The following is a 144,179-nucleotide window of genomic DNA, read 5'->3' as shown; positions in this document are numbered from 1 at the left end:
AGAATCAATATATTAGGATGTTAGTTCTCCCAGGAATGACCTATGGATTTAATGTAGTCACATTTATAAGCCCAAGAAATTTATCTTGTAGAAATTGGCAAGTTGATTCTAAAATTTATATGATAATGCAAAGGTCCTAGCCAAAACAATCTTGAAAAATAAAAACTTTGGATGATGCACACTATCTGAATTAATACATACATACTCTAAATCTGGGCTTCCCAGGTGGCTCAGGTAAAGAATCACCTGACAACCCAGGAGACCGGGGTTCAGTCCCTGGATTGGGAAGATCCTCTAGAGGAAGAAATGGCAATCTACTCCAGTATTCTTGCCTGGATAATCCCATGGATAGAGAAGCCTGGCGGGCTACAGTCCATGGGGTCACAAAAAAGTTGGACATGACTTATCAACTAAACAATAACTCTAAACCTACTGTGCGGTACATAAAGATGGACAAAGAGATCAATGGAACTGAATCAGTTCAGTTGCTCATTCATGTCCGACTCTTTCTGACCCCATGGACTGCAGCATGCAGTCCATAATTCCCTGTCCATAATCAACTCCTGGAACAAACAAATCTCCCAGAGTTTGCTCAAACTCATGCCCATCGAGTCAGTGATGCCAACCAACCATCTCATCCTCTGTCATCCCCTTCTCCTCCTGTCTTCAATCTTTCCCAGCTTGAAGGTCTTTTCTGACTGAGTCAGTTCTTCACATCAGGTGGCCAAAGTATTGGAACTTCAGCTTCAACATCAGTTCTTCCAATGAATATTCAGGACTGATTTCCTTTAGGATTGACTGGTTGGATCTCCTTGCAGTCCAAGGGATTCTCAAGAGTCTTCTCCAACACCACAGTTCAAAAGCATCAATTCTTTGGCACTCAGCTTTCTTTATGGTCCAACTCTCACATCCATACATGACTGCTGGAAACACCATAGTTTTGACTAGATGGACCTTTGTTGGCAAAGTAATGTCTCTGCTTTTTAATATACTGTCTAGGTTGATCATCGGAGAAGGCAATGGCACCCCACTCCAGTACTCTTGCCTGGAAAATCCCATGGACGGAGGAGCCTGCTAGGCTGCAATCCATGGGGTCGCGAAGAGTCGGACACGACTGAGCGACTTCACTTTCACTTTTTACTTTCATGCATTCGAGAAGGAAATGGCAACCCACTCCAGTGTTCTTGCCTGGAGAATCCCAGGGACGGGGGAGCCTTGTGGGCTGCCGTCTATGGGGTCGCACAGAGTCGGACACGACTGAAGCGACTTAGCAGCAGCAGCAGCAGGTTGATCATAGCTTTTCTTCCAAGGAGTAAGCGTCTTTTTAATTTCATGGCTGCAATCACCATCTGCAGTGATTTTGGAGCCCCCAAAAATAAAGTCAGCCACTGTTTCCACTGTTTCCCCATCTATTTCCCATGAAGTGATGGGACCAGAGGCCATGATCCTCGTTACCAAAATGTTGAGTTTTAAGCCAGCTTCTTCACTCTCCTCTTTCATTTTCATCAAGAGGCTCTTTAGTTCCCCTTCGCTTTCTGCCGTAAGGCTGGTGTCATCTGCATATCTGAGGTTATTGATATTTCTCCCTGCAATCTTGATTCCAGCCCGTGCTTCATCCAGCATGGCATTTTGCATGACGTACTCTGCATATAGGTTAAATAAGCAATGTGACAATATACAGCCTTGATATACTCCTTTTCCTATTTGGAACCAGTCTGTTGTTTCATTTCCAGTTCTAACTGTTGCTTCCTGACCTGAATACAGGTTTCTCAAGAAGCAGGTCAGGTGGTCTGGTATTCCCATCTCTTTCAGAATTTTCCACAGTTTATTGTGATCCACAGAGTCAAAGGCTTTGGCATAGTCAATAAAGCAGAAATAGATGTTTTTCTGGAACTTTCTTGCTTTTTCGATGATCCAGCAGATGTTGGCAATTTGATCTGTGTTTCCTCTGCCTTTTCTAAAACCAGCTTGAACATCTGGAAGTTCATGGTTCACATATTGCTGAAGCCTGGCTTGGAGAATTTTGAGTATGAGTTTGCTAGTGTGTGAAATGAGTGCAATTGTGTGGTAGTTTGAGCATTCTTTGACATTGCCTTTCTTTGGGATTGGAATGAAAACTGACCTTTTCCAGTCCTGTGGCCACTGCTGAGTTTTCCAAATTTGCTGGCATATTGAGTGCAGCACTTTCACAGCATCATTTTTGGGGGATTTGAAATAGCTCAGCTGAAATTCCATCACCTCCGCTAGCTTTGTTCATAGTGATGCTTCCTAAGCCCCACTTAACTTCACATTCCAGGATGTCTGGCTCTAGGTGAGTGATCACACCATCATGGTTATCTGCATCATTAAGACCTTTTTTGTTTAGTTCTTCTGTGTATTCTCGCCACCTCTTCTTAATATCTTCTGCTTCTGTTGGGTCCATACCATTTCTGTCCTTTATTGAGCCCATGTTTGCATGAAATATTCCCTTGGTATCTCTAATTCTCTTGAAGAGATCTCTCTTTCCCATTCTATTGTTTGCCTCTATTTCTTTGCATTGATCACTTAGAAAGTGTTTCTTATCTCTCTGCTTGTTCTTCTTTGAAACTGCATTTTTATGGATGTATCTTTCCCTTTTTCCTTTGCCTTTTGCTTCTCTTCTTTTCTCAGCTATTTGTAAGGCCTCCTCAGACAACCATTTTGCCTTTTTGCATTTTTTCTTCTTGGGGATGGTTTTGATCACTGCCTTCTGTACAATATTATGAACATCCGTCCATAGTTCACATTAAGAGGATTTCAACACATGCATTTGGGAGTGGGGTGGGGCATACAATTCATTCTAGCAAAAGAAATAAGAGTAAACAAGAAATGATCTTTCCTGTGCCTATTGTACACCTAAATTGTAGAAGACTTAAGCATGACTTCTGAATGCTATCATTGTAATGCAGAAGCACATAAGCAAATTTTTAGGAGACTGGAAAACTATTTGTGTTACTTAGCAGCTGTAATGTTGAGAAACATATTTTATGTCTTGTGTTCACTGTAAAAATATAAACAATCTTTCATCTTTGAGTGTTCTTCCAGCTCTTAATTTTTAGAATCTTTTTTAATATTATGGAAGTAGCCATGAAACCAAACCAGGTAATACAAGCTACATTGACTAACTGAGACATTCCAGAGATTAATGGAGTTAACTGCTGTAAGTTGCAGCAAATAGGGAGGGTCCCAAATTTTGAAGGAGACTTTTTTTTGAGGTGGAGCACCTGCTGAGAGTTGTGGTGGGGTGGACCCAGCTCCCCACCTTGCCCCTCACAGCACTAACATGATTCTTTTGTCTTCCACCCCTGTATCTGACTTCTTGCCTTGGTAACTAGTCTTCATGAGGTTAACAGATCTTTTTTTTTTTTAATTTTAGAAACACAAAATTATGTCATACTCAAATAATAAGACTCTAGGCCTGTCTGTGTAGTTGCAGACACTTCACATGGGTTAACTGATTTAGACTATAACTTGTGTAGCAATTGCTGAGATGGTGGGATTTCTATAGAACCTTGCCTTGCTTATGTCCCTTACCACTGGTACTTTTCCTTAAAGTTACATCTTCAGAGTTCCAAGAAGATTCAGGAAGTAAGCAGGCTTGCAGACTGAATATACCCTCAGTTGTGTTCAGCTAAAAACCCCAACATGTCTTTCTTATTTTATGTAATAATACATCAATGCAAAACACCATTGTCATTATTTATAGACTGTTGTATAGCTTGATATAATACTCCTCAGGTGTTGAGTGTCTTGAGCTATTGTTTTCTCAAATTCCAACGAAGTCTATAAGGATTCTGTACAAAATTCTGTTAAAATACCTTGTTGGAGAATTCCTGGATCATGGTTTTTCAACTCTGTATTTGATCCTGGTCTATTTGCTAAAGATAAAGAGAATGGAATCTTGGAAACCGTGAAGCTCTTAGGTCCTGTAAGAAGAAGCCCTACCCACCATCCCCACTAACCACTCACCTGGGGCTACAGAGTTACAGAACTTGCCTGTGCTCCTGTAGAGAGCTGTCACCCTATTTTCCATAAGATTAAGTGGGTCTCACTCCATTCTGTCTTTTCTTGGGACAGGAGAGACAAGAGTGATGTAGCTATTGTTTTGTTGCCACCTAAGGAAGCATTTGTTTTATAAATAAGCATCACCTTAGGAATCAGAAGGAATGCCATTTGGCCTTGCAAAAATGTGTCAAGATTTATTCATTCATTTAGTCAACAAATATTTATCAAATTTCTACAGGTGCCAGTCACCATGCTAGATGATAGTATACTACAGTGAACAAAGTTTGTGAGATAAATAAATCTATGACTTCTGTAAATGTGGAACAATATTATCACATTTTAACAGTTTTATGGGGGTATAATTCACATACCAGACAATTCATCCATTTAAAATGTACAGAGCTCTACGGGTTTTAGTCTATTCATAGACTTATGCAGCTGTCACCACAAACAGTTTTAGAGCATTCTCATCACCTCAAAGCAAAACCCTGAGGACACCCCTGGTGGTCCAAGGGCTGCGGCTCCATGCCCCCGATGCAGGGGCCCAGGGATCGATCCCACACGCTGCAGCTGGGAGTTCGAATGTCACAGACATCCCATGTGAGATCTGGCACAGCCAAATAAATAAACAAACAAAGACTGCAAAACAAAACCCTGGAGCCATCAGCAGACACTCCCCATCCCCAAAAGCCAGCCCTAGGCAAAGACTTACCTACTTTCTGTCTCTAATTCTGGACACTTCATATGACTGGAACCATAAATATGTGGGGTTTTGTGACTGGCTTATTTTGCTTAGCATGTTTTCAAGGTTCATCCATATTGTAGCATATATCAGTACTTCATTCCTTTTTATTGACAAATAGTATTCCATCATATAAATTTACCACACTTTATCCATTCATCAGTTGAACAACATTTAGTTTGTTTTCACTTTTTTGCTATTATAAATAATGTCACTATGAACATATATATATAAAACATGTGTGTACACACACACATAAACATACATGTGTATATATGTGTGTACATATGTTTTCATTTTTCTTGGATATATACTTCGGTGTAAAATAGCTGGAACATATGTTAACTCCATGTTTAGCTTTTTGAGGAACTGCCAAACTTTTCTAAAATGGCTGCACCACTTTTCCTTCAGTAATACACGAAAGTTCCAATTTCTTAACATCCTGGAGAATACTAGTTATTATCTGTCTTTTAATTATAGCCATCCTAGTAGGTGTGAGGTGGTATCTCATTATACTTTTTGATCTTCATTTCCCTAGTGGCTACTGAAGTCGAGCATTTTTTCATGTACTTATTGGCCATTTGTATATTTCTTTGGAGAAGTATCTATTCAGATTCTTTGCCAATTAAAAAAGTACTTCTAATTGTGTAAAATACACATAACATAAAATTGCAGTGGGTTGCCATTTCCTTCTCCAGGAGATCTTCCCAACACAGGGATTGAAACCGGGTCTTCCACATTGTAGGCAGACGCTTTACCATCTGAGCCACCAGGGAAGTCCATAGTAATTCGATATTTAATTTTTTTTAGAACTGCTATACTGTTTTCTGGAGAAGGCAATGGCACCCCACTCCAGTACTCTTGCTTGGAAAATCCCATGGATGGAGGAGCCTGGTGGGCTGCAGTCCATGGAGCCGCTAGGAGTCGGACAAGACTGAGCGCCTTCACTTTCACTTTTCACTTTCATGCATTGGAGAAGGAAATAGCAACCCACTCCAGTGTTCTTGCCTGGAGAATCCCAGGGACGGGGCCGTGTGGGGGGCTGCTGTCTATGGGGTCGGACACAGTCGGACACGACTGAAGCAGTTTAGCAGCAGCAGCAGCATACTGTTTTCTATAGTGGCTACACCGTTTTACATTCCCACCAACAATGTACAGAATTCCAACTCCTCCACATCCTTCTCCAACATTTATTTTCTTTTTAAAAAGTAATTTTTAACTTCTTTCCAGCTTTATTGAGACATAATTGACATATTGTTTTAGGTGTACAACATACTGATTTTTAAAATTTTATACTGAAGTATAACCAATTAACAAACAACAATGATTTGGTATATGTCACATTGCAAAATGATAGCACAATAAGTTTAGTTGACATCTATTAACTCACATAGTTACAGTTGTCTCCTTGTGATGAATTGATTAATTTACTTTTTTTTAAATTGGAGTACAATTGCCTTACAACGTTGTGTCAATTTCTGCTGTACAAAGAAGTGATTCAGCTCTGTGTATACATATATCCCCTCCCTCTTGGACCTCCTCCGCCCCTCACCCCCGTTTCAGCCTGTGATGAGAACTTTTAAGATCTACTCAGTCACTGTGGTTTTGACTTGCAATTCCCTAATAGTTATTTTGAGCTTCTTTTCACGTGCTTATTGGCCACTTGTATGTCTTCTTTGGAGAAATGTCTATTCAAGTCTTTTCTTCATTTTTAAAATTGGATTGTCTTTTTATTATAAAGTTGTACTTTTTATATACTCTGTATACAGGCACCTTGCAAGCTATATGATTTGTGAATGTTTTCTCATGTGTGTGTTGTTTTTTCATCTCCTTGATGGTGCCTTTTTTAAACTGAAGTATATTTGATTTACAATGTTGTGCAAATTTCTGCTGTATAATAATGTGACTCAGTTACACACATACATATATTCTTTTTAATATATTCTTTTCCATTATGGTTTATCCCAGGAGATTGGCTACAGTTTCTCATGCTGTACAGTAAGACTTTGTTGTTTATCCATTCTAAACGTAATAATCATTTGCATCTACTAACCCCAAATTCCCAATCCACCACTCTCCCACCCCTCACCCCCTAGGCAACCACAAGTCTGTTCTCTATGTCTGTGAGTCTGTTTCCATTTCATAGACCAGTTCATCTGTGTCATATTTCAGATTACACATATAAGTGATATGTGGTATTTGTCTGACGTACTTCACTTAGTATGGTAATTTCTAGCTGCATCCATGTTGCTGCAAGTGGCATTATTTCATTCTTTTTACGGCTGAGTAGGGAGAAGGCAATGGCAACCCACTCCAGTACTCTTGCCTGGAGGATCCTATGGGTCGGGGAGCCTGGCAGACTGCAGTCCATGGGGTTGCAGAGTCAGACATGACTGAGCGACTTCACTTTCACTTTTCACTTTCCTGCATTGGAGAAGGAAATGGCAACCCACTCCAGTGCTCTTGCCTGGAGAATCCCAGGGACGGGGGAGCCCGGTGGGCTGCCATCTATGGGGTCTCGCAGAGTCGGACACGACTGAAGCGACTTAGCAGCAGCAGCATTCCATTGTATATATGTATTGATGGTGCCCTGTTGAGGCACAAAATTTGTCAGTTGATGTAGTTCAATTTTTCTATTTTTTCTTTTGTCACTTGTGCCTTTAGTGTCATATCTAAGAATGTTTTCCCTAAGCCAAAGTCACCAAGATATACTCCTATATTTTCTTCCAAAGAGTTTTATAGTTTAGTTCTTACACTAAGGTCTTTAATTCATTCACAGTTAATATTTGTATATGTTATGAGATAGGGATCCAAGTCCATCTGGCAACATTTATTGAAGAGACTATTCTTTCCTCACTGAATGGCCTTGGCATCCTTAAGAAAAAATAATTTATTATATATGCTAATAGGTTAATTTCTTGACTCTCAATTCCATTCCATTGTTCTATATGTCTGTCCTTATGCCAGTACTACCCTGTTTTGACTGTTGTAGCTTTGTAGTAAGGAGAAGGCGATGGCACCCCACTCTAGTACTCTGGCCTGGAAAATCCCATGGATGGAGGAGCCTGGTAGGCTGCAGTCCATGGGGTCGCTAGGAGTCGGACACGACTGAACAGCTTTGCTTTCACTTTTCACATTCACTTTTCACTTTCATGCACTGGAGAAGGAAATGGCAACCCAATCCAGTGTTCTTGCCTGGAGAATCCCAGGGACGGGGGAGCCTGGTGGGCTGCCGTCTATGGAGTCACACAGAGTCAGACACGACTGAAGTGACTTAGCAGCAGCAGCAGCAGCTTTGTAGTAAGTTTTGATATTGGTAAGTGTGAGTCTTCCAATTTTATTCTTGTTTATCAGTATTGTCTTGGCTATTCGGGATCTCTTGTGATTCCATATGAACCTGAGGATAGACTGCTAGTTTTGCAAAAACAAACAAACAAACAAACAAACTGTTGGAATTTTGATAGGGATTTCATTGAATTAGTGAATCAGTTGGGGAGTATTGCTATCTTAACAATAGTAAATCTTTTGCCCCATTATTGTGGACTGTCCTCATTTATTTAGGTCTTCTTTAATTTTTTTGTACAACATTTGAACAACATTTCATACTTCTCAGAGTATGAGTTTTATATCTCTTTTTAAAATTTATTCCTAAGTATTTCATTTGTTTTGAGGCTACTGTAAATGGAATTTTTCTTAATTTTATTTTCAGATTGTTACTGTGACATTTTGAATAAGAAGTAAAAAATCACCATAAGCAACCTGTAAGTTTAAAAATCAAAGGTTGTTCATATTTTTAGGTTGCTGTTTTTCATGGGTCCCAATGTTACAATAGTTTGCACAGTAATAAAACTTTAAAAAATCATTGCATTAGTATATTTTGGTAATGTGGAAACAATTGACTTCACTAATGGGTTTAATATTATCATAAAAATTCCAAGCCAACCCCATTCTATCTGAAAAAATGTTAATATGAAACTGCTTACTTTGGTTCTTCCAGAAACTTATCTGCTAATAAAGTAGTTAATATGCTTCTTGGATGAGTGGGTATTTCTATATAGTTTGTTTTCTAGAGGACACAGAAAATTCCTGGCTACCAGTATTAATCTTCTCTTTTCTTTAATGAACTGAGAATCTGATCCAGTGAGATTAAACTTTTTTCACAGACCAAGATCTACTCTACTATTAAAGTTCTGGATGAATTTTATTTTTTGCACTAGACATAAATTCACAGCAACTGCTTACCCATAGAGGTTAGTCTGTCAATCTCTTGTCCACTCTGGCCCTAAGACATCACAGCTAAGCATGCTCTCCTTTCCTTAGATTGCTGGCTTCCCTTGCTCTATGCTTATTTAGTGAACAACTTCATTACAACATCTAGCATATTGGACAGAACTCAAGTACACAGTGAATATTAATGTATCTCACTTGAAACAATGTCTTCTTTTGATCTTAAAAAGGGCCTCTATGCTAATTAGAGATTTTCAATGTTTACCCAGATTTTGTGTCAACTTTGAAAAAGAAATTTCATAAACTGGAGGCATTTGAGAAGTTGGAAAGAAACTTAGAAAGCCAGGGTAGGGATCCATGAGCCAAATTCAGCCTGTAGACATGTTTTACTTGGCCTTGTGAATATTTTAAAACTATTTAGATTAGTTGCCAACATTGACAAATTAGACAGTTTCACATAAAAATCTGGATTTCTGGTTTTTCTTAAAAGAACGGGTAAAGCTGGCCATGTCAGGCCCACCTGCAGCATATGGGGGCAAGTATGCTCCTGGATGTCAAGGTCTTCGCTACCTGACCTGTCTGACCCCAGGTGGCCTTTGAATCTGTGACTCCTGAACTAATTCAACCCCTTTTTGAGGTTTGGAGACAGTGTTGTAGCCACGCGTTCTGGGAAACAAACTCACTCAGAAGGACGATGCAGATAGTGGAGTGCAGTTTGTTACACCGGCGGGCCCAAGGCAGAGTCTGCTCTTAGCCAAGGACCTCAACCAGTTTTTGTGAAAACCTTATATACCCTGAGTGTATGTGCCCAAACCCACCTCCCCAAATTCCCTGAAACTAGTCTGAACAAAGGAAGAGAAAGATACAATCAAAGTTAACCCCTGATTCATATGCCTTAAGCCTAGGTAGTTAACAGTGGACAATTATCAATAGTCCTGCGGTCATACCCCAATAAGCATAATAGAATTTATAATTCTATTAGGTTACACAGATAATTAGGGTATTCTTTTAGGCAATGGAGAGTCTAGGTATGAGTCCTGGGGTTCTTCCATCTGGGGGGCCTGGTTTTCCCGTTGGTATGTCGTTTCCATAGATACTGGGCATATAGCTCAAAGTCCACAGTCCGGCCCAAGATGGAGTCCTGCTTTCAAGATGGAGCGTGTTCTGTCCGTTTCCTCCTTCAATAGGTTGGGAGAAATTATACAGGATGCTTGGGGCTGGTCCACTGCGATGACCCATAGGGATGGTATGGGGAGGGAGGTGGGAGCGGGGTTCAGAATTGGGAACATGCGTACACCCGTGGCAGATTCATGTTGACGTATGGCAAAACCAATACAATATAGTAAAGTAATTAGCCTCCAATTAAAATAAAAAAAAGAGGGAGGGAATATGTGTATACTTACAGCTGATTCACATTGCTGTACAGCAGAAACCAACACAACATTATAAAGCAACTATCCTCCAATTAAAAATAAATATAAACAAAAAAAAACCCTAGTCATTAGCTAATTATCAATTCCTCAATTTATTTTAACTTAAAATGCCCAGAGTATTATTTATAAACAGATAAAATTAAGGAAGGGCTCATTCTTCTAAGTGTTCAAAGGATTTTCTTGCTTGAATGGCGTCTCCGTTGATGTGTTTAGGCTTTTGAAATGTAATTAACTGACAGAGGAGCTTAAAGGAGCCAAACAAAGGAGCTAAACAAAGATCGGTCACATCTAAAAATAATAAAATGTGCTCAGAATCATTATTTTTTAAAGCTGTCCCACCGTTTAACTCTAACCTCCTCTTTACAATTTTCTTTCTTTCCTCTTCTCTTCCTCTGAACCCGTAATTTACTTATAGACCTGGGTAACAAGTAATTTAGTACTTAAACATTCCTTCATTTAATAAATATTTATTTGAACACTTGTGAGGTGCCAGGGGCTGTTCTGGGAGAAGGCAATGGCACCCCACTCCAGTACTCTTGCCTGGAGAATCCCATGGACAGAGGAGCCTGGTAGGCTGCAGTCCATGGGGTCGCTAAGAGTCAGACACGACTGAGCGACTTCAGTTTCACTTTTCACTTTCATGCATTGGAGGAGGAAATGGCAACCCACTCCAGTACTCTTGCCTGGAAAATCCCATGGACAGAGGAGCCTGGTAGGCTGCAGTCCATGGGGTCGCTAAGAGTCGGACACGACTGAGCGACTTCACTTTCACTTTTCACTTTCATGCATTGGAGGAGGAAATGGCAACCCACTCCAGTGTTCTTGCCTGGAGAATCCCAGGGACGGCGGGGCCTGGTGGGCTGCCATCTATGGGGTCGCACAGAGTCGGACACAATTGATGTGACTTAGCAGCAACTTAGCAGGGGCTGTTCTAGGTACTTAGGATGGAATGGGAAAAGAGGCAACCTGTGCAGCTTACACTCTAGTAGGAGAAAGAGACAATAAGCAAATAACAAGACCAGTTCTGAGTTATAGCACTGTGAGGATAGAAAGATGGTGACAACACTACAGTGGACCAGTGACTTGGAGGTGATTAAATTTACATATTTACATACAGTGGTTAAAGAAGACTTGATAACAAGGAACCAGTCATGTGAGGAGGTGGGGGAAGATTGTTCTAAGTGGAGAGAAAAGCAAGTACAAAGGCCCTGAAGTGGAAATAAGTTTTGTGCAGTCAATGAAGGGAAAGGCCAGTGGAACTGGAGCACAGAGAAAAAGGGGAAAGGTGAGGGGAACTGAGATGGGGGAAGGAACCAAGGGCTCTGCAGGTGGTCAGGGATTTCCATTGTGGACTTAAAAAGTATTCACAACCTAAAACTTGATAGGTGTGTTTTATTTGGTGGGAATTTTTTAGGACTTAAGCCTGGGAGGCAGCAGCTTAAGTAACCCTGAGAGAACTGCTCTTAGGAAGCAGGGTAGTGGGGGTGGGAACCAGATTATATAGAAGTTTTGCAACAAAGGACAGGTAGTCTGGACATCAGAAGATGATTGTTACAGAAAACCAGATATCCCAAATGAAGGAATCTAGCGCTTTTCTATATATGGGAAGATGGCAGAGTCTGGGCTCACTGAAAGCATTCCTTTGAAATGCACCTCAGCTGTGTGGGGCCGGTATCCTGTGTTTTCACACCCTGAGCTCCCTTGGGGCTCACTGTGGGCTGTGGCTGCAGTTTGATGGCTGCTGGATGGCAGGTATTCTTTCCTTCCTGAGTTTCCTCAGGCTCACATTGGAGGGGTGCCATCTCTGATGACTGTGACATCATTGTTTACTGATATGACAGGAAATATTCCACTTCTCATCCTCACGATGGCCATGCCTGATATCTCTTGGGAGTCTTCCACAGCAGACTGCACAGTGCTAGGCTTCCCACGTGTCTCTAGCGGTAAAAAATCCACCTGCCAATGCAGGAGAAGTAGGAGAAGCGGGTTCGATCCCTGGGTTGAGAAGATCCCCTGGAGGAGGGTGTGGCAACCCACTCCAGTATTCTTGCCTGGAAAATTCCATGGACAGAGGAGCCTGGAGGGCTACAGTCCATAAGGTCACAACTGAGCAACTGAGCACACTCACACAAGCACTTAGTAATATGTGAAGAAATACTAATCAGTTCATTAGTATTTGACTCAACCAGTTGAGTCAGGGACCTTGCACAGTCATGTAGAAGCAGGCTGTCAGTAGGAGAGCCTGCTGTGGCAGGGCTGAGGAACACCCTATTTATAAGAGATAAAGTTCCTGGGAAAAAACAAGGGGAATAAAGCAAACATGAGGAGTTCTTTGCTCTTTATATCTCACATGGGTCATGAGACCTCTGTAATACTTCTATAGAGAAGTGAGCAAACCTGCAACTTGGCCCCTCAAATGAAGAAGGAGACACTGTAATTGAATGTCACCAGTGTCCATCATCTTGGGTATGAAAGATAGAAATAGGCCTCTTCCAAGAGGAGAAGCAGTGACCAGGTGGGGCTGCAGTGTTTGGCTGCGGACAAGCCTCTTGTGGTCTGGCCCTTGGGGGACTGCGGGTGGCATTTGGTTCGTGTATTGGTAGGGGGGAGGTTGACTTCTGGAATCTGCTCAGACCTATGACATAGTTCAGAAATTAAGACAGAAATTTTCTGGGCTTCCCTGGTGATCCAATGGTTAAGAATCTGCCTTTAAATGCATGTGACACAGAATCGATTCCTGGTCTGAGAAGATCCCACATGCCGCAGGGCAACTAATACCCCGAGCTGCAACTACTGACCCCGCACGCTGCTGAAGCCCGTGCTCTGGAGCAGAAGCAGCCGTGGTAATGAGAAGCCCACACGCCACAACTAGAGAGTAGCCCCCAGCCATCACAGCTAGAGAAAGCTGCATGAAGCAAGCCGCCGCAGCCGAAAATAAACAAACTTTTTAAAAAAGAAAACTCCCAATAGAGATCAGCGGGACCAGAGCTGGTCCTATCTGTTGAGTGCTAAATTATATCTTGAGTTAAAAACTGAACGGGTTCCACTGAGAACTCCTTCTGGCTGCGGTCTCAGGGTTCTGAATTCTTGCATTCATTGGCTTATTAAAAATGACAGGGAAAGGGGAATCTTGCTGATCTATGACCAAAAATTTTCCCCAAAACAATTATCTAAGTCAATGGTAAATCATGATCCAGTATCTTTTTTAAAAATTATATGAAATGGTGAGAAGCACATATATGAAAAGAAGTCAATGTATAGTGGAGTCAGAGTGCCTGGGGTTGAATACCGGACACCCCTCTCAACTATGCAACCCTTGGTAAGTTTCTTAACCTCTTTGAAGCTTTAGGTTTCTCATCTATTAAATAGGATAATATAGTATCTCTTTTGTAGGGTTTCTAGGTTGGTATATAAGCCCCAATACTCCAACTAGCCTTTGAGTCTCATATTTTTATGGGGCTCCTGGATGTAAATATTTAAGTTTGTTTTTCTCCTCTTGTAAAAAAAGATCCAATGAAACTGTACAAGTAAAGTTCTTTTTAAAATGTCAAGCACAGAATAGTCAACAAGCATGAACTATTTTTCTTTCTTTATTCCTGCCTTGTTTTAAAAAAAATCACATAGAACTAAGGGAGTTTACATTTGTATTGAATTGGCAGCAACTAACAATGTGGTGTCCAAGCTAAGAAATTGGGGGATGGAGCAGATAAGAAAAAGTGACTCCTTAAAATGATGATAATTTCAGCCACTGTCTTCTACTTCATGGCTGACTTCATTGTGAGCTTTGTAGAGAAGTACCTCTTACCAAATTCCCAAATATAGACCTAACTCCATCGAGAATGGCTCTCACTCCTAAATCATTCCAGTCTAGAAAACAAGTCAAGAATTCACTTGCTTCCATTTTTGTTCAATTTTGCCAAACCCATTAATCAATAAACAACATAAATCATGTAGCTCTTCAGAATTCAACTGCTGTTAATAGTTAGCCAACTCTAAACTCGATTTAAAACCAGGCTAAGAAAGCGATGTGTATTTGTACCATAAGCATATATGGTAGAAGTCTGCATGTGGTGATCCGGACTAAGAAAATAATTATGTTGACATGATTTAACCCCAAACAGAACAATTCTCCCAAGCCTAAGCTGATTCTTCCTCACTGGGTCTCTCTAGCCTTCATCAGCTCATAATGCTAAAAAGAGAACCCTAGGCTATGATGTGTGTGACCGTATTTTGGGGGGGGGAAAAAAAAAGGTGTTACAGTTATCAGTGGCTTTCAGTCCTCAAGTAACAGAAAAATGGTTGGCAATTACATGTAAATATTCTGAATATGTATGTGCTTCTGTTTTGAATTGCTTTTTCTCCAATGATACTATTTGCTCTTAAACAGTGAATAACTGAAAAATTAATGGATGAAAAGTAATGTTTAATTAACTTGTTCTATCAGATTCCAACCATATCCACTGCTATATTTAGCAACTGAAGTAATAGAGAAAGCTGCTGCAGAATTAGTCAGCACATCAGCCTGTTAAATATCAAAGAGCAGAGGAGGCCTTTTGTCTCAGCATTGAACCAGAGACTGAAAATGCATCTAATTTTAGCATTTCCAGGGGAGGATAAAAAGATGTGAAATGCAGTAATCAGGAAAAATGTCATGCATGGCTTAAATACACATTCGTCAGAAGAGAAATGCTGGGAGAGTGGCGGCATAAAGTAAGAGGTCTGCCTGGAAGCCAGAATTCCTCATCACAAGTAAATTCTTTAAAATAATTTACCATTAAGCTAAGACTCCCATCTACACAAAAGGTCCTAGGATACAGGCTGCTCCAGGAAGCGTGTGCATATAGCTGAAGTGGTTTTGCAGCTGAGGCAGACCCTGAAGGGGCCGACAGCAGGAAGTGGCCTGATGATGGCACTCCCCACAGCAGGGCATTAAGTCCTTTCTTACAAGGTGATCTGGATGGTACATCTCCATGTCTGCCATGCTGTTCCTCACTAAAAGGAACTAGATCTCCTTGGAGAAGGGGCTAATTCCACGTCCAGGGCAAGGAAAGAACAAAGTGCACCTGGAACATCTTGTTATGTGAGACGCTGAGGAAATGCACCAAATTTGATAGACTTTTGTAAAAATAAAAAAATAAAGACACAGGCGCCAGCTAGAAGAGGCTCCTATTAACCAAATTTGCAATAATGTGAACAGCAAAATGAATAAAAGCAGGAATGAATTATAACACACTGAATAATAATAAATAAAGAGCCTAAGAGTCCATTTGTTCAATGGTTGTTCAGTCGCTAAGTTGTGTCCGACTCTCTGTGACCCCATGGACTGCAGAACACCAGGCTTCCCTGTTCTTCAGTATCTCCCAGAGTTTGCTCAAACTCATGTTCATTGACTTGGTGATGCCACCCAACCATCTCTTCCTCTGTCATCCCCTTCTCCTCCTGCCTTCAATCTTTCCCAGCATCAGGGTCTTTTCAAATGAGTCAGCTCTTCACATCAGGTGGCCAAAGTATTGGAACTGCAGCTTCAGCATCAGTCCTTCCAGTGAATACTCAGGGTTGATTTCCTTTAGGATTGACTGGTTCGATCTCTTTGCTGTCCAAGGGACTCTCAAGAGTCTTCTCCAGCACAATTCGAAAGCATCAATTCTTCAGCGCTCAACCTTCTTTATGGTCCAACTCTCACATCTGTACATGACTACTGGAAAAACCATAGCTTTTACTAGATGAACCTTTGTCCGCAAAGTAATATCTCTGCTTTTTAATATGCCATCTAAGTTTGTCATAGCTTTTCTTCCAAGGAGCAAGTTTCTTTTAATTTCATGACTGCAGTCACCATCCGCAGTGATTTTGGAGTTCAAGAAAATAAGTCTGTCACTGTTGCCATTTTTTCCTCATCTATTTGCCATGAAATGATGGGACCAGATGCCATGATCTTAGTTTTTTGAATGTTGAGTTTTAAGCCAGCTTTTTCACTCTCCTCTTTCACCTTCATCAAGAAGCTCTTTAGTTCCTCTTTGCAATGGATGCTAAAATTATCATCCAGATTGGAAAGAAAGAAAAAAGCCCATCACTACTCACAGATAACACAATGTTATACTGATATATGAAAGAACGAGTCTACAGAGCCCACAAACAGACCTATCAGAACTAATAAACAAGTTCAAGAAAGTTGCTAGTTTATCAATACGTAAAAATCACATGTGCCTGAATCAGTTGTTAGTGTGGTGGTTATATAATGACTTTCTGTCATTTCTTCTACATTTATTGGTTGGAATTCTCATATAAATAAAAGGTTTCCCTTATCCTCCCACTTTTTTGGAACTTTTTTCAGTATCAATGAACTAGTTTAAAATTGGGAAAGGAATATGTCAAGGCTGTATTTTGTCACCCTGCTTATTTAACTTATATGCAGAGTACATCATGAAAAATGCCAGGCTGGATGAAGCACAAGCTGGCATCAAGATTGCCAGGAGAAATATCAACAACCTCAGATATGTAGATGATACCACTTTAATGGCAGAAAGCAAAGCAGGGAAGGGAAGGGAAATCCAAAATATCACTTCACAGATTTCTTACTAATTACAAAGGGGGAAAAGGAACCTTTACAATGGGGAAAGCCTGGTAGAAACCGCTGGAACCAAGTGTAAAAATTGTACTGTGGTTATGTAGGAGGATGTGTGTGTGCTCATTGATGTCTGACTCTTTGAGACTCCGTGGACTGTAGTCCATGAGGCTCCTCTGTCCATGGGATGTGCCAGGCAAGAATAATGGAGTGGGTTGCCATTTCCTTCTCCAGGGGCTCTTCCTGGCCCAGGGATCAAACCTGCATCTCCTCCATCTCTTGCATTGGTAGGCGGATTCTTTACCACTGAGCCACGTAGGAAGCCCATGTGGTTATGTAGGCATATGTGCTAATTTTTAGAAAATGCATATTGAGGTATTTATGAGTGAAGTGTCATGTCACATGTAGCCACAGCTACCAAATAATACAGATAAATACATACCTACCTATCTACACACATACAAACAGAGATAGACACATAGCTAGGTGGATATAGATGTCCACACACACATAAAGCAAATGCAGAAAATTATTAACAGTTGGTGAATCTAGGTGAAGTATACATGGATTTTCATTATACTTTTCTTGCAACTGTTCTAAAGGTTTGAAATATTTTAAAATAAAAAGATGAGAAAAAAAGTACAAACAAAAACCCCACAAACTCTCCAGTGATAAAAAGAGAAATTAGCATACATAAAGTTGTAATAATAGATTTTGAAATCAGAATATGCAATAAATCAATTTTAAAAAGAAGAAATCAATTGAATAGAGAATATAAAAACAATAGAACAAAACAAAGATATTTCTTTTAAAGTATCTACAAAATTGAAAGCCTTTAGGACTTCCCTCCTGATGCAGTGGATTAGAATCTGCCTCCCAATGCAGGGGACATGGGTTTGATCCCTGGTTTGGGAAGATTCCACATGCCACAGGGCAACTAAACTCCTGTGCCCCAATTACTGAGCCTACCCTCTAGAGCCCATAAGCCACAACTACTGAGCCCTAGTGCTGCAACTGCTGAAGCCTGGGTGCCTAGAGCCCATGCTCGACAGCAAGAGAAGTACCGCAAGGCAATGAAGGCCCACACACTGCAACGAAGAGTAGCCCCTGCTTGCCACAGCTAGAGAAAGCCCATGCACAGCAGCGAAGACCCAGTGCAGCCAAAAGTAAATAAAGTTTTTAAATTCAAAGCTCTTTTTAAAAAATTGAAAGCCTTTAACTAGAATGTCCAAGGGAAAAAATACTCAAATTATGAAACTGCGAAATGAAAGAAGTTACTTCACTACTGACCTTATAGAAATTAAAAGAATTGTAAGTGAACACTATGAACAAATATTTGCTAACAAATTAACCTAGATGAAAGAAAAATTCCTAGAAAGACACAAACTACTGAAATTGACTTAAAAAACTGAAAATCTGAATAGAGCTTTAATAAGTAAAGAGACTGGATTAGTAATTTCAAAGTTTCACACAAAGAAAAGCCCAGGACCAGATGTCTTCACTGGTGAATTTTAGCAAATATTCTTTTATTAATATAAAAGAATTAATACCAATTCTTCACAAACTCTTCTAAAATGTAGAATAGGAGGAAACCCTCCCTGATTCATTTCATGAGGTGAGTATCATCCAGATACCAAAGCCAAATGAAGACAACATAAGAAGGAAAACTATACACCAATATCTCTGATGAATATGGATGCAAAAATCCTCAACAAAATATTAGCAAACTAAAGTCAGAAGCATATGAATGTATTATACACTTGACCAAGTGGGATTTATCCTAGGAATGCAAGGTTGATTTAACATCTGAAAGACAATCCAAAAAGACATGTGATAATCTCAATACACTCAGAAAAAGCACTTGGCAAAATTCAACATCCCTTCACTATAAAAACACTCAACAAACTAGCAAGACAGAGGCAGTTTCTCTACAAAAAAAAATCCACCACTAATGCAATATTTAATGGTGAAAACCTGAAAGCTTTCCCTCTAAGATCATGTACAGGACAAGAATGTACATTCTTTTTTTTTCTTTTTAGGTGTTTTTCTTTCTTTTAAAAAAATATTTATTTATTTATTTGGTGGTGCCAGGCCTTAGTTGCAGCATGTGGGATCTAGTTACCATGGGAACTCTTAGCTATGGCACATGGGATCTAGTTCCCACCAGGGATGGAACCCAGGCTCCCTGCATTGGGAGCATGGGGTCTTAGCCACAGGGTCACCTGGGAAGTCCCAAGAATGTCTATTCTTATCAATTCAACTCTATGTTGTACCAGAGGTTCTAGCCAGTGTAATCATGCCTAGAAAAAGAAAAAGACATCCAAATTGGAAAGAAAGAAAAAAATCTATCACTACTCACAGATAGGATGATCTTATATTAATATATGAAAGAGCAAGCCTACAGAGCCCACAAACAGACTTCTTAGAACTAATAAACCAGTTCAAGAAAGTTGCAAGTTAGTCTATCAATAGATAAAAATCAATTGCAATTTGATACAGTAGCAATTTAACAGTCCAATAGTGAATTTAAGAAAACAATTCTGTTTATAACATCAAAACGATTAAATACTGTGATAAATTTAATGAAAAAGTATGCAAAATCTGTACTCTGAAATAAAATGCTATTTAAAGTAGGCCTGAATAAATGGAAAGACATCCCATGTTGATGGATTAGAAGACAATTTGTGAATGTGACAATACTTCCCAAAATGATCTACAAAGGCAATACAATCTCTATGAAAATCACACCTGTCTTTTTTTGCAGAGATTGACAAACATCCTTAGTTATCAGAGAAGTGCAAATCAAAACCACAATGAGATACCACTTCACACACACCAGCACGGCTGTACTAAAAAGACAGGAAACAACAAGTGCTGGTGAGAATGTGGAAGAATTGGAACCTTTACATATTACTGGTGGAACTGTAAAATGGTGCAGCCACTTTTAAAACCAGTTTGGCAGTTCCCCAAGAGTTTAAATATAGTCACCACTTGACCCAGTAATTCCACTCCTAGGTTTATATACAAGAGAATTGAAAACATACGTCCATACAAAAACTTGTATACAAATATTTGTAGCAGTTTTATGCATAATAGCTAAAAAGTGGAAACAACTCAAATGTCCTTCAGTTGATGAATGGATAAACAAAATGGAATGGACAAACAAAATACCCATGCAATAGCCTGTTATTCAACCCTATAAAGGCTGAACCTTGAAAACGCTGTGCTAAGTGAAAGAGGCCAGACACAAAAGACCGCGTTGTATGAATTCCTCTACAATGCAACATCCAGAATAGACAAATGCATGGAGTGGCAAGGAGCTGGGAGGGGGGATGGGAAATGACTAGGGGAGCGACTGCTAATGGAGTTTATTTTGGGGTCATGAAAATGTGCTGGCATTAGATAGTGGTGATGGTTGCAACTGTGAATGTGCTAAAAACCTATGAACTATGCACTTTAAAGGGGTGAGTTTTATGGTAAGTGTACCACAATTAAAAACATAAACAGGTGTTAGTTAAGGCTATACTGGCAGTCATATTATATAAACGTATCAAATTAACATGCTACAATATATAAATGTATGAAGTCAAGATGTTCTACAAAAACATAACAAAACAAAGCTTGGAACTAAAATAATAAACAACAAAAACACAGGAGTTGGGGATGGGGTGGGAGAGCTTGTTTGGGAGAAGAATCAGTTCAGTTCATTCGCTCAGTCATGTCCGACTCTTTGTGACCCCATGAACCCCAGCACGCCAGGCCTCCCTGTCCATCACCAACTCCCAGAGTTCACCCAAACCCATGGCCATCAAGTCAGTGACTCCATCCAACCATCTCATCCTCTGCCATCCCCTTCTCCTCCTGCCTTCAATCTTTCCCAGCATCAGGGTCTTTTCAAATGAGTCAACTCTCTGCATCAGGTGGCCAAAGTTTTGGAGTTTCAGCTTTAGCATCATTCCTTCCAATGAACACCCAGGACTGATTTCTTTTAGAATGGACTGGTTGGATCTCCTTGCAGTACAAGGGACTCTCAAGAGTCTTCTCCAACACCACAGTTCAAAAGCATCAATTCTTCGGCGCTCAGCCTTCTTCACATTCCAACTCTCACATCCATACATGACCACTGGAAAAACCATAGCCTTGACTAGATGGACCTTTGTCGGCAAAGTAATCTCTCTGCTTTTTAATATGCTGTCTAGGTGGGTCATAACTTTCCTTCCAAGGAGTAAGCATCTTTTAATTTCATGGCTGAAGTCACCATCTGCAGTGATTTTGGAGCCCAGAATAGGCACACTCATTCCATTGGGTTAAATCATCTAAATAGAACATATGACTTTCTTTTTACTTTTATTTTTTACTTTTATTTATTTTTTTACTTTACAATATTGTATTGGTTTTGCCACACATCAACATGAATCTGCCACGGGTGTACATGTGTTCCCTATCCTGAACTCCCCTCCCACCTCCCTCCCCATCCCATCCCTCTGGGTCATCCCAGTGCACCAGCCCCGAGCACCCTGTATCATGCATCGAACCTGGACTGGCGATTTGTTTCACATGTGATAATTTACATGTTTCGATGCCATTCTCCCAAATCATCCCACCCTCGCCCTCTCCCACAGAGTCCAAAAGACTGTTCTTTACCTCTGTGTCTCTTTTGCTGTCTCTCATATAGGGTTATTGTTACCATCTTTCTAAATTCCATATATATGCATTAGTATGCTGTATTGTTTTTCTTTCTGGCTTACTTCACTCTGTATAATAGGCTCCAGTTTCATCCACCTCATTAGAACTGATTCAAATGTATTCTTTTTAATGGCTGAGTAATACTCCATTGTGTATATGTACCAAAGCTTTCTTATCCATTCGTCTGCTGATGGACATCTAGGTTGCTTCCATGTTCTGGCTATTATAAACAGTGCTGCGATGAACACTGGGGTACATGTGTCTCTTTCAATTCTGGTTTCCTCGGTGTGTATGCCCAGCAGTGGGATTGCTGGGTCATATGGCTGTTCTAGTTCCAGTTTTTTAAGGAATCTCCACACTGTTCTCCATAGTGGCTGTACTAGATTGCATTCCCACCAACAGTGTAAGAGGGTTCCCTTTTCTCCACACCCTCTCCAGCATTTATTGCTTGTAGACTTTTGGATAGCAGCCATTCTGACTGGCGTGAAATGGTTTATTTCTCTGATAATGAGTGACATTGAGTATCTTTTTGTGTTTGTTAGCCATCTGTATGCCTTTGGAGAAATGTCTGTTTAGTTCTTTGGCCCATTTTTTATCAGGTCGTTTATTTTTCTGGAATTGAGCTGCAGGAGTTGCTTGTATATTTTTGAGACTAATTTTTTGTCCATTGCTTTGTTTGTTATTATTTTCTCCCATTCTGAAGGCTGTCTTTTCACCTTGCACAGAGTTTCCTTTGTTGTGCAGAAGCTTTTAATTTTAATTAGGTCCCATTTGTTTATTTTTGCTTTTATTTTCAATATTCTGGGAGGTGGGTTATAGAGGATCCTGCTGTGGTTTATGTCAGAGAGTGTTTTGCCTATGTTCTCCTCTAGGAGTTTTATAGTTTCTGGTATTACGTTTAGATCTTTAATCCATTTTGAGTTTATTTTTGTGTATGGTGTTAGAAAGTGATCTAGTTTCATCCTTTTACAAGTGGTGAACCAGTTTTCCCAGCATCACTTGTTAAAGAGATTGTCTTTTCTCCATTGTATATTCTTGCCTCCTTTGTCAAAGATAAGGTGTCCATATGTGCATGGATTTCTCTCTGGGCTTTCTATTTTGTTCCGTTGATCTATATTTCTGTCTTTGTGCCAGTACCATACTGTCTTGATGACTGTGGCTTTGTAGTAGAGCCTAAAGTGAGGCAGGTTGATTCCTCCAGTTCCACACTTCTTTCTCAAGATTGCTTTGGCTATTTGAGGTTTTTTGTATTTCCATACAAATTGTGAAAATATTTGTTCTAGCTCTCTGAAAAATACTGTTTGTAGCTTGATAGGGATTGCATTAAATCTATAGATTGCTTTGGGTAGTATACTTATTTTCATTATACTGATTCTTCCAATCCATGAACGCGGTATATTTCTCCAGCTATTTGTGTCCTCTTTGATTTCTTTCACCAGTGTTTTATAGTTTTCTATATGTAGGTCTTTTGTTTCTTTAGGTAAATATATTCCTAAGTATTTTATTTTTTTCGTTGCAATGGTGAATGGAATTGTTTCCTTAATTTCTCTGTTTTTTCATTGTTCGTGAATAGGAATGAAAGGATTTCTGTGTGTTGATTTTATATCCTGCAACTTTACTATATTCATTGATTAACTCTAGTAATTTTCTGGTGGAGTCTTTAGGGTTTTCTATGTAGAGGATTTTGTCATCTGCAAACAATGAGAGTTTTACTTCTTCTTTTCCAATCTGGATTCTTTTTATTTCTTTTTCTGCTCTGATTGCTGTGGCCAAAACTTCCAAAACTATGTTGAATATTAGTGGTGAGAGTGGGCACCCTTGTCTTGTTCCTGACTTTAGGGGAATGCTTTCAGTTTTTCACCATTGAGGATAATGCTTGCTGTGGGTTTGTCATATATAGCTTTTATTAGAACATATGACTTCTAAAATGATGGTGGCAGGGAGAGAAGGAGAGGAATAAAGTCATGATGTGGGTCAAACAGATAAACAAAAATAAGTAGTAAAATGATATATACTAGTGGTACCAGTACTGTACATCAAACTTAAAATCATAAAACAAAACCAACTCATAAGAGTGGTTGACTTGGGAGAGAGAAGAGAATAGAACTGAAGGCACTGGCTAATATTAAATATTAATCTGCACCACTTAATTATCCTATTTCCCAAAAGTAAATATAAAGTGTTGACAGCTGTTAATTCTGAGTGGCGGGAACATTGTTTAGTCCTTTGTACTTTTCTTATATAAAATGTCTGAAAGTTTAAAAAAAAAAATACACAGGGAAATGTCCTGAATTAGATTTTCAACTCACTTTTATTGATTTCATGTGTGATCTTGAGCAAGTCTATAACTTTTCCTAACATGATTTTTAGACTGTAAAGAAAGAGAGATTTATCAATTGTACTTGTAAAGATGGGCATGTCAAGGTGGAAAGGTGGAGAAGGAATCTAATATTTGCTGAATATTTGCCACCTGTATGTCTGATATTATGCTCTGCTTTACATGTGGCATGTAATTTAATTTTATCCTCATATTAAGCCTGTGTTTTAGATAATGTCAGTCCCATTTTGCATATGTGGAAACCAGGAGAAGGAAATTAAGTGAGATTAGGTTATGAATGTCATTGAGGATATGTGAAGAGATGTCAGGAGTTGTCATGAGATGTCAGAGATGTCATGATGGGCATGCTAAGGGAAGGGAACCCACCTGTGGGAGATTCAGAGTTCTCCAGAGATTCATTTTAGGAGGTTGAAAATGGGAAGGGGAGAGGAGAGAGGAGAGCTAGAGGAGAGAGGAGAGGGGAGAGAGGAGAGAGAGGGGGGAGAGAGGAGAAACAGGGGGAGAGAGGAGAGAGAGAGGGGAGAGAGAAGAGAGGAGTTCTCCAGAGATTCATGTTAGGAGGTTGAAAATGGGAAGGGAAGAGAGAGAGGAGACAGGAGAGAGGAGAGTGAGAGGAGAGGGGAGAGAGAGGGGGGAGAGGAGAGAGGGTTCTCCAGAGATTCATGTTAGGAGGTTGAAAATGGGAAGGGAATGGAGAGAGGAGAGGGGAGAAAGGAGAGAGGATTAGGGTGAGAGGAGAGCAAGAGGAGAGAGGAGAGAGTAGAGTGGAAGGGGAGAGAGAGAGGGGAGAGGAGGAGAGGAGAAATGGGGAGGGGGAGTGGGGAGAGAGGAGAGAGGAGTTCTCCAGAGATTCAAAAGGGAAGGGAAGAGAAGGAAAGGGATGAGAAGGATAGGGAAAGATAGAGAAGGGCCGGGAAGGATAGGGAACAGTAGGGAAGGATAGGGAAAGGTAGGGAAGGGCCGGGAAGGATAGGGAAAGGTAGGGAAGGGCCGGGAAGAATAGGAAATAATAGGGAAGGATCAGGAAGGATAGGGAAAGGTCAGGAAGTAAGAGGTTATTTTTAGCTTGGATGTTCAGAGGAGCCTGAACAGATTCTTGCATCGTACAGATGAGTCTTTGTAATATTGATGCAATCTGGACTAGGGGAGACATGGGTGAGAGAAGGTATGAAGGATCCATCCATTCATTCAAGAACAATTAACTAGAAACATATCAACCAAATATAATAAAGGAGGCTTGAAAATATCCTGATTAGAATAAACTGTGAAAAACATTTTTGAAACATCTGGGGGAATTCTGAAAGCTGACTGGGTACTTGTTGATATTAAGGGATTTTAGTTCATTGCTTTGAGGTGTAACAGTGATATTGCATTTATGTTTTTTCCCGTCATGTATTTATGTTTTAAAAAGGAAAATTTTTGTCTTTTAACAATATATACTGAAACATTTCTAGGTGGAATATGATGTGTTGCATTTGCTTTAAAAAAGGCCAGTGTGTGTGCACATGTCGGAGGAAACGGATAGGGCAATGTAAATGAAATAAAATTGGTGTTGATCATTGATGAAGGTGGATGTTGGGTACATGTAAATTCATTATACTGTTTTCTCTATTTTGTATATGTTTATTTTTATAATGAAATATTTTAAAAGAAATGTTCATTGAATGCCTACCATGTTCCAAGTAACTAGAGGTATAATCAGGAAAGACACATTACCTGCCTTCAAGAAGCCTATGATCTGGTGGGGGAGAAGATCCCTGAAATCAGCAGGTGTGTAAACAATTACCTGCTGTACTCACAGCATAAACCAATTGCAATAGGAGAAACTAATTCTGACTGACTTGGTCAGGGCTTAATTGCAAGAGGAGGTAAGGTTTGACTGTTTCACTAGTAGAATGTACAGGGCTTGGTGACCTAGTGTATGTGAAAGAAGGAGTAGAAGGATATGGAAGTTTACCTTGGGCACCTGGGCAGTGATGGCAGTCCATTAACACAGACAAGAGATACAGGAAGAGAAATAGGTCAGGGTGGGGCAGACATCAGTGGAATACCTGTGAAATGTAGAGATGTGCAGGAAGTCACCAAAACTGTGTTCTAGGCAGAAATAACAAAGGTTTCCAAAAGGGATGAACAAGGTATGTTTCAAAACCTCCTAGGCCCCAGGCTGATGGCCCCTAGGGTCTGAGAGGGGAGAAAGGGGAGGTAAGCCTGGCTGGAGAGGTAGCTGTGCTCAGTGGGAGTTAGGCTGGGCTCCGTCATTGCCACTATATGTGATGAGCAACAGTCAGTAGGTTTGAGGCCCCTTGTGGAAGGAGACACTTGAACTATGTGGGTTCCATTGCTAAGAGAAGTCATAAAGATGAAGGACTCAGCATCACTTTGTAAAAAGAATCATTTACCAGAAAGAAGCAGCCACTTCAGATGACCATAGTAAAAACTGATTAACTCTCTTCTTTCATCATTTTGGAAGTAGAGTATACTGGTTTGGATTGTGGGCTCTGGAGCCATGCTGCTGCTGCTAAGTCAGATCAGTCGTGTCCGACTCTGTATGACCCCATAGACAGCAGCCCACCAGGCTCTCGTCCCTGGGATTCTCCAGGCAAGAATACTGGAGTGGGTTGCCATTTCCTTCTCCAGTGCATGAAAGTGAAAAGTGAAAAGTGAAAGTGAAGTCGCTCAGTCGTGTCCGACTCTTCGCAACCCCATGAACTGTAGCCTACCAGGCTCCTCCGCCCATGGGATTTCCTAGACAAGAGTACTGGAGTGGGTTGCCATTGCCTTCTCTGCTGGAGCCATGCTACTTGGTTTTAAATCCTGGCTACAAAGTTGCTTGACCTCTGTGAGCCTCCGTTTTCTCACCTGTACAGTGGAGATATTATCTAACATGAAGAGCGGGGTCACTGCTCCTTTCACCTGGGTCCTGGTGCGCACAAAGTTTTGTTTGTGCCCTCCAAGAGTCTGTTTCCCCAGTCCTGTGGAAGTTCTGTAATCAAATTCCACTGGCCTCCAAAGTAAAATTCTCTGTGGGTTCTCAGTCCCTCTGCTACATCCCCAGGTTGGGAAATCTATTGTGGGTCCTAGAAGTTTCTTAACAGTGCAAGAATTTCTTTGGTATAATTGTTCTGCACTTTGTGGGTCGTCTGCTTGGTGGCTCTATGGTGGGGTTAATGGCAACCTCCTCCAAGAGGGCTTAAGCCACAGGCTGTGTGATCCTGGGAGCTTCACCCAGAGCCCCTGCCCCTGAAGCAGGCCACTGCTGACCCATACCTCCACAGAAGACTCAAACACAGGTCTGGCTCAGTCTTGCCTGTGAGTGTCCAGGAGTATCCAGTGGAGGTGTGGGTCGGTGGTGGCCTGCTACAGGGTTGTGTGCACTGAGTGTGGCAGTGTGGGCACAGGACCTTTTGAAGGAGGTTGTCATTATCTTCATTACCTCCATAGTTTGGTCTCAGGGCTTCCCTGGTGGCTCAGAGGTTAAAGCATCTGCCTGCAATGTGGGAGACCCGGGTTTGATCCCTGGGTCAGGAAGATCTTCTGGAGAAGGGAATGGCAACCCACTCCAGTATTCTTGCCTGGGAAATCCCTGTAGCCTGGTGGGCTACAGTCCACAGGGTCACAAAGAGTCAGACAGACTGAGTGACTTCACTTTCACTTTCTTCAAATAACAGGAAGGGAACACAGCCCCGCCCTTCAACAGAAAATTGGATTAAAGATTTACGGAGCATGGCCCTGGCCATCAGAACAAGATCCAGTTTCCTTCCTCAGTCAGTCTCTCCCACAAGGAAGCTTCCATAAACCTCTTATCCTCCTCCATCAGAGGGCAGACAGAATGAAAACCACAATCATAGAAAACTAATCAAACTGATCACATGGACCACAGCCTTGTCTAACTCAATGAAACTATTAGCCATGCCATGTAGGGCCACCCAAGACGGACAGGTCATTGTAGAGAGTTCTGACGAAACATACTCTGCGGGAGAAGGGAATGGCAAGCCACTTCAGTATTCTTGCCTTGAGAACCCCATGAACAGTATGAAAAGGCAAAAAGATTGGATACAGAAAGATAAACTCCCCAGGTTGGTAGGTGCCCAATATGCTACTGGAGAAAAGTGAAGAAATAACTCCAGAAAAAATGAAGAAGCTGAGCCAAAGTGAAAACAACACCCAGTTGTGGATATGACTGGTGACAGAAGTAAAGTCCAAAGCTGTAATGAGCAATATTGCCTAGGAACCTGTAATGTTAGGTCCATGAATCAAGGTAAATTAGAAGTGGTCAAACAGGAGATGGTAAGAGTGAACATAGACATTTTAGGAATCAGTGAACCAAAATGGACTGGAATGGGTGAATTTAATTCAGATGACCATTATATCTACTACTGTGGGCAAGAATCCCTTAGAAGAAATGGAGTAGCCCTCATAGTCAACAAAAGAATCCAAAATGCAGTACTTTGTGCAGTCTCAAAAATGACAGAATGATCTCCATTCATTTCCGAGGCTAACTATTCAATATCACAGTAATCCAAATTATGCCCCAACCAGTAATGCTGAAGAAGCTGAAATTGAATGGTTCTATGAAGACCTATAAGACCTTCTAGAACTAATGCCCCCCAAAAGATGTCCTTTTCATCATAGGGGACTGGAATGCAAAAGTAGGAAGTCAAGAGATACCTGGAATAATAGGCAAATTTGGCCTTGGACTACAAAATGAAGCAGGGCAAAGGCTAACAGAGTTTTGCCAAGAGAATGCACTCGTCATAGCAAACACCCTTTTCCAACAACACAAGAGAAGACTCTACACATGGACATCACCAGATGGTCCATACCAAAATCAGATTTTGGAGAAGCTCTATACAGTCAGCAAAAACAAGACCAACAACCAATTGTGGCTCAGATCATGAACTCCTTATTGCCAAATCAGACTTAAACTGAAGAAAGTAGAGAAAACCACTAGACATTCAGGTATGATCTAGATCAAACCCCTTATGATTATACAGTAGAAGTGACAAATAGATTCAAGGGATTAGATCTGATAGAGTGCCTGATGAACTATGGATGGAGGTTCATGACATTGTACAGGAGACAGGGAGCAAGACCATCTCCAAGAAAAAGAAATGCAAACAGGTGAAATGGTTGTCTGAGAAGTCCTTACTAATAGCTGAGAAAAGAATAGAAGAGAAAGGCAAAGGAGAAAAGATATACCTATCTGAATGCAGAGTTCCAAAGAATAGGAAGGAGAGAAAAGAAACCCTTCCTCAGTGATCAATGCAAAGAAATAGAGGCAAACAATAGAATGGGAAAGACTAGAGATCTCTTGAGGAAAATTAGAGATACTGAGGGAAAATTTCATGCAAAGATGGGCACAATAAAGGACAGAAATGGTGTGGACCTAAGAGAAACAGAAGATATTAAGAAGAGGTGGCAAGAATACACAGAAGAACTATACAAAAAAGATCTTCATGATGCAGATAACCACAATGATCACTCACCTAGAGCCAGACATCCTGAAATGCGAAGTCAAGTGGGCCTTAGGAAGCTTCACTACCAACAAAGCCAGTGGAGGTGATGGAATTCCAGTTGAGCTATTTCAAATCCTAAAAGATGATGCTGTGATGCACTCACTATGCCAGCAAATTTGGAAAAAACAGCAGTGGCCACAGGACTGAAAAGGTCAGTTTTCATTCCAATCCCAAAGAAGGGCAACGCCAAAGAATGTTCAAACTACTGCACAATTGCACTCATCTCACACGCTAGCAAAGTCATGCTCAAAATTCTCCAAGCCAGACTTCAATAGAACGTGAACCATGAACTTCCAGATGTTCAAGCTGAATGTAGAAAAGGCAAAGGAACCAGATATCAAACTGCCAGCATCCACTGGATCAAAGCAAGAGAACTCCACAAACACCTCTACTTCTGCTTTATTGACCATGCCAAAGCCTTTGTGTAGATCACAACAAACTGCGGAAAATTCTTCAAGAGATGGGAATACCATACCACCTTACCTGCCTCCTGAGAAATCTGTATGCAGGTCAAGAAACAACAGTTAGAACTGGACATGGAACAACAGACTGATTCCAAATCGGGAAAGGAGTACGTCAAGGCTGTACATTGCCACCCTGCTTATTTAACTTATCTTCAGAGTATATCAGGCAAAAATTACTGGGCTGGATGAAGCCCAAGCTGGAATCAAGATTGCTGGGAGAAATATAAATAGCCTCAGATATGCAGATGAACCACCCTTATGGAAGAAAGTGAAGAGGAACTAAAGAACCTCTTGATGAAAATGAAAAAAGAGAGTGAAAAAGTTGGCTTAAAACTCAACATTGAGAAAACTAAGATCATGGCATCTGGTTCCATCACTTCATGGCAAATAGATGGGAAAACAATGGAAACAGTGACAGACTTTATTTTCTTGGGCTCCAAAATCACTGCAGATGGTGACTGCAGCCATGAAATTAAAAGACACTTGCTCCTTGGAAGAAAAGCTATGACAGATCTAGACAGCATATTAAAAAGCAGAGACATTACTTTGCCAACAAGGTCCGTCTAGTCAAAGCTATGGTTTTTCTGGTAGTCATGTATGGATGTGAGAGTTGGACTATAAAGAAATCTGAGCATCGAAGAATTGATGCCTTTGAACTGTGGTGTTGGAGAAGACTCTTGAGAATCCCTTGGACTGCAAGGAGATCAAACCAGTCAGTCCTAAACGAAATCAGTCCTGGGTGTTCATTGGAAGAACTGATATTGAAGCTGAAGCTCCAACACTTGATGTGAAGAACTGACTCATTTGAAAAGACTCTGATGCTGGGTAAGATTGAAGGCAGGAGGAGAAGGGGATGACAGAGGAAGAGATGGTTGGATGGCATCACCGACTCGATGGACATGAGTTTGAGCAAGCTCCAGGAGTTGGTGACGGACAGGGAAGCCTGGCGTGCTGCAGTCCAGGGGGTTGCAAAGAGTCGGACACGACTGAGCAACTGAACTGAACTGAAGAGTAAATAAAATGAGGAATAAATAAAATGATGCATATAAATTGTCTGGTAGGTAATACACTTTCAATAACAGAATCATTTGTCAGCCCGTACTTTTTGAAGACAAGGCAAGGGAGTTGATAACTTCATATGCTAATAAATGCTTCATATTTCCTTCCCAGGGTGCTTTAAATTCTGTCGAAATCTAAGACCCTTGTCCTCGGGCCTATTTCATTACTCAAACAGAAATGAAAAAGATCAGATCTGAGATCATACCATCTGATTTTAGTCTGTTTAATTTCTTTTTTGCTTCTTGATGCTTTTTTGCTTCTTGATGAAGACAGTACCAGAATGTAGCACACAAGTCCACAATTTGGGCAGCCTCTTTCCTTTTATCTGTTTTGCTTATTCTGCAACACAGTCTCCCACATATTTTAAGTGGAACAATGTGTTTCCATGACCCACAAAAGTTGAGTTCAAATCCAAGGAGATGAAGTGTTAAGAGGCAGATAGGACTGGTCTAGGGTGTAGGTCAAGCATGGGCAATGTGGGAGATCTGGACCTTGCATCTAGTAGGAGCAGGACACAAACATCTGCGGAAGGGAGGAAAGAGTGTGGGCAGAAGAAGGAAGGGGGGAAGGAAAGATGGAGAAACGAAGTGGGGAAGAAAAAAAGGATCTTGTGAGGAATGAACCACAAGTAACGCTTGTTGAATGCCAAGTGGCTAGACAGCTGGAAGGTTCTCTGGGAGAGGGCCCTTCCTAGAGCCCTCCCTCTTGGATGCCTCTGGGCTGTTTAGGAGTTGGGTTCAGTTCAGTTCAATTCAGTCACTCAGTCGTGTCTGATTCTTTGTGATCCCATGGACTGAAGCACGCCAGGCTTCCCTGTCCATCACCAACTCCCGGAGCTTGCTCAAATTTATGTCCTTCGAGTTGGTGATGCCATCCAACCATCTCTTCCTCTATCATCCCCTTCTCCTCCTGCCTTCAATCTTACCCAGCATCAGGGTCTTTTTTCAATGAGTCAGTTCTTTGCATCTGGTGGCCAAAGTATTGGAGTTTCAGCTTCAATATCAGTCCTTCCAATGAATATTCAGGACTGATTTCCTTTAGGATTGACTGGTTGGATCTTCTTGCAGTCCAAGGGACTCTCAGGAGTCTTCTCCAATACCACAGTTCAAAAGCACCAGTTCTTTGGCACTCAGCTTTCTTTATAGTCCAACTCTCACATCCATACATGACTACTGGAAAAACCATAACTTTGATTAGATGGACCTTTGTTGGCAAAGTAATGCCTCTGCTTTTTAATATGCTGTCTAGGATAGCTTTTCTTCCAAGGAGCAAGTGTCTTTTAATTTCATGGCTGTAGTCACCACCTGCAGTGATTTTGGAGCCCCAAAAATAAAGCTGGGAGCTGGCACTCTATTCCCAGAGTTACCTGCAACAGTTCATTGTTCAGAAGTTTCTTGGGATCAGGATGGGACAGATTGACTTCTTTTTCTAGCAAGTATGAAGCCACAGCTTCTCCAACCATCCAGAAAGACCAAACTTTAGGGCTTGGAATGGGAAAGGGGAAGAGCTATGCACCAGAGGAAGAAAAGGGAACCTTGCAAGGATGTATGCTCCCTGCTATGGGAGGCCAGTGCCCAGTTGGTGCTGCTGCTGCTGCTGCTAAGTCGCTTCAGTTGTGTCCAACTCTGTGCGACCCCATAGACGGCAGCCCACCAGGCTCCCCCATCCCTGGGATTCTCTAGGCAAGAACACTGGAGTGGGTTGCCATTTCCTTCTCCAGTGCATGAAAGTGAAAAATGAAAGTGAAGTCGCTCAGTCGTGTCCAACTCTTCACGACCCCATGGACTGGAGCCTACCAGGCTCCTCCATCCATGGGATTTTCTAGGCAAGAGTACTGGAGTGGGGTGCCATCGCCTTCTCCGCCCAGTTTGTGCACTAGGGGGGAAATAGGAGTTATAACTGCCCTTCCCTGACTCCTCCACCCTCCGGGCCCCTGATCAGCATATACCTCCGCTGTCTTTATACTGGAGAACTTCTTTCAGCAGGTGGAGGGCCCCAGCTCTCTTTTCCTCTGGGCTAGGCAGGGATTGACTCCACTGGTAAGCCATCAGCAATCCCTCCCTACTGATTATCCCTCCACATGCTCTCATCTCTCAAATGAAAGAGAGAAAGGAATCTTCTCTTGTCCCTACTTGTCCCTCCCATTCCACTCCACTTCTGTTCCCCTTTACAGTGAAACATCTCAAAACAACTTTCTCTACTTTAACTCCATTTTCCTCACCTAACCTGTTTCATCAAATCCTTCCACTTCCCTCTACAGGCACCAGCCTAATAGAAACCACCATCCGCTTTGATAGGAATTATTAGGAAGCATCCTAACTAGTTTTCCTGTTTTGAGCCTCAGTCTCCTCTGAACCTTTCTCCACATAGGTAGTCAAGGTGATCTTTTAAAAATACAAATTGGACCTGGAATACCACTCAACAATAAAAGAGGGCAAACTTCAGACAGGCACAACTTGGATGACTCGTAAGGGAATTAAGCTGAGTGAAAAAAACAATCCCCAAAGGTTACACACAGTATGACTCATTTATATAACATTCTTAACATAACAGAATTATAGAAATGGAGTACAGATGAATGGTTGCCAATGGCAAGGAACTGGTGGGGGTAGGGGGAGGGTGGTACTGGGGAGGTGGCTGAGGCTACAGGAGCAACATGATGGATTCTTGCAATGATGGAAGTATTTTGTATGCCAACTGTGGTGGTGGATACACGAGTCTACAGGTGATAAAATCATGATAAAATTGGATAGAATTAAGTACAAATAAGGTTTCCCTCGGAGAAGGCAATGGCACCCCACTCCAGTACTCTTGCCTGGAAAATCCCATGGATGGAGGAGCCTGGTGGGCTGCAGTCCATGGGGTCGCTAAGAGTCGGACATGACTGAGCGACTTCACTTTCACTTCTCACTTTCATGCATTGGAGAAGGAAATGGCAACCCACTCCAGTGTTCTTGCCTGGAGAATCCCAGGGACGGGGGAGCCTGGTGGGCTACCGTCTATGGGGTCGCACAGAGTCGGACACGACTGAAGCGACTTAGCAGCAGCAGCAAGGTTTCCCTGGTGGTTCAGTGGTAAACAATCTGCCTGCCAATGCAGCACATGTGGGTTCGATCTCTGGGTCAGGAAGATCCCCTGAAGGAAATGTAAACCCACTCCAGTATTCTGCCTGGAAAAATCCCATGGACAGAGGAGCCTGGTGGGCTGCACTCTATGGGGCTGCAAAAGAGTTGGACACGACTTACCGACCAAACAATGGCAAAGTACAAATAAAACTAGGGAAATAATAAGATTGGTAGATTATACTAATGTCAATATTCTGGTTATGATTTTGTACTTATGATCTTGCATCATACAAGGGGAAACTGGGTAAGTACCCAGTAAAAAATACACGGGATTTCTCTGTATTATTTCTTACAAACATGTGAATCTACAATTATCCCTAAAGAAAAAAGGAACAGAAAAGAAATATAAATCAGGTCATGTCATGCTCCAGGGGTAAAGTCATTCATTCACTGGCCTTCCATTGATTTTGCAATAAAATGGCTTGTCCATTGACTAGAATGCAGTCCACAATCTGGTCCCTGTCAACCTATCCAGGCTTATGCTGCTCTCCCTAGCTCTTCTGGTGCTGATCACAACCACCACCTCTTAGTCTTAAGGAGGTTAAGATTTGCCCCTCCTGGGTTTCATACGTCTGCTTCCTCTTTCTGCAAGGCTTTCTCCTGGCTCTTCCAATAGTTGCCATTTTATAAGTTTCAGGGCTCGGCTAAATGCCACCTCCTACTTTCCTAACCACACAGTTTGCACCCTCTTTTTTCCCTGCACAGGCCTAATGCCAAATCTGATTATTTTCTCACTTCTTGGTCGTCTGTCTTCCCCACTAGACTGCAAGCTCCGAGGGCAAGTGGAGGGTGTTCTGCTTGACTTTGCCCTATACCCTGAGCGCCTGGCAGAGTGCTTGGCACAAGGTGAGGGCTCAGTAAACCGAATGTTGAGTGAATGAATGAGTAGCCACGTGCTGCTCTGCCATCGGTGCTTTTCCGAATGATGTAAAGCCCTCTGTATGGTGGCTTTTGGCTAATGGTTGGGGATCCTTTCCGCTCCCTCCGGCCGATTACTAAGGGGAAGGGTCGCCGGTGGGTCCTCTGGCGTCCCTCAGAACCACAGGGCTCTTGCAGTCTGGGGCCAAATCGCGGTGCGCCCCGGACCCGGGCTGCTTTGCAGGGGGTGCGTAGGTTAGCTGGGGCCCCGGGTGACGCCACCTTCGCTCGACTCCCTTTGTTGCTCCCACCTCCCCGGCGCCGGCCGCTGCCGCCTGCAGTGACTCGTGACTCCCCGCCGGCCTCGAGGGCTGCGGCGCCAGGGGGGGGCTCGGGCGCCCCCGGCCCGCCCTCCCCTCGGCCTCCCACGCCAGCCGGGGAAGCGCTCGCCCCCGCCTCCTCGCAGCCACCTTCCCCGCGCGCCCGCGCCTTGCAGTCGGCGGGCCGCTCCCGAGGCGGGGGCACGTGGCCGCGCGTGGTGCGTGGCGCCCCAACCCCACCCCGCCCCCGGCCGGGCGGGCTCCGGCGCGCGCGCCCCGCACCGCAGCCCCCGTGGGCCGGGCCCGGGCTGGCGCGCGCCCCGCCCCGCCCCCGGCCAGCCGCGCCCGCCCCCGCCCCCGCGCGCGCGCGCGCGCCCTCCCTCCCCGCCTCCCCCGCGCGCCCCTCCTCTCGCGCCCCTCCTCTCGCGCCCCTCCCGCGCCCTACATCCACCGCCCGGCCGAGGGGGCTCAGTCCGCAGCCGCCGCCGCCGCGCCTCCGTATCGGTGCTGGCAGCGGCCGCCGCCGAGACAGCCGTGCGGGCGAGCATCCCCAGGCAGTAAGCCCGCTTTCTCTCCGCGTGTGAGTGCATGCGTGTGTGCCTCCCGCCCCGTGGGCCCGCGTCCCGGGGGAGCGGCTGCCCTCCTACCCCGCCGCTGCCCGCGGGCTGGCCCCCGGGGCGGGTATCTGGGGCCTCGGGCCTCGGCCGTCCGGCCCGGGGTGGGGACTGCGGGCCGGCCGGCCGCGGGGTCCCCTCCCCTCCCCTCCCGCCGGTGCGTGCCTCAGCCTCCCCTCGGTTTTCGGGCTCTCGTCGCCGGGGTGGCGGGTGGAGGGGATCAGGAGCGCCTGGAGGTGGGGGCAGCGCGAGGGAGGAGGGGATTCTCCCCATTTTCCTCTTCGGAATGGTGGGGAGTGGGAACCGAGGGTACGGGGCCCTGGGCTTTCTGCCCGGGGGTGGAGGGCAATGGGGGTGGGGCGAGGTGGGGGGCACCTTTCGATTCCCTCAACGAAGATAGCTAGCTGCGGTTACGGGGAGTGGGTAAAGATGAAGTGGGGGGGCGTCCCCTAGGTTTTCTTGAGGGTGGCGAGAATGGGGAGGAAGAGAGGAAGGGAGGGAGGGGGAACCTGCCTCGGTTCGTACAACGAGGAGGGCGGGCGGGAGTGTGCGAGGGAAGGAGTAGAGGTGAGGGGCTCCCAGGGTTTTCTCGTCGAGGATGCTGGGGGTGGTTCGAGGAGTGGGGGTGGAGTGCAGAGGGAAAGAGGAGGACATGGAGGGCCCGCTCTGGTTCTTCTCTTAGGGGATGGCGGGGGGTGGGCGAATGGGGGTTGGGGAGAGGGGGATTTCAGCTCCAGCGCGAAACCTAGAGAAGCTGGAGGAAGGTTCTGTAACACGGGTTGAGTCTTAGAAGGTGGATTTTCAAAACTGCAGGGTGTGACCTTTCCGTCTCAAAAAGCGTGAAATCCCAACAAGGTGCCGTCTGTTCTAGGCTCTGGGAGAGAGGTTTCTGCTTTCGAAGTTTCTCTTTTCTCTTCCATTCCTTGCGGCCTCTTCGCAGGCATCCAGGACTAGGTAGAGATTTGGAAATTGGCAAGGGAAGACTTGGTGTGGTTTGTGTTCGGCGCTATATGATTTTCTGCGTTTGAGACTGTACGGGTTTCTCAGGTTTGTTTTGATTGCCCCTTACAATACAAATCCTGTACCAGCGAGACCCCTTGGGAAAAGAAGAGAACAAGGTTTATTAAGGGGATTCCAGGTTTGGTTTTTGAATTTCCTGAAGTGCGAGAGATACGTCGTGGTAGTATTTTCCTTGGCTTTCAGAAGATGTAGAAATAGAATTAAACGTACGTCTTTGCTGGAAGTCCCTTATAGTCATTTAAATTATTCTATCGGGATTGTCTGAGCCCCCTTTGATTTGAATTTGGAGTAGATCCAGTTTTCCTAATTGGAGCCATCATTTTGTAATTGCCTGTAATTCTTCCCTGGGTTATCAAATCTATGGCAAGCTTATAGAGCTGCAGGAATAATTTTTTTTTCGTTATCTTGATTAAGACAGTTTTAATGTAAATTTTATGTTGTTCCTTGGAAATGTGAGCATTTGCAGAATAGCATACATTTAAATTATGAGCCCCTTGGAATTTTGCGAAGCCTTTTCCTCCCCAGCTCATCTCCAGGAACACAACAGAACCCTCCCCATTCTTTACACTGAGGAAGCAAGGGCTTCTGGGATGGTTGCTTTGCTTTTGGAAACTCATGCTCATATTTTCTTAGGAAGAATACATATTGAAAAGGCTCAGGCCTTTAATGTGGTGAGGCTATATGTGCTTTCCCATTTTGGTTACATAAGGTTCCAATCTAGTCTTTACCTTTAGTCTTTAAAAATGCTTATTTAACATTTTTAAGAGCAAATATAATCTTTATGCAACAGGAAACTGGTCAGATATACCATGATTTGTGCAAGCCACCTACCAATAAGTATATAGTCTTAAGACTACCATACAGATTCTGTAACTATATCTGGTTTTTTAAATTCTGAGTTACCATTCCCATATTGAATTTTTGGAGAACGAAAACATTTTTTTTTCAACCAAGTCTAGATTTTTGAGTGAAAGCTTAAAAAAATGGTATAAGATTTAAATTGGTAAAATTCCCCTTATGTGATACCAGGAAATTGAAGCTAACTTAATGTGTCCAGCTAATGGACCACTTAAACAAGATAATTTATTTGTGTACTGGAAATGATAAACTGAAAATGTTTTAAGTGAAAATAGAGGTTTTGATCTCAAAGATGGACGAGAGTACATTTAAATGAACACTGTTATTTGCACCATTTCTAATGTTAATGTGATACCCAATTCTATACACTGGTCAATGATCTAAAAATAATACATTAAAAGTGCAATTTAAATCTGATATTTTCTCATGTGAATAAAATGCTGGGAGTGGTTAAATTTTTTACAGAGAGAAGCATGTGATGGTGGTGGGCCCTAGAATTTCTCTAGACAAAAGGAGTAAATGAAGTGTCTTTTACCCAGCTTTTTGAGAATGTGGTGTTTGCCCTTCAGGACTGGAGGAGGGGAGAAAAAAAATAAACTTCAAAAATTAACAAAAATATGGTCATATATCTTTCCAAATATTTTTTTACACTTACTTGGCTTAGTTGCGATATGCAGGATCTTTCATTGCTGCACTAAGGCTTAGTTCTTCTGTGGCACGTGGGATCTTAGTTCCTGACTAGAGATCTAACCGTGTCCCCTGCATTGCAAGGCGGATTCCTAACTACTGGACGACCAGGGAAGTTTCTCTAAATATTCTTAAAAGTTTTGCTTATATACATTTGAAAAGTAATTTGTAAATCAAGCCTACAAATTAATTTAAGACCTTGACTCTCACCTCTATAAAGTTTTGACGTTAAAAAAAAAAAAAGAGCTGTTCACTAAAGGATGGATGCGTTAACCTCAACCTCCTGAGGCTGATCCCCCTCTGTTTTCCTGCTTCCCACCTCTGGGTTCCCTTCTTTCCCTCTTGTGCCAACTTTTATGACCTTGTGGGAGTTGAACAAATGTTCATGCTTGCTTGAACTCTAGGCCTTATCTATTTGGCTGCTATCCCCAACTTTTACCTACAAAATTTTTTGGTTAATTGAATTTTTCAGTTGTTTGGATTTGGAGTAAAAGGGAGTAGACTATAATTATTTTCTCTTAAAAGATCTTTTCTTTCAGCTCCTGTTGGACGAGAGCAAAGAAAGGTTCTTTTTTCTTTTTGGTCAACAGAGTACTTAATTAAGCAGACTATATGACCATTTATTTATTCAACCAACATTTGCTGAGTTACCGCCTCTGTTGGAGGCTCTGTGCTAGATACTCTGTGCTAGATGCACAGTGGATAAGAAATGGCTCCTGCTTTCTGGTGCAGTTATTAAAATGAAAAATAGACAGTGAATTCATTGTGAATAATCGAGAGTTGTCCAGAGTCTTTTGGACTGGACAGTAAACATTCTACAGCCGTGCAAACAGGGGAGCCATTTTTTCTGGGGTATTTACTTACTGCATAAATTCCATCTCACCTTCCCAACGAAGACATAGTCTGTCAGTTTGGGTACTATGATTTATAAGTCATCTTAAGGCCAATGGCCTTTTAAATTTTTTATGTAATTAGGACATAGCAGATTTCTTGATTTTTAAAGTTCAACATTTTGTATGACTGTAGATAGTAATGGGCTTCCCAGGTGGTGCTGGTGGTAAAGAACCCGCCTGCCAGGGCCGGAGACATGTAAGAGATGTGGTTTGATCCCTGGATTGGGAGGATCTTCTGGAGGAGGGCCTGGCAACCAACTCCAGTATTCTTGCCTGGAGAATCCCATGGACAGAGGAGCCTGGTGGGCTACAGTCCATAGGGTCGCAAAGAGTCGGACATGACAAAAGTGACTTGGCATGCACATACAGAGTAGTGAAAACATAAACAGGCCAGCGTTCTTTCCTGTGACTTAAAGCAGCTTCTGACAGCAAATTGGGCCAAAAAATTGATTTTTCTGTGGTAAGCTTTGACTTATGGGTACCAATGAATGATGGAGCGTTCAGGAATAGATAAAACTAAATGAGAGTGCGAGTAAAACTTTGTTCTCCTGTGGGGCTCCCTCCCAAATGTTGGAGAGTTCCCATCTGCGGGTAGTTCTAGACCAGTGATTTTGAACTGGGGCACTTTTGCCCCCTAGGGGACATGGAACAATGTCTGGAAAGAGTTTTGGTGGTCACAGCTTTGGGTATGTCTCGTGGGTAGAGGTCAGGCAAGAGGCTTAAACAGTCTATGATGCACGGAGAAGCCCCCTACAACAGAGTATCACCTGACCCCAATTGTGAATAATGCTGAGGTTGATGTAATTTCCTGTATGAAACACAGTAAAATGTAATTTTAGGAGAGAACACTAATAGTGTCTTGATTTGAATAAGGATTTGAGCTTACTTTACTAGTCTTAAGAGTGACTAGTTCCTGAACATCAACCCAAATAATTAAGACTGATAAAAGCTGTCATTTATGGTACTTAACCCTGTGCTAGGCCCCTGTATACATTGTATAGTCACTTCAGTTTTTAAATGAAGAACCATCCTCAGAGAGGTAATTTGCCCTTGGTCTCACAGCTGGTCACAGTTAAACAGAGACACCAAAATTAAGATTGTCTACTACTCCTCAGAAGTTCATGGTTTTGAGCACAACATCATACTGTCTCCCTTGTGGTGTGCTCCATTCAAAATCTTACTTAAAATCAAAATTACAATATGTCCTATATACCATTGAGTTTGCTGAAGAGTAATTAAAACTATGAATGTTAAATTTGATCATATGGAAGTCGGGGGAGAAAGAGAACTGACATTACTTGAAGGCCTACTATTAACTCTAGAAAATATGTGAGGGACTTCCTTGGTGGTCCAGCAGTTGAGAATCTGCCTTGTGGTGCAGGGGATGCAGGTTCAATCCCTGGTTGGGGAGCTAAGATCCCATATGCCGCGAGGCAATAAGCCCTCATGCCACAATGAATATCCCGTGTGATCCAACTAAGACCTGAGGTGGCCAAATAATTTAATTTTTTAAAAAAGAAAATAGGAATAGAATTTATACCCATTATGTAATTTGATCCTGACAGCAACTGTGCAAAGTGGTTATGATGCACGGATGAAGTTGGTTAAGTACCTTGTCTAAGATTACACAACTAATAAGCGGCAGTTGGGATTTGAACTTCAGTCCTATGAGTAAGCCATTGTCCCTTGCTGCGTTCTCTGAAGCTTGGGTTGCTGAAGGGGGTGAGGCAAGGAGCCTACTGCAGAGAGGTGAGTGAGTAGTCCTAGGTAAAAAGTCTTTTCAGAGGTAATGTGTTGTAGAAATGGATTACAGCCAGGTGGAGAATGGAGAGGTGAGCCACTATACCTTCCTCAGTTGAGGAGAATGCAGGTCAATATGAAGTTTGTTCTAGAGTTCTACCCAAACTGAAACTGCAGTTGTCATTTTGGAGAACTTTGTAGTCTGTCTACCGTGAAAGTTTTAAACACTGTTTTTATAATGGTGAAACTAAAAGTTACCTAATTGCATGTATATCCTTGCCACAGCTTACCTTCTGCCTTTTTCGAACTGTTGTATAGAGCTTAACAATGACAGCATTTAGTTTTGTAGTCTTTGTACACAATTTAAACATTTGTTTTTGCTGTGGACATTGTTTTTACAATAAACGTCATCAAATTCATGCTTGTGTTTTCCATATGGGGGTGTGTGTTTTGTTTTGACAGCTAAATATTTATTTTAACTTTAAATGTGTTGTGTTTTAGAGCATAAAAAGAGGAAAAATGAAAACCAGCCCAATAGCAACCGTATTTTGTCCGGCAAGCTTTTTGTGTGTGTGTGTGGGTAGAAGAAGTACCTCATGTTTCATTTCGTTCACTTTAAAGGAATTTTAACAGTGATCCTCAAAGGCCAGGATGCTGGAAAAAAAAGAGAGAAAGATTATCTAGATAAAATGTACATTTTGATTTCCACATAAAACTGTGAGCAATAGATTCTGATTATAATAATAATGTCCTGATTCTGACTATAGCAATCAGCCACTTGAGTAATCAACCACTGTATGTGGACATGTTTTGTGATACTGCCTGATTTTGTTACCCCTTCCCCCAGGATTTTAGAGTGGACTTGAGAAATCTGGTAAAACTTGCAAGAACACATTCATCATTTTGAAAATCTATTTTTAAAATAAGAACGGCACTTTTTCATTGTGGGGAAATTCAGAAAATACAGACAAGCCTAAAGAAAATAAAAATCAGTTATAATCCACCACCCCCAAATTAGTGATAGTGTTTTGAATTTCTTTTTTAAATGCAGTGATTTTTTTTTTTTTAACGGTGGACCCAAGTCCATTGCAGAATCTCCAGTTTATAAGTGTAGTCTTAGGTTTTTAAAAAAATTTACCAAAAAGTCTGAATTACTGTTGCATCTCTAGATAGAAGTCGTGGTCATGAAGAGTGAAATGAGAATGCCATCCAAGAGTTAGAGAAAGATCATGTGGCCTCCTCCTGTAAGCTTCTGAAAATACCTCCTCCTCCAACTTGAGTAGGAGAATTTCAGCTAAAGGGCTGTTAGAATCCACCTCCCTTTGTTTTACAGGTGAGAAAACTGAGGCTCAAAGAGGCCAAGCGCATGATCCAAGGTTGTATGATGTGTTAATGTTAGAGTTCCAATTTGAAGTTTTAGGTTCTCCATGTGTAGGTAAGCTTTAATTTCCTAATTAATAACTCTTCAAAGCCAGAACCTTCTGTTGGCCTGTCTCTCAAGAGAACAAGTTATTATGGTGAAAGTATGTTAACTATATAGTAAAGGATACCAAAAAGGCCATGATTTTCTTAATTTCAGAAAATGATCAGAACAGTTGTTTGCAGGAGTTTATCATGTTATTTGCTTTATTGAAATTGAACATTAGTGGTGGGAAACCTCTTTTGAGCAGCTAGCCTTTAATTTCTTTTGGCCTGGGAGGTAAGGACAAGTACCAAAGCCTATGGAATATGCCTAGAATCACAGAAATGCAGCAGCAACTTTATGAGTCTTTACACATACTAGCCTGGAAGGCCCCAATTGGAGCCACCGCTGCATGAAAGTTTCCTTTGCCTTTATAAAATGAGATGTCTTAAAATTGTGGGAAAGTTAAAATTGTGGAAAAGAAATTTTAAAGATGTATTTGCTTCCAAACTTGGTAAGTTCAGTTGCAGCAAACACACATGCGCGTGCGCCCACATGTGCGGACGTTGTTTTAAATCTAGCACGGTGAAAAAAAATCAATTCTTCGACTTTCCTCCCTTTCTTTCTTGGCCGTCTTTGTTCTTTCTGTGGCTGCGTGGGTCACTCTCTTCATATCTCCTTTGCCTGAATGTCTATTTTACTCTCAGGGTGACTTTCCTTCTTCTTTTTTGGGGGGGGGGGTCCAATGGACTCTGCCCACTTGCCTTTTTTCCAGGCTCCCGGAGCCCTCATCAAGTTCCTCTGCCGCCGTGTCTTCCCCTTCCCTCGTTTGCCAGGATTACAGTTAGCCCACCCTGGACCAGGTCTGTTTTTCAGCCTAGGATAGGCAGGGAAGCTGCTCTCTAGAGCAAGTGTGTGGTGAGATCCAGTGTTGCTTGATACAGAAATGTCACTGCTAGAACAGAATTCAACAGAGTACATCCGGTGATTACATAGGCTGCATACACATGTAAACCTTTAACACAAAATCATCCCTTCTCTGTGGCCAGGGGCCCAGCCAATGCTAAAGCTACATGGAATAATGATTATGGATACTCCCTGCCAAGGGCTTACTATTTGAACAAATGAGAAAATTGTACCCTTGCCTAGGGGTGTGTTCTGAAGTAGTTTTTGCTCCTGTTCCTCATTATTGCCTGCTAATGAGTATGTATATTGTCAGTGAGCTGCCAGCTCTTCCCAGCTTCCTGCAGTATGCTGTATTTCTCTTCTGACAATGGGTTTTCCTCTGTATTTAAACCAATGAGATTTGCTTGCACTTTATTTTGGGAGTACTCTAGGTGTAAAATACACAGATAAAAGATACATGTGTACTGGCTTTGTAAGTGCAATGAAACCTAGAAAAAGAAAAGAGCTATCAAAATAAGTCATGGTTGCCAGCATTCTACTTTCTGTAGGTTTTATTTACCCACCTAAAAACTCTGGTTCTTACATATGTTCAGGACATAGTCCATAGTAGACGTTCTAATCACAAGAATTTGCAAAATCCACAAAATTCTAAATATGCTTTTCAGTACTAAAGACATGATAGCTGGCAATGTAGAGATTTTATTGTCAAGGTTGTTTTGATAAGGATGGTACAAAAGTTAATTTCTGTACTCAACAAGTTTTGTTATTCACTTTCAGTTTTAGAGTGCGGATAAGGCTGTTTGGCATCTGTCAGATTAAAAATGTGTGATTTATTGGGAAGACATTAAGGATTGGTTTTTCAGTGGATCTCTGTCAGGTCTACTATAAGACTTTATTCTTGTTTGGGAAGCTGATTGTCAGCGTCTGTGTATAGACATAATTTATCGTCTACACTTCTGTGTGACTAGGTGACCTGAAGTAACAGGTGTCCCCCCAGGTTGCTTATAGACTAAAAAGTACATACAGGCGCACAGACACATCAATTCCAAACATTTTTATATCACTAAACCATAGTGGTGAATTTAGACATTTGAATTAACAAAATTTTCTTTTTCAAAAGTTTGTAAAAAGCACCCTGTAAATAATGATAGCTTCAAATACTTAAAATGTTAAAAAAATATATATCATCAGTCGGATGGTTTCTAGATGCTAAGGAGACACTTTGAGTTCCTTGTCAAAGATTCTACATCTCCAAATACCAGGGTCAGATCAGATTTTCAAATTCTGGACCCTTCCCTTCTGGGCCACAAGATGCAAAAATTTCCAGTGTAGTAAGCACATGTAACCACACTAAGGAAAAGAAATGAAGCAGCCAAGCTAATAGGAGGTAATAGGAGGTTTATACTTGCATCTACAGATAAAACAGTTGGCCTTTTTTGGAGCCACTTTCTAAATATCAACTTCCCCCAATTTATTAAAGAATAACATATATAATTATATATATTTATAGGTGTAGTGTGGTACAATAAATTAAGTACAATAAATAAATCTGTCATAAGTAAATTATAATGGATAAATTAGGAGTTCAGGATGAACATGTACACACTACTATATACAAAATAGACAAGGGCCTACTGTATAACAGGGAACTATATTCCATATCTTGTAATAACCTCTAATGGAAAAGAATCTGAAAAAGAATAGATATATGTATATAACAATAACTTTTCTGTACACCTGAAAACATTGTAAATTTGAAAACATTGTAAATTAACTACACTTCAATTGAAAAATGGTTAAAAATAATATGAAAAAAGAAAAAAGGAAGTGTACAATGTGATGGTTTGATATACATATGCATTGTGGAATGGTTATTAAGATAATCTGATAGCCACTCTATCGAGTATAATTTATGTACAGTAAACTACATCCAGTTAAGGCATCTGGGTTGCAGCAGGGGTATACACCCATGAGGCCACTGCCACTCTGGGATGTGGAATATTTGGGGCACTCACTCCCCCTACATGCTTCCTTTCGCTTCTTTTTTTGCAGCACATTCTTCCCTTGCCCCAGTCCCCAGGCCACTGCTGATCTGCTTTTGTGTAAAAGCTGCTTTCTAACTTAGATTTGAAAAGTTTGTGGATCTTCCTTGATCCAAAGACCAGATATAAATCCAAAACACCCTTTTCTTCTCTGTATTTGAGATAAAATAATATTACAGGCAGATTCCAGGTTTGACTTTCTAGAATCTTTTCCTGATTGCTTAAAGATGTGTACTTAAGAATTTTGTCTGCGAGTAAACTATAGCCTCTATTAAATAGTCTCAGTACATACTTGGATTGAAGGGAGATAGAAACCAAGAGAGAAACAATTCTAATAAAATGGAAAAGTGGTATATGTTCTTCTGAAATAGGTAGTGACGTGTCAAATCCCTCAAGGATAGGACACATAATGTAATTTGAATCTTGCTTCATACTTATTCATAGATTAAGACTGCAAGCAATGAGAACAAATGTTTTACACCTGTAGATCTATACCTTCAGCTAGTGTGTGTATCAATATATAATTATTCAGGAATAACCCTATCCCCTGAGCCTTCCGAAAGATTTGAAATGGTTTCAGGGGGAATTTAAAGTGGATGGAAGGTATACCATCTTTACACACTAGTACAAAGCCAGCTTTTCACATGCTGACTGTTGCTTTCCCATTGATATATTCAGTTGAACGAATGATTAGGCAACTGAAGGGCTATAGTAGAGATAGGGGCTTCCCAGGTGGCGCTAGTGGTAAAGAAACTGCCTGCCAGTGCTGGAGACATAAGAGACGCTGGTTCAGTCCCTGGGTCAGAAAGATCTGGAGGAAGAAATGACAACCCATTCCAGTATTCTTGCCTGGAGAAGCCGCATGTACAGAGGAACTTGGTGGGCTACAGTCCATTGGGTGCAAAGAGTCAGACACGACTGAAGCAGCTGAGCGCACACACACACACACACACACACACACACAGTATTGAGATGCAGTTTTTCCCTTCCTAACTCACTCCCTCAAAATAATCCATGTCACCATAATTTGTGTCTAACAAGCTTTCCTTTCCATTGCTGTCGCTCTGTCCTGCATCTAGTCTCCATCTGACGCTCCTGATTTCGACTGTTTCTGCCCTTCTTTGCTTTTCTTTCCCAGGTTTCTTCTTCCTCCTCTTTTTTGTCTCCTGATACTACTACTTCTCTTACGCTGCTCTGCTTTCTCATGACAAAGCTGTTTTTATAAACATCTCCAGACCAAGTCATCAGCAGACTAATTCCAACATGTCAAATGTCATCTTGGAGATTATTTTTCTGTTTCGTGGTCAGATGTCATCTTGGAGATTATTTTTCTGTTTCGTGGTCAGATGTCATCTTGGAGATTATTTTTCTGTTTCGTGGTCAGATGTCATCTTGGAGATTATTTTTCTTTTTGTTTCGTGGTCCAATAATTCAGACTCCTATTAAGTTTGGGGCCATGCTGGTGGTTTGAGAGTTGTGAAGGGTTGGTTTTCAGATAAAGTTGAGTATGTGGGTCTGTTATAGACAGTTGTTGAAACCATGATTCACTGAAAAGGAATGAGTGATGTACATTACAATGTTCCTACAAAACTTACTTTTACAAAGCTAAAGCAATTAAAATGCTCTTGCGGTAAGGAGATTTATTGTTCCTCAAAAAGTACTGGAAAGATTTTGTTTTGTTTTTATTGGGCATAACTTGCAGCTTGTCAGATCTTAGTTCCCTGTTCTGGGATCAAACCTGGGCCCTCGGCAGTTAAAGTGTGGGAGTCTTAACCACTGGACTGCCAGGGCATTCCTGGAAAGGGTTTTTTTTTTTTTTTTTAATCCTTCAACATTAGTCAAAATCTATAGAATGCACAACATACACCGAGTGAACCCTAATGTATACTATTAAGATTAGTTAATAGTTATCAATGAGGGTTCAACAACTATACAAAATATAATAATGCAGGGTATCAAAAATGGAGGAAAGTGGAAAGGGGTCTTATTAAGGTATGTGGGAACCACTTTCTGTTCAATTCTGTAACTCTAAAACTGCTTTTTAAAATGTATATAGGTGTATAACACTGTCACTTTGCTGTATAGCAGAGATTGGCACAACATTGTAAATCAACTATAGTACAATTTTAAAATTATTGCCAAAAAATAAAGCTGCTTTAATAAATCTATTATTTTCACTTGAGATTCAGAAATATAATGAATATATCAGGCACGTTTTATTATTAACTTGTAGATAAATCACAGTGTTTGTTTTTAAGTATAGTAATGTAAAAGTTGGACATGACTGAATCTGAGCATAGCATAACGTAAGAGAAGTGCTTCTCACGAGTGCTGTGAGTTGAGTCACGCTGTGCTGTGCTCAGTCACTCAGTCGTGTCCGAGTCTTTATGACCCCCAGCAGGCTCCTCTGTCCAGGGATTTCCCAGGCAAGTATACTGGAGTGGGTTGCCATTTCCTACTTCAGGGGATTTTCCTGACCCAGGGATCGAACCCAGGCCTCCTGCAGGTGGATTCTTTCCCACAGAGCCGTGTGGAAAGCCCTTAACTTAGCCCACAGGCTCCCTGAATAGTGACAGTGTGAGCTCCTGGGAGAGCTGCCCAGCTGCTCACCACTCTCAGGTTGTACAAGAGTTACTGGGCAGCTCAGTGTGAGCACTGGGAACTGTCTCTGTCTGTGGTCACTGAGGCATCGTGCCATCTTTGTGGTGGAGTGGAGCCCCAGGCTTGACAAATTGCCTGCCTTACAACTCAAAGAGCCCCTTTTTGACCCTTGCATTTGTGGTGTCACCAGCAACAGTGACAATCGGTGAGCTCATGCCAACTCTTGGAGCCAGTATCCAGGGCAGAGTTTGATTGCTTTGGACCAAAGGTTATTTCTTGGCTTGTAGTAGCATAAATCTGACACCAGAACCTCCAGGCAATTACCCAGCTTGGCCAATGCGACAGTAAACCTATGTGAAAAGATGAGGTCTTTTAAGGTCTTACTATAAATGATTTCTATATTCCTGGAACTGAGTGAATATTATGAGCATCTTCAAGTACGTGTCGCTTTCTTGAGTTGGCTGTGTGAACAGACCATTCTATGTAGGCGTGGGTGGGTGGGGATCAGGCCTGAGAGGGACTTTGAGGCTGAGGGAGATAAGGAAACATTGGGATGGTGTTAAAGTCATTGGAAGAGAAAAAAATGACAAAGCATTAGGAATTAGAACATAAATGAGGGCAGTCACTCAAGGAATGGCTGTCTTGGGGATGTGACTGTTCATGGAATGTGTCCATCAGCTCTGTGATTAGACCCAGGGTCAAAAACTTCATACAGTTAGCTGCAAAATTACTCATGAAGGGGGAGTTGGTTATCAAGTTCACCTGTTTAATGTATTAAATTTCATTGTATATTGGAAGAATTTTTTAATGTATGGATCTGGTATATATACTTATTGTTATGCCTGTTATTAGGAAAGCTTTCACATATTTTTTCTTGATTTCAGTGCTTGACTGGTTGACTGTACATGTGGTCCTACCTCTATTGGAAGCACCAGATTTTAATGGGAAGGGGAAAGAAGGGACAGAGAGAATCTCTCCGTTGAGTCACAATCCTTGATGGAGGCTCGGGATTCCAGTTTGGCTGCCAAGGTCATGGGTTACTGTGGGCCAGTGGTGACCCGAATGGTGGCACAAGCACTACATTCCTTGTGGTCACCCTCACGATTGACACCAAGTTCTGCAAGCTGACTGGATTGTACGTGCAGTTCCTGTCCATTGTAGAGGCAGCAGAAGTAACGGTCTGACCAGTGCATCCTGTGTTCATCCCACAGGTGTACACAGGCTCACTCAGTCAGTCAAGAGGCCTGGCACAGTCTTGCTCCTCCCAGCCAGGCTGCTGGAAATAGCTGGAAAGCCTGTGGAGATGCTGTGATGATGGCAGGCAGGGCGGGTATGTGACAGGGTCTGCCCTGCTTACCCTTCTGCTGCTGCTGCCCTTTGTCTCCTCTTGGTCTCCCTTCCCCTCTGTCTCCTGCTTACCCTGGATTTTTCTGTTAAGGTGCAAGGAAAGTTCAAAAAAAGTTGGGGCCCCTTGGCAGAGGGCATCGAGTCCCCAGAGTAGTGTACTTTAGACTTCCCCCACTGCTGGGCTGTTACAGCTGCATGGGCCTGGTATGTATCAGATGGAACCTGGGGTACTTGTGAAAGTTTCTGATGTACAACTTGAAAGTTGATTTGTGTCACCTCATAAGCTTATTGTTCCTTCCTCTTTTAAAACCCCTCCTATTTTCCTTTTGTTGCTGTTGTTGTTTAGTCATGTCTGACTCTTTACTATCCCATGGACTGTAGCCTGCCAGGCTTCTCTGTTCATAGGGTTTTCCAGGCAAGAATACTGGAGTGGGTTGCCATTTCCTTCTGCAGGGGATCTTCCCAACCAGGGATCAAACCTGCTTTGCCTGTGTCTCCTGCATGGGCAGGCAGATTCTTTACTGCTGAACCACCTGGGAAGCTGAAATTTTCCTTTCTGTGTGTTATCATCCCTATAGCACACTCTGGCTGTGTGTATGCCAATGAGAAGGACTTACTGTGCAGCTAAATTGATTGGAGCAAGGCTGCCCAGTTGTCAGCACTTCGGGAAACGGTTCATAGGATACAAAAGCCAGCTTCTAGAGTAAGAGTCTGAACACTTCCTCAAATGAAATCATCAGATGTTTTCAGTTCAGTTCAGTTCAGTCGCTCAGTCATGTCCTACTCGTTGCGACCCCATGAATTGCAGCACGCCAGGCCTCCCTGTCCATCACCAATTCCCAGAGCTCACTCAAACTCACGTCCATCGAGTCGGTGATGCCCTCCAGCCATCTCATCCTCTGTCGTCCCCTTTTCCTCCTGCCCCCAATCCCTCCCAGCATCAGTCTTTTCCAATGAGTCAACTCTTCGCATGCGGTGGCCAAAGTACTGGAGTTTCAGCTTTAGCATCAGTCCTTCCAATGAATACCCAGGACTGATCTCCTTTAGGATGGACTGGTTGGACCTCCCTGCCATCCAAGGGACTCTCAAGAGTCTTCTTCAACACCACAGTTCAAAAGCATCAATTCTTCGGCACTCAGCTTTCTTCACAGTCCAACTCTCGCATCCATACATGACCACTAGAAAAATCATAGCCTGGACTAGACAGACCTTTGTTGGCCAAGTAATGTCTCTGCTTTTGAATATGCCATCTAGGTTGGTCATAACTTTCCTTCCAAGGAGTAAGCGTCTTTTAATTTCATGGCTGCAGTCACCATCTGCAGTGATTTTGGAGCCCCCAAAAATAAAGTCTGCCACTGTTTCCACTGTTTCCCCATCTATTTGCCATGAAGTGATGGGACCAGATGCCATGATCTTCGCTTTTGGAATGTTAGGTTTTAAGCCAACTTTTTCACTCTCCTCTTTCACCTTCATCAAGAGGCTTTTTAGTTCCTCTTCACTTTCTGCCATAAGGGTGGTGTCATCTGCATATCTGAGGTTATTGATATTTCTCCTGGCAATCTTGATTCCAGCTTGTGCTTCTTCCAGCCCAGTGTTTCTCATGATGTACTCTGCATAGAAGTTAAATAAGCAGGGTGACAGATGTTTATTGACCGTTTATTCTATGGGCAGGGCACTTTGCTAGATGCAGTGGAGAATATTAAAAACAAAAGGGATCTCTTCAAGCAAGGAATATCCATCCTAACTGGAGAAGCTGTTAGAGACACATTAAGGATGTGGTGGAAAGACCACTGAACTGAGGGGGAAGAGGAAGGAGTCGGGAGTGTTGAGTGCTAGCCCAAGTTCTACCAATAACCATCTGATGATCCCTTGGGCAAAGTACTTCCCCTCTCGGGGTCTCAGTTTGGAAAAGGAATTGGACTGGATAATCTCTAAGACTTTCTATATAGATTGGTTCAAAAGCAAATGGGTTAAAAAGTTAAACAACAGTACAGGGTGATAATAGAAGGATTCCAGGAGATAGTACCTTCTCTGTTGCCAAATGAAATATGCATATGATAGTTACTATTATGTGTATATGGTACATATATTTATACTATATAATTGTACTGATTACACAACTATCTTCCCTGGTGGCTCAGATGGTCAAGCATCTGCCTACAGTGCGGGAGACCCAGGTTCAATCCCTGGGTTGGGAAGATCTCCTGGAGAAGGAAATGGCAACCCACTCCAGTATTCTTGCCTGGAAAATCCCATGGATGGAGGAGCCTGGTAGGCTCCAGTCCATGGGATTGCAAAGAGTCGGACACGACTGAGCAACTTCACTTTCACTTTCACACAACTATAGACTAGCATTTATCAAAGTGGTGTCCTTGGACCAGCAGCATCAGCATTACCTGGGAGCTTGTTGAAAATGCAGATTCATGGGCCCCATTTCAGACCCACTGAATCAGAAGCACTGGGGATGCAGCTCAACACTTTGTGTTTCAGTAACCCTCTCCCCTGGAGAAGGTAATAGCACCCCACTCCAGTACTTTTCCCTAGAAAATCCTATGGACAGAGGAGCCTGGTAGGCTGCAGTCCATGGGGTCGCTAGAGTCAGACACGACTGAGCGACTTCCCTTTCACTTTTCACTTCCATGCATTGGAGAAGGAAATGGCAACCCACTCCAGTGTTCTTGCCTGGAGAATCCCAGGGACAGGGCAGCCTGGTGGGCTGCCGTCTCTGGGGTCACACAGAGTCAGACACGACTGAAGCGACTTAGCAGTAGCAGCAGCAACAGTAGTAACCCTCTCCCCCAGGAGACTGGGACGATTGTTCTTAAACTTGGCTCCATATTCATTCATCTGGGGGACCATGAGGGCCACTCAGACGTTACTAGTTGCTTTGGCTTCCTAGGTGCAGCCAATTTGAGAATCTCACTGATTTAGGGAAGGTGACATGCATCAAAGCACCTTTTACTCTGCAGTGGTAACAAAGCTCAGAGGCATGGAGTCAGCCAAAGCTGAAGTTGAGTGTGGGGGGATGGAGAAAAGTAGATTTGAATATGACTGGGAGGCCTTGAGTTTCATGCTAGAAATTTGGCGTTTAGATTGAAGGAGAAGAAAGTTTGGAGGATTGGGAGTGATCCATTCAAGGTGGTACATTTGAACAGTTCTTCTAGCAGCTCTGTGAAGACAGGAAGTGAAGTGAAGTGAAGTGAAGTCGCTCAGTTGTGTCTGACTCTTTTGAGAGCCCATGAACTGTAGCCTACCAGGCTCCTCTGTCCATGGGATTTTCCAGGCAAGAGTACTGGAGTGGGTTGCCATTTCCTTCTCCAGGAGATCTTTCCGACCCAGGGATCGAACCGAGGTCTCCCGCATTGTAGGCAGATGCTTTACCATCTGAGCCATAGGAAGCCTGGTGAAGTAAGTAGTCTAGGTCTGAAGTAATCATGAACCAAATTAGGATTGTAGAAATGTGATTATAAGGAAGAAAAGGTATGAAAGCTCTTTGTAGGACAAATGGCTAGGATTCAGTGATAGCTCTGTGGGGAGAAGGTAGGGTTAGAACTAAGCCTTTGGCTCAGGAATTTCTCTTGTTCTGGGATAACCTGGGCCCTGCAGAGGCAGCTATCAGAATTGTCAGATTTTATGCATCTGTACTCATCCTTTGTCCATCGTTGCTTTGATTGTGGAGTTCTAATTGGGTAGGTATTCCCCAATGAGTTATAAAAAAACACAAATTATAGTCACCCAGAAAGCCACCCGTGGTCATCATGGCGGGGTGGGAGCGGGGAATCCTGTTTCTCTTGACAAAAGAATGCTTGGAGTTGTGGGAAAGTCGTAAACTTGGCAGTGACTAATTCAAGCCTATCAGTCAATTCAGTGAATTTTTATTCTATTGTTTGTTTTATTTGGGAACTGTTGTAATAGTCATTGAAAGGACATCAGTCTTCATATTTTTAAAACAAAAATACCATTGAACATTAGGGCAAAGGACAGGATCTCAAGGTTTTACCTTTTAACTTTAGCAAATATTTGCTGCTCCATTTTTCTTGCTGGATTTCGCCATTTGTTGTTGTTCGTTTTTGGTGGTGGTGGTTGTGGTGATGGGTTTTTTTTGCGTTGTTCCTACTTGTTCCTCATGCCTCATAATTTTAGTTTATTCTGTTATCGATGACTTTTGTATTCCTAAGTATTCTTAATGTTTTATTTGTTTTTCTACGTTTCTTTAGTCTTTTAAAGCTCATTAGCCAGCAGTTATGTAAAAGCATATGAGGAAAATACCTATAGTGTGTTTTTGTAACCTTAGACCCCCCCCTTCACCCATTTCCCCAACCCCTGTTCTTTGTATATATGAGCTTTTTAAAATAAAAATTTTAGATTGTATATATGAGAAATCATACAGTATTTGTCTTTCTCTGTCTAATTTCACTTACATAATGCCCCAGAGGTCCATCCATGTTGTTGCAAGTGGCAAGATTTCCTTCTTTTTATGTCTAAGTAGCATTCCATTGTATATACATGTTCTACATCTTCTTTATCCATTAATCTATTGATGGGTAAGAGGGTTGTTTCCATATCTTGGCTATTGTAAGTAGTGCTGCGATGAATGGGGGTGCAGATTATCTTTGGGCTTTTCTTTGGATAAATACCAAGAAATATAATTGCTAGATTATAGCATAGTTCTATTTTTAATTTTTAGAGGACTCTCCATACTGTTTTCTGTAGTGGCTGCACCAATTTACATTCCCACCAACAGTGTAAGAATGTTCCTTTTGTTCTACATCCTTGCCAACACTTGTTACTTGTAGTGTTTAGATAATAGCCATTCTGTGGGTGTGAGGTGATTTTGTGGTTTGGGTTCACATTTCCCTGATATTGAACCAGGGAAATTAGTGATGTTGAAGCGTCGTTTCATGTACCTGTTGGCCATGTGTTTGTGTTCTTTGGGAAAATGTCTATTCACTTCCACTGCCCATTTGTTAATTGGATTATTTATTTTGCCATTGAGTTGTATGAGTTCTTTGTATATTTTGGATACTAGTTCCTTATCAGATATATGATTTGCAAATATTTTTCTCTCATTCCATAGGTTGCCTTTTCACTTTGTTGATCATTTTCTTTGCTGCACAGATGCTTTTTTATTTTATATAGTCCCACTTGATTATTTTTGCTTTTGTTGCAAATTTTAGTATGCCAATTAAAAAGGAATGAATATATTTTTATTTTTCATCCACCCTTTGTGACCAAAAATTCTGTAAATTTGCATCCAGAAATGGCCTGTCGAAAGAGCTCCTTAGTGCTTATTTGGGGCCTGGTGGACACACTGCTTACCTTTCCTCTTTTATTAGTATACAGGTTGTGCATTTCTGGAAGGAAAGACCTTTTATTACTAGTTGGAAACCAGTACAAGCAAATTCTATATTTAAAAAGGTTCCACATATTCCAATGCAATATTTTTAAATGGCTTACTACTCTAACTTTGGAAAAGTTGTGCATAAAAGTCTAAGGATGAATCTAGAAGGATCACAACTTAAAATGTATAATATATCTAATAGATATCTTTTAAAAATATAACCTCTCTTTTGCCAGGTTGAATAAACATAAAACATTTCTCTTTCCAATTTCTGAAGAATATTATATCATATAAAGTAAATGTAGAAACTTGTGTGAAATAGATAATCTTCCAGACATAGAGTGTATTATATTCAATCTAAGGACACAAAATTGGATTTTATTTTATTTCTATAACATAATATCCTTTTGGTTTTTGTTTATGTATTAAGTTAATGTGTTGGTAAAGATTTGATTATGATGTTATAGATCTTGATTATGTTGAAATTATTAAAATGAGGCATCTTTTGTCTTAACTGTTTGTTTATACCAACACATAATTTTACTGGGTAAGAGCCGCTTTATCAGTTCTTCTGCTGAAGGAAAGAAGCCAGTGGCCATCTCATTTGTATTTCTTATTGCATATAATGGTAACATTTCAAATGTGTTTTAGACGTGCATATGCTGATGTCTTGACAACCATAGCAGTGTAAGCATTTGAATCAAAGCAGGATAAATAAGTCTGAGCTGCTGCCTGGTACCATCACAAGCATACCTAATTAAGAAGGTATTTGGGGTTCACTGCTCTTTGGTTTCTAAGGTAGGAGAGAATATTTGGAAGGATATGATTAAGGAATGGTTACCATGACAATTGAGGAGACAATGATTCTATGGAGCTCATCCATTTTGACTGATTCAACTGGTCTTTAGGTTCATTCAGACAGCTGCTGTTTCTGGATGTTATGTTTCCATATAATTCACTGAGTTGATTGGTGATTTGGGGATCATTTAGGCTTGGCTGTCCATAGTGATAGGATCATCAGTATCTGTGACCAAAATACCCTTGTTAAACCTGAAGGAGAATGATTGTGTATGTTGAATGTCACTATAATGTAGCTTCTGGCTTCTGGAATAACATAAATAGTTTGTCTAACTTCACTTATTAATTCTGTCAGGGTGGGATAAGATTAACGTGATTTATTTGAAAGCATGACTGACCCTAAAGTGTTTGGGTTTTATTTTGGATTACTTTGCTGTCATCACATTTTACCCAGTATGTTTGGCTGCTGTCCTGTTTTTACTCTTTGACTTGCGCAATATCATCAACACAATTTGTGTTATGTCTGGTCAGGGCCACAGTTGCACACTGCAGATTGAAAAGTGTACACAACACTATCGCCATGAGTGCCTTTATCCCCCCAACCCCAACTAAATGTTGAGGGCACTAGCCCTGACAATAAAGTGAAATGGAGATACAGATGCTGTTAAAATCTTGCTGTATGTTTTTGTCTTTCTTTGTGGGGTAGTTCTTGAAGGTGAAACCATGAACTCTGCAACCCAAGACTCCTCTGGCAGGGGACCAAGTTGGACCCCGGTGCAGAGAGTTCTGTGTGCTCAGCCTTTGGGCCTTTCTCTCTACTGCCCTCTGGAGGGTGTCAGGGAACATAACACTCAAGGACTCAAGAGAGCCGGTGACTTGGTGTGGTTACTGGAAAACAAGTTCTCTGGCCCCACAAGGCTCCTTAGAGCCTGAGCTTGTAGAGGTAGGGAGTAGACAGAGAGAAAGCAGGGAAGGTACTGGCAGTGTTGGGATCTTAGGGAGGAAGCTATTCTGGTTGTTTAGAGAATGGGATTCCTTCAAATAGAGCCCACTGCATATCGAATCTATCTCTAGGAAAAACTGGTTCCGACAAAGTGAGTAAAATGGACTAGTATCATAAGGCTAGACTGTGATGGATTCAGATTCAAAGTTTAGGTTGGGTTGGATCTGTGTAGGGGTATGCTTGGGGCCAACTGTCTGTGGCAGAATATGAAATTATTATCCAAGTTTGATAACATTTCATTCTCTGCCTGCTGTAATCATCGTGATAAATATATATGTGATGTTCACTGAGTACCTTGTATGAGTGAGGCCCTGGTTAAGTGCTTTACATGCCCTGCCATCTTGCCAGCGTCCAGTCCCTCTGTGAGGTCACTTATCATGAGGCTAGACTGTGATGGATTCAGATTCAAAGTTTAGGTTGGGTTGGATCTACGTAGGGGTATGCTTGGGGCCAACTGTCTGTGGCAGAATATGAAATTATTATCCAAGTTTGATAACATTTCATTCTCTGCCTGCTGTAATCATCGTGATAAATATATATGTGATGTTCACTGAGTACCTTATATGAGTGAGGCCCTGGTTAGGGGCTTTACATGCCCTGCCATCTTGCCAGCGTCCAGTCCCTCTGTGATGTCACTTACCATTATGAGGTTCCCAGAGGTTGTACAGCTGATATAAGGCGGGGCCAGCACATGAACCCAGCCAGTCTGACTCCAGCGCCCTTGCTGTGAACAGCTGTGCCATGCTGCATTCTTCCCACAGCTGCATGAAAGGGTGTGGCACCTTTTAGAAACAGTGAGTTCCGTATGATTGGGGTGCGGGTGGTGGTAGATGAGGCTGAGCCAAGGCTTTTGTACATACATACCATGCTAAGTCCTGGGAGGTAGAAAAGAAATCAGGGATTCTTGTCCCTGTCCCCAAGAAATCGGGGCTTTCTGTCCCTGTCACCAAGAAACTTAAAGTCCTGTAAGACAAATGAGGTAGAACATGGAACCAATGAGACATTGTTCATATGATAGAACAAGAAAATATTGTCTCTCCTTAAGTGTAGGTGGGAAGGGGACTAGAAGGCATTTCTTTGGAGTCAGTCAATTTAAGCATTCACTTTTGAAAGTTAACAAATTTGTCTTTAGATCTGGGGCTTTAGATCTGGCAGACAAGACCCCTGTCCCTATCATCAGCAGACTTGTCCATACTGAATTTGAAGAGTTGTCTTCAACAGTTGTCATTAAGGTCTCTAAATTGATGAACCCATTAGCCTGTTGAACTAACTGGATTTATTTTCGCATTCATTAACATTAAAAAGAAAATCTCTAACCACTGCTTGTTTGATGATCGGCTTGAAACAAGTTGGTTGTGGAGCGTGGGGAGTTTTGAGCCTGGTTATAATCTTTGGTTTTTGTTTGCCTTATTTCATTCAATGGATGCTTCATGAGTGCCTCCTGTGTGCCAGGTACTGTTCTAGGTGTGGGAATGGAGGAGTGAACAGAACAGGTGGGCCTGGGTTGTGGGGGGAGGAGGGCCTTCTCTCAGGGAGCTGTCTTTTCCTTCAAATTCTTTCACTCATGTACATTTCACAGTTGATATAAAAGAGCCTTTGGTGTGGGTTTCAGGATTTCACATGTTGGGGAAGATACAGTGATCACACTTCCTTTCTCCTTAGCCCCAGCCAGTCCTTTCTGAATAATGGGGGGCGGGTAAGGTGGTGATGTCAGCGCTGCCTGTGGGGAGGCCTGGAGGGTGTGGAGAGGGCAGCGTGTCAGAGTGTACCATTTTGTGTGTCAGTGGGAAAAGCACAGGGCACACCTGTTTCCTAGTCAGGCAGAACCATCCATGCGGGGATGAGCCTGCCCACCAGCCTGCTGCCTAATCCTGTTGTTGATTGGAGATAACTTCAGCAGTCACTAAGCACCTCATCTCCATGGCAACACCTCTAAATATTCCTCTGGTGACTTGTGCTCTACATTCTGTCTGGCTCTGAGCTCTCCTGTGGCAAAATACACTAGAGATGTTAAAAGAGCGGGGGGAGACTCAACTAATAAATCTATTCTAAATGACTGAGTCATTTGTTTTGATTACCCGGGTGATTGCCAAATGTTAATTTAAAACTGAAATAGGCCATGAGCTCACTCTGCTAACAATGCTGAGTGTTTGAGCTAATACAGCTTGATAATGAGGGGGCCAGATCCATTGCCGGTGCAAATGTTATATGATAAACAGACATTTGGGGAAATATGCAGAACATCTTGGCAGTTTTCCTTAACTTCAAGAGTTGTAAATACAGAGAAGAAGGTGTTATCGTGAGCCATTTCAAAGGAAGTTGACTTTTGGATCGTGAGGGTTTTTTTTTTTTTTTTTTTTAAGAAACTTCTAGCTTTTCTCCTGAAAAGGTAACTTGACCTCTTGCTTCTCATTTTTTCCTAACTTAGGCACATCAGAGGTGGTTGTTAGCGGTGTCCCGCCCTCACCGAATACATCCCGTTCTGCACATATCCACTGTGAGGTAAGTTTTCCCAATTGCCACACATTATTACACCAGTCTCCACCTTCTGGTGTGTGGCGTTCGCATCAACACTGTCCAGAAATCTTTATCTGTGTGGTAGATTTTAAGCGCGTTTGTTTTAATTGAGCTGACCAATGTCACTGCTTACCCTAGATACGAGGTCTCTGGGGATTGCCTTTTCAAGGGTGAAAACATCTCATTTGCTTTTAATTTGGGGGCATGAGAAGTGAATGTGCCAAGCACAGCAGAATAGTTAGAAGGTCGGCCTGAGGCTACAGATCTGCCTCTGGCACCCTGTGGATGGTAGGGAACAGGAAAGCTGCGTGGAGCAGCTCCTGGGCCGCCCAGTCAGCTGTCAGGACTCTTCAGGCCTGGGGTGAGCTGAGCCAAGGTGTGGGGCAGCCGCTCACAGTCTACCAATTTGGAGCATTTCCGTGGGGTCACCTTAATGTGGTTGGCAGATCATCTTCTGAGGAACTGAAGTTCTGAGCGCAGCCGCGTGGGTGTGAGCAGCCGGGCAAGGCCAGTCCTTCCATTTCACATACCCTGGAGAGGCATCCTCCATCCGCCTAGTCCTAGTAGCTTTGGCAGCTTCTGGAGACTCTGTGATGATGCCAGGTTACTCTTTTCTGTCTTTTTTGAGAGATAGGGGATGTTCACCTTTGCAAAAACTGGAACAAGGAACTCTGTAAGACAGTTCATCTAGGCACAGTGTACGGAGCCACAGTCTTGCTGCTCTTTGGACCCCAGTCTCCTTGTGTTTATAAGAGTGGTAGTAACATTTGCTGGCACCAGACCACTCAGGATTTCTAGTTTCATCCATTCAAAAGGTTGCTGCATTTCTGCCTTCCCCTCCACCCCGCCCAGTTCCATGCTCTGTCCCACATGCAGTATAGGGCCTGTCATTTCAGTTAGGGTAGTAGCCTTTGTTACATCTATTTGATACAGAGTTCTCCAGAGATTTTTTTTTTTTAATTTTATTTTATTTTTAAACTTTACAATATTGTATTAGTTTTGCCAAATATCGAAATGAATCCGCCACAGATATACCCGCATTCCCCATCCTGAACCCTCCTCCCTCCTCCCTCCCCCTGCCTCCCTCTGGGTCGTCCCAGTGCACCAGCCCCAAGCATCCAGTACCGTGCATCGAACCTGGACTGGCGACTCGTTTCATACATGATATTATACATGTTTCAATGCTATTCTCCCAAATCTCCCCACCCTCTCCCTCTCCCACAGAGTCCATAAGACTGATCTATACATCGGTGTCTCTTTTGCTGTCTCGTACACCGGGTTATTGTTACCATCTTTCTAAATTCCATATAAATGTGTTAGTATACTGTATTTATTTTAATTGGAGGCTAATTACTTTACAATATTGTACTGGTTTTGCCACACATCAACAGGAATCTGCCACGGGTGTACACATGTTCCCATCCTGAACCCCCCTCCCACCTCCCTCCCCATACCATCCCTCTGGGTCATCCCAGTGCGCCAGCCCCGAGCATCCTGTATCGTGCATCGAACCTGGACTGGCGATTCATTTCACATGTGATAATTTACAGGTTTCGATGCCATTCTCCTAAATCATCCCACCCTTGCCCTCTCCCGCAAAGAGTCCAAAAGACTGTTCTATACATCTGTATCTCTTTTGCTGTCTCGCATATAGGGTTATCATTACCATCTTTCTAAATTCCATATATATGTGTTAGTATACTGTATTGGTGTTTTTCTTTCTGACTTACTTCACTCTGTATAATAGGCTCCAGTTTCATCCACCTCATTAGAACTGATTCAAATGCATTCTTTTTAACAGCTGAGTAATACTCCATTGTGTATATGTACCTCAGCTTTCTTATCCATTCTTCTGCTGATGGACATCTAGGTTGCTTCCATGTCCTGGCTATTATAAACAGTGCTGCGATGAACATTGGGGTACACGTGTCTCTTTCAATTCTGGTTTCCTCGGTGTGTATGCCCAGCAGTGGGATTGCTGGATCATGAGGCAGTTCTATTTCCAGTTTTTTTAAGGAATCTCCACACTGTTCTCCATAGTGGCTGTACTAGTTTGCATTCCCACCAACAGTGTAAGAGGGTTCCCTTTTCTCCACACCCTCTCCAGCATTTATTGCTTGTAGACTTTTGGATAGCAGCCATTCTGACTGGTGTGGAATGGTACCTCATTGTGGTTTTGATTTGCATTTCTCTGATAATGAGTGATGTTGAGCATCTTTTCATGTGTTTGTTAGCCATCTGTATGTCTTCTTTGGAGAAATGTCTGCTTAGTTCTTTGGCCCATTTTTTGATTGGGTCGTTTATTTTTCTGGAATTGAGCTGCAGGAGTTGCTTGTATATTTTTGAGATTAATTCTTTGTCCATTGCTTCATTTGCTATTATTTTCTCCCATTCTGAAGGCTGTCTTTTCACCTTGCTTAAAGTTTCCTTTGTTGTGCAGAAGCTTTTAATTTTAATTAGGTTCCATTTGTTTATTTTTGCTTTTATTTCCAATATTCTGGGAGGTGGGTCATAGAGGATCCTGCTGTGACTTATGTCGGAGAGTGTTTTGCCTATGTTCTCCTCCAGGAGTTTTATAGTTTCTGGTATTATGTTTAGATCTTTAATCCATTTAGAGTTTATTTTTGTGTATAATGTTAGAAAGTGTTCTAGTTTCATTCTTTTACAAGTGGTTGACTTGTAAAAACTGACTGAAGTGGTTGACTTCATTGATATTCCTAAGTATTTTATTCTTTTCGTTGCAGTGGTGAATGGAATTGTTTTCTTAATTTCTCTTTCTGATTTCTCATTGTTAGTGTATAGGAATGCAAGGGATTTCTGTGTGTTGATTTTATATCCTGCAGCTTTACTATATTCATTGATTAGCTCTAGTAATTTTCTCATGGAGTCATTAGGCTTTTCTATGTAGAGGATCATGTCATCTGCAAACAGTGAGAGTTTTACTTCTTCTTTTCCAGTCTGGATTCCTTTTATTTCTTTTTCTGCTCTGATTGCTATGGCCAAAACTTCCAAAACTATGTTGAATATTAGTGGTGAGAGTGGGCACCCTTGTCTTGTTCCTGACTTTAGGGGAAATGCTTTCAATTTTTCACCATTGAGGATAGTGTTTGCTGTGGGTTTGTCCTATATAACTTTTATTGTGTTGAGGTATGTTCCTTCTATTCCTGCTTTCTGGAGAGTTTTTATCATAAATGGACATTGAATTTTGTCAAAGGTTTTCTCTGCATCTATTGAAATAATCATATGGCTTTTATTTTTCGATTTGTTAATGTGGTGTATTACATTGATTGATTTGTGGATATTGAAGAATCCTTACATCCCTGGGGTAAAGCCCACTTAGTCATGGTGTATGATCTTTTTAATGTGTTGTTGGATTCTGATTGCTAGAATTTTGTTAAGGATTTTTGCATCTATGTTCATCAGTGATATAGGCCTGTAGTGTTTTTTTTTTGTGGGATCTTTGTCAGGTTTTGATATTAGGGTGATGGTGGCCTCATAGAATAAGTTTGGAAGTTTACCTTCCTCTGCAATTTTCTGGAAGAGTTTGAGTAGAATAGCTGTTAGCTCTTCTCTAAATTTTTGGTAGAATTCAGCTGTGAAGCCGTCTGGACCGGGGCTTTTGTTTGCTGGAAGATTTCTGATTACAGTTTCAATTTCAGTGCTTGTGATGGGTCTGTTCAGATTTTCTATTTCTTCCTGGTTCAGTTTTGGGAAGTTGTACTTTTCTAAGAATTTATCCATTTCTTCCAAGTTGTCCATTTTATTGGCATATAATTGCTGATAGTAGTCTCTTATGATCCTTTGTATTTCTGTGTTGTCTGTTGTGATCTCTCCATTTTCACTTATAATTTTATTGATTTGGTTTTTCTCCTTTGTTTCTTGATGAGTCTGCCTAATGGTTTGTCAATTTTGTTTATCCTCTCAAAGATCCAGCTTTTGGCTTTGTTCATTTTTGCTGTGGTCTCTTTTGTTTCTTTTGCATTTATTTCTGCCCTGATTTTTAAGATTTATTTCCTTCTACTAACCCTGGGGTTCTTCATTTCTTCCTTTTCTAGTTGCTTTAGGTGTAGAGTTAGATTATTTGTCTTTTTTCTTGTTTCTTGAGGTATGCCTGTATTGCTATGAGCCTTCCCCTTAGCACTGCTTTTACAGTGTCCCACAGGTTTTGGGTTGTTGTGTTTTCATTTTCATTCATTTCTATGCATATTTTGATTTCTTTTTTTATTTCCTCTGTGATTTGTTGGTTATTCAGCAGCGTGTTGTTCAGCGTCCATATGTTTGAATTTTTAATAGTTTTTCTCCTGTAATTGAGATCTAATCTTACTGCATTGTGGTCAGAAAAGATGCTTGGAATGATTTCAATTTTTTTGAATTTACCAAGGCTAGATTTATGGCCCAGGATGTGATCTGTCCTGGAGACGGTTCTGTATTCACTTGAGAAAAAGGTAAAATTCATTGTTTTGGGGTGAAATGTCCCTAGATATCAATTAGGTCTAGCTGGTCTGTTGTATCATTTAATGAAAGTTTGTGTTTCCTTGTTAATTTTCTGTTTAGTTGATCTATCCATAGGTGTGAGTGGGGTATTAAAGTCTCCCACTACTATTGTGTTACTGTTAATTTCCCCTTTCATACATTTGTCTTACATATTGTGGTGCTCCTATGTTGGGTGCATATATATTTGTAATTGTTATATCTTCTTCTTGGATTGATCCTTTGATCATTATGCAGTATCCATCTTTGTCTCTTTTCACAGCCTTTGTTTTAAAGTCTATTTTATCTGATATGAGTATTGCTACTCCTGCTTTCTTTTGGTCTCTATTTGTGTGGAATATCTTTTTCCAGCCCTTCACTTTCAATCTGTATGTGTCCCTTGTTTTGAGGTGGGTCTCTTGTAGACAATATATATAGGGGTCTTGTTTTTGTATCCATTCAGCCAGTCTTTGTCTTTTGGTTGGGGCATTCAACCCATTTACATTTAAGGTAATTATTGATAAGTATAGTCCCGTTGCCATTTACTTTGTTGTTTTGGGTTTGAGTTGATACCCCCTTTCTGTGTTTTCTGTCTAGAGAAGATCCTTTAGCATTTGTTGGAGAGCTGGTTTGGTGGTGCTGAATTCTCTCAGCTTTTGCTTGTCTGTAAAAGCTTTTGATTTCTCCTTCATATTTGAAGGAGATCGTTGCTTGGTACAGTAATCTGGGCTCTAGGTTATTTTCTTTTATCACTTTAAGTATGTCCTGCCATTCCCTCTTGGCCTGAAGAGTTTCTGTAGAAAGATCAGCTGTTATCCTTATGGGAATCCCCTTGTGTGTTATTTGTTGTTTTTCCCTTGCTGCTTTTAATATTTGTCAGAGATTTTTAAATATATTAAACCCTAGATAGAAAATATGAAGCCTGGCACCCCATTCCAGTACTCTTGCCTGGAAAATCCCATGGATGGAGGAGCCTGGTAGGCTGTAATCCATGGGGTCGCTGAGTCGGACACGACTGAGCGACTTCACTTTCACTTTTCACTTTCATGTATTGGAGAAGGCAATGGCAACCCACTCCAGTGTTCTTGCTTGGAGAATCCCAGGGACGGGGGAGCCTGGTGGGCTGCCGTCTATGGGGTCGCACAGAGTCGGACATGACTGAAGCAACTTAGCTTAGCTTAGCTTAAAGATATTAAACCCTAAAGAGTGAACAAGTAGGACAGCTTTTTAGAAATGTTTAATCTGAATTTGATCAATTTCATCAGTTATAGTGGTAGTCAGAGATCCTTCCCTGTTTCTCTCAGCTGCCAGCTATGATCAACTCTTCCATTTTAAGGTTAAAGTCCTGGCGTTACTATCAGCCCCAGCCTTTATCCAGAAGGGTTGTTTTCAAACTTTTTTTTAAATGATAAAATCCTGTCCTCAAATAAAGCTTTAGGTCTTACCACAGTCAGTTTGGTCGTGTCCGACTCTTTGTGACCCCATGAATCACAGCACGCCAGGCCTCCCTGTCCATCACCAACTCCCGGAGTTCACCCAAACTCATGTCTGTTGAGTCGGTGTTGCCATCCAGCCATCTCATCCTCTGTCGTCCCCTTCTCCTCCTGCCCCCAGTCCCTCCCAGCATCAGTCTTTTCCAATGAGTCAACTCTTCGCATGAGGTGGACAAAGTATTGGAGTTTCAGCTTTAGCATCAGTCCTTCCAGAGAACACCCAGGACTGATCTCCTTTAGAATGGACTGGTTGGATCTCCTTGCAGTCCAAGGGACTCTCAAGAGTCTTCTCCAACACCACAGTTCAAAAGCATCAATTCTTTGGGGCTTAGCCTTCTTCATAGTCCAACTCTCACATCCATACATGACCACTGGAAAAACCATAGCCTTGACTAGGTGGACCTTTGTTGGCAAAGTAATGTCTCTGCTTTTTAATATGCTGTCTAGGTTGGTCATAACTTTCCTTCCAATGAGTAAGCGTCTTTTAATTTCATGGCTGCAATCACCATCTGCAGTGATTTTGGAGCCCCCAAAAAAAGTCTGACACTGTTTCCACTGTTTCCCCATCTATTTCCCATGAAGTGATGGGACCAGATGCCGTGATCTTCCTTTTCTGAATGTTGAACTCTAAGCCAACTTTTTCACTCTCCTCTTTCACTTTCATCAAGAGGCTTTTTAGTTCCTCTTCACTGTCTGCCGTAACTGAGGTGTCATCTGCATATCTGAGGTTATTGATATTTCTCCTGGCAATCTTGATTCCAGCTTGTGCTTCTTCCAGCCCAGCGTATCTCATGATGTACTCTGCATAGAAGTTAAATAAGCAGGGTGACAATATACAGCCTTGACGTACTCCTTTTCCTATTTGGAACCAGTCTGTTGTTCCATGTCCAGTTCTAACTGTTGCTTCCTGACCTACATATAGGTTTCTCAAGAGGCAGGTCAGGTGGTCTGGTATTCCTATCTCTTTCAGAATTTTCCACAGTTTATTGTGATCCACACAGTCAAAGGCTTTGGCATAGTCAATAAAGCAGAAATAGATGTTTTTCTGGAACTCTCTTGCTTTTTCCATGATCCAGCGGATGTTGGCAATTTGATCTCTGGTTCCTCTGCCTTTTCTAAAACCAGCTTGAACATCTGGAAGTTCACGATTCACATATTGCTGAAGCTTGGCATGGAGAATTTTGAGCATTACTTTCCTAGCGTGTGAGATGAGTGCAATTGTGTGGTAGTTTGAGCATTCTTTGGCATTGCCTTTCTTTGGGATTGGAATGAAAACTGACCTTTTCCAGTCCTGTGGCCACTGCTGAGTTTTCCAACTTTGCTGGCATATTGAGTGCAGCGCTTTCACAGCATCATCTTTCAGGATTTGAAATAGCTCAACTGGAATTCCATCACCTCCACTAGCTTTGTTCATAGTGATGCTTACTAAGGCCCACTTGACTTCACATTCCAGGATGTCTGGGTCTAGATGAGTGATCACACCATCGTGAATATCTGGGTCGTCAAGGTCTTTTTTGTACAGTTCTTCTGTGTATTCTGGCCACCTCTTCTTAATATCTTCTGCTTCTGTTAGGTCCATACCATTTCTGTCTTTATCAAGCCCATCTTTGCATGAAATGTTCCCTTGGTATCTCTAATTTTCTTGAAGACATCTCTAGTCTTTCCCATTCTGTTGTTTTCTGCTATTTCTTTGCATTGATTGCTGAGGAAGGCTTTCTTGTCTCTTCTTGCTGTTGTTTGGAACTCTGCATTCAGATGCTTGTATCTCCTTTTCTCCTTTGCTTTTCACTTCTCTTCTTTTCACAGCTATTTGTAAGGCCTCCACAGACAGCCATTTTGCTTTTTTGCATTTCTTTTCCATGGGGATGATGTTGATCCCTGTCTCCTGTACAATGTCACGAATCTCCGTCCATAGTTCATCCAGTACTCTATCAGATCTAGTCCCTTAAATCTATTTCTCACTTCCACTGTATAATCATAAGGGATTTGATTTAGGTCATACCTGAATGGTCTAATGGTTTTCCCCACTTTCTTCAGTTTAAATCTGAATTTGGCAATAAGGAGCTCATGATCTGAGCCACAGTCAGCTCCCAGTCTTATTTTTGCTGACTTGTATAGATCTTCTCCATCTTTGGCTGCAAAGAATATAATCAATCTGATTTTGGTGTTGACCATCTGGTGATGTCCATGTGTAGAGTCTTCGCTTGTGTTGTTGGAAGAGGGTGTTTGCTATGACCAGTGCGTTCTCTTGGCAAAACTCTATTCGTCTTTGCCCTGCTTCATTCCATATTCCAAGGCCAAATTTGCCTGTTACCCCAGGTGTTTCTTGACTTCCTACTTTTGCATTCCAGTCCCCTATAATGAAAAGGACATCTTTTTTGGGTATTAGTTCTAGAAGGTCTTGTAGGTCTTCATAGAACCATTCAACTTCAGCTTCTTCAGCGTTACTGGTTGGGGCATAGACTTGGATTACCGTGATATTGAATGGTTTGCCTTGGAAACGAACAGAGATCATTCTGTCGTTTTTGAGACTGCATCCAAGTACTGCATTTCAGACTCTTTTGTTGACCATGATGGCTACTCCATTTCTTCTAAGAATTCCTGCCCGCAGTAATAGATACAATGGTCATCTGAGTTAAATTCACCCATTCCAGTCCATTTTAGTTCGCTGATTCCTAGAATGTTGGCGTTCACTCTTGCCATCTCCTGTTTGACCACTTCCAATTTTCCTTGATTCATGGACCTGACATTCCAGGTTCCTATGCAATATTGCTCTTTACAGCATCAGACCTTGCTTCTATCACCAGTCACATCCACAGTAGAGAACACCAAACCAGAACTGCCTTGGCTCATGTAGGAGGCTGCAACTCTTCTCCTCCAAGGAGCCCTAGGGCAGTTGAAAAGTTCTGTTTAAGGAGCCAAGGTTTTTGCTCTGTGCCCTTTCACAGGTCTTGCTTTTATTTTTCCACAGAAACAGACACTGGATTGTTTACGGACATACACAGAAAAGCTAAAAACATCCTCCCATCAACTGAGTTGGAAATGCTGGCCAGGTGAAACTTGGCCTATCAGATACATTTTTTGCCCTTACCACTTCCACTGTAGTTTGCAGCCCTGACAAACTTTGTCAGTAAGAAAACTTCAGTAGAAACTATGTGTACAAGACTGTATTCTTAAAATGGAACATTTTAGTTTAAGTCCTGTGAAGGCATATTTGAAGTGGTTTTCTGATATTAACAATTCCCTGGATGACATCTTTGACTAAAACGTAACATCTTTGGGTTTTCTTTGAGAGCAGTGAACTTCTCAAGTGAGTTAATGAAATAGAATGCATTAAGTTCTGCTTCACTGTGACAGAAATCTGTGGCATTGATTTTAAAGTAATGGCTCAACGGTCACGATGTTGTGGTGTCTTATGATGTGTTGATGTGTTTTCCTTTCTTTTATTCATTCATTCAGCCCTTCTGTGGACTGGATCAGGAATATAAGAGTGAGCAAAACAAAAAGAATGACACATTTTGGTTTAATAGTCTTCAAGGGTAGGACATCCCTGGATTATTTTCCCTTCTGCAAATGAGGAAGCTAAAGCTTGATTTTCCTTTTTAAAATAAATTGCCCAGCATTGAGTAGACCAGTATGGGTTCAGGGGTGCAAACCAAAGTCGCCATCTCCAGTTTGCTCCTTGAGCTGGTGAATTATGTCACCTCCATATGAGCATGTGCAGCTGTGTCTGGGACCCAAATGCCCCCAAAATGAAAACAAATGTAACTGTATTTCACATTCTTGTTTTTAAAAGTTATTTGGAAAAACTGGACAGTTAAGGAAAATGGACTTTGCAGTTTCCACATGACAATATATTTTATGTTTCTTTAATGATAATGTATCCTGTTTTATGTTTAGCACAGCATTTTTCACAGGTAAGCTTTATAATTGAAGAACTTGAATTTGTTCTCTTTGGCTGCCCAATAGGTATGGAATTACTTGGAACAAAAACTTGAATACAATGTAATTCTTAATGCATACTTGAGCTGGGTATTCTCTGTGTTAGTTTTTGTAGTAGAGATTATTTTGTCAATTAAGGAAGCATTAATTTGACTTCTAGGAAATATTTATATGATTGACATATGGTCACTTTCATTATCGATTTGGCAGTTTTTAATATTCACAAAACAAAATTTGTAAGAGTAGTAGTCATGGTGATTTGATTCGTACCATGTCTATTCATGTGACCTCTCTTCTTGGTGCACTAGTAGTAAGCAGGAAAAGCAGCCCAGATGGGTCACACAGGCTTAAAGACTTTGGAAATCTTCTGTCTAGAGCCAAGGTCTCAAGCTGGTGGGCTGGATCTGGCACACAGAGGTGTTCTTTTAAAATTTTAAGTGAATTGCCAATCATTTAGAAATTGAGAGATTTCACATTTTTTAAAAAAATCCAGATTTTCATCTTCTCTTGAAATATCAGAAGATCTGGCAGCATCGAGCCTGCATTCCTGTTGAGCAATGCTAGGCTGGAGCCAAATAGCTGCTGTATCTTTAGATAGAACATGAGCTCTGAAACTTGCCACAGTGTCCACCACTCTGTTATCTCCTTGACACTAAGGACAAGGGTCGGGTGCCATTATCTGAATGTCTTACTATTTTGTAAGACCTGCTTGGCTTTTACACACATGTGACTTTTCAACCCCAGGTCTATTGCGCTATTGCGACTACAAAGTTAGAGCCATCCTTCCTCTCAAAATAGCAGTGTGTGAATTTTCAAGTGCATACTAGGTGATGCTCATTTGAAGGGAATACCTTAAAAGGGTTGAGGGTAAACATCTGATAGGAGGGGTAACTTCTGATGGGACCTGATTCAGAGCAGGAGCATCAGTACCACATCTTTGTTTTGGCATGTGAACTTTTAGTTGTGGATCTCACTCTGTGACTGGGGATCGAACCCAGGCCCCCTGCACTGGGCAAGTGAATTCCTAGCCATTGGACCATGAGGAAGCCCCATCTTTTATTTTATATCTTGTTTTTTAAACTAAGTGCTTCTGTTGAAAGAGCGAGATATGTTAAAGGTCACAAATCATGAAGTAGAAATTGAAGCTTTGAATTTTATAATTACAGGATATATTTATGAGACTCTTATAGAAACTTCTAAAGAAGACCACAGAAAATAGCGTAATTATCAAATCCCTGGAAATATGATAACCTTGTAAACTATACGGTGATCAAACTCTGGGGACTGCCCTGGTGGTCCAGTGGTTGGGACTCCATGCTACACTGCTCTGGCCCCAAGTTCAATCCCTGGTTGGGGAATTAAGATCCTGCAAACTGTGCCACATGGCCACAAAAAACAATTGATAGATCTCAGAAAGGAAGAGGTCAATGGAATCAAATAGATAAAAATGGACTGACAGACTAGATCTTAAGCATTCTCACCACACAGAGACAGAGTGGTAACTGAGGTGCTGACTTGATAGCAATAGTCTTTTCACAGGGTATGCATGTCAAGCCATCACGTTGTATTGTATACCTTAAATATGTACAGTTTTTGTCATTGTGCTTCAGTAGAGCTGGGGCAAAATATTGAAAAGGGAAACAGGCCAGGAAGAGTTGGTAGTAAATATGACAGGATAATTGGTTTCCATATTGTGCACGGAGTTCATATAGATTGTAAGGCCTGACATATCAGAGAGTCTCCATCTCTGTTGGCTAAATGAATTCTCCAGTAGGGAGATGGGTAAAAGACATTCACGTTCTATCACAAAGTAAATGAACACATGGAAAAATGTTCAGCATCACAGATGTGCAAAGATGAGCATATTCAAATAGCAACGAGGTACATTTCTCATCTGTTAAGTCAACAAAAACAAAAAGAAAACCTGATGCTACTATGGTTACCTTGGAACCAGTAAACACTTACTCATTGCTGGTAACATTGTAAGTTGGTAAAAAGCTTTTTTGGAACATTATTTGGCAATATATGGCAAAAGTCATAAAGATTGGTACCCCTTGATCCAGTAATCCTATCTGGGGGAAATGTGTCCTAAGAAACAAGCTGTTCTAAGAAAAGAAAAAAGCTGTATGTTATGGATATTCATCACAGTGTTGTTTATAAGGACAAAAATTAGAATTTAAACATCCAGCATTAGAGAAATGGTTCATTTATTCAACAAATAGTTTTAGATAAATAATTATGATACTTCTAAGTAGTGGAATTCCATGTATCTGTTCAAAATTAAAATTTTGACACTTGCAAAGCAGTATGAAAGAATTTGTATAATACAACCTGATTAAAAATGTAGAATGCAAAATGGTATATCTGCTGTAGTTATAACCTTGTCAAGTGACATGTACATATGGAGAAGAACTAGAAGGCACCTGGACAAATGTAAGTAGCACTCTGAGTTTTATTTGTGTTGTTATCCTGTTGGGACACGTTAGACGTTGAGAGTCTTCAGCTTTTACCTCTTAAGTCAACGCCATATCACAAGCAGTGATGTGTCCATTGATCACACAGTAGGTGTTTAGTACATAATTGTGAAACACAGTGAAGACTCCTGCCCAGCACCTGAGTGCCAAGCTCTGATAGTCTGGTTCCTTCTTGCTTGCTTCATTCCACCATCCCAGGCCTCCCCCTTTTCTTCCTGTGGTCTGTGGCAAGGCATCTTGGTGTCCCACGTGACAAGGTGTAACTGTCTGTCTCAGAGCTTCCCATTGGTGTGCAGCAGGCCCGGGGGTGGACCTTCACGTGTCTGGATTCTGTGTTCACTGCAGGGGAGCCATGATGAAGGGCAGCACCCGTTTCAGCTCCTGGTTTCCATCAAAGAAGCAGCTAAACCCCACCTCAGTGTCCTGAGCTTCTCACAGCGCCCCCTCCCCTCCAGCTGTGTTCCCGTCTCCCTGCTCTCAGTATACTTTTCTCCTTTAATTAGGTCAGTTACTTCATGTCTGTTTTTCTTTTTTGACATGGTTTCCTCTGGCTGTAGGGCCACATATTTTCCCCATATGTCATTGCCTCTGGAGCTTCGTGTTGCAATCGTTTTTCAAGGGGAACAGAGAGCACACTGCTGAGGGGGGCTGCTGTTGACTCTTTGCCTGCCCTTTGCCGGCATGAGCATTCCTATTTCTTTTGGGCCTCGTTCTGTTTGGTTTCATAGTCTTCATCGTCAGTTATGTTTGGACTGAAAGATACTTAAGTAAAAATAACGGTAAAGTCAGAGAGATGTCTGGCAAAGGTGCAGCACATTTGTTAAGGTTGCTGGTTTATTTATCTCCCCTGTCTCCATGGTGACTAAATCCAGGGCTGGGATTTAATGGACTTAATTTTGACCTCTTGTACATCTCTTGACTTTCCCAGCCTCTGATATAGAGAGAATTCATTTTTACCATAAGAGAGAAACTGCCTCACTTAGAGAAAGTGTCCGAATTGGACTCTGGAAAAGTGGTATCTCCAGAGTCTTCGATTCTTCTGCCATGTTCAATCAGAGTTCATGGAGCACTTGTAGAGAAAGTGAAGTCTTTTAGATAAACATACACATACACACGTAAACATGTGCAACATTACCATTGGCCCCAGGAAATACTTTTTTTCAATTAAAATAAAGTATTGTTAATGTGAATTAACTCTCAGTGAGAACTTTTTAAAAGTGAATCTTTTCTAAGAATATTAAATCAATTGGAACATTGATTGGATATTATAATTTTTTATTTTAAAAAAGTATCTCCTTTATCTATTACATCATTCCAAGTCTCCATGCATAGAAATGTTGAAACCATATTTCAGAGTTCAAATGTATTAAACTAGAAAGGTTAGATTTGACTGGGATTCCCACAGAAGAAGTCAGGTTTGGACATTGGAATTCAAATCTAGTGCTCTGTCCATACCCAAATGATGTGAAATGAAAACATGGATCTCTGAACAGTGAGGTAGGTAGAGTCAAACCATCTTGAACTTGAAGTTGGTTCAAATCATTTCGTAAAACTTTTTATCCTCTTCTGTATGACACTTTGAGACTTACAAGAAAGATACTTCAGTTTTAGGAAATTTAATAATATATCACAAATCGAGTCAGTGCCATATTTAATGCTAGTGTATAGTGTGTTAGTTTACTCATGGATAATTTATCTATTTGCAAGTCCTTTCATCTTCTCTAGGAACAAACTCACATGTGTTAATTTTCTTTAAAACCAAGCAAAGGAATTAGTAAATGATTCATGAGGACTGTACAAAGACTGAGACAAGATAAGCGACTTAAGTGCCCTTACATCCTTATTCCTCAATAAAATATTAGTGTTAAAGTCTGTCATCAAGTTCAGTTCAAGTCTGATAGGAACTTGTGAATACTTAATGTTTTTATTACAATTGTTTAACATCATAAAACTCAATGGATATGGAAGTTGTTTTAAGGTTTTCTCCATCATCAACTCTTCTATTAATAGTACAGAGACTTGAGAAGCCAACAACAGATGTTCACTGGTGAAAGAAATCCATACTTGTGAGACGAATGTTGGATACTCATAAGTTCTGGGGTTGAAACCTTGCTCAAGTGTCTTACAACTGTGAAGTTAGAAAATTTATGAGATTAAGATCATAGTCATATACATTTTATTATGGTCAGTACAGTAAGCATAGCTGAGGTCAAAGCTTTTACAGAAGTTAAAACGTCAAGGCCGAAAGCTGTTAACAGTGCTTGCGGAAGCATAGCAAGCACTTTTATCCTCATCACTATCCACATCCACATCATTATCATCATGTTATCCTTGTGTGTTGAAAGCCTACTGTGGAGAACTGTGCTTATTTCCTCATGTCTTTAATTTTTAATGTTTTACTTTGGTTTTAATAGGTCTAAGGATGAAATCAATTTAAATTTAAAAAGGATGACGTATATTAAAATGTGTTTAGGATAATAGTCTCATTCTGCTGTCCTATCAGCCAGATAATTCCTTCTTTGTATAGCATGTCTCACTGAAGGATCTCCATCTGATGGGTGAACATTTAGTTTCTGTACCAGTTCTTCACCTAAGTAGGAAAGCAGTGGTCCTTAGGTAGTTTGGTGAGAATTTGTGGTCTTTCCAAGACTATGGAAACCTCTTAATCCACATGATATGTGTGTGTTATGACCATTTTTATACCTGCTTTGTGCATGCCTGCTAAGTTGCTTCAATCGTGTCCAACTCTTTACGACCCTGTGGACTGTGGCCTGCCAGCCTTCTCTGTCCATGGGATTCTCTAGGCAGGGATACTGGAGTGGGTTGCCATTTCCTCCTCCAGGGGATCTTCCCAATCCACATCTCTTATGTCTCCTACACTGGCAGGAGGATTCTTTACCACTAGTGCCACCTGGAAAGCCCATACTTGATTCGGGGGTATGAATTAATAATTCCCTAAGATATTCCAAGTGTTTCTTTCCCAGAACCAGTGGAGTTTTTCTGTGGATTCTGGTGAGGAGTTTGTATGTAGTATCAGTGTACGTGGCTAGGGGATTCCTGATCCATAGTGTGTTATTCACTAAAGTAGGCTCAGATGCTCACTGAGAGCAACCTGCAGGTGTCCATATAATACACTTCACCCTCAGATGCTGCAGCGTGCATATCATTATGTGGTTGCAATTTTGAAATTCTTAGACCTGCTATCAGATTTGCTAAGATTCTGACACTTACTTTGGTGGTGGCTAGGAAAAGATGTAAGTTGAATGTGAAATAAGCTCCATTTTCAGACTCGGGGGACTTTTTGTTTATTTTTCACCACCAGCAAGTGAAAAGCACTTTATATTGCTGCCCTTTATCTCCCACATTACATGGTCACGTTATTTGTAGTGTTGAAACTTGAAAGGCCCGTGTAGGAAATAAGAATTGAGGGTCTTGTTTATAGGTGTAAAACTGGAGAATTGGTGTTGAGGATAGTGGGGCAGGAGGTTTGAGTTAAATACTATAAGTGATGAGGAAAGGGATTCCAAAACAGGAAGTTACCAGCATGGTAGCATTATATAAAATCTTGAGAGGGTTCCGTGGCTCTTTATATTACCTAAGGATGGTAGATTTTATAAACACTGACCACAAATAGAGGGTCCTTCTAACCTATTGGTTTTCACATTATATTCCATGGAACCCTATAACTCATAGAAATGTTTCAGAGGTTTCACCAACATTTAAATTAGATTTTTAAAGTGCATCGAACTATTTTAAAGACAATAAAAAAGCAACAGACACCCTCAACTGTGTTTCATAGAAAATTTTGACATACACGAGAACACTTACTGAATGACTTTAAAGTAAGTAAAGGTTATTAATGTCAGCTTAAAATAAAATTTTGAATAACACTTATCTGTCATCCATCAAAGTCAGGATAATATTTCTGTTGTGGGAATAAAGACAAAAGGTCTTCAGTGAGACCATTACACTAAAGCCATGTGTTAGGGCATCGGCCTGCAAAAGCTGAAGTTACATTTTGGTTTCCAGTTACCGTGAGCACTTATCCATCTGTTATATTTAGATTTTTTTTTTCTAGTACCTTTAGGAATCTGGAAACAGATGAGTATTGCTTTCAACTTGAAACCACCATAAAAGGGGAGAGGTAGTCAAGAGGCTGGAGGCGGGCTCCAGTGTCATCCCTCAGATGGGGCCGTGTGAATGGATTAGGGAACCTTGCGAAAGCTCTCTGTCTTGGCCCATAGCTCAAAGTGTTCAACACAAGTCTGAAAATGTATGGGTGCAATAGTATAGTTCGTGAGGAGATTTTCAGGGCTGCTTTGATGATGCTCGAAAAGCCTTACAGTGGCTCTGGCTTCTTTCTTTCACTTGGAGGACGCCGTACTCACTTTGCTCCTTTCGTTCTGGGTTGGACCCCATTCTCTGCCTGTAGTCTAAGCCAGTACCTGCCTTGTTTATCACTGAAGTTGATTTGTTTTTAAGTGTTTGCTTATCTATTTTTATTTTCTGCTAAAATTTTATTATGAAGATTTCCAATTTGCAATGATGGTGTGAAGAACACCTGTATCCCCAGCCTCTGGAGTGTCCCATCAGCATTTGACTCTGCTTGTCTGATGACATATCTAGTCATCCCTCTGTCTGTATCTGTCAGTCCAAATGACTTCGGGATGCATTTCCAAGAATATGTGGTAGATTTCACCAGTGAAGTAAGTTCATGTATTTTACATACTTTGAGTCTGGCTTTTCGAACAATATACAAATATGCCTAAAGTGGCATAGTGTCCCGTGAAAGAAGATGTCAAATAGATGCCCCACTTTTACTGGGCAAAAAAATGAGGAGCCTTATTTTAAAAGTCGCACATTTTCTGGAATTCTGGCGTGGAGTTGGAAAAGAATACTGGCTTATTTTTAAATCTGGACTTTTTTGTGACTCAGACATTGCTGACCCCTGATAGAGAAGGGGGGGTATGCTTGTAAATTTTGTTTTCATCGTTGAGACAGGAGCCAAATAACTTCCAGTTCTTACAGAGAGGCAGGATGTCATCTTTAAAAGTGTTTTAAAAAATACATCAGTGTTGGTCAGTCCAACAAAATCTGTTGCATTTGGAAAACAGGGAAACAATTAACTAAGGACTAAATTTGCTCTCTGCTAGATCCTGTCCCAAACCCTGGTGTCAAGGTGTTAAGTGCAAATTATTAAGAAACACTCTTGTTACAATTGGGAACACTGAGACTGGGATGGAGATGAGAGGTTTTCAGTGTGGCTTTTGCCCCCTTGATGTGGAAAGCATGCCCTCTGTCCTTGCAAAGCTGCATTGTTGTTCTTTTTATTCTCAATCCCAAGAATCCCATCCACACACTCTCCCTTGGCCCCAGGGTTGGCTGGGTATATTTCCTTCTGGAAGTCTTCCCTTGCACTCCTGAGTTAGCTGGCTGAAGAGCCCTTAAAAGCATTTCCAAGGAGTTGGGCCCCCTCCCTATAGGGGCTAATCCCTCAGTTTCCACTTCAGTTCCAGCTGCTGTTGCCTGGGTAGAAGCAGATCTCTTCGATGCTTCCAAGCTGTGAAGCTTCCAAGAAAAATTTAATGTTTAAGAATAAAAAGTTAGGATTGGGGATATGGGTAAAGAACTGGGTGGTTAGATATATCTTAAATGTGTCAGAAGAACATGGATTTTAAAAATTACCTATAGGGTGTTTTAAAAATTTAAGCAATGCCCTGAGACAGACACACTACTTCTTTGAAACCTATTAGAAGTCCTTAGCGCCATGAAAGGATAATGCCCTTTGGTCTTGGAAGAGACTTATTAGGTTGCAAAGGTTTTGATTCCTCTACTACTTACTTGCTCTTTGATCTGAGACTTTCATAAGCTCTGATAATAAAACGGATTTACTGTATATGGTGTAGTAGAGAGGTTTAAAACTGTGTCTAGTTTCTGTTATAATTCAAGTTTTTGAATAATTACTATTAACCTGATTTGATTTTGTTTGAAAACTGTTGTTTTGTATATGAATACTCTATATTCTGTCATTCATATGTACAGGGCCACCCTGGAGTAAACGACATGTCCACAAACAGTTTAGAAACTTCACTTCCTTACTGCAAAACAGATGTTCAAACCACGTAGAAATTGATCAGACTGTGTACCTAGTAGGAAGGTGGAAAGCTTCTAGATTTATGGGGACAGGTGACAGTATGAGCTTCTATTCTTAGTTTGCCCTTGCTCCCCTCTCTTAAGGCAAGACAGTTAATCTTTTTAACATCTCAGTTTATCCATCTGTAACACCTGTACTCTTCTTTCATGAAAACCGTACCTGGTTTATATTTGATAGCATTTGAGGACTTGATATAGAAAGTGGCATCAAGGCACAATTACTCTGTAGAAATTATTCGTATGTTGAATGATAATCTTGACAAATTACTAATTACTACATTTAGAAAGTTACAACTCTGGAGGGAATTGATATTTGATATTGTTGTCCTGTGTGTTCTAAGTTACCATCATAACAGTAGGAAAATAAACCCTGTTTTGGCTGTGTTACAAAGGGATTAACTCACTTCTTCAAGTGGTTACTAAATCTCCAGCCCTCTGACAACAAATAAAAAGTGCTCCTTGTTTTATTTAATTTTTCTGGGGAAAAAAAGTCTTCTGACCAACCTTGGCTTAATTTTTTCTTCTGTGGAGAGCTTTCCAAGTTGTTCTGTTTGTAAAGAATGAAGGATAAACCATACTTAAAGCAACTTAAAATTACCCTCTACAAATAGGCAGAGGAGTATGCTTTTGATTTTTAGATCAAAGCAAAGAACCAAGATTGTGTGGAACTTGTTTATTATATATTTGTTTCCTGCTACTTGTGCCTTTGCAAAGAATCAAATATTAACGAAATAGCAAGAGGATTAAATAATTAGACCCTAAGGAAAACTAGAATACTCGTATGCCTGTTTTCTAAATTCTGTGTCCTTGGAAGTTTTGGGCTAACATGAGAGAAAGAGGATCCTTGCTAGTCCTTTCGCAGTGTTCTGCTACTAGATTTTAGTGGTGTATAAATATGTGTGTGTCTACTATGAAATTGGTTAAGTCGTGTGAAAAATGAAATCCACTTGAAAAATTAAAAGACACTATCTACTGAGGTCCAAAGCCTGATTTTTATATATATTTTTCTTTTCCAGATTTTTTTATACTACTTTTCAGTTCATATAGTACTTGGACACACAGGATTTAATTTGGTTCTTTAAACAATCCTATAGGGAAGGCAGGTCAGGTATTCATGTCTCCATTTTACTGATGAGGAAGAAAAATTAAATTGGCTTGTGATCAGGTAAACGGGGTTTTTGATTCCATGTCTATTGCCCATTCATTGAGTTACAAAACAATGAAGCCAACCAAATGTTCACTGTTCTGTGCATTAAATGGAAGCTTAAAATGAATTTAACTTTTATAATGTTGTCTTCATGTACTTTGACAAACGTAACTTGTAATTGATTTTGCACTTGCTAAAAACTTTCCAAATTAAACGTCCTTTTTCACAGTTCCTGAATTCATCTTTTCTCTATCCACTCCCTTGTCCAGTGTAGTCATTTATATAACATATTTTAGCATTTATTTATGACCTTAAATGAGTAGACAGCTTGAAGAGAATTAAAATTAGTTTGTTTTTGTTATTTTTAGTATACTCCTGGCCCTCTACACTGACCTGCCACAACACCGTGACCGAGGATCCCTGTTTTAACATCTAACAAAAATTACTGGTAGACGTATGTTTTAACCAGTTGCATATACTATGCTGATTTATAAGCATTAACCCCTTTTCCTGAAACCCAAAGAGTTAATTTTGTAAATGTTCACTGTGAGATTGGAGTGGGAGTGGGAGGGAGATTTCTTTTTCTTGTTTGTCGAAGAAACAGGGAGGAACAATCTAAGTTGGTTAAGTCAGTGACAGAGCGGGAGTTGCCTGGCTTCTAAAGTGAAATTTAAAAAAGCAAGTGCCCATTTCAGAAAAGACTGACTTTTGAGATGATAGAAACTAAGTTGCTCTTCTGCTTTACAAAAGGAACACTCACAGGGTCCATTTAAAGCTCTGATGCAGAACTGGAAAATCCCTGACAGGTTTCCATAAGGTGTGCAGTGTTGCCTTCCGGGCGGGCAAGGTGAAGGTCAGCTGTGTGACTCAGCCACACCGGCTCTGGCTCAGTGCTGAGCATGGGCTCCTGTGCCCGTCTGCTGGCCTAGGAGGCCCTGTGCCCAGCTCAGCTGGCTCCAGGCCAGCTTCTCCCCAACTGAGAAGCCACCTTTTATTTTGTTCAGTAGATGAAGAAGAGAATGTGCACCTGTGAAAGTCAAATACCATATATACTTTATACCTTTTCTGCCTAAAGAGTTGATGAACACTAGGCGCCTCCTCAATCTTGAGGGATCACATCTCGGTTGTCCCGGTGCCTCACGGTGCAGCACTGCACCACGATGAGCACATGTGTATGTTGTCAGGATAAGTGTTTGACTCAGTTTATTGTCTTGTAACTCATTGGCCAAGCATTGTGGTTTGGTGCAAAGAGCACTCAACTTGGAATCAAAACCACTTCCTGTCTGTGTGGCTTATTAGCTGAGGGTAACCTTAACGTAGTTGGCACGGGATTTCCAAGTAGTATCTTCTTTGCCTGAACAAAAATAATCTGCCACTTCAGTAAGCTTTGGTGGGTGCTGCCTGATCCACTTGAGATCTCTTCAGCCTTTTCCTTTCTGTCTCTTTCCTTGTAAATCACAATGCTGCTTCTTTTAGTGCAAGTTGACCCTTGGTATTAGAGAAAGGCAGTCTGATCAAACTCACCAACTTTTTTAGTTAATACATCCCATCATTTTAAACTTTGCATATCTCTTACATCAGTGTTTGTAATAATAGACTTGAAATAACTTATATGTCTATCCGTAACGAACTATAAATTGTGGTTCATCTTCACAGCTGAATACCATATACATGTTACAAAAGTCAAGGCTCTTGAAGTACTAACATGAAAACTCTAAGATACATTGAATAGGAAAGGTAAGGTGTAGAAGAGTATGTGTAGTGTATCATTGTTAGGTTTTTTAAAAAGAAAACATGTACATGGCTGTCTGTGTTTCATATGCCCAGTATCTCAGGAAACATAAGACACCAGTATCATTGGTTCCTGATGGAGAAAGGGGAATAGGTGTCTGGAACAGGCAGGGGAAAGGAATTTTCACTATATACTCTCTTCTACCTTTTTGTCTCAATATGTATTTTAAAAAGAAAATAAATCCATATGCAGAAACAACGTTCACAGCAGCATTATTCATAATAGCTAAAAAATAGAAGCAGTTCATGTTCATCAACTGGTCAAAGAATGAATAAACAAGCTGTAGGAGAAGGCAATGGCACCCCACTCCAGTACTCTTGCCTGGAGAATCCCATGGATGGAGGAGCCTGGTAGGCTGCAGTCCATGGGGTCGATAAGAGTCGGACACGACTGAGCGACTTCACTTTCACTTCTCACTTTCATGCATTGGAGAAGGAAATGGCAACCCACTCCAGTGTTCTTGCCTGGAGAATCCCAGGGACAGGGGAGCCTGGTGGGCTGCCGTCTCTAGGTTCGCACAGAGTTGGACACAACTGAAGCGACTTAGTAGCAGCAGCAGCAGCAGCAACAGCAGCAGGATATCCAGACAATAGGTATCATTCAGCAGTAAAAAGGAATGAAGTACTTAAACATCCACAACACACAAGAGCCTTGAAAACATGCTAAGTGAAAGAAAGCAGCCACAAAATTTTTGGTCACACATCATATGATTCCATTTACATGAAAATACCCAAATAGCCAAATCCCCAGAAACAGAAAGTAGATTAGTGGTTGCCAGGGGCTGGGAAGAGAGGGAATAGGGGGTGACAAAAATGTTCTGGAATTAGATAAGGGTAATGGTTGCACCACTTTATGAATATACTAAAACCCACTGAAGTGTACACTTTTAAAACGATTAATTTTATGCTGTGTAAGTAGTATCTCAGTAAATAAAATAAAAAACAACTTGGTGAAGTCATGAACGTGGAAACTTTGAGTCACTGTGAACATATAAAACAAGAAACTTTTAAGTTTGCACCAAAGAAATCTTTCTGTTGTAAAATATTTTATATAGCATTGCTGATAACACTGAAAAACTTCATATCCTTAGCTACTTTCACTAATACCCACCAGTGAATTTTCTGTTTTCTAGTGGAACATTGTTAACCCAGTGAAGTCCTGGTTGATAGAATTTTAAGCAAAATTACCAAAGAAAGGATTTTCAGTTATAAGGGATTGAGAAATGGTGGCTGCAGGCATTCCCTACTTCCTACCACTAAGAGAGAAAGTGATGGGAGGTTTCAAAGAAGCCTCAGAATCTTTGGAGAAGCCTGCCCTTCCTCTCCTCACAGCTGACCTCAGGGCAACCCCTGCCCCTAGCCTGCCTCCCCAGTGAGCCACTGAGCCACCACTTCCTTGGGTTGTCCGGGTCATGTTGAGTCACAGGGTTTGAGAAGCCCTTCCTAATAGGAGGGGCTTAGCTCTGGGGCTCTGGGGTGAGATTGGTGGACCTGACAATGTGACCTCTCTTCCCCTAGTCACCAAGTGTTCATAGGTGCTGGGCCATTGCCATCACAGCATCAGCCTGTCCATGGGTTGGTCAGAGAACAGTCTCCTGTCAGTCTTCCCCACTCCAGGTGCTTACACCTGAGCTCATCTTGGGTTGGGCACAGCAGGGTGACCACCGTGTATCCTGGCTCAGGGATGGGTTAGACAAGGCACAATCTCAGCTCTGCCACTTCTGAGACCTTCGGCCTGAGTGTGCTCACTCAAGTGAAGTCTCCCCACAAGCAGCCTTACCTCATCTTGTAAGTGGCCTAAGAAGACCACGTCTTCAGCTTCATGTCCTTGGCATTCTATTCTGAATGAACTCACATGATCCAAGACTAAGCTATGGTTCCTGGAGTACAGGCAGCCTCTTCTTGTTCATCTTCATAGGCAAACTGAAGATCAGAGGTGTGAGCCACAGGGAGCATACCTCATTAATTCGCCTCATCAAAGCAAGGCCTTTTTGATCATGTAGGAAGGTCTGATCATCCACTGGGCTCACTAGGCCCTTACATGTAGGAGGGACGTGGGGAAGATCCTTCCCCAGCCCAAGACTGAGCAGGGGACCTAGATCTAGTAGGTCCTGTCTTTTCACTAGAGGATTAAAAGAGCAGAGTTTCAATCTCCATAGGTTTCTGTAATCTGTAAACCTCCTTGAAAATATGGGAGGGACAGTTCTCCCCCTGGATGGTCCTGCTGCCAAAGACTGATTTCTCTGAATTCCTAGGACTTTCAGAATTGCTCTTGGTGGCCCCAGTCATTCTTGGGCCCAAAATCCTTGCAGCTGGGCTCTTGGCCAAGATCCTGAGCTCTTATCTTTTTTTCCACATGTCCCCTGTGAATTGAAGATACATTCCTCTTTTGCAGGAATTTGCTTCTTGGAACATCTATATTTTTAGAGTGAAATTGAATAAATAAAAATAGGTTGTACTTGCTGCGTGCTAACCGCTGTTATAAATGTTGCCAGTATTTACTGCTTCGTTTTTCATGACAGCCCTGTTAAGGTTAGGTACTCTTGTTACCTCCATTTTAAAGATGAGCAGAGTCACAGAGAAGTTAACTAATACGTGCTTGCAGACAACCACTAAGTGGTGGAGGAGGCAAGAGTCAGTTCTAGACATTCTGGCTCCACAGCCCATGCTCTTAGCTACTATGCTGTATTCCTTTGAAACTTTATAAAACATAACCCCATATTAAACTCAGGGAAAATTCTATGTTATTTGTCTTAGAACAATGTTACTTGCTCAAACAATCTCATATAAAATTAAGACTTGATTTTCTTTTGTGGAAACCTTCCAAAATAGTTATGGTGCGGTCTGAACCATTTCATCTCTTGAGTCCTTGAGTACAGTGATCGCCATCACCATTCGTTTGGGTTTTCGTGCCTCTGACAACCCAGTCTTGTTTACATTCAGTCTGTATTCATATGCTTGTTCTCTTTGATTAACATACCCCTGGAAAACTAACAAGAAGGTTTGGGGTTTGAGGCAGACGTGATGGAGGCTTCCCGAGTGTGTGACCTGTGGTGGCTTCTGCCACTCTAGCTGTGGACTCCTTCTCGGGCTGTGTTGGCTGGACCTCATGTCACCATCATTCTGTTTGTGTGCTGGCCGCCAAGTGAGGCTTTCAGTCTTCTAGAACCCCATTTGGCCCTATTGCCTGACAAACCCTAAACTTCCTGAGTGATGCCCAGATCATGGCTGGATGCCTGTCGTGCCCATGTGCTCTCACACTCACTTCTGGGCACCATGACCAACTCCAGAGAACCACTCGTGTTTGCAACTTCTACCCTGAATTGTGGGGCTTCCCCTCTTGGGAGATGAAAGCACCGATGCAGAATGAAGGCTTGGAGTTATTCCAGTCCTTTGATGCCTGAAGATAGGTTGTATGTTACTAGTGAAGATATCACACCCTGAAGCAGGGCTCATAAGGTATTATGATCACACCTCTGGTCCCCTGTAGCAGAGTTAAGAGTAAGGAGATGGAAGCTTATTTGATTTGCTGTTCTTTCCTGTTACATATATTAATCAGCTGGCTAAATTATAGGCTAGGTTCATGGAATGTTTAGCTCTCAAGCATCTATCAAAGGCTTGAAATGTCCATAACAGGTGGGGGCTTGGTAAATGCCAGGACTTAGCATGATTGAATGGGTGTTTTGAGTCATGGCACATGGCAACATGGAACTAAAACAGATAGATCACAAGTGGCTGGTAGAAATAGACTGGGAGAGAATTTTAACACCTAAAATATGACAAAGATTTGTCCTTACGAGCTTCTCGGTTTCATGAAGTGTTCGTTTTCCTCTAATCAAAACTCTGTGTTTGTATTCTATATTTCCTTCTAAAACTCTTTCTGATTTTTCTCACTTCCTCTTTATTTCCTCTTTTAAGTGACACTTCAAATATATATATTTAAATCTGAGATCATCATAGTGGCTCACTGTGAAAGTCATTTCTTCACTGTTGTCCTGATGGTGATTTCTGGTTAGAAGGCCACAGAAACATCTCTGGGATGTGGTTAGGATAGTTCCTACATCTTGGTGAGAGTGTAGGAGCAGTATGGGAAGGGGCAGACTTTGGGGACAGGAGACATTTAAAACTGTTACTAATCATGGAGTGACATTTTCAAAAATCAAATGGCAGAGGCCATGGCACGTGTTGAAATGCTTGATCTGTGAGTCTTACACGAAAATTTTCTGAGCCCTGGTGAATTGTGAAATGAACAGGCCTTCACAGGAGTGAATGAACATTTTCAGGGTGCTCTGCTGGTGCCAGGGCCTTTGGTTCCATGTATTTTATCTCATTTGTAACAGATCTTCCCCTTTGATAGCCACCCTTTCTTGAGCGAAAGCTTCCCCTTTGGGGAGGAAAAATTCCAGGTTCGCTTTCATTTGGATCTTACCTGATATAATTGCCCCTTGTAAGGTTCTGGGGGTCCCCTTGTTTTATTCTTTGACCGGTTGTGACACTGAAGCAGTGACTTTGCAAAATTTGGCTTGTCAGTAAGAAAAAGTACTCTTCTCACCCTAAAGATTGACAGGAACATGAGATGGCAGAAGTTGTCCTGGCCTTTTTCTGGCAAGAGCACTTAGGACAAGAAATACTCTGGAGAGTGTAGCATTGAATCACACCATGTCTCAGAGCATGACTGGGTGCCTTAATCTCACGGTTGGAGTCGCTCGGGAAAATTGTTGGCGGAAGGACTGGGGAGCCTGACAAAGTTAAAACTTGCAGTGTATTAATGTATTAGCAGCAGGCATGGGGAGAAGAAGAATGGAAGAGAAAAATTAAGGGGAAAGTAGTGATAGGTTCACAAATACTCCATTTCAGGTTGTTATCAGCCTGTTGTCTCTGGCTGGACTCACGGCCAAGTAGCTAAACCTGAGTAAGTTTTCCGATTTCTTCAGTAAAAGAAAACTACGGTAAAGGGAGAAGGGTCACCACAAGCCAAGCTGTGAGTGAGGAACTCCCAAGGTGTGGCCAACTGGGTCACTGCATTCGCCATGTTTGACTCTTAGGTTGCACCCCTTTGAACTTTGGAAGTTTGATCCTCCCAGAGTTGTTTGTGAGGTAGAGATTCTGAGTTTCGATTGCAGGGTGAGAATCCCCATGAACATGATTCCACCCGACCTTACCCTCATCCCTATTTCTCTCTCAGCTTGACATGTGGGAAGCCATTAAAGGGGCTTAGTTGTTGACATCTCAGAAGAACCTTGTTATAAAGCTCCACTCTTGCCTACACTGGCTCTGCCTCCCAAGTGCCCCATTGATTCCCTGATCACCCAGAATCACGAATGACCTCAGAAGGGCGGCGGCCTCTCCCATGCAGTGCACCTAAGCTGTCCTTTCAGTCCTGGGCCACAGTGGCCCTTTCAGCTCTCCTCTCCATGCCCACTGCCCAGGGTGCTTTCATGAAGGTTGTCCTCCTGCCATCTCAGGGGAGAACCACCGTTCCCTGTCAGAGCCCCTCCCTGCTTCTGGAGTGAGTGAGTAAGGAAGAGAGGCGCTGTGTACTATGGCTCTCTTGGCTATACGCTCCCGCCCACTCTGGGCTGCATCCTGCCTCTGGAGCGGGCCTCAGTCTTCTCATACTTTTGCTCACACTGTCCCCTTTCTTGGAATGCTCCCTCCCCTTCTCTGTGCGCTGCAGTCTCCCCCATTCTTCAGGGACCAGGGCACATATCACCACAGCCATCTAGCCTTGTCCAGTCCCCCAAACCCGATGTGATCTCTGACTGTGATAAATCTTGATACCACTTTTCCATCTGTCTTGTCGTACGCAGCGTGCCACGCCTGGCCTGCTAGTCATCTGTATGTTGATCTTGGTACACTGCAAAGGAAGGGCTGTCTCTCATTCTTTGTGACCAGCAAAATATTTTGCACTGCACAGTGAGACACGTGTTCAGGAAGTGTTATAAAATCAATGAATGGATGGGGTGGTGTTATCTATAGCTGCAGCCAAAGGTAGGTTAAATGTAAATGCAGAGTGGTTGGATGACAGGAGTGTGTAGCTAACCTCTGAAATGGTTCTCGGGTTCTCCTGTGAGAGGAGACTTAGACATTGTGATGCCCAGCACTCACCAAAAATCATCCTGATGTTTGCTGGAGCAGGCGAGGCTGAAAGGCCTGAAACATGGCCTTTAGACACTAAAGAGATTTGTTCATCAAACAGCAACCAGCTCCACCAACAGTACATGAAGGTGCTTTGTAAACAGGACAGTGATTGTTAAGGATGTTGGCACACATCATGCTGTTAATATGTAACAAAGGTGGCTCAGACACTGAGTAACTGCCAAGGTTTCTGAACCACCGAACCACCTGCTCTTCTTACTGAGAAATTGATTTTCACCCAGCAGAAGGCCTTCTCTGTTTTGGTTTTGTGAAAGTTGTAGCTTTGTGACTTGAGGACATGGGCAGTGGGGACAGATGTCAAAGCAGATGGTGGTCATACCTCATGAATTTTTTAAGAAGGCAGAGTTCACCTCCTTGGTGTAAACTGCAACATAAATGCTGTTGTCATTGCCCGAGTTCCCAGCTCACTCTGGCTTGTTGGAGTTGACTAATTAATGAACGGTCAGAAAGCAGTTCTCTTGCTTCTGTGTTTTTTCTTGTGTTTCAGGCAAAAGAGATTTAGGTGTATTTGCTTATTTTGTATGGCTCTTGGTCTGTCTGTATTGTGTTGCCACCTTTGACGAGGATCAGGCGGATAAGGGAATTACTCTTCTTGCCCAAGGTCCTGGGGGCCCACTGCCGAGCTTATTGTTCAGAGCAGGCCAGACAGACGTTTAAAAATACCTTAGCTCTACCTAAAAATACACCTCACTAAAATCGAAAATTGAGAGTTTGTAAAGGTTAATCATCTGATAAAATAAGAGCATTTCCTCTGAGTGAAAAGTTTGAGTTTGTATTAGGGGTGCGGCATAGTTCAGCCTGGCCGGTCTCCCTGCCAGAATGCAATCAGCTGAGATAAGGAGGCTGTGGAGGCATGGCGGGAGGGCAATGTCACTTCCTCTCTTTCCCCGGGCTTTTTTTTTTTTTTTTGACACTAATGTGTAATAAATCTGCCTGTACCATCATGTCATTTGACAGCCAACCAGGAATTATTGATAGTTTTTGCTAACTTTTAGAAAAACTTCTCTTTAAACATTTGAAGAGCATAAGAACCACGAAACCCATTGGTTCATTCATCATGAAGCGTGTATTGCTTACCTGTGGGATCTGGGAACAGGAAACCAAGTAAAGCATGACCTCGGACCTCGGCCCTCGGCCTGCGGGGAGGAAGGAGGGGGTGCGGAGGGGATGCGTGAATAGGGTGAAACCAGTGACAAGCACTAGATGAGACGCGGCATGACCCAGAGTGAAGGTTGTCTCCTTTTCTTACACTTCAATGGCTAAGGCCACTTTTTAGGAATCCAGGTGGGACTATGTCTCCGTTTCATATGTGCCTTCATTAATGCTTCTCGTCTTTAAATACACTTTTTCAACACACAGCTTTCATGGGGAGCAAATTGGGGAAGAGAGTAGGGAGAGTGGGGTGGGGAGCATGGTTGCTCTTTTAAACAGGGTGGCCAAAGAAGATGACACTGCAAAAGTGCCTTGGAGCAAAGCCTTGAAGGAGGCAGAGGAGCAGCCATGAGAGGCTCTGTGCTGAGGGAATGGCTGTGGGGATCTGAGGTGGGGTGTGTCTGGAGGGCATGAGGCTGAGGAGGGGCAGGGATGAAGCCAGAGAAGGGTCAGGACAGAGGTGGGGGACAGACTCACAGGCCATCCTCAGGACCTCAGCTCCTCCTGGAGCTCCATCCCAATGACCAGCCTCCAGCCAGCGTCTGGCCCGTGAAGCCATTAGAGCGTGTTAGGCCGCCATGTTTTTGTCCCTATTTCTACCTTTACTGTCCCTGGCAGTGAAAAGCAAGAGATTTTGTTTATAGGACAGTGTCTCTTCCTTGGCGTACATAGTAGGTATATATGCGTGTATGCTGCTCCCTCCTGCCCCACGCTGACACTGAGGAGATATGTGGCTAGAATTGCCCTCTTCAGTATTCTGCTGATCTCTAGTGCAGACCAAGGAGGACAGAGATAATGCCCTTGATCTGTATATTCTTCATGTCTAATCCCTTTTAATTATACTGGTAACAGAAGTTTATCTCTTATAGTTACTTTTATCATTAACAGCACACAAACTCTCCAGAAGACCAAGTGCAAGCTCTTTAGGCATATAAAGTGGATTAATGAGGGTGGCTCAGCGTTAAGGTATGCCAGGGCTGAGTCTAAATTTTATTCCGGTACAGGGATCACTTTCTATGTGGCCTCTCTGGCTCTGGAGCTAATTTGGATGCTGAGTAGCCCCACAGGTATTTATATGTAGTGTTTGGTATTTTTACTGGGTCCTATTCTTCTCCCTTGGATCACCTAAAATGGTTAAGAATTTTCTAGTGGGATTAAGGTTGTGATCTCTGGGGAGGGGTGGGCCATCTGCTCTTGGTTATTTTTGTGTTAGCCACTTCCCCTTAAATGTATGTTCACAACTGAGCCGCAGCCTTATCAGCTGGGCTCGAGGGAAGACTGGCGTAGGTGCTGCTCCTGAACTTGGTGTCTGAGCCATGGCTTCCCATAGACACTCAGGTAAAAGCTTCATATTCTTTATCTTCTAGCAAGCACAGTTTTATTCAGGCACTGAATCCATCATTGGTCTAAAAGATACTTTTCGATGAAAGTATTTTAGTCTTGTCTAAATAGTAAATAAGTCTAACTCATCTCTGTTCTGTCCTTGCCTTCTTCAACTGCTGTTTTCAAGACAAAAGATTATTCTTACTCAAGTAAAATCATCAGTTTGAGTAGTATATTTTTTAATACATAAATATACTACTATATCATACAGTTTCCAGGACATCTTATGAAGCTGGAGGAGACTGTGTGAGGAAGGAGGTTTTCTTTGTTATCAGGATTTTTTTGTTGTTATTTATAAGACACAAATCTTCATCTTGACAGTGCTATAAATCGAATTTAAAGTATTTGGAAAAGGTCAATCAGATACAGAGCTGGAAGGAGGAAGATTTATAACTAAGAAAGTCCATACTGACTTAACCATACCTTCTCCTTTTCTGAGCTGTGTTTTGAGTCTTCCCGAAGAAACAGCTATGATACTTTTGATATGACACGTAGATTATTTTTTTTAACTTTACAATATTGTATTGGTTTTGCCATATATCAACAAGAATCCGCCACAGGTATACACATAGATTATTAACTGTTCTCATCAGAAAAGGGGTCAAAGCTTCAGAACCTCTGGAGCATCATTATCATTACAATGAGAGTTTTCCTGACATTGAGAAAGCCCTTTGGCCATGGACAGGACTCCCGAGATAGAGCCAAAGACCTGAAGGGGGGCCATTTTCCCCAGAAAGCCCAGTTTTCTGGAGTTAGCCTGCTGCCTGTCTCTCCTGCAAAGCCAGGAACGTCGCTGTGGTTCTGTTGCCTTCTGCCTAAGTAACAGTTCCCTTTCTTAGCAACCAGGCACTTTGTGCCATCTCTCAGCTTTCAGATTAAGGGGTTAAGTAATGATCAGTGGCAGTCTTTTGGAAAAAACATTTTTGAAAACTTGTAATTGACTGTCAATATTGAAACAATGGAAATACTTTTAAACTTCTCTTTTGGTATTTAAAACAAATACACTATAATGGAATGCACTGCTTTAGGGAATCAGCATGCAATGTCTTCCTTGTTCCCAAGTGTTCAAGAGCAGTCTGTTTTTCTCCCCACCCCCAGGAGCCCCTTTACAAACACGGCACCACACGCCTGAGATTGTGGTAAGCGGCCAGCATACACTTTCTTTGGGTGTAGACAAACTAGTCAGCTGTAGCAGTTGTTCCAGTGGACCTTGAACGTGTGTTAACTGGTAGAGTAACTCCCTGTTTTATTTACTAATTAAATGACAGAATGGGGAAATATATTTCAAAGGTGACACGTTTATAACACACCCAACCTTGGGTGTTTAAATGGCACCAAATCCTGACATTACTTTTATGTAAATCTGAAGGCTCTAACTCTGACTGGACAAACTGCTGACACCGTCTAGATGTTTTTTTCAATCAGGAACTATTTTAATAGTTTATTTTAATCAGAACGCATCTTCTGTTGCATTAGGTTCATAGGTCCGTGAAAGCAGTTGAGAAAGAAGTGCTCACAGAAAGAAGCCCCATAGTGCCCTGAAAAGGACTTTGTGTGGACAGAGTAGAGGCTCTGATGACTGAATGGATCTTAATCCATTTTTAGGGACCATCCACATACTGAGAGGACCTTTCAAGGACAAAAACTGATGCTTTTGTATTGAATACTTACCGTTTGCAAAGTTCTGCAGGTTTCATTCCTTACCCTTTGGCCTTTAAAGTTGCCGATGGGGCAGATGGGAGGGCAGTGAAATCATGTAGCTCCCTTTCTAGGCCAGAATATAAAGGGAACAGTGGGCAAGGGGAGAAGACCCAGTGAACTGGCTTCCGGAAATCACAGGAAAGTGGTAGTGAGAAACCTTGTTCAAGGGTGAGACTGAACGTTTTGTACTTTCAGTGACTACCAAACGGCCGCCTGCTACTTTGCTACAACTAGAGAAACGGACAACACACGTTCTGTTGGCTGCCAGGTCAGCGGGCCTTTCTCTCCGGTGTGAAAGGCAGAACGTGCTGCATGTATTGTGTGCGACGTTCAGAAAAGCTCTGTGTCAGAACAGAGCAGTTCTGGGAGAGGATCTGCCCAGGGAAGGTTCAGGGGCACGGAATGCTTCACTGGATCGTCTCTACACAGCCCCCTCCTGATCCCAGGTGTCATCTAAGCTAGGTTACCTGTGACCAATGAGCCAAAAGAGAAATTGCAGGCAAGCCTCCTGAACGTGGTCTGTTTGTAGGGCAAAAATGACTTTCGAATTGTCTGTGAAATTCTCTGAAAGCCCACTTCTCAGTGGTGCCTCAGAAGCCCGCCCCGCGTGGGGGGCACCTCCAGGTGTGCGGGTGTGGCTGCTGCATAAGCCTCCCTTTCATCAGCTGAGGCTTCGCTCTGTTGAATGTTCTCAGGAAAGCAGTATACCCTTTCTTTAGAAGCCAGCATTTGTACATGGAGTGACTAATGTCTTGTCCTGGACTTAGCAATTAACAGACCAGAAATAACCTGCATTTTTTCCCCATTTGAGTTGCTGTTCATTGTTTATACTGTATATTATGCCACTCGTGGAAAGCACATAGTTAGAAAAATGCTACCTAGTCATAATATTCACTTTTTCCTTAGATATTCTTATTGTGGGCCACTTGGGCAGGAGGGGGAGAATGCAGATTAGCAAGAAATCCCTGAGAGAATATGTATAAAACAGAAACAAGATTATTAAATACAAATTGTATCTTTAATGAGAAGTTTATAATAAACAAATGTTGTGTAATGTTGTATTTCTTGTATGTGTACATGATTAAATTGAAAGCCCAAACTTTTTATTGAGATACTGAGGTTTATATAGGGCCCTCTTAGCATGTTGGATATAGCTCAGGAATTTTCTGAAAGAGGAAGCTTGTTTATTAAGTGAAAAATGATTTGTCTTTTGAAGCAGGCATAGCGAGAAAGTTAGGCTACCATCTTGGAATAAATACTAAAATTTGATCACCCAGTCACATTTCCAGCTGCATTCCAAGTGGCTAAGTCTATAAAGGACTGTCACCTAGACATCAGCACCTTAGAGTCCCATGAGCAGTCCCTTGATTTTCTAAAACAGAAATATTTGTTATTAAATGTTTTTAATAAAAGAGGTTTTAAAAGCTGAACAGCGATAACTCACCTCCACTCAATCCATAGGCACGAACTGTGGGACCCACGTCGCCTGGGCCCTGGATCGGGTCTCCAGGGCTGCTAGTGTACTTGCAGTCATTCCTGTGATAGAGGAACCTCACTAGCACGCAGGGGTGAGGGCCACACTGTGAAGTAAGATTAGTCAGAGATCTCCCCTGGGGCACACATGTTCTGGACAGGGACAGGCAACCTTGAAGGAAAGGATCGTTCTAATGTTATGTATCCAGTGTCTCATCTTTTGATTGATGACCTGCACTTTCCTGATAACAGCAACAGGCCAAGGCAGAGAGATCTGGAAATTTTGGAAGGTTAAAAGGTTTTGTATTTCACAAACTTAGAAATTGCTAAGGATGTAGAAAATTGTTCCCTAAGAGCTAAACTCCTAAGTGGATCTCATTCAGTAAGATTAAAGAGGAGATAAAAATGCCATCTTCACCATTTTTTCCCTCTAGTCTCTTATTTCTAGCAAAGGGGAAAAAAGGAAAGTGTAGAGATTTTCTCTCATAAAGTCAGATCTTCACGGTGGATCATTTTGGTGGAGCCCACAGATCAGAGTGTTTGCTGTCTTTTAGGAACTTCTGTCTGTCTCTGCATTGTCATTTATAAGCCATTTTCTTAGAGTTGTTGATCTATTTGATGACAAGTAGTAACAATATTTTGCTCTTGTGCACATTATCCATATTTTATGCAGAGTTCTGTTGTGGTAACTATTTCTGCAGCAGGAATGTATTACCCCAACTTCTACCTAAGTATTCTGCATGAAGGTTTGAAATAGTTTTTGACCAAATAATCATAAAGTTAGAAAAACACGAGGTAATCTCATTCAGGTTGCCCAAGTTCCACTTATTTGGATTTATTGCAGAAAAGTACTAAAGTTCATGAATTTGACATCGACATTGTTAACATGCTTCGAGTATTTCCAGCCTGTTTACTTATTAGGCAATAAAGCTTGCATTCCTAGAAGTGCCTATTTTATCTTGACAAATAAGTGTTTCCACATACATGAAAAAGGCTCAAGTCAGCTGTGGAAATTGTTCTAAAAGGGTATGCCCTTTGAAATCTGTCACTCCATCTGGATACAAACTCTCTAAGTATACTGTGGCGGGACATATGAAATAACCCTGGACTTTTCATCCTACAAGAAGAAGAAGTAATGCCTATAGTGAGGATTCAAAAACACCAAGTGGTCAGACTTTAGAAACTTAGTGGTACCATTAACCAGGGGTTGAGTCACTGAATTTTCCTTCTGCTTGGTTGACAACCATGTACTGTAGGTGTGAACAGTTTCACTGGCAGAGTCTGTTTTCAACATACTCTTGTTCTGCCGTGTTCATTGCTGAGCCATGGATTATGGATTAGTTCACTGGGTGCCTAGAAACTCTGAGCAAGTCATGTTCCAGAACTGTGAAAATTAACCAGTGAAGAACTTGGCATTGGTAAAATAGTTATTTGAAAGTATGTGGTTTTAAGCTGGGAAGGGCTTGGCAGGTAAGATCTTATGGTACTGTGGACCACAGTGGTTTTCCTTCTCTCAAAAACCTCTACATAGAATTCACTGTGTTTTCTGGTAGTCTTTTTGGGTATGACATTTTTGTAATTTCTGTAAATGTAAATTTACATGTAAATGTAAATGTAAAAATTTCTGTATTTTTACCATAAAGCTAGGACTCAGAAATGCCACGAGATAGACCCAGCCTTTAGGTGGGTCTGTGTATGGTACTCTGGGATACAAATATCAGAATCCATTTCTATTTTGGATGATATCAGAAGAGAGTGATATATATTAAAATGAGTTGGGTTCAGACTTCTATAGACTTTGGTAAGAGAGAAGGAGGGATCTTCAAATATGGTCCAAGAAGATAGTCTGTGAAGGACTAAATCCGCCATGGTTACTAGCCACACAGGAAGCCAGCGCTGTCTAATCTTACAAATTCTGATTACCTGCCAAATGGCATTTAGGAGCCACTGATAATTTAATTTCCTGGCGCTTACTGTTACTGGAGATTTATTTGGTTTCTCCATGAAGCTCTTAACAAGAAAGTAAATCTTTGTTGAGTGTACAATTTCAATATGGAAAAGCTAATAAGACAAGGATTTTATGTGGCATGTGAAAGGCCAACAAGAATGAATTAAGGAGAGCGATTGTCAACATTCTGTCCCTGTGACAGGCACTGTGTCCCGTGTACACAGGGGCTGAAGAGAGTTAAAAGCTCCCTTAAGTACGCAGTGTGTGGTTCAAGGAGATAGACCTGGTTTCATCATGGCTCTGCTTTTCCTTTCTAACCCAGTTATGTAGGGGGGCACCCCAGTTTTCTTTTGGGGGGAAAGTACCAGTAAAAACTTTTCTCGGGTCTCAAATCTCTGAACTGTGACACAACTGTCCTAAGCCCCTGTCTTCATAGAAGAATGTCACTCCTTGTCTTCAGTCGTCAGGTGTCTGGAGAGGAGGGTCTGTCTGTGGGAGCTGTAACTGATGGGGTCGGGGTGGGTGGGCGGGGGAGACGAGCACCCGCCCTTGTCTGGAGGCTGCTGGTTCTGAGTGAGAGTTCACCGCCTTCCCTGGCGCTGCTCAGACACAGGGTGTGGTTTCCTTAGCTCACTCTGCTGTTTGGTTGCCTGCGGCAACAGGATCCAAACAACGTGGACATGTGTTTGTATAAAAAAAAAAAAAACTGGGAATGGGACCCAAAGTGGGAGTCCGGGGCTGTTCAGTTAGCGGAAGAGCTACGGTGAGTACCAGGCAAGTGCTCGTTCCTCTTCCCTCCTTTCTCTCTAAATTAGTCCTGGGATGTTGGCTCACCCAGTAACCATGTTTGTGGGTAGCTGGAGAAAATAGTGTCTGTTTTGGTGTTTCCTGGGCAAATTAAATAATCATTGTCTATTTACCAGTGTAAATTTCTTTTTCAGGGAGAGAGGAAGAAATTAGCATATGCTTACAAAAGTTGGGAGCTAATAGAAACTCACATTTGTTATCTTTTAAGTAGCAGGATTCAGAGTGCTTTTTATGGGCTGTGACTTTGGGGTGGGGAGGGGGCAAGGGGAGTTGTTCATAGGAACAAAGTGGAAGGGGTTCTTGGAATAATCAACTTAAAATCTTTTAAAAGTCTTTTTTGCCCAGATTATACTTTACAGTTGCAATTTTTTTTTTTAAAAAAAGCAAATGTGCTAAATCGTATAGTTTATTAACCATATTGATCTTCACATGCTCTAACAAAGGGGAATTTGATTTTGGCTCATCTCAAAACCAAATGTCACTATGACAGATAGTTTTCAGTTGCAAAACTGGCTGGTACCTATGGAGATGCCATTTTAATAAGTCCTCTTTTGCCTGAATGCTTGGGCTTCAAAAGTTAGTAAAGTATCTTGTAATAAATCTTTAGGATCTTTGTAGGGATTAAAAAGTGCTCTGGCATGTTTAAAATAAATGCAGACATTTAAACTAAATGACTAATTATTGCTTCCATGCCTAGTGTGGTCTAGAGTCAGTAGTAAGTTTTTGTTCAGATGAACTGAGCTTTGCAGCTAGGAGAGCGGGGCCTCCAGATAATACTCTCTGTGCTGAGAAAGTTGGGGAGGGTGACGGGGCTCCTGGCTGGGTCTCTGGTGAGGATCTGGGCACCTCCTTCCTGTGAAGGGGGAGCCCACGAGCTGCCACCTGCAGACTCGACCCAGAGCAGCATGTCCTTTGGTGTAGACCGGCCTCCCCTCTCCAGCCTGCCCATCCCAGCCCTGCCCTCGCTCACCAACCGTACCCCCCCTTCAGGGTGCCAGGGACTCATGGCAGGATGCTTTTGTCACGGGTGTCTTGGTGAGGTGCCTGTTGCCTGGGTCCCAGGGTGGCCTCCCTGGAGCCCCTCAGGCACACTCTCCAGCCTAACCCTTGGCTCTTTGTCCCTCTTGTTCACCCCCTACAGGTCCTTCCAGCTATAAAGTAGGCACCATGGCTGAGAAGTTCGACTGCCACTACTGCAGAGACAACCTGCAGGGGAAGAAGTACGTGCAGAAGGACGGCCACCACTGCTGCCTCAAGTGCTTCGACAAGTTCTGCGCCAACACGTGTGTGCAGTGCCGCAAGCCCATCGGCGCCGACTCCAAGGTAGTGGCGGCTGTGGGGGGCGGGCGGGCGGGGCCGGGGGGGGTGTGGATGGGGCCCTGGCCCTTCTGCTTGGGCTCTGGGCAGGGGGGCGGGGGGACTGTGTGGTCTTGTGGGAGGTCTTGCTTACCATGCCCGGCTACTGCTCGGTTCCCAGGAGGTGCACTACAAGAACCGCTACTGGCACGACACCTGCTTCCGCTGCTCTAAGTGCCTCCAGCCCTTGGCCAGTGAGACCTTCGTGGCCAAGGACAACAAGATCCTGTGCAACAAGTGCACCACTCGGGAGGACAACCCCAAGTGCAAGGGCTGCCTCAAGCCCATTGTAGCAGGTACCAGCCACACTCAGCCCCGGGGCAGCCAGGGAGGAGGCCCTGAGGGCAGACGTGGCAAGGGGTTGCTTGCGGGGATGGGGCTGGAGCCGCGGGGAGCTGATGCTGGAGTTCAGCGTATATATGCACGCATATATATACCTGAATATATGTGTACACATATATGCTTGCACACACGCACACACCTGGCAGCTAAAAGAACACTGGAGAGAACTGTCTGTGGCAAGAGAAGGAAGTGAAAAGTATGTAGCGCTTTCTCATTTGGGATAGTAAGTGATCGAAGCATGCTTCTTCCTTAAGGTGTAATTACGGGTCACATTGCATCTCTGTATCCACAAAGGCCATGGGGGTGGGGGAGTGGGGATTCAGGCATCTGACCCTAAATCACTACGGCCGGGGTTCCCTTCCTGAGAGTCTGGGTGGGCATGACCACATGCAGGACATGGTGGAGAACTCCCCGCATGGGGCCAAGCACTGCAGGGCCTGCATTCCATCTACTCTGGAGGGCCCAGGCCGCACCCCGAGTGGATGCAGCCCCCTGCAGGGCACTGCCAGTGGGGCTACCCCTTCGCTTCCCCCCACCCCCGCAGGAGATCAGAACGTGGAATACAAGGGCACTGTCTGGCACAAAGACTGCTTCACCTGCAGCAACTGCAAGCAAGTCATCGGGACAGGAAGCTTCTTCCCTAAAGGGGAGGACTTCTACTGCGTGACTTGCCATGAGGCCAAGTTTGCCAAGCACTGCGTGAAATGCAACAAGGTGCGTGTCCAGGGAGTTCTAAGTGTTTGACAGTTTGCAGAGCACTGGCACACACTCTCCCATTCCATCCTCACGACAGCCCTGTGATGTAGGAATTGTCATTCTCGTTTTACAGATGAGGAGACTGGTAGTAGAAAGCAGCGCCCAGGCCAAGGCAGGCTGTCCAAGGGCACGCTGGCTCTGGAGGCCAGCCTCCTGCACCCAGTTGCTATGTAGTAACCTTGCACAGGGGCTCATCTTCTCTGAGCCTCAGTGTCTTCATCTGTAACTGGCGGATAATAATAGCACCTGCCTCCCATGGCCGTTGTGGTGATTTAATGAGATACTATAGACCAGAGCGCCCAGCACAGTGCCTGGCACGTAGTAGGCATTCAACAAAATGGTTGTTGAATCTGAATCCGGTGCTACACTCCCTGGTCTAGGCCATCACATCTGGAGGAATCACTTACCAGGATCAGCCCTGGCATGCCGAGTGCTTTGTGTGTGTTACCTGCTCTAAGAAGCTGGCTGGGCAGCGTTTCACCGCTGTGGAGGACCAGTATTACTGCGTGGATTGCTACAAGAACTTTGTGGCCAAGAAGTGTGCTGGATGCAAGAACCCAATCACTGGTAGGCTAAAGAGTCCTTGCTAAGTCTGCCAGGCTAGGTTTTGCGCATGGTAACCATCTCTCATTTTCCTACGTCGTCGGTTTCATCCACAAAGGCCCTAAAGAATGCCCTTCTCCCCCTGCCATTGTGGTCCCAAAGGCCCCCAAGTAGTTTGGATTCTCCCCCAGGCCAGGTTAGCCTTTGCAACACAGAACACTTACGACTACTGCTGACTTACGCTGCTGCCGGAGATCACGAGCCTGAGACCCACGGCCACGGGCAGGCACTGCGCGGAGCGGGGGGTGCTGGGGGGAGGCGGGGGAGAGGAGCACGGTGGGCTTGGGTGGGGGAGGCGGGGAGGGGGGAGGCCAGAGAGCGAGAAGCTGGGATGAGAACACCCCGTAGCGGAAGGCTAGCTCAGAGGTGCTGGTGGGCAGTTCTTTTGCGATCAGGAGCCGAGCTAATCACTTCATTCCTCATCTCGCGGCCGCGGTCCACGTGCCCTGGGCCCTCTCCCCCCCGCCTCCAATTTTCCCATCTCCCGGGGAGCCTTGAAATGTACATTTGAGAAGACTTTTGCCATCCTCAGGGAAAAGGACTGTGTCAAGAGTGAGCCACCCAGTCTCTAAAGCTAGGAAGCCCCCAGTGTGCCACGGGAAACGCTTGCCTCTCACCCTGTTTCCCAGCGCCAACCTCCGGGGCAGGCATCCGGGTGGAGAGAGGACTTGTCCCTCGTGGGTGGTGGTTCTTTATAGAAAAAATCGAAGCTTAGCAGCTCCTCGAGGCCCGGTAAGTGCACACCCCACAAACAGCCCAAGTTTGCCTCCTGGTGGCCACTTTGATGCCATGGCCCTGACCTAAATCAAAGAAACTGGTTGTGCTGGGAGGTCGGTGCGCGTCAGTCACAGGGCGATGGCGGTGGCTGGGGATGTGGGTTCTGGAGAGCAGGGGGCCCTCGGCGGAGCTCTGGCATCTTCTCAGGTCCCGGCGGCGTGGGGGACAGTGCGCGGTGGAGCGGGGGGCCGGGCGCCAGGCGGATGCAGCCTGCGTGCTTGTCGGCTCCATGAATGGGCAAGGCGGCAGCCTGGCTGCCACCTGTGTCCACTCAGCTGTCGCTCTTGTCTGCTTCTGTTTCTTCCACAGGGTTTGGTAAAGGCTCCAGTGTGGTGGCCTATGAAGGACAATCCTGGCACGACTACTGCTTCCACTGCAAAAAATGCTCCGTGAATCTGGCCAACAAGCGCTTTGTTTTCCATCAGGAGCAAGTGTATTGCCCCGACTGTGCCAAAAAGCTGTAAAGTGACAGGGGCTCCTGTCCTGTAAAATGGAATTTGAGTCTTGTTCCTTGTGTCCTTGCCCTCTGCCCGGCACCACCCATAGGGCAAGAGCGGCCTTTCACCTCTTCAGAGTCGCTCCTTCTGTCTTTTCTCCCATTTTACAGTTATTACTTGAGTTAAGGGCACACAGTGATCATATTAGGATTTAGCAAAAAGCAAGCCTGCAGCAAAGTTTATTTCTCCATAGCTGCAATTAGGAAACAAATACTTAGGTAGATTGATTCTTCTGCATGTTTATCATAGAGCAGAAAAGCGCTGACCACGTAGCTGCTTAGTGATGCAAGCAAAAAGCCTAAGCGATAAAGCCCCACTGATACACCTCTTGTGGCTCAGCTGGGACCCACATTGTCATCACACGACACAAGAGTTGGAGCGGCTGCTCCAACTCAGCTGCTCACCCTGTTCTGTGAGCAGAAAGAACTTACTGAAATGCATGGTTTAAATAACTTCCTCATCAAAACCTTCCTTCTGTTTTTTGTGCTTTCAAATAACTAATCCGAATTTCCAAAAAATTAACATTTGAATTTAGCTGTAATTCTCAACTGACCTTTTTCCCTGTACTAACGTTTGGTTTCCCTGTGTGGCGTGTTTTCTGAGCGTTCCTACTTTCAAGCATGGAACGTGCAGGTGATTTGGAAAGTGTAGGCAGATCTGAGAAAACGAGCCTGTTACAGAAGAACGTCATCACAGCGAATACTTTTGGAAGCTTAACAAAACTAACCCAGCTGTCCTTTTATCTTTTTTTTAATTAATAATTCCTTTGTTTTAATTAATAGCAGCATAGTTTATGGGTTTGGAGACTTGCATGAGAGTATTTTAGCCCCCTTATACGTTCCTACAGTTTTGAATTCATCCTACAGAAGTAACCATAAAACTCAAGAGGGGTAGGTGAACAGGCGCCAGAACTGTCATTGACAACGGATATGACATTTCCCAGCAGTGACAAGTGGAATCCCTTGTAACATAGTACTTGTCTGCTCTGTGTCGGTGTGTTAACCAGGCCTGCCAGTTCCCTTCTCTTGTGATTCTGAGGACTGTTCCTCCAGAGCTTAGCTGGCTCTAGGGGAGCATGGAGGCCACTGTGCCCACAGGCAGAACCAGAGTTCCACGCAATGCTCACCTGAGTCACAGGATCCCCTATTACTGTATTCTAGCTACAATGTTATATTACATAGTATAATGAGACGATATCAAGAGTACACATGTAATGATGATGCATATTAACATTCTCATAGGAGTGGTTAGAGAAGCCGATGCCTCATTTCTACATTTTGTCATTAGCAGTGATCATCTAACGGTTCCGTGTATCCTTACAGAAATAAAGCAGCATATAAATAACTTGCCTCCTGACTTCTAATTCTGCTTGGTCGAATTGTTCTAAGGTGATACTGCAGATCCAGAAACCTGAATGACTTTTCCTTCCTTCAAGGACATACTCAGTTCAGTTCAATTACATGAATTATAAACAAGATAAAAGAAACCCATAACAGCACTTGGATCCAGTAAAAAACAGTAACAATGAAAAACCCCACTCTGACCACAAATAACATTTCCCAGATGTTGATCACCTTAAAAAGAGCACATTGCTTTCCGTTGGCCAGGGGTCGGCCAGAAAGGGAACTGCAGCTGAAGTGTGTCGAGAAGTCATCCCGTCTATGTTCTGACTGCCCTTCCCTGTGCCATGTGGAGCCCTGCTGTGCCTCAGCGGCCACTCCTCCACTGCCAGGCCTTCAGAAGGAGGTGATCTTGCTCAAGGACACCAGTCATTTGGGAGGCTGCTCATTGGGGCCCCTCTGCCTCGGGTGGGGGAGGTGGAGATGGTGTGGACAGAGGTAGAGGTAGCTTCTAGATCATGGCTCATGGCCACACCGCTGAGGCTCAGGTTCTTGGGGCATCCAACCTGCCCACACCACGTAGTTGTTTCAGGATGGTGCCGGAGGCCCAGTGACACAGGTGTCTGCTGCAGGCTCCTCAGGTGGAAAGACATTTCAGCTAAAGGCGGAGGTCTTTGGAGGAACTCTCACACCCGGGGTAGTGAAAGGACAGAACATGTTTGAAGCTAGCATTTGCCACGTTATGAATCAAGATCTGTTTGTAGCAAGTTATTTCTATGAATGGAGAACAGCCTCTTGTGTGTTTCCCTAGAGAAATTAGCAGTTAAAATCATTTAAACTCTGTTTATAAGAGTCTATTGGGTCATCTCCTGGGGCCCCAAGAAGTAGGGGTGAGGTGAGGAGTTGAGATGGTGGCCCTCTGCTTCCTAAAGGAGCTGGGTGATGGGCAGTGGCAAGGGTGGGGGGCCCCAGGGGGAAACCCTGACACAAGTGCCCCCACCTCTGCTGCTTTGGCACGGAAATCCTAGGCCTTCACTGCACTGGGACCTGCATCTCTGACGGCATTCCCTCCCTTCCTGTTCTCTCTTCATCTCACTGAACTAGTTCTTAGCTCTCCAGTCGACTGATGGCTCAATTACCTCTCAGCCCTTCTCCATCATCACCTCCCCGAGATGCTACACCCTATCACTGACCCCATCTTGTTGTCCTCAGTCCCGTCACCCTTTGCTTCCCATCCCACTCGGCATGCAAAACCCTGGCCTATGCCAAGGCTAAAGAGCTCTGCGGAGAAAAAGCTGTATGACTAGACTGCACAACCCTGCCTGAGATCACCTGTAGCCCCCTCCACCCTTCCTGCCATTCCCGGGCTCTTCCTTTGTCCCCCAGCAACAGGCCTGCCAACATTGGGCCCCCCAGATATTGCGTAACACCTGAAAAGCACCTTAAACAATTATATCAAGTCTTCACAGCCAACACTGGCACTAATGCCCCAATTTTCCACGTGAGAAAACTGAAGGTCACACACACCCCTGGGCACACCTCTAGCCCAGGCTGTAAGGCTTATGACACTGCCTTGTCATAGGGGAGAACACTGTCCACTACATCACAACGAGGGAAGCACCACGCTCAGTGCTCAGTAGTCAATTTTAACAATGACAACCTAAGACTCAGGAGGAAGGAGGGGAAATTCTAGCTACAGAATTTTCAGCAGAGAACCCTCTTCTCCCTCATAATGAAGGGGATCAGAGTATCAAGAATATAATCTACTTTTCGGTAACAAGGTAAATTCTGCAGCCATACTGCCTGGATTCCAATCCTGGCTGCACTGCCACTTCCTAAGTATGAGACCTTGGGCAGGTCACCTAACTTCTCTGAGCTGGCTTCCTCGCCTGTAAAACAAGACAGAATTCCTACCTTGCAGAGTCACATGCACATTACATGATTATACAAATGCTTATTTATTAAGCATGGCAACCGACTGGCACGCAAGAAAAGCAACATCCAAGAAAACCATTCAACAAACATTAGCAATTATTTTTATCTCTAGCACCAAAGATAGTATATTACCCACCACAAAAGCCCAAAGACTTTTAGAATCAGACTTGAATTTGAGCACCAGATCTTCCTCTTTCTAGTTGTTTAACATTGAATAAATACCCACCTCCACGAATCTGTGTCCTAGGTAAAAATGAATACCCACTTCACAGGGTTGTTGTGAGGGTTTAAAATGATGCCTCTAAAGTACCTGGCATATAGAACATGTAACTACGGTTATTACAACAGTCTGAGAAATTATGAGACAAGCCTATCCAGGAACAGTCAAAAGTAGACTGGTGGGAAGGGAGACGGAGGTCAAAGTGGTCTGCAACCAACCAGGCCTGTGGAACAGTGGGGGTGGAGGTGGGCCTATTGGGTATTCCCTGATGAGACATGCTGGACAGTCTGCCTTCAGGCTTGTGCTTCTTGGCACCAGCTGCTGCTACAGTTCCATGCCCATTTCTCAACCCTCTAGCTCCTGCCACAGGGAGTCAGTGACTCCTGAGAACTGAAGGCCTTCAGTGATTGGAGCCCAGCCTCCAACTCACCACAGCAGAGGGCTCAGAGGTCCATGTCGTGTGCAGTCACCTGGTGGGCCTGTAGCCACCTCAGCTGGGATTCAGGTCTTCAGACTTGTCCAGCATCCTTTCCAGTGTCCTTACTGCATTTTTGTGGTTGTTGGGGATTGAAACTGTTGCAAGGCTTCACTGCACACGAGGGAGGGGAGAGGGGTGACACTGGGAGAGGCCAGGGGCCTATTGCTCAGGGGAGTGGACACCAAGAGGTTCTCCAGAAAAAAAAAAAAAAAAAGGTTTTCCAGAGAGCAAGGGAAACGTGAGGTGACCGGTGTATCCCCAGAGGACACCAGCCTATGCCAAGTGTGGAGGCTGGGTCAGTGTCAACACCTCAGAGCTGTCAGGAGGGTGCTATATTGGTGTTTTAGGTTGCGTGCATACCAAGGAATGCCCTGGTTCAGCAATCCTAGTGCATGGCCCGGCATGGAATGCCAAGTGGGGAACGGCTGCCACTATTCTCAAAGCACCAGATGCCACAGATCGGGGATAAAAAAGGACTGCACCTTTATCCAACACAAAACCCAGTGGAGTGGAACATGTTTCCAGAGTAGAAGCTAAACATTTACGGGCAGATCCAAATGGCGGTTTGGCCACACACAGTAACAGTGATGTCCTGAAGTGATGTCACGTGCGGGCAACGGAGCACAGTGACTCCCAGAGCACATGCGCAGACTGTCAAAAGCAACTGTGTTTTCGTGTGGCCAGCACCAGATGTGAGCTTGAAAAGGAATGCACAGGGGGGAATGGGGAGTGACTGCTTAAGGGTCCCGGGTTTCTTTTTAGGGTAATGAAAACATTCTGGAACTAGATAGCAGTGACAGTTTCACATTTTAAATGTACTAAATGCCACTCGTACATTTTTCCACAGTAAAAAGAAAGATACTTTAATTACTGGCCTCAAATATAAGTCAGAGCCATCACAGGCAGGAGTAACAAGCACTGAAACAGGTGCAGGGAGCAAAGCAGAGTTCGAAATTCCTATCTTAATGTCGCACGCGGTAGCACAGGGCCGAACCACCAAGTGGCTGCAGAGGGGCACCAGACGATGTGATTACTGTTCATCGAACACACCGCCTGCCTGTGTTCACGGCTCGGTTACAAGCTGGTGTCACCTTTATACCGCCTTCAGTACATTTTGTGCTATTAAACATGAAGAAAACTCGCTTTACCTGCAAAGTTTATTGCATAGAGCACACATATGAAGGTTTAACAGTGTTTCAACGTGTGAAATTTGTGCAGAAAAATATCAGAAACACATTTTGTTACAATGATTGCCTCTGCCTTTTATATAAAAGAGATTGTGTATATAAAGTTTTAAAATCTAAGGCACCAAGCTCTGATCTATAACAAAGGTAACAGTACTCTGAATAGCAAAGAACTAGGGAATCAGAAAGAATAACTACTTCCTTTTACTAATTCAAGACTGGTGGCTACAAAGGAAGATGGGCCTGCTTCCAGCTATTTGTGATCCACCAGAAAACTCATTAGCATCAGGACAACCAATCTGAATTCAAGTTTTAGTCAATCGTTTAAGCATGATTCAGTGGATTTCAGGAAACATACATTCTGTGTACACCTGTGTGTACGTATACGTGTGTGCATGTCCACTGTGTATGTGCTTGTCTACAGCGGGGACCAAAGAAAAACACTGCTCCTTTACACACTTGCAGCCGGCAAACAAATTTTGGTTCCACATCTCAAGCCTGAGTGTATACTGAATGGCAGGCCTGGAGAACATAAGCAGAAAAAGATTATACACGGTAAACATGTCGAGGAATTGAACATACCCCATCAGACAACAGCCAAATACTGCCTTATGTACACAATAGAAATAACATGTTCTTATAAACCTCAATATGTACTTCCAAAATGAAATGCTGACAAAAGCAGGAAAGATGAAAAAAAAAAAATTACACCTTCTAGGACCGCCAGCATTTGAAGGTACCAGTGTCTGTGCTCAGGACCGGCAGACTATGGCAAAGTTAAAAACAAACATACATTAACGATAAAATGTGATTCACTCTATCTTGCAACTTTCTGTCTTTGTATATTAAGAACAATCCACCGAAACTTGTGTGAGGAATCTTGAGACCCTTAAGACCCATTATGTTCTCTACCAGACTGAATGTGAGTTTTTATTGCTAAATTAAAGCAATTGTTGGGGCTGCCCTAGTGGCTCAGCGGTAAAGAATCTGCCTGCCAATGCAGGAGACATGGGTTCGATCCCTGGGTCAGGAAGATCCCCTGGAGAAGGGAATGGTAACCCACTCCAGTATTCTTGCCTGGGAAATCCCATGGACAGAGGAGCCTGGTGGGCTGCAGTCCATAGGGTTGGAAGAGTCAGATACGACTCAGCGACAAAACAACAAAAACAAATGTAACTGTTAAATGCAGTAAACATGATTTTAAGATTTCAAATAGGTACTGACAAAAAACTTTTCTTTTGGTGTAAGATTCTCTTAGCATTTTATATATGCTTAAGAGTGAACATTTTATAAAGACACATTTGATACACAAATGTGTTGGCATGAAAATACAAGAATGACAGACAATGGAGATTTTTACAGCAAAATAAAATGACTCTTTACTCAGAACCCTTGCTTATGGGCAAGACTCAAGATGATATGAGCATCTTCTGAGATATGTTAAGATGATTTTTTTTGAGTCATTTTCTTTGCTGGGTTCATGTAGGAAGCAGAGAAATTTTGAAAGGTGGGCCCGGAGGTCAAAATCCAGAGTGAAGAATGGATTCTCTTCTAGGCTGGACGAGGTTTACATATCTGACCAGAGGGAAAAAGAAACGTTTATTAGTGAAGATGCTGGTTCCATACCAAGTGGATTCTTGCCCCACACTGAGGCTGGCCTGGGACCCTCAGCAGCAGGCCCCCCACCCCAAGTTGCTGCCATACTGGTGCTCTTATAAATGCTCCCCAACCTCCAAATGGGTTGAAGCTGCCTCTCAATTTCAAACAGAGCTTCTCAAGGAAAGAAAAACCAAGGCCTTTTGGTTTTGGAAACACAAGCTGAGGGACTAATTCCAAAAAATTCACCAACCCTCTGTCCTAAATTGGAGAAGGCAATGGCAATGCACTGCAGTATCCTTGCCTGGAGAATTCCATGTACATACAGAGGAGCCTGGCGGGGTACAGTCCATGGGGTTGCAAGAGTTGAACATGACTTAGCGACTATACCACCACCACCACCGCCTTAAATGATCTGTGTGCTGCAGAGCAGCCAGTGGATCAGGAGTGCAGAGGAGTCCACTGTCTGAAATGAACCTACTCTGTGTATTAACAATTGGTCATGTCATGAATGTTCTCAAAACTAACTTAATGAGGGGCTCTTCAACCTAGTTTTAGACCCACCACTGTCTTCTCCCTCACCTCCAAAGTTACACGGTGCCAAGCCCTGGCACAGCTGGAAACAGAGGAGGGTTGAAGGTCAACTACCTTTCAAACGAAGTGGAAACAGGAGAGGGCCTTACCTGATGGAGCTGGCACAGATTTGCTTCTGTTTTTGTTGTCTATAGGTGGCTGGTGACTCAGGCAGGATGTCACGGAGCCTCTCAGCTGGAGTTTTGGGCTCTCAGGAGGGAAACTGGACACAGGTGGTTCTGTCTCTCTTGAGAAGTTGATGATTCGGTCACACACCCACTTCTGAACCTCTGAATGTGAACTCCTGGAAGGCCGCATGGTGCTGCTGGTTTCCGCCTTTCCAGTTTTTGCTGCTCGGTTGGTTGGTCTTTTGGTGGAGGATCTGGAACGAGATATTTGGTTATAATCCTGATTGTCCCCAAACCAAGGCTTTGCCTGACAGAAGCTTTATTATTTTCTTAATACACTAAAACTCAAATTCGAGGATAACTGTGGTCCACAAAATTGATGATAGAAATAACTGAAGAAGTTTAGAAGAGTTTAACCTTCAAGTCAAATTTAGCTAGATCATGAATTATCTGAGTTATTTGGTCTCTGGGATTTAAAAAAAAAATCAGTTTCCACTTCTGAAATGGTGGTATTTATGGCAGAAACTGTGATGTCACTTTCAAGGTTACACTATAAAATGGCTCCCAGATATCCTTCCTCAGTGGCAAGTAACATTCTTTTTCAGGCAATCACCCAATGAGCCTTCCTTTCTAAGAATTTGGTCCTGTTCTTCTGACCTTATCTCTGCCCCTCAGTTTCCCAAATGTACAATGAGGACTTTAATATCATGCCCAGAGTTGCAATGGGAATTTAGACAGATAAAATGTCTGTTATACTGCAGTCACTCAACGTCCCCTTCCCTGATTGTATGAGACAACATTAACCAGTGTGAATAAAAACTCAGAATGCAATCAGGTATTTCTGGGTTGAATTTACGTTCTGCCCTTGAACTGTGGGATGCTGGGTTGAATAAGGCTCATAATCTCTCCATTTCTCAGTTTTCTTTCATTAAAAAATACTTTTATTTTTTAGATGTGCTGGATCTCTGTTGCTACACAGGCTTTTCTCTAGTTGCGGTGAGCAAGGGCCACACCCTCGTAGTTGTGGCAAGTGGGGCTCATTAGCTGTGGCCTCCAGGCTCTAGAGCACAGGTTCAATAATTGTGGTGCCTGGGCTTAGCTGTTCCATGGTAGGTGGGATCTGCCGGATCAAGGATCAAACCCATGTCTCCTGCACTGGCAGGCGGATTCTTCACCACTGAGCCACCAGGGAAGCCCATGCCTCAGTCTTCGAGTCTGTAAGAATGGGGATGCTTATCCTTACTGAGTTTGTTCCTGTAAGTAGAGCACTTGACATAGTGTTTGGGACAAACTAAGAGTTCAGTCAGTAACCTTGTGCATCCTTCTGAGGATGCCACTCATAACCCCTCCCAGGTGTACTCTGATGAACTCTGAGTGACTCACCTGGTACTCTTTGTCTGATTCAATGGGTCTTTCACTCCTTTTTGTCTGAAGGTTTTCATGTCAGTATTTAAAAATGCTTTTGTCTCTTTATGGATGTGGCTAGAAGTCACATCTAAAAACTTGCTAGTGTTCTTCACATTTTTAACATGTGTTTTTGGTTTTGGGGATGAATCCACGCCATTTATAGTAGCTAGAGGGAAAAAAAGAAAAGCAGCAAGATTAAAATTGGAGTTTCAACAAGAAAGACAAGCAAAGTGAAGGCTGTGAGCCTGCCAGTCTGGGCAAGCGACGTCTACCTGGAAGACAGGAGTTGTCTGGAGGCAGGACTCTGGGGAGGCAGGGTCAGGCCAAAAGCCCACTGTGCCCTGAAAGCACCAAGGGCCACCTTGAAGGAACATGCCCTCTCCCCTCTGCCAGCAAGTAATGGTGGCTAGAGGGCAGGACGGCTCCGTGCTTCTTCTCCCTCTTTCCGACGACCCTCTCATTTTAGTCTCACCTCTGATCTGAACCTTTCTCAATGGCCTAAGGCCCAGCCTACCCCTCTGCTGCTCCTGCTGCTCTGTTCTAGTGACATTCTGGCCTAAATTCTTTTAGTGCAACCAGCATGTGGCAGCACCACCATCTGGCTCATGTCTGGCTCCCTAATGGCTAAGGTTCCTTGAGGCCCCAGTAGCTAGCAGGGTTCCCATGTGCCTGATACCCACTAAGACATAAAGGGTGGACAAACTGTGTTTTCTCAAATGCCATTACTGTGGTTCACACTCACTAGGGAATGAGACTCAATGATGTAACTTAGGGGCACTCACAGAACGCCAGGATCCTCATTTTCTCCCTGTGAGGCAGGGAGTGGCATTCTACCTGTGGTCAGTCATGAATGCCACACAGGGTCCTGAACTGTGAGATGCTAGTAAGCCTCACACTGAGCTGAGAAAGAGCTGCCATCTGCAGTCTCTCAGCACAAAACAAAAGAACAGTTGTCGTAGCAGCTAATATTTATTAAGAGTTTACTGTGTGTCAAGCACCATTCTTAGTACTTTGGGATCTCACTGCAATCTCATGCCCATCCCAGGAGAACAATATAAGCTTCCCCTTTTTCAGACAGGAAAACTGAACACAGAGAGGTTAAGTAACTTGCTCAAAGTCAAACAGCTCACAAGCAGAGGAAGTTTGGATGAACCTACACAGTCTAGCTCCTAAATGGTGATGAACAGAACTCAAAAGGCAAGCAAACCTGATGGATGCACGTCATCAAAGGAATCACTGTCACTTTCTGACTCGTCCTCATCATCTGCCTCATCCTCCTCATATGCATCACTGCTCAGTGTTTCTGTAGCCTACAATGAGAGAAGAAAGTCATGATTGCATCTAACATTCAATCATCCTGACAGTTATTTCAGAGAACGTAGATTTCACGCCTGGATTGATTGCTAACTTTTGTCATTTCAATTAAAAGGTAAAAAAGAAATCTAACCTCTTTAGCCCCAAGAATCTACAGAGGACAGGACAGGTGACCCAAGTTTTGTCTTTCAGCTATGGAAAGACAGCCAAAAATGGCAGACTTCCCTGAATGGGAGCCAAGGGACAACAGCTCTGGGATGGTGTAAAGGCTCTGCCTCCTTGGAGCCCTAAGCTCAGGTGGTGCCACGGCTAAAATGTTCTTGGCTGCTGCTTGAGGCAGGACTTCTCAAGCCAATGTGCTACCTGCTCTCTGAGAGGGTGATTGCCATCACTTTTCAGAAATGACATTTCTATTCTAAATTTTCATAATGATGTGAATGACCACAACTAGGCAATTTTAAATAGGCAAAATATCAGTTTTGTAGCTCAGATGGTAAAGAACACAGAATCTGGGGATAAAAGATCTGTTGTTTAGTTGCTAAGTTGTGTCTGACTCTTTCACAAGCCCAGGACTGTAGCCTGCCAGGCTCCTCTGTCCTTGGGATTCTCCAGGCAAGAATACTGGAGTCGGTTGCCATTTCCTCTGGGAGATCTTCCTCACCCAGGGGTTGAACCTATATCCTGCATTGGCAGGCAGATTCTTTACCAGTGAGCCACCAGGGAAGCCCCCCAAAAGATCTGAGAAGAATGCAAACCATCAAAAGACAAGACGTTGGGGGAGGGATAAACAAATACTTATGAGAGACCCTGAAAGCACTAACCATAAAAGAAAAAACACTGCTAAATTTGAGTTCATTAAAATAAGCTTCAGTTCATCAAAGGACATTATGAGAGTGTGAGGCAAACTACAGCCTGGGGGCTGATACCTGCAGTACAAATATCCAAGGGGCTCAGAAGCAGAACTTGTAAATTCTCCCACAGATCAGTAGGAAGAATGCGAGTGACTGAATAGAAACTGGGGCAAAGGACTTGAAAAGACACTTCACCAAAGTGAATCCCCAAATGGCCAATAAGGGACTCAACTCCATTAGTCATCCAAGAATACTGATAAATTCCATGATGTGAAAAATCAAGAACATCTATGTAGCAGCAAACAGCAATAAGAAAAGATAAGCCACAAACTGAGAGAAGGTATTTGCAACACATACAAGCAAGAAAGGAGAAGTATCTAGAACATTTAAAGAACTACCAATAAGTAAGAAAAAGATAAGTCAGCCAGAAAGTTTTGGGCAAAAGACTAAACAAAGCATTCCATACAAGAAAAAACATGAAAGCTAACTAAAGATGGGAAAAAACATGCTCAACCTTTTTAATTATCAAGGAAATGTGAAATGTTATTTCATTAGCACCACAGACTGGCAAAAATTAAAAAGTTGGCAAGAATGTAAAACAACAGGAATTCTTATACACTGCTAGTAGGAACACACAGACTACCTTTGAGGCATTCGAATCTGGCTTTCTCGTCCGCTTCATAATTTCCTCAATTCTCTATTTTTAAAAAAAATAAAATTCAAACATGAAAACATTAAAAACAAAACACTGGTCCTGAAGAAGTTGATTATTTTTGTGTTCCAGAAGCAGACAATACTGCTGTCTGTGCCAAAGTCAATGCAAGATGTTGAGCCAGCAGCTGGGTGGGCACTTTCCTCCAAGCCCAGTTTCACAGTCGGTCATCTAGAAAACACTCTGAATGGTGACAGGTGTACTTGTTACCCTAACACAGAAATCCATATGACTTCTCACTCCTGATTTTTGCCAACGTGAAAATTTATTACTAGATTAAGCACATATTATTGCAAACCAATCAGAACTTGTGAACATGATTTTTGTCTAAACAGACCATGAGTGAAGCTGATGTTAATGAAAAGAATGCACCTCAAAGATGCAATGCTGTCATGGGTTTTGTTACTGGGAGTACATGCAGGAAGGCTAAGAGTTCCCTTCTTCCCTGAAGGTAAGGAGAGCTCTAGCTCTCTGGCCTCCTCAAGGTTACTGATCTCCCTTTGGAGAGGCCGGGAAGTCCCTCAGCCTGGTCTGAGGTCTTCCTTGCTCCCAGAGGAGACACATGGGTTGCACAAATTAAAGTCCAACCTTACAAAGAGCCTGCACCTTGGCCTCTCTGAGAAGCCTACACCTTCTGCTTCTTCAAGCTCAGTTGCTCCAATTTCCAGCACAGTTTAGAAAAAACTCAAAAAACAAACAAACAAACAAAAACCTCAAACTTCTACCAACCCCTACCATGACCCAAGGGATTCTGTTCAAAGGAGCTTTGCTGTAGAGAGACATCCCTGTGATGGTCATCAGTGGTCCACAAGGAAGAACTACGGTTATTAAGAGGAGCCCATTCTAGGGAGAAGGGGTCAGATCCTAAGATGAGAGAGTACAGAGGAAAAACAACCCCAGCTAGCATATCACTTGTCATTTTTAAAAACATAGTTTGGAACCATGTGCCCAACATTGTTTTAAACAAAGAATCAAATCCCCCCAACAGAGAAGAGGCATACCTTTTTTCTTTCTAATCTCTCCTGCAGATTCTGTAACATAATCCTCTCATGCTCCTTCTTGCGTTTGTCAGCCTCCTCCTGAGCTTTTATTTTGGCATCACTTTTCTAGGAAATTTGTATAAAAATATCATTGACTCTCAATCTATCTGAATGACAACAATGCAACAGTAAGATGTTATCCAAAATAAAATGTAACCTTTGGATTGAGAGTCATATATATAACATTCATGGATCATCAGTTTTCAAAGTGTTAGCAAAAGTGTACAGAACTAGGCTAACTATTATGGCTAGAGATTTAGAAGGCATGTTAATCCCCTTCAGGACCTCAAGGTTGTCAGACCACTATCATTTTGAAATATGTGACTGTGTAGTCTTCCACTGACACAGGTACCAGGAGCCAAGTCTTACACTTCAAAAGCACCAAGAGTATTCTTAAAGATACTTTCTCAAGGAATGCAAATGCATAGTCATTTATGAAACATATAACTGATTTTGATAAGTGACACACTAAAACTGTTATATAAATTAGGCTATAATAATAATTTAAGCTGAATATTGTCTGAGCTCAGTTTTGGGGTTTACCAGGTGATTTAACTTACACTAGTGAGACATTCTAATTGGTGAATTGCTGAGGATTCACAATTTTCATCTGATCTGTTAGGGGGTGCAGGTATGTCACCACAGAATGCACGATTGGGAAATATCACACAGGATATTTAATCTCTGCGAGCAATCTGGATTTCTTGAAGCCAACCTGTAATATTTATGTATTTAAACTACAGGACTGATGGTCTGTAATTTGCTGCTTTCTGCTTTTGTTTCACTTGGAAAAATCCTAGGATTCTGCTAATGGTAACGGAGGACTGACAGCAACACTGGGTAAAAGCTAGACCATAATGTAAAAATGCAACCAGAGCATGCAGCATCTGGCCATTTTCTTTCTTGGATAAACAGACTTTTGCTTTGGGTTTCTATTGAATTTTACAATCTGGTTCTCAGGGAGAGCCAGCAAACCTGGAGTTCTACTTTTTGGTCTTCTTGCTCCTGACTCTCTCTCTTCTTCATCTCCTTTGGTTGTTGTCCATCTCCAAATTTTGAAAACTCGTCTTCTTGACCATCATCCACTTTCTTTGCTACATCTTTCATTTTCCTGATGAAAATGAAATGAAATAATAATTCTTTTTATGTGCAGTTTTATAGTGAAGCTGCTTGTGTATAGTAATACAATTTATATTTACACCAGATTCCCTACATTTTGTTATTCCACAGGATGTGCATAATTTCACCTATTTAAATAGGGGGAACTAGCCTTTGAGAAGACAAAGATTTTTATCAAGTAGTGGGCTACTTTGCATCTTAAAACACAAACGCGCACACACACACACACACACATATAATCACTCCTTCTTAACTGCACTAGACATATGCTCACACCTGATCTCACATGGGGGTGTGAGAGAGGGAATTTACAGACGGGTCTGGTGGTGCTCAGAGGAGGAAAGTCCAATCAAAATGACTGGTATTCAGGGTTTTTAATGTGAAACTAGCTCTGTTTACATGAACTAATAAATAATATTCTTCAAGTTATAGGGTTTTTTGCTATTCAAAATGTCTCTTCCTTTCTCCCAAACCCATATAAGGTACATGGAAAGGATGACTGTGATTTAAAAATAATAGTTAAAAACAACATCAGTCATTATTCTTTGCAGGTTGTGGACAGAGGTTTACATTACAGGGACCCAAATCAAATGGGCCTCGAGTTCAAAGATCAAGAAACCTTTAGACTGAAGTAGCCCACACCTGTATTGGAGAAGGAAATGGCAACCCACTCCAGTGTTCTTGCTTGGAGAATCCCAGGGACGGGGAAGCCTGGTGGGCTGCCGTCTATGGGGTCGCAGAGTCGGACATGACTGACGCGACTTAGCAGCAGCAGCAGCAGCAGCCCACACCTGTATGTGACATTTGCAGCCCGCAGGTCATTGGAAACCCAGTAAAACATAAGGAAGTATCTTTTCCAAGTTTACAAATTTGGGGGGATAACTTTTTCATTTCAAACTTACAAAAAAGTTTCAAGCAAAGTTGCTTTACCAGTTACTGTCTCTATGTGTGTGTATATATTATTTTTTATTAACTGTTTAAGGACTGAATTCTGAACTGAAAAGATCATATAAAGTATGTCACTGGTAGAAGGACACATCAAAAGGTAAACCGCTTGTGATTATGGATGACTTTGTTTTTTGCTTCTTGTGTTTTTTAGTTTCCTATTACACACATGTTAACTTTTAAGAAAGAATTGTCATTTTAAAAACCTTTAAAAAGAAGACTGTCACCGGGACAAATAGCAAACTGAATTGTATGTTGACCCTGGATTAGAAAATAAAATAATAAATTTCCTGATTTTAGTTATTAATACTCTGGTTACATCAGAGAATGCTTTTCTTCTTAGGAAGTATACAGGGAAGTATTTAGGAGGAAAGGGTCACGATGTATGCAACTTATTCATAAACAGGTTTACAAATTCTAAAGTTATAAAGGACTTTTGAAATAAAGAAAGGGGCTGACACCAGTGAATGCCAACAGCGACAGTCCTGGATGATCACTCAGGTGCTACTGCTGAGGGCTAGGCCCTTGACGTGAGTGCAGATCTCTTTATGCATCTTTACAGCACACCTCAAGAGCACATGACAAAAAAAAAAAAAAAAGCACATGACACAGGCAGACTAAAGAGGAACATGTACTCATCTATGCTAGCGTCCTGTCTGCTTGAAATGTTCCCCACACTGATTCACATTGAAGAAAAAGTCAGTTACTCTGAGAATTTATATACATCTAACTTAAAGCATGACTTTCAGAATTTGGGTCCCAACCAAGATTTACTGTATAGAAAGGATGATTCTGTGCCAACCTTTGTTCCATCTCTTTTTGTAGTCTTTCTTCTTTTTCTTTTTGCTCACGAGCAAGGCGTCGTTTTTCTGCCAAAATTTTTGTTGCCTCCTCAGCATTCTTAGGTCCTGGTGTGCCTTTATTACCAGACTCTAGTTTAAATTAACATGCAAATCAGTTAGGTTTAGCGAACCTACTGCCTCTATGTCCAATAAAGAGGTGCAAGACAATGTGCAATGTTAAAAAAAAACAACAGTATGTCCATGATATAAAATGTATAAATAAACTATAAATGATTTATTTAATAGCTTTTGTTCAAAAGCCCAATTCCTATGCCCTCATGGCCACCCCAAGCCACCAACAGAAGTACCATTCTGTTAACTTTTAACAACTACTTGTCCCCAAAAGAAATAATGTGTTCCTGCTTTGGTTTAGCTGTTTTGAGATACCTGACTAAATTACCTCTATGGAAAAAAATTAAGATGTACTGAATACGGAGGAAGATAAGCTTATGCTCAGTCCAAATGAGGCATAAATTTTTTTTTCTTTTTTGGCCATGGTGCACAGCTTAGGGGACCTTAGTTCCCCAACCAGGGAATGAACCACGCAGTGAAAGCGCCTAGTCTTTAACCACTGGACTACCAGGGAATTCCCTGAAGTGTACAAATCTTAAGTCAATTAAACAAAAATATATCCAGCATACATTCTGAAAATTGTGCATCATTTTTATTAAATAAATATTATTTCACTAAGTGTTGATAACAGTATGTTAATATATTTGGTTGATCATAAAGTGGCTAACTGTGGATAAACAAAGAAAGCAAGACTATCAGTAAAATAAGGTGACCACATGGAGGCATAGTATTTTAGTTCATGTGACAAATTTGTTTTAAATAAACTACATATGAAAATGAGGATTTTAAGAAATCAGGAATAAATAAATCATAATAAAAAGACTGTTTATGTTACAAAGAATTCACTGTGGAATTCCTTCAAAAAGCAAAATATTAAGTGTATTTAAAATTAAGTAATGCAGGAGGATTATAGAAAAAGCAAGCGAATTCCAGAAAAACACCTATACTTCTGCTTCATTGACCATGCTAAAGCCTTTGACTCTCTGGATCACAACAAACTGTGGAAAATTCTTATAAATCAATTATATTTCAATTAAAAAAAAAAACAAAAACCAGAAACAGACTCCCAGACATAGAAAACAAACTTATGGTTACCAAAGGGGAAGGCAGGGGGGAAGGGATAAATTAGGAGTTTGGGATTAGCAGATACACACTGCTGCTGCTGCTGCTAAGTCACTTCAGTCATGTCTGACTCTGTGCGACTCCACTGACGGTAGCCCACCAGGCTCCGCCATCCCTGGGATTCTCCAGGCAAGAACACTGGAGTGGGTTGCCATTTCCTTCTCCGATGCATGAAAGTGAAAAGTGAAAGTGAAGTCGCTCAGTTGTGTCCGACTCTTTGTGACTGCATGGACTGCAGCCCACCAGGTTCCTCCGTCCATGGGATTTTCCAGGCAAGAGTACTGGAGTGGGGTGCCAGTGCCGTCTCCCTACTACATACAAAATAAACAATAAGGTCCTACTTGACTGCTTTCACTGCTGGGTTCACTCCCTGGTTGGGGAACTAAGATCCCCCCAAGCTGTGCAGCATGGCCAAAAAAGAAAAATAAAAGATTTATACCTCATTTGGACTGAGCATAAGCACAGGGAATTGTATTTAGTATCTTATAATAACCTATAATGGAAAAGAATATGAAAAGGAGTATCTATACATGTGTATCTGAATCACTTTGCTGTTTACCATAAAGTAACACAAAATTTGAAATCAACTACACTTCAATTAAAAAAAAAGAATGCACGTGATAGTCAAAAAACCAGTATATTTTTTAGAACCCACATACAGACCTGACACATGTTACGGTCTATGCATAAAAACTACCCTACAGCTCCTGATGGAAACCTGCTCAGCTACAAACGGCTGGATGTGCTGTCTCCAAGGATGGAAAATACCTAAGGGCCATCCACTATCAGAGCTGGAAGGAACTGCAGGGACCATCTAGACCATGGCATTCATCCAACCCATCTGTACACACTAAACATCAGTTCCAAAAATGGGGCTAAATAAGAAGTTGCAGCAAGAAAAAACAAGCATTGTGCCAGTGTGACTGGTGCAATGCTCTTTATTTTAAATAAAGTTTGCTTCCTATAGTTCTCTGAACTGGGGAATAAAGTGACAGTTCCCAGACTACCTTGAGATTTTCTGGTGGCTGAAATGAACTTGTTAGTGAAGGAACTCACCTTCACAGATCATATCCTTTTGGCTTGGAGCCTCAGAGTTGTTAATGGTGTTAGAAACGGCTTTGCTTTTCATTCCCATAGTACCTAATGCATTTTGTGCAAATACAGTACGCTGCGTAGGAATTACTTTATAGGAAAAACAAAACTGTGTCGATTGTTTTGACGTGCCGGGTGAAGGTGACGGGGGGCAATTCTTTTGAATTTGCCTACTGGGAAAAAGAAACAGTTAATGGAGGAAGTCTGGTATGACTTTATAATATATATGTACTGATTTTTACTGTACCATTTCACACACTATAATGTCTTGACATCATGATACGATATTTTATAATAGATAAAAGGTAAATTAATTTTTAAAGGCTTTTCCCTTTATATTTTCATTACCATGCATACTACATTATTTATGAAACACTGATGCGAGGTTTATCCTGGTAAAACATGTATCAGGAACAGCTGCAAATAAGCTACTTACCTAGCACTGATGGGAGATGGTGGACGCCACCTTCTTGTAGGAGATGATGACCATCTATAACACGGTATCTGCGATGGTGGTATGCGCTTCTTGGTAATAGGGTTTGAGGGCTGTTCGTCCATTTCTGATTTCTGAACCAATCAATATGATCATATAAAAAAATTACTAGTATTACCTTTTGTGGCTGCCCTTTCAAAAGAAAAAAATTCTGAATAAAATGCTCCTAAAATCCCAATTCTCCTTTCATGCATGAGACTTAGGTACAGACATTCATTCTTCCAGACTAACATTTTATATTATACAATTCAAACAGGTCATAGAAATAATTTAAAATAATTCTTTTACTTCAAAACTTAATTTTATTTGTAAAGCCTAACTGACCTCTGCGATAGTTCTCAAAAACACTCCTTCAGAGTTTAGAAACATAATTCATATAAACCACTATATTTTATCCCTTCTATTAAAAATGATCTATTATTCCAACTTTGGGGGGAAACTCTGAGACAATGAGTATCAGATAATTTTAAATCATTAAAGTGAATATATTTTATCATAGAATGCTGCATGTTGTGAAATCTGACCCATCATCATCTATACAACAAAAAATATAGATTTTAATAGAAAATCTGTCAATGAAAGGCACTTGTCGAACCTGTGGAGAATCTTTCACTTTACCTTGGAAGATATTTCCACGGTCACCTCAGGGGAGGTCTCCAGGGGTGCCTCCACACTTGCCTCAGAAGGCCCTTTCGTGGGCTCCTTGGGGAGCACCTCCACACTCCCCTCTGGGAGTGCATCCATGCTTGCCGCTGAGAACGCTTCTACACTCTCCTCAGGGGATGTTTCCACACTCTCCTCGGGGAGTGTTACCATGCTCGCCTCGGGAGATATGTCCACACTAGCCTCAGATGATGCTTCCGTGCTCACCTCCTGGGACGAGTCCATGCTCACTTCAGGAGATGGGTTCACACTCACATCTGGGGATGAGTCCATGCTCACCTCCGGGGATGGACCCACATGCGCTTCAAGGGATAGGTCCTCACTGGTCTCAGGTGATGTTTCCACATTTGCACAGGGTCCTTCCATGTTCACTTCTGGTAGTGCTTCCACACTCACCTTGGGGTGTTCTTCTGTGCTTACCTCTGGGAGTGAATCCACGCTCACCTTAGGGTGTTCTTTCATGCTCGCCTCCGCGAGTGCTTCCACATTCACTGCAGGGTGTTCTTTCATGCTCGCCTCCACGAGTGCTTCCACGCTCACCTCAGGGTGTTCTTTCATGCTCACCTTTAGGAGTGCATCCACTCTCACCTTAGGGTGTTCTTTCATGCTCTCCTCTGCAAGTGCTTCCACACTCACTGCAGGGTGTTCTTTCATGCTCTCCTCCAGGAGTGCTTCCACACTCACTGCAGGGTGTTCTTTCATGCTCACCTCTAGGAGTGCATCCACTCTCACCTTAGGGTGTTCTTTCATGCTCTCCTCTGCGAGTGCTTCCACATTCACTCCAGGGTGTTCTTTCATGCTCTCCTCTGCGAGTGCTTCCACATTCACTCCAGGGTGTTCTTTCATGCTTGCCTCCAGGAATGTTTCCACACTCACCTTGGGGTGTTTTTTCATGGTCTCCTCTGGGAACGCTTCCACACTCACTTCAGGGGGTGCTTCCACGTTCACCTGGGGGGATTCATCCAAGCTTGCCTTGGTGAGTGCTTCAACGCTCACCTCAGGGGGCACTTCCACACTTGCCTTGGGGGCCACTCCCACACTAGTCTTGGAAGGTATTTCTATCTTCTCCTGGAAAGGCATCACCGCTGTTGACTGGCGAGGCACTATGGTACTCTTCAATTCATCACTGCTATGCCTAAGCAGGGGGATGTTTACATACTGGATTACACTGTGGATGCCTGTGGATAAGTGAGAACAAAGAGTGAAATTCCACACAGGTAGAAATTTGACAAGACGGAAATGTACCATTAGCAGTATAAAAACAAAATCAGTCGTTTATTAGGAAATCACAGGGATTACACACCATACAGAAATGTTTAGTGAAATGGATCACAGACACAAGGCAGAAACATCTCAAAGTTGGTACTTCAGAGGCACTACCACTAAAAGAGAAGCGTTGTGAAAGCAACAGAGCTCTCTAGATGAAAGTAAGATGCTTCTCCAAAGCTGATGTCTGCAACAAGCATTTCTATTTTAATCACACTATAGTTCAGAATGATTTTCATAGACAATTACAAAACCTTGGACACTTATAAAAAGTAATCTAAACAAAGTCACCAGGGCCAGGGATTTTGCCATTACAGGTGATTACATAAGACACTCTATATATGATTATTTTAAGATAGAGTATAAACAAGAGCATCTTCTCACCCATACTAAAAACTGCAGTAAGACAGTAATCAGAATTGGAGGAGAAAATGGCAACCCACTCCAGTATTCTTGCCTGGAAAATCCCATGGACAGAGGAGCCCCGTGGGCTACAGTCTATGGGTCGCAAAGGGTCAGACATGACTGAGCAACTAACACACAGTAATCAGAATGGGCTGGATCTCCAAGGTCTCTTCCAGTTTTAACAATCTAAATATTTTTAGCTTAAGAAATGGAAAAAATTATAGTATCTGGTACTAGTTAGATGGAAGAAAGCGATAATACTAATGTTGGGAACTAGGCTGGGGGATTGGCACATGCTCCATGGAAGCATTTTGGCAACAGTGTATCAAAAGCCACTCTGAAAACTATATATTCTTTGTTCCAGCAATTTCACTTTTAGGTTATCCTTAAGAGAAAATTAAATTAAAAAATGAGTATGTATGTTGTTACTTAATACAGCATTGTTTATAATACTGAAACAACTGAAAATATAATCTAAATAGCCAACACAAAATTTGGACTATACTAAGGCAGTCATTAAGAGTAATAATACGCTATTTTTGGACACAGAAAACGGTATATTTTGAATCTAAACAAAAGCAGGTTATGACTGCACTTTATTAAAAATATATAAATGCAAATATTCAGTTATCAGTGAGTACTGGGATAACAGGAAATTACATTAAATTTTTTTTCACTAAATATTTATTGGTTTAAATATTTATTACTTTAAAATACACTTTTTTTGTGTGTGGGCCTCACCATGCAGCTTGTGGGATCTTTGTTCCCTGACCATGGATCGAACCCACAGCCTGGGCAGAGAGAGTGCAGTATCCTAACCACTGGACTGCCAGGGAAGTCCCTAAATATTTTTAAAAAGGTATTTGATGGGAGCTTTTTTAAGACTTGGTAAATATACCAAAAAGACTCAGCTATTTTTCAGTTCCTCACTTTTGGCAGAGAAAGCATTTTACTTACATACCTGTATGTGCCTAATCACTTGTTTAACGCTAACAGTTTGTGCTACAGAAAATAAAAGTATAATAACTAGATTTCTAATAGCTAAAGAAATTTAAGACAAACCATTGAGATTTGTGATGGGAGTAACATATTTTAAAAAGTAATTAGAATTCTAATTAGAAAAGGCAGAGGAACCAGAGATCAAACTGCCAACACTCACCAGATCACAGAAAAAGCAAGAGAATTCCAGAAAAAAAACACCTACTTCTGCTTCAATGACTACACTAAAACCTTTGACTGTGTGGATCACAACAAACTATGGAAAACTCTTAAAGAGATGAGAATACCAGACCACCTTACCTGCCTCCTGAGAAACCTGTATGCAGGTCAAGAATCAACAGTTAGAACCAGACATGGAACAACGGACTGGTTCCAAATTGGGAAAGGAGTACATCAAGGCTGTATATTGTCACCCTGTTTATTTAACTTCTACGCAGAGTACGTCAGGCTAAAGGCCAGGCTGAATGAAGCACAAGCTGGAATTAAGACTGCAGGGAGAAATACCAATAACCTCAGATATGCAGATGATACCACCCTTATGGCAGAAAGTACAGAGGAACTAAAGAGCTTCTGGATGAAAGTGAAAGAGGAGAGTGAAAATGCTGGCTTAAAACATTCAAAAAACAAAAATCATGGCATCAGGTCCCATTACTTCATGGCAAATAGATGGGGAAACAATGCAAACGGTGACACACTTTCTTTTCTTTGGGCTCCAAAAATCACTGCAGATGGTGACTGAAGCCACGAAATTAAGACTTTGGATCTTGCTCTTTGGAAGAAAAGCTATGAAAAACCTAGACAGCATATTAAAAAGCAGAGACATTTACTTTGTCGATAAAAGTCCATACAGTCAAAGTTACAGTTTTTCTAGTAGTCATGTATGGATGTGAAAGTTGGACCATAAAGAAAGCATGAGTCTGAATGATGTCAAAAAAGGACACTTTTGTTGGGATGAGCACACAACCGATTAAATAAATAAAATTGATGCTTTTGAACTGTGGTGTCAGAGAAGACTCTTGAGAGACCCTTGGACTGCAAGGAGATCAAATCAGTCAATCCTAAAGGAAATCAATCCTGAATATTCATTGGAAGGACTGATGCTAAAACTGAAATTCCAATACTTTGGCCACCTGATGCAAAGAACTGCCTCATTAGAAAAGACCCTGATGCTGGGGAAGACTGAAGGCAGGAGGAGAAGGGGATGACAGAGGATGAGATAGTTGGATGGCATCACCAACTCGATGAACATGAGTTTGAGCCAGTTCTGGGAGTTGGTGATGGACAGGGAAGCCTGACGTGCTGCAGTTCATGGGGTTGCAAAGAGTCAGACAGAGTAAGCAACTGAATTGAACCCAACTGAATTAGAATACCCCACAACACACTGGGGAGAGATGGGCAGAAAATAATTTGACACACATACAACTAGGCAGAAGCAAAGTCAGGAATTCGAATCAAGAGAAATAAAGCTGCGCTACAAAGTCTATGACAGCACTTTGGCTCACTAATCATATGGATGTTGACCGAAAAACAAGGAAAGGGGGCGGGATATATTCTGGAAAGGAAAAAGTGGAGGGAAAAAGGAGAAAATGGGAACAATGCATTAGAGCTCTCTATGACTGAGGACTTACTACCAAGAGGGATATTTAACATGATATGTGACCCATAACCCTGAAAATCTGTTTTACCAACAATCTTCTTTTAAACATTTTTTTTTTACATGGACCATGTTTAAAGTCTTTACTGAATTTGTTACAATATTCCTTCTGTTTTATGTTTTGGAATTTTTAGCCACAAGGCATGTGGGATTTTTAGCTCCCCGAACAGGGATCAAACCTGGACCCCCTGCATTGGAAGGCAAAGTCTTAAACACTGGACTGCCAGGGAAGTCCTTATTTTACTAACAATCTTTATGTTCTTAATTAAAAGCTAAAGAGCCACTCAATGTTATTCTTCCACATTTTAAGAAAAAAAGGTTGGCTTTCTCTCTTGATATTATTTAGGTTTTTCTATGTACCTAAAATCCAGCCCTTTTTATAATACTGATATATTTAAGCACAGGTCAAGAAACCCACGGTTTTAAAATTTAACAACCACCGAAACTCCTTATCTCATCCTATAAATTACCCTGATAACTACCCCAGTTTGCCATCGTAAAATAAATATGCAACATAAAATGTTGTGCAGACTTACTCATTTGCAAAGTATTGATTCAAATTATTTTTATGCCTTTCTGTAAAAAACTAAGTGATAAAACCTACTTTTTAAGCACAAATGCTAACAGTTTCAGGCACTCTATCCTATGCTTATTACCTGGATTATTGCTATTAAACTATTAATGAAGCAGTACTTTGTTCCTGGCTACTGACACTTTTGTTGGGATGAGCATGCAACCAATTAAAGTATTCTCCCAAAGAGAGGTACATAGCTAACAAACCAAATGATGAGAACAAACAGAAAGGACTCAGTTTGAGGTCTCACAAATAAATGAAGAAAGCAAGAAAGAGCAATGTGAACTGCTCTAAATGATAAGTATCCCAGCCTAAAAGCAGAGGCAGTTGAGAACCACACGTACATAACAGGACCAAACACTGCCACCTGACGGGACTGCACTGTTAGGGAAGATAGGACCTGAATAGACAGGCAGAAGCCCAGCATACCACAATAATCCCAATGCGGGGATCCAGGTAATGTATCTATTACCATACCCAATGTATGGAGTCTCTATGGAGAAACTCACATGTGGAGAAAAAAGTTATAAATGACAAAAGCACTCTGACATGGATTCCTCCAGGTATATGTCACTGACAGTCACATTTGTCAAGTTCATTGCCACGAGCTCCCAGGGACTGAGTGAATTAAGTCAATCTTGCTGTAAATAGCTTGCTCCAATTTTTAAGTTCATGAAGATCCCTGCCACAGTGACATTTGTTTTAATAGGATGTGACCTGAATCTTCTGTAAGTGAACAGTTTGTTATGAAACAAAAAGGAACTATCATGTTTAATAGGGAAAACTTAAGGGAAAGGTGTCAGAAACAACTTTAAATAAACAAGTACTTCAGTAATAATTTTGAAATCTTGTGTGTAATGATCAGCAGTGAAAACACCCCCAAAGGATAGATGTGGATTATGCTGTGAAGCAGCAAATCTCTGAAGTTCAAAATGTGGCCAGTAATTTAGAGCTTCCCTGGTGGCTAAGAGGTTAAAGTGTCTGCCTCCAATGCAGGAGACCTGGGTTCGATCCCTGGGTCAGGAAGATCCCCTGGAGAAGGAAATGGTTACCCACTCCAGTATTCTTGCCTGGAGAATCCCATGGACGGAGAAGCCTGGTAGGCTACAGTCCACAGGGTTGCAAAGAGTCAGACACAACTGAGCAACTTCACTTTCCCTTTACTTTCTACATACGAACTAATGAAATGTTCGAAGGAATGAAGTGCCTCAGGACAAATCTATCTATACCAACATTCTATGGTCTGGTTCTCTGCTTCATGGCAGAATTACATATTTTATTGTTGTACGACACTTAATGAGAACCAGACCTTCCAATAAAATTCAGTTTTGGGAAAAGGCAAAAAATAATAATAAAGAGATTCTTCTAGCTTCAGCCAAATAAGCATGTCACCAAAGTATATTTTTTAGTTAAAGAAGGGATATTTTGGCTTCCAGTGTTTTGGAATGGCTTCTCAAGCAGCTGAATGTTGACATAAACATAACACATTTAAACCACCAGTGAAGATTGGCACTTAGAAATAACTAACCAGGTCGTTTTTCTTCTACTTGTTCTGTTTCTGTAGATGAATGCAGTCTGCTACATCTTCTATTCAAAGATGAACTTCGTCTCTTTTCTGGTGTTTCTGGAGAACAAAGGCAAAGAAATCATAGTTTTTAAGAAAATTAAGAAAAATTTTTGGTCATGCCACATAGTATGTGGGATCTTAGTTCCCCAACCAGAGATTGAACCCGCACCCCCTGCATTAGGAGCATGGAGTCTTAACCAGTGGACCGCCAGAGAAGTCCAGGAACATTACTATTTACAAGCTGTTTACAAACAGATTCCTTCAGGAGTGAGCCACTCCTTTTTCCCAAACATTTTTTTTTATCTTCACTACTCTTCCTTGTAAGAATTTTTTTTAATTTCAAGTATTATGAAGAGATTTTACATGCCCAAAGTTAAAACCAGGTTACTCTTTTAAGTAAGTTATCCAAAGAGAAATAAAATTATCTAGGAAATAATAAAGAAAATGTCTCATACTGACTGACAATATCAAAGTTCCCAAATTAGGAATACACAATGTATAATTTTAGACACAGTCCATGACATCTATTACTAAACTAATTTATACACTTTAGTTTTAATGAGTTTTATTTTTTTGGCTGCGCTGCATGGCTTGCAGGATCTTAGTTCCCCAAAGATTGAACCCCAGGCCAAAGAGGTGAAAGCACCGAGTCCTAACCACCAGACTGCCAAGGAATTCTCTCAACTAGTATTTTTAAAATAAAAATGATAATTAATATTTGGCACAGATGTCACAGTGTTAGCAACCCAAACTAGTCATATGGGAAAATAATCCCTTTTGTGTAGACACTTCCATTTCACTTTAAGTATTCCGGCTCAGAATACTGATGGAAGTCTGTTTAAAGAAGAACCCTTTGGGGAATTCCCTGGCGGTTCATGAGTTAGGACTCTGTGCTGTCACTGCCAAGAGTTCAATCCCTGGTCAGGGAACAAAGATCCCACAAGGTGAGTGGCCAAAAGAAGAAAACAAGAATTCTTTTGGGGAGCTATAGATTAAATACTGATAATGTAGCATCATTTGAAAATTCTAGAACTGATAATGTAATTGCACAGCACAATCCACAGAAATGTAATCAATTCGATCATGTGATGAGATCACCTATCCCTTACTATCACATTGCAAGAAATGACAAAATAGTGTGAATTTATGGTAAGTCAGCACTGAGTAGAAGAAAAACAGATTATTTGAATCAGTCAAGATTTAAAGAAAGGCTATTTAGGAACTTCCCTGGTGATTAAGGCTGTATTTTCACTAGAGGGCGCGGGTTTGATCCTTAGTCAGGGAATTAAGATCCTGCATACAGTACACCCAGCACAGCCAAACATATTTTTTAAAAAATGAAAATATAAAGCAAGCTATGAAATTCATTTGAGTTTGAAATGTTCATCTCTCTGGATTGAACAGGTTTTATTTCAGTTTGAAGGGATTTTACAAAGGTAAGCCAGTGAAAATATTGATTTTATTTTCCGTGGAATCATTAATTACAGCATTAATCATTTCAGAGTGTGTAATATACTATAATGGAGAAGGCAATGGCACCCCACTCCAGCACTCTTGCCTGGAAAATCCCATGGACGGAGGAGCCTGGTGGGCCGCAGTCCATGGGGTCGCTAAGAGTCCGACACGACTCAGTGACTTCACTTTCACGCATTGGAGAAGGAAATGGCAACCCACTCCAGTGTTCTTGCCTGGAGAACCCCAGGGACAGGGGAGCCTCGTGGGCTGCCGTCTATGGGGTCGCACAGAGTCGGACATGACTGAAGTGACTTAGAGGAATATACTATAAAGCAAGTTATTTCATAAAGTATCTTCCACACATACCTTCTTGGATTAAAAACAAGTAAAGATATCATTTAAAAAATTACTTGGAATTGTTTCTTCATTGCACTTGAACTCATTACTAACTTGAAAGTCATCACCTGTCCCTTTTCTTTACATGTTTCACGAATACAGCAGATACACATATTAATGAAAACACACTAGCGTTTGCTCACTATAATAAAAATTAAGAAATGTCTGTGGAGAAATCTTTGCTAATTCCTGCAATCAATTAGATAGTAAAACAGGGTCAACACTTGTGAAACAATTAAAATAAAATGAAAATATACAAATATGACATTGCAATGAATGTTATCTAATTTTTCTAAAGGATTGAGTTTTGTGAATAATAAATTAATTTTATTATATGATAAGCAAGGTGCTAGAGAAAATCTTCCCATATTAATCTATGAATGAACCTGGGCTATATGTAAAAGTGCTCTGGAAAAGCATACTAAGGTTAATGACGGAAAGTGGATCAACTTCTGCTGGACTATTTATTACAAGAGAAAATGAGATGCGTCAAAACTGACAAATAACGAAAGATCTCTCAAGTTCATTGTTGAAAATTTTAAGAGTTCTAAAAGTACAAATGATGTAATTTAAGTATAAACAAAACAAAAAATCCTTTTTCAGCATATATTTAGACAAAAATGGAAATCTTTCCCACTAAGTTAACCACTGCTACAATTAACTAAATATATGCTTTAAATGATGTCCAGAATCTTTTTTCCACACTGGAATTTTAGAGCAATCAGCATGCTCAAAAAATGCTCAGACACCTAATAACACAAAAGAAACATTTTTAATTCAAACTAAAATTATGCCTTTGTTTCAATTCACCAGGTACAAAAATTGTATATCTTTTCTACAGCCAAGTTTGAGAGAATGAAGTGCAATATGTTTACCATGTCTTTTTCCTGCAAAGATCATGTCTGTTTTTTTCTCTGGAAAGAAAAAGGATTTTTTTGATGGGTATGGTTATCTAATCCATTCCAACTATCAGTGAGAAGCACCACGTAGTATAAGCCAGATATGGTCACTGACACACTCAGGTAAAGATTTTTTTTTTTTTAAATAAGGAATGCTAGGGAATTCCCCGGTGGTCCAGTCGTTAGAACTCCACGCTTTCACTGCCAAGGGTGCATGTTCAATTCCTGGTCAAGAAACTAAGGAGTGCTAATTAAAAGGGCAAACACCAGGAGCAAAATGTATTTGAAGTATCTGCAGTAGGTAAGTTTTATTTTAAAGAGCGCTGCATTACCTCTACAAAGAGTTGTAAAGTAGAGCTTAGAAATACTGTCTCATTAACAGTTAAAAACCACTTTATTTGCTTTGAGGAAAAACACAGACTTGTTAGTGGAATGTACAGTTTAAAATTATGATCAAATGACCAGAAAATTATGATCAGATAACCAAAATATAAACCACAGAAGAGCAGGGTGGAATGGAAATCACTGAATTTCTTGGGGTCTTAATTATAAAATAGGAAGGTAACTTGCTTGTCAACTTTACATATATATGAAGCAGATTAACCTGTCCACTGCTATATATATGCTATTATTTTTCTTAAATTAGGTAATATTCATGAATCTTAACGGAAATTGAATGGACTACTCTAGTTTCTGGAAAACCGGATTTCAGTTTTAGGTTAGACAGAATACGGATTAATTCTAAAATAAATTATTGTGTCACTTAATGGCAATGTCTTTGGGTCAAAATATATTTCATAGCTGTTGGGCTACCTGAGCCCAACAAACCCATCTGATACCATTAGTACACAAACCAAGAAACAAGGGGCTTCTCTGGTGGCACAGTGGTGGAGAGTCTGCCTGCCAACGCAGAGGACGTGGGTTGGATTCCTGATCTGGGAGGATCCCACACGCTTTGGAGCAACTAAGTACGTGTGCCACAAGTACTGAGCCGTGCTCTGGAGCCTGAGGAACTACAACTACTGAGCCCATGTGCCACAGCTACTGAAGCCCATGCGCCCTAGGGCTCACGCTCTACAAGGGAAGCCACCACAATGAGGGGCCTATGCACTGCAACGAGAGCGAAGCCGCTGCTCACTGAAACCAGAGAAAAAACCACGAAGCAACAAAGACCCAGCCAAAAATTTTTTTAAAATTTTTTAAAGAAACAGGGATTTATACTGATGAAAATACAAAAAAGTAATGACCATCTCTACTGCGAAACGTGGTGCTCTTCTAAAATAAATCTAAATGTCCTATGATCTAAAGAGTAAGTGGTACTATAGAAATACATATAAAGACTTGATTTCACTGGTTTGAAATTCAGTAAAATACATGAAATAAATACTTACTCTTGGCAACAGAATTTTGAAGACCAGTAGATGACATTTGTCTATGTAATCCACAAGTCCCCTGCTCAAGCTTTTCAGTAGATGTAGAATGTTTGTTGACTGAGAAAAGATACAAGATTTACTGTACTCATATTTAAAAAAGCATCATTAGCTGAAACAAGATGAGCTCATGATGTACTTATACAGAGCATAAATATGTATTAATTAGGTACACAATGCTCACTGTCGATCATTCCTTATAAATTATGGAAATTTAACTTACATTTTATGCAATTGCTTAGAATTACATCCACACATAGGAAAAATTATAGTACATCATTAGTAAACAGGGCAATTTATTTTTAAAATATGCACTGGATAAAGGTGTGCAAAGCTTATCAATTATTATTCACTTTAACACAGATTACAAGTTTAAATGGTTAAGATTTTGGATATACCGTATAAAATAAAGTTATTCTAAGATTTCACCTGTTTCTTTGGCAATCTCACACGACACAAACTTAAATGCATGCCAAAGAATACATGGCAGTGTTTTCACTTAGGAGACAAAGCTGAAAACCCATTGTAAATGCAACCTTATACTAACAGCTAATATTTACATGTGAAAATGAATAAACTTAAAAGTTTAGCAGTTGTATTAATTACCGGTCTTATTTTGGGAATTTACTGTTGTATAGCCTGCCCATGACCATCTTTTTTGACGGTCAACGCGGCTGCTCCTTTCCAGTGTACGATGAAGGACGGCTTTGAATTTTTCCTATTTAAAATAAAAGCCAATAAATGTTTACATATGTATTATATTCACTAGTATAATTCTGATCTATCAGTTATAAAATACCCCTACCACTAAATTTTTTAATCAGGCAAAATTTTTTTTATAAAAGAGAAAAGTTAAAATTGGAAACATCTCAGGTATGAATCCATACTTTCCCAACTAAGTAGGTTTTAATCTTACGGATATGAATCGAGAAACTGACCATGCTTCCCTCTTTGCTTGTATCATCAGGAAATTTAGAAATAAAGGTGTAGCCTATTCCAGCAACTATACAAGGACTGAGTAGTATGCTTTGATGTATGCTAGTCATACCTTATGTTTTATTATTTTCTTATTTTAATTCCCCCCTCTGCTTGATTCACTCAAACATTGATTTTCTCATCTGGTTGTGGTATATAGTTTTAAAAATATACCTTAAATTCTTTGTAGAATGAGGCAGGATAAAAAATCAACTAACATGCATCAATGAAACTATGCCAGATCATCTATTATATCCACATTTCTAAGTTCTTAAATTCTGGTGTTAACTAATCAAGTTTTTAAAAAGAGATGTGTTTGTCTTGACCTCAGCTTTAGTCTAAACCGCGCAGGATAACAGGTCTACGAATGCAAATGCTACACAGTGGCAAAACAGCGCCACTGTCAGAAATGAGATGCAGTTTTCTATTCCTCATCTCTGTGCTGTAACATACCATGGACTACACTCACGTAAGCAAATCAACCTCAGGGCCAGAAAGTTTTCTATTCTTCCCTGACAGCAACTGTTTCATAGCAACATCATCCTTACAATGTTCCCAGTTTAGAGGGTGAACATATTAGGAAATTGGAGTCATCCATATCCTCTGAGGAGAAAAGCAACTGCAATTTTAAAATGAAACTTATCTAATGACAATATTTTAAATTATATTTTCTAACAGAAAGGAAGTTGTCCTAAATTACTTAGACACCCCAGAAGTATAATAAAGATTAAAAACAGAATATTCTTGTATTATTAAAACCTCTCTCCTAAGCTCTTTTGCTGTTTCCAAATGTGCTGACCCTCCATGCTCTTTCAGGTTCCTTCTGGCATCTGCAGCTCACGTCCAAGTTCCTGTCCTCCTTCCCATGTGCCCCTCACACTCGCCCCTCTTCCCCACCACTGAGTCTGGGGTTTTTTCCTGCTCTGCTGAATCATTCTCTTTTTCTATGTGCAGCCTCCTCAGTGATGAGCGGTCCCTGCTCTGTCTAGGGCTCTCCCGCACTAGCTCTCTGGGGCCAGTTCTCTTTGGACCTTTCCCCTTGCCTTCTGGGCTCTTGTCTGGCTCACTCTCTCTGGCTCCCACCCTGTCTACAGTGCCATTTTGTTGCTTCTTCCTTTCCTGTGTTCTCTCTCAGGTTCCTCTTCTCCTAAGATGGTCTTTTCTACTTGCAGTCCTTGGGGCTCTCCCTCTGTCCTCCAGGGGGCTTTCCTGACCCAGCACAGTTTCCTATTTTACTCTCTTTGGTTCTGTCTTTGTCAACTTTAGTCTCTCTGGCCTTTACTCTTCTTTACCACAGAGAAGTAATTTTAAGGAGACATTTCACAGAGGAAGATAGAGTGATACAAGTTCTGAATGAGAATTCATTAAATACTGGAATGTGGGGGAAAAGACAGAGAAGGTGCTAGTGAACCATGGACAGGGAAGAAACACCACAGGAATAGTCCTAAAATAAAGAAGATTCACCGACGGGGATAAGGAGTTGGGGAGGGTGAGGCATTTTCAAGGGCCAACTGTGTGTAAAAGTTAGGAAGAAAAGTGAGCACCAGAGAAAGACACAGAGAAGAGGGCTCTTGGGAGAGAAATGGAAACAAAGGGAAAAAGAAAGAAAAAATATTTTAAAATTAGAGCAACAGAAAAAAAAAGAGAGGATAAAAACCCACACACTGAGAGAACAATGGCAGAAACTCCAAAGATGAGGAGCAAAAAGGAGGGAGAAGCTAAGACAAAGAAAGTAAAAGAAAAAGGGGGTGCTATTGGCAGAAAAGGGCCAGAGTCAGACAAAGAGCCAGAGACAGGCCAAGGCTCACTCAGGGACACTTGAGGGGCACTGGAACAAAGAGAAAGAGAGAATGGCAGTGAAGAATAGGAGGGAACATGCCAATTCCAAAGGAGCCAAGGACACTCATAGTAAAGATGTGCAACAACCTACAGGAGAAAAACTTGGTGTCAGAGAGAATCCTACAATTTGAGACAGGTAATCAGATGCCCACAGAGAAACAGCCAAAGGCAAACTGACTGAAGAGGGACAGGGAGGGAAAGAGAGGGCAGGACAAAGGTAGTGACTCGTATCAACAGAGTGCCAAAGACACCCAAACAGAGTCCAGATAGGAAGAGAGCAAGGCCACAACACAGAGAAAGGAACAATAAAGGGAGAGGGAGAGAGAGCAAACAAAAGGGAACCGGGAACCACGGGAGAGTGGAAGGCTTTGATCCAGCTGGGCTCTGCCACTCTCACAATGAGGGCAGTGGTGAGAAGGGGGGTGGTCCGTCAGGGGCAGAGGGGGCCCTATCAGAGAGGGCCTGAGAGTGGGTGGGTGAATACCAGGCAATGGGACAACACCTTTGGTAGGAGAGAGAGCGCCTCAGAGCAAAGCCCAGGCTGCAGGCATCCTGCAGGCGCACAGGGCTCTCTCCCTGGATGCGCAAGGCTCGCCTTCACCTCAGTTACTAAGCCTAAACTCAGGCCTCAGATCAGGATGGGGCAAGAGCCGCTAATGTTTAAGGGAAGACCAAAGAAGAATTGGTACTAGTTCCAGAAGAATCGGGGTCGGTTCCAATAAATGCAGAGAAGGGCTAAGAAAAAAGCACTGCAGAACCAGGCAACACAGTGTATCATCTGATTAACAAAGAAAAAAAACACATACCCGTTCTTCCTCTAACATTTCGTTTCTCTTTTTTTCTGCAGATATTCTCCGTTGTTCATCCTTTTCTTTCTGTTCCCTCAGCTTTCGCTGTTTTTCTTCCATCTGTTTTTCATATACGATCTTAGACTTTCTTTCTTTTTCAAGTAGCTGTGTCTCTTTATTAGCTGAAATATTCCAAAAGCAAGGTAAGAGCCAAGAAAATGTTTAAGTTTTCCACATTACAGAGAAGGAAAGTTAGTGTATTTTATTCTCTTTCTTAAAAATAACATAACCTGTGCTAATAACTAAAGATTTATTATATAAATGACCAGAGATGGCCACGAAAGAATCATTTCCACTGGGTGTTCATTTAACTCCTGAGAACTGAATTGGCTTAAATGACTCTCCTCCTGTCCAAACTAAAATTCCAAATTCAAAAGAAATATTTTCTTTCATGTGATGTTTCTGCTGACTTGAGCTGAAGTCAAACCCCATCAGATTAATATGCTGTACATTAAAATAAGAATTAAAAAACACATGGCCAGAACATATGGCTTTTTCCCTTCTAATACGAAACTTCTTTTTAAAGGCCTCATCTAAACAGACCATATTAAGCATGCCAATTTGACCTTCATGAGCTTAGGCACATACCATATTACTGACCAGCATGATGTTTTCCTACATTCAAATTTCCTCTCACTAAAGCCTGAAGAGCATCCATGCAGTTGTAAAAATACTCTTCTAAAGAGCTACAGGAAGAAACTGCTCCTCACCAAAACAGAGACAACTGCTGTGCCATTTGAATGAAGGTGAGCACTAGTTTTGCAGTGGATTTACAGGGCCAGACGAGGAAAATAAAGAGCTGAAAAAGCACTCTCTCAAGATTATGGTTCTTTTAGAAAAGAATATTATTTTTTTTAATATAAATTTACTTATTTTAATTGGAGGATTCTTTTAGATCTTAATTGATACAAAGTCACACTTGAGAAAGCACAGCAATCAGTGAAAGATACCGTGTCTATGGTAAGATTATTAGCAAATTCATTTATGTTTTTGGCCGTGCCATGGCTTGTGGGATCTTGGTTCCCCAATCTGGGATTGAACCCCAGGCCTCTGGCAGTGAAAGCACAGGGTTAACCACTGGACCTCCAGGGAATTCCTTCATTTTTGTTTTCAGAGTCATTTTTACTGAAATCCCCATTTTGCTTGTTTCTACAAACACTGAAGAAATTTTCATACTTTAGTTTTCAGAAAATTAAAGCTAACAGAAACTACTCTTTCAAAAACAAAACAATTTGGCCAAATATTGTTCTTCATCTCATTTAGTATATGCTTTTAATCCAATATAACACAAAGTAAAAAGTAACACATGCTATATAACATATACTATTAAAAAAAGATTAAAAAGTAAAACCACTTTGAAAATATGTAACCTTAATGTAAAATGTATTCATTTTGATTTTTTTAAAAGTCTAAAATATACCATCATCCTGATTCATTTTGCTGTACAGTATAAACTGATGCAACATTATAAAGTAACTATACTCCAATAAAAATTAATTTAAAAAATACCATCATCTTGTCTTTTTTTCTCTTCTCTCCGCTCCTTTGCTAATCTTTGTTTTATGTCATTTTTAAGCACAGAGCCATCTATTACTAAAAAAAAAGAATATAATTAGATATCAATAGGATATCAAACTTAAAGGATAGAACACTTTGAGATCTATTAAAGTACTCTAGAAATTATACCTGGCTTAAATGGTGATTTTATATTTGAAGGCTGGGACGGAAGAGAACTAAAGCTTCCTTGACTTCGTCTTTCTTCAGCAATGGCATTAGCAGCAGCAACTAAAATACAGGGAGATAAAGGAAAGGGATTAAATATTAAGAAGACAAACAGCTAATCCAGGGGTGGCAAATTGTATCTTCGAGAATAAAGGATAGCATCTCTTCTAGAAGGTATGACAGATGACTCTGGGTCAGCAAAGACATACTGAGAACCTATGATGTTCAACAATTCAACAAAGAATTAACACTGTTTTCTGTAGACATGCCAGCCTATCTGTGCACACAGAGTTGTCAGTGGAAGCAGCTGGTGGATGAATAAGAGCTAATGAGTAACAGATCTCAAAAATGCCTCAGACAAGACATTACACCAAGTACTAGGAAAACTGAGCTGGCAAGGATTCGGAAAAAATGTTTCGCCATAAATTGGGCGAATTTAAAAAAGATTTGGAGTTTATGGATTTGAATTTGGAAGCAAAAGTGTCAACAGTGAGAGCCTCAGAGATTGGGCCCAATATTAAGGAGAACATTTATAAATTACCTTGATCAGGGGCTATCTACCCTGGCTCCCCAGTAGAGTCACCCAAATTGTTCAAAAAAAAAAAAAAATTAGCAATGCTTTCCCCTCCCCACTTCCACTCTCTGAGAAAGGGGCCCAGGCCTTTGCAGTTGCTAAAAGCTCTATTCTCATGCATAGTGAAGGTGGAGAAACACTCAAAGAAGTTCCAATGGGATGGTGTTTTTCGAGGTGGGAAAATATCAAGTTAATAAATATTAATACATCTTGCGTAAACAGGTAGAAAATGGTAAATAAACTTCAATAAGAGTGAAGTATAAGAGTATAAGAGTGTGGGAGCACAATTTGAGGGAAAGTAAGAAAAACTAAAATTGTGGATGATACCAAAACAAGTTATTGGGGAATTCCCTGAACTCTTTCCATGTATGACTGTATCTAAAATGCCTCACAGTAGCAGGCATCTTCAGGAAGGAGCTGGAGAATAACACTGAAAACTCTCTTCCACCCTAGTATAAAAGCACAGGAAACATGCCCCTGTGATTCTGCATACAGTTCTGGTCTCTACATATCAAGAAAAACGCAGAACAGTTGAAGATGGGCAGTTAAAATAAGACTAGAGGGTCTGTGGTTGTACTCAGAATGAATGGACTCTGAGATGTTACTTGCCACTGATGAAATATCTGGGAGCCATTTTACAGAGTAACCCTGAAAGTGACGCAACTGCTGCCATAGAGACCACCGTTTCAAAAGGGGAAATGACTTTTTTTAATCCCAGTGACCAAATAGCTCAGATAATCCACGATCTAGCTAAATTTGAATTGAAGATTAGACTCTTCTAAACTTCTTCAGTTATAAACTTCTTCAGTAATTTATCAATTTTGTGGACCACAATTATTCTCTGAATTTCAGTCCTGGTGTACTAAGAAAATTCTTATATAGTCTATAAGTTAAATAAACCATCCTACACCCACCCCTTCCACTCACATTTCTACGTGAGCATAGAGAAAACCACCGTTGCTTTTGTATATTCAGTTTTCCTGCTTAAAAGTCCTAAGGAAAGTCCATATTTTGGCACAATTTAGTTGGCCATAAGGACAAGTTCCCTCAAAATGTACACTTTTACCACATTTAAAGATCTTATTAATCACAAGTAAACGTAAAGTAGTTGTTGTGGCAATAATGAACCATACCACATACAGGTTATAATTCAAATCTAATTTTTTTTTTTTGGCTGCACAGGGTGGTTTGCAGGATCTCAGTTCTCTGACCAGGGATTGATCCCAGGCCATGGCAGTGAAAGTGCCAAGTCCTAACCATTAGACAACCAGAAAATGTCCCTCAAATCTGACTTTTAGACCCTTACTTCCAAATTCCTACTGACAAGAAATATATTCACCAAAAGGACAGGCTCTAAAAATGTCCAGACACTAGGGGAAAGCCTCCATGTCTGGAGTTAACAAAATGAACATTTTATTCAACTCCATTCAATGCGGAATTTAATTCACTTTAAAGTAACAGGTGCAATAGAGTATTTCTATAGTTCTTATACTAATTCTAAACTCCAAATTAAAGTTAAAAGTTACTTTCTGCCTGGAGATTAAATAAGAAAACATGTAGATTTTATTACTAAAACTGAATTATGAATCTTAATCTGTATTTCCAAAAAACTGCCATAATCAATAATGTATATCACTTTCACCATTTATGAAGTTGTTTTCATTGATTACCTCATTTAATTCTCATAATAATCCTATAAAGTGGATATTATTTTCTTTACAGATGAGCAAACTGAAGCTAAATATAATTTTCCCAGATTACACAGACAGGAACTGGTAAAGCCAGAACTTACTTCAATTGTAACTTTACTTTGAAATATTACATAATTATGAAGGACCAGACTGTACAAAACCCACATCAACCTTTATATGACTTAGTTCAATACTCCTACTTCAGCTACTTCTAAGGTTACTTCTTTTTAAAATACCACAAGGAATTAAGATCTAAATGTATACAACTTATTCAACAATAAGTACATGAAATATGTTGGTTTTGGTATAAAACATACTTTGGAAATACAGCAATGGAAATTATTTTAAAATAAAGCATTTACCCTTTTATTTTTTTAAAGAAATAGCTGTGGCTAAGAAAAGCCTAAGTTTGAAGAAAATGTGTAAAAAACAATACAAAAAGAAAACGATTCTCTCTCTCTTTTTTTTTTTTTGGTGGCACCTCAAGGCTTGTGGCAAAGTTCCCCAACCACGGATTGAACCCTCAGCAGTGACAGCAGAGTCCTGACCCCTGGACCACCAGGGAACTCCACCATTCCCCTTCGACAAGGAGAAAATAAAAATCATTCCAGCTATCTAACCCAATAAAAGCCTCAGAATACAATGAACCAAAAATAGGTGCCACTAGAATGCCAAAGTTAAAGAATAGTTTACACTTGATAGACTTTTAAAAGATACCATTGAAATTCTGAGGCCCCTTCTGGACATAAAGCATTTTAGGTCATTACTGACTTCAACATAGTAGAAAATTTCTGCTTCTCTCCTAAACCTCCTTCCTCAACACACAATCCGTGTCATAAGGGCTCTGCTCTACTAGGACAAGCAAAATGCAAGAAAGGAAGAACGTTTTTCTAAGACAGTTATTTCAAGAATGGTAATAATCTTCCTAAATCTGCACCCAAGCACGATCACCCCAAAATGTTTAACCTTATGAGATATCAATGATAAATATTCATCCCCAAACTTACTAGCAATTCTGCCACAGTTGTTGCTCTTGACATCACAGAGTTCCACATAAAATCTATAGCCCCACCTCTCCATGACCTTTCTTCAGTACTAACTGGAAACATTAAATCACATCAACTAGTGAAATAGTATTTTCTATTACTTAGCAAAGGGCATAGATTGCAAAAAAAAAATGAATGAAAGGTTTTTTAAAAATTATTTTAAGAAGGGCTATGGTTGTGGCAAGAAACAAGCATACCATGAAACCAAATTGCTACAGATTAACGAATATAGTGCTATTCACTGTTGTTTGGGTAACAGAATAAGAGGTAAACTGCTACAAGTCTTGAGCTCCTACTGCATGCAGTCTTCAAAGCTAGGCTGCCAGGGGTATCTAGCAGCAGACTGTCTTCGACCAACCCAGTCCCTGAGCCTTCCCACACAGCTGCTGGCCCAGGCCTGGATCCACCCTTCTTCAAAGCTGAGTAGTTTGGAGTGGTGGGGTTCCCTGCAGATCCGTTCCACCCGCCCCAAGGCTCTCTGTTCATGGCCTTATTACTCAAAGTTTGCATGTCATTAGGCCAGGAAGAGAGTGAGAAAATATTGAGAAAAAAAAAAAGAAACCAAAGAAATTTGCAATCAGGGAACAACAAAAATAAGGGGGATTCAAGGAATTTTGCCTAAAACAGCAACAAAGTTTACTGTTATTTGTATAAGAGAAAAGTAGCAACTGCCACAGAGTGGCAGCACATTTCATTGACCCTTTGTCCCCTTCAGGAAAATACTGTGACCATGAAGTAAGTTCTTTTTAATCAAGGTGATTCTCTGAAAACTTTAATATGTGATGTTTTCATTCCTAATGTGAAATGGGCACCAAAGATGTCAACGAGGATTCTGGGTTAAGCCTTTTTTGTTTTCAAGTTTTTGGTTTGAAATACTGTGAATTCCAAGCAACTGTTCCATGTAAAATTTTAGAAATACTTTACAATGTTCAATATAAAAAATACGTTGGGGGGGGGGGCGGTTATCCAGAATGCTGGTTAGTTTAAATCAGTGAAATAAGTCAATGTCAGAGAACTTTAGGTGCCAGTAAGCAATAAAACAATCTGAATTTATTGCAAACTCTCCCTGTAGGTGAACCATAATAAACTAAAGACATAAGCGTTTTTCCCCCTGTGCCATAATGAAAGTGTATTTGCTGCTGACATAGTCTCTGGGGAGTTAATTCAAAGCGTTCTGAAGTAACATAAACCCTTCCAATTGCAGCCAGTCTAAATTAATTTCTTAACTGCAAATGGAAAATTCCCGAAGGACTTCAATAAAATCAATAAGACTGTTTTACTCAAGCTCATATAGAAGCAAACTAGCTCGAGAACTAAAAGCAACCTCCCACAAGCAACATATACTAGCTCAAGCACTGGAGCAGTCTCCTGGGCTAAGCCATGCGCTGCCAAATTTTATAAAATAAAACGATTTGGGATCAAAATTTCTTTGGTGATGAGACCAGTTTAGAAGAAAGCACCCAGAAGCGCTGAGTTTCGTTCAGTTCAGCCTAGGGTCTGCAAGACGTCCCACGGAAGGTGACATCCTGGCGATCACGTGCTACAGGAGGCAAGCCAAGAGGAGCGGGGGATGGGGACAAGTCTCATCCCAAATTTCAAATCAAGACCCTCACGGCCCCCTCCTCACAGGACCTTAACCAAATCCTAACCAGGAGGGTGCTGGAAGTCAAGCCTCCGGAGAGCCCGGGGTTCCGATTGTGGAAGACGAAGAAAACTCGAGCGTCGAGGGCTCAGGGAAATCTCCAGGGCTGCCCGCCGCCCCCCAAAGGCAGGCGGGGCTCGGGGTTGTCCTCGTGCTCCCGGGTGCCAGGCGCCCGCCCTCCCGCCCTCCCGCCCCAGTAGCGCCCGTTAGTTCCCTCGGGCCCCGCCCGCCGGAGGGGGTGCGGCCGTCGGCAGTGGCAGTTGGACCGCGGGCTGAAGGAATTGGGCTGGTCTCCCCTCCCGCCCGCGTCCCCTCTCGGCGACCCGTCCCGTCCCAGGGCGCTCCGGCGGGGGTGAGATGAAGACCCGACGGCGCGCGAGGCGACTCCGGAGTAAAGTTCTCCCGCTCCGACGATCCCCGAAGCAGCGGGAATCCCGCGTCCCGCACGGGCCCGAGAACCCCCGGGAGCCGCCGGCCCGCTCACCCATCCGTTCGCGCAGTCCCCTCAAGGATGTGCCGCCGCCGGCGCGCTCCGCCATCTTCAGAGCAGCCGAGCCGGGAGCCGCTACAGGCGCTGGGGCCCCAGTGCGCAGGCTCTCGTGCGGCCGCTGCGGGGCCGAAGCCGTGGCGTCGTCGAGGGGCGGGAAGGGGCGGGGCCCAAAGGGCCGCCGCGCCCACCTCGGACCCGCGACCGGTCAGCGCTGCCTTCTGCGCACCAAGTTGTGAGCCGCTGGGCGGTGACGACCAGGTGTAAATAAAGACACCCTCTTCTACTTCCCCTGCTCTCCTCTCACCGTGCGTCCTGGAGGCCGGCCGATGATCAGCCGGCCATCCAACATTTCCTTTTTCCTCACTTTACCTAACAACGCAGGAACATCTTCCCTTCATTCGTTTGTTCACTTATGGAGGTCTTCTTGAGTGCCTCCTTGGTGCGCTTGCATCATGAGTTTGCTAGTCTTTGAAACAGGACGGAAAGACCCAGGTTGGGGGAAGAGTGATGCTCTAGGGTTCCTGTGATGCTCTAGGGGGCTTGATCACAAGGAAAGATTTTCTTAAAACTGTAGAATAACTCGTGACACTGTTAGGTCTCAAAGTTGTGTGAATTATCTTTAGAGTGTCTTTAGGTCTTTAAAGTGAAGGAGAGGACTTATTGATGTTAATCACTCCAGATACATAATTATATATTACATATATAATATTCATAAACGATTCCTATCCGGAATGCATAAAGATCTAAAAAATATTTAAGAAAAAAGCAATTCCCCTCAAAGTGAGCAAAAGGCATGAGCAAGCCTTTCACAGGAGAGAAAACACAATGGCAATAAGCATAAAAATTTTTTTTTTTTTTCTCAAACTCTTAAGCACTCAAGAGGACACAAATGAAAACCACAAGATACCATGTTACACCTACAGATTTGGCAAAAATTTAAGAGCGGAAAGTAAGTGTTGGTGAAGATGTAGTTTAATATTGGTGGAGAAAAATAATACTGTAAATCAACTAGACTTCAATTTGAAAAAATACTAGTGTGTGTTTTTGAGGGGGGCAGGGAACGTTTGGCACTATAGTACCTGAAGCCCTGCTCCTACTTGTATAGAGACACCAGTGTTCTGCATGATATACACAATGGTAGCCATGATTATCAAGACACATGATTAGGGCGCAAGCAAAGCACATATACCTACACAGAAATTCCGCTTTGATGAATTTATCTGGAACGTCACAAACAGGTCTCTTTTAATCTATAGATAAACCCTTCTTTTTATCCAACATCTTTGACAGATCACTGTGAAACATTCAGTAGGTGAGTCATTCAACAAAAGCTTTTATGACCACCTATCCTTCGCCTGACTGGTTGGCTAGAAAGACAGGGAAGATCCCCTTAGATGTATCTTTGGGGCTACAGCAGCTCCCTAAGGAGCCCCCACAGGACTGTCTGTACATTTCTCAGAAAAATTTTGGAACTGAAGACTGCCATCTTGGGGAGACTTGAGTGTGTTCTGGACCAACTCACTCAGAGCTGGGAAACAACCCAGGCCACTTAACTTCTCTCCGCCCCTGTTTGGAAAGCCTATGTTCCCCAGTGAGCAAAAAAACCCTGAATTCCTGCTGTTTCTTTCCTACTTGGCTATTTTTTCCCTTAAACCTGACACCAGCAGGAAAAATATTCAGAAACCACACTCATACTAGGTCTAGGAATTGTCACTTTTTTTCTACTAATACATTGAATTCACATGTAATAAACACTCAGTGCACTTATCAAGTCTAACAATTTGTATTGAAACTGCTACCATCACAGCCCTGTGGGAAGAGTCCTAAGCTTCACAGCCATGAGACAACTGTCCCTCTGCATCCTAGACTACCTGTCAGATTCATCCATCATATACACAGCAGAGTCAGGGCTCTGGTTTTTCATTCTCTCATTTCTGACTCTTGTCGCACATCTACTGCCGCTTGGCCGTGAAACAGGGGGAAGAGCGATGCTTCATTCTGGACTCATCTCTTCCAATTCTACTCACACGTTTTCCTCCCTTTTCCCAAATCTGCACTTTTCTTCTCTCTAAGTTACAGGCTCACCTCAGGCTCTGGTCATTTCTTGCTTGGTTGATGGCAGCTTTCCCAGCTCCGAAATTCCTACTGCAGCACATTGCCCCGACTCCCTCCCACACCAATGACCCTTCAGTCCCCCTTTCCCACTCCCCCCTTTCCCCTTCCCTTTGCACTGAGGACCAGGGTGACCTTGCTCTTTCCTGGGATGTGGTGGGGGAATGATTCTCATGTCCTGAGATCACCAGGGTGGGGGGCATGAGCTTCTGGGGGGAGGAGGAAGAGGCCAGCACTGTCAGTTGGATCAGACAAACAGATGGGAAGGGCATCGTGGTGGTGGTGCAATCTGCTAGGAGCAGTAGCTGCATCTTAGAGTCTTAGATACTTACTGTTACTTAGTAACAGATGTCATTTGTCCGGTACTTATACACTGGCAGACACAGTGCTTAAGGTTCTACATGGATTATTTCATCTATTTCTTATACCACTTCATGATGCAGCTTCTGTTATCTCCTCATTTTACACATAAGGAAAGAGTTAACCTCCCCGGTGTTAGCACAGTTAACAAGTGGCAGAGCCAGGATTCAAGGCCATGTATATCTAGTACTTCTTGCACTGTGTCTTCTGATTTACCAGATGATGAGCCCTAGTCCACTTTTAATTCCTAGCCCATGTCTTCACTTCTCCATTGATGCAGTCCCCACACTCAGCCTATTATTTTTTCTGGCTCAGCCTTGTGGCACATGAGATCTTAGTTTCCCCATCAGGACCAGGGATGGAACCTGAGCCCCTGCATTGGAAGCTCGGAGAGTCTTAACCACTGGACTACCAGAGAAGTCCCTAGACATGCACTTTTTATCACTGGTGAGGTCTTCCTAAAATTAAATCTTTTAACTCAAAACCACTATGACAGTCTCTTAAGCCTTTAATAAGATGGACACAAACTATTCAATAAGAAACCATTGAAAATGGATGTTTAATATATATCTGACAATAGAGATAAATATGACTTCTCTTAAGCAGCCTTTCTTCTAAAAGGCTCAGCTAAGACTGTAAATGCCAGGTACTCAGGGCTGACTTCAAAATGTATGTGTAAAGGAAAATGTGCCACATCTATTTCACTGTTTATCCTGCAATGAATATTTTTTGAATGAATGAAAGAGTACTGAAAGCCTCCACAGTACTGACGGAGGAAGAAATGAAAATATTTTCAATGGCCACTGGGGTGTTGAAAAGGTCTAGACTTAAAATTATTAAAGGGCAAGAAAATGTCCTTATTTTTTTTGCTTGACTTCAAATAAAGTAGAGCAAACATGGGCTGTGTCTTCTCATTCTAAATACAGGGCCTGTAATATAAAAGGAGCTTCAGGGGATGCCAAAAAGCATAAAATATCAAGGAATGCCCTTTAAAGACACTTTGGAATTTCTAAAAGAGTTAAAACTTGGTAAAATCCAGATGGGAGCGGAGAGGAAAAGAGGAGTTGAGATGGTTTATTAAAACACAGATTGCTGGGCCCCATTCCCAGAGTTTCTGATTCTATAAGTGTGATTAACTGTATAACATATACCACCAAGGAAATGTACCGAATGTCTAGTGTGATGTCAAGTTCAGCCTGAGTGGTTAATATCATTACACTTCGATGATGATCAATATTTAAAAATTCTAATCCAGATCTAGCATTATCATTACACTTTGATGATGACAAATATTAAAAATTCAAATACAGATCTAGTGTCATGTACATCCTGATACTTGACATTTGTTCACTAAGGGCAGGCAAATGCTTTGCTCTAGGGTTCACTGAAAGCCAGGTCTGGCCAAGGCCTTGGGGTGAGCATTACAATGGAGGGAGGAACATCACAGACCCTGAGCTGCCAGGCAGGGAAGCCTGAGAACATTTTGTACCACAATTTTCTGAGACAGAGTGTGGTGGTACAACACATTGAATAGACAGTTTTCCTTCTCGTTCCCACCCTCAC

At 41.9% G+C, this 144,179-nt stretch overlaps 2 protein-coding genes across 15 annotated transcripts; one reads left to right on the top strand and one right to left on the bottom strand.

The window, feature by feature from the left end:
- The first annotated feature begins 35,803 nt into the window (after positions 1–35,803).
- FHL1 (four and a half LIM domains 1) lies at positions 35,804–100,890 on the top strand. 11 transcript variants are annotated; one of them, XM_027534922.1, is made up of 8 exons: positions 35,804–35,910; positions 59,034–59,107; positions 96,357–96,538; positions 96,693–96,867; positions 97,458–97,627; positions 98,050–98,236; positions 98,805–99,004; positions 99,359–100,890. In XM_027534922.1, exons 3-8 carry the CDS (start codon positions 96,383–96,385, stop codon positions 99,440–99,442), a joined length of 972 nt encoding a protein of 323 aa, XP_027390723.1. In that variant the 5' UTR covers positions 35,804–35,910; positions 59,034–59,107; positions 96,357–96,382; the 3' UTR covers positions 99,443–100,890. The 11 variants fall into 11 exon arrangements, with proteins under 11 accessions (XP_027390723.1, XP_027390730.1, XP_027390724.1 ...); XM_027534923.1 differs by having other exon boundaries at positions 35,830–35,933; XM_027534929.1 differs by lacking the exon at positions 98,805–99,004 and having other exon boundaries at positions 35,808–35,910.
- A 3,768-nt stretch (positions 100,891–104,658) lies between these two features.
- MAP7D3 (MAP7 domain containing 3) lies at positions 104,659–140,318 on the bottom strand. 4 transcript variants are annotated; one of them, XM_027534918.1, is made up of 19 exons: positions 140,139–140,255; positions 134,666–134,764; positions 134,489–134,572; positions 132,938–133,101; positions 129,924–130,035; positions 129,279–129,377; positions 125,099–125,194; positions 119,735–119,850; positions 118,628–119,620; positions 117,953–118,083; positions 117,481–117,689; positions 115,191–115,320; positions 113,300–113,435; positions 112,286–112,390; positions 111,216–111,269; positions 109,615–109,717; positions 108,384–108,573; positions 106,983–107,254; positions 104,659–106,278 (listed from the first exon to the last, which is right to left on the bottom strand). In XM_027534918.1, the coding sequence occupies exons 1-19, from the start codon at positions 140,191–140,193 to the stop codon at positions 106,271–106,273; spliced, it is 3,156 nt and encodes a 1,051-aa protein (XP_027390719.1). In that variant the 5' UTR covers positions 140,194–140,255; the 3' UTR covers positions 104,659–106,270. The 4 variants fall into 4 exon arrangements, with proteins under 4 accessions (XP_027390719.1, XP_027390720.1, XP_027390718.1 ...); XM_027534919.1 differs by having other exon boundaries at positions 118,628–119,850; positions 140,139–140,318; XM_027534917.1 differs by having other exon boundaries at positions 117,481–117,686; positions 118,628–119,850.
- Between the last annotated feature and the right edge of the window lie 3,861 nt (positions 140,319–144,179).

This window comes from Bos indicus x Bos taurus, chromosome X (assembly GCF_003369695.1).
Source record: "Bos indicus x Bos taurus breed Angus x Brahman F1 hybrid chromosome X, Bos_hybrid_MaternalHap_v2.0, whole genome shotgun sequence".
NCBI lineage: Eukaryota > Metazoa > Chordata > Mammalia > Artiodactyla > Bovidae > Bos > Bos indicus x Bos taurus.
This window is presented reverse-complemented; position numbering and strand designations above follow the sequence as displayed.

What these genes read in the sequence shown, in the direction of transcription:
- MAP7D3 (XM_027534919.1), bottom strand. Translation starts at nt 140,193, where the DNA reads ATGGCGGAGCGCGCCGGCGGCGGCACATCCTTGAGGGGACTGCGCGAA. An exon ending in AAAGGATATGATCTGTGAAG is followed by an intron (nt 115,321 to 117,480) that starts GTGAGTTCCTTC and finishes AATTTAAACTAG; the next exon opens with AGTCTGGTAATAAAGGCACA. An exon ending in TGATGACGTGCATCCATCAG is followed by an intron (nt 108,574 to 109,614) that starts GTTTGCTTGCCT and finishes TTTTCCCTCTAG; the next exon opens with CTACTATAAATGGCGTGGAT.
- FHL1 (XM_027534921.1), top strand. Translation starts at nt 89,220, where the DNA reads ATGGCTTCCCATAGACACTCAG. An exon ending in CCTCAAGCCCATTGTAGCAG is followed by an intron (nt 96,868 to 97,457) that starts GTACCAGCCACA and finishes CCACCCCCGCAG; the next exon opens with GAGATCAGAACGTGGAATAC. An exon ending in ACTGCGTGAAATGCAACAAG is followed by an intron (nt 97,628 to 98,049) that starts GTGCGTGTCCAG and finishes TCCCTGGTCTAG; the next exon opens with GCCATCACATCTGGAGGAAT.